At 39.3% G+C, this 130,467-nt stretch overlaps 7 protein-coding genes and 1 long non-coding RNA gene across 13 annotated transcripts; 6 read left to right on the top strand and 2 right to left on the bottom strand.

Annotated features, from left to right (window-relative positions):
- Positions 1-1,341: 1,341 nt before the first annotated feature.
- grm2a (glutamate receptor, metabotropic 2a) lies at positions 1,342-22,825 on the top strand. The gene is made up of 5 exons (XM_026167971.2): positions 1,342-2,065; positions 14,772-15,609; positions 17,154-18,217; positions 21,585-21,762; positions 22,368-22,825. Exons 1-5 carry the CDS (start codon positions 1,538-1,540, stop codon positions 22,439-22,441), a joined length of 2,682 nt encoding a protein of 893 aa, XP_026023756.1. The 5' UTR covers positions 1,342-1,537; the 3' UTR covers positions 22,442-22,825.
- Positions 22,826-24,714: 1,889 nt separating this feature from the next.
- Positions 24,715-30,031, top strand: parp3 (poly (ADP-ribose) polymerase family, member 3). 2 transcript variants are annotated; one of them, XM_026167973.2, is made up of 11 exons: positions 24,715-24,877; positions 25,165-25,331; positions 25,447-25,572; positions 25,832-26,014; positions 26,226-26,364; positions 27,182-27,405; positions 27,501-27,656; positions 27,793-27,879; positions 27,961-28,138; positions 28,224-28,367; positions 28,858-30,031. In XM_026167973.2, the coding sequence occupies exons 2-11, from the start codon at positions 25,182-25,184 to the stop codon at positions 29,031-29,033; spliced, it is 1,563 nt and encodes a 520-aa protein (XP_026023758.1). In that variant the 5' UTR covers positions 24,715-24,877; positions 25,165-25,181; the 3' UTR covers positions 29,034-30,031. The 2 variants fall into 2 exon arrangements, with proteins under 2 accessions (XP_026023758.1, XP_026023757.1); XM_026167972.2 differs by having other exon boundaries at positions 25,165-25,367.
- Positions 30,032-30,756: 725 nt separating this feature from the next.
- Positions 30,757-33,915, top strand: gpr61l (G protein-coupled receptor 61-like). Its single transcript, XM_026166412.2, has 2 exons — positions 30,757-31,058; positions 31,948-33,915. Exon 2 carries the CDS (start codon positions 32,000-32,002, stop codon positions 33,302-33,304), a length of 1,305 nt encoding a protein of 434 aa, XP_026022197.1. The 5' UTR covers positions 30,757-31,058; positions 31,948-31,999; the 3' UTR covers positions 33,305-33,915.
- A 3,605-nt stretch (positions 33,916-37,520) lies between these two features.
- LOC113021701 (caveolin-2-like) lies at positions 37,521-40,012 on the top strand. The gene is made up of 3 exons (XM_026166411.2): positions 37,521-37,767; positions 38,344-38,531; positions 38,738-40,012. The coding sequence occupies exons 1-3, from the start codon at positions 37,615-37,617 to the stop codon at positions 38,892-38,894; spliced, it is 498 nt and encodes a 165-aa protein (XP_026022196.1). The 5' UTR covers positions 37,521-37,614; the 3' UTR covers positions 38,895-40,012.
- A 1,366-nt stretch (positions 40,013-41,378) lies between these two features.
- On the top strand, positions 41,379-44,089 carry cav3 (caveolin 3). The gene is made up of 2 exons (XM_026166409.2): positions 41,379-41,673; positions 43,008-44,089. Exons 1-2 carry the CDS (start codon positions 41,557-41,559, stop codon positions 43,347-43,349), a joined length of 459 nt encoding a protein of 152 aa, XP_026022194.1. The 5' UTR covers positions 41,379-41,556; the 3' UTR covers positions 43,350-44,089.
- Positions 43,814-54,705, bottom strand: oxtra (oxytocin receptor a). The gene is made up of 2 exons (XM_026167970.2): positions 52,350-54,705; positions 43,814-47,416 (listed from the first exon to the last, which is right to left on the bottom strand). Exons 1-2 carry the CDS (start codon positions 53,275-53,277, stop codon positions 47,163-47,165), a joined length of 1,182 nt encoding a protein of 393 aa, XP_026023755.1. The 5' UTR covers positions 53,278-54,705; the 3' UTR covers positions 43,814-47,162.
- Positions 54,706-55,191: 486 nt separating this feature from the next.
- Positions 55,192-69,816, top strand: LOC113022504 (uncharacterized). Its single transcript, XR_003272433.2, has 2 exons — positions 55,192-55,557; positions 68,529-69,816. It is a non-coding gene; the product is annotated as an uncharacterized LOC113022504 (long non-coding RNA).
- A 4,520-nt stretch (positions 69,817-74,336) lies between these two features.
- Positions 74,337-118,897, bottom strand: rad18 (RAD18 E3 ubiquitin protein ligase). 5 transcript variants are annotated; one of them, XM_026167967.2, is made up of 13 exons: positions 118,721-118,897; positions 116,778-116,856; positions 116,247-116,308; positions 115,960-116,030; positions 108,545-108,957; positions 106,832-106,931; positions 104,574-104,752; positions 103,028-103,098; positions 102,624-102,684; positions 100,577-100,708; positions 99,122-99,245; positions 94,518-94,556; positions 89,749-90,151 (listed from the first exon to the last, which is right to left on the bottom strand). In XM_026167967.2, exons 1-13 carry the CDS (start codon positions 118,880-118,882, stop codon positions 90,052-90,054), a joined length of 1,593 nt encoding a protein of 530 aa, XP_026023752.2. In that variant the 5' UTR covers positions 118,883-118,897; the 3' UTR covers positions 89,749-90,051. The 5 variants fall into 5 exon arrangements, with proteins under 5 accessions (XP_026023753.2, XP_026023752.2, XP_080158005.1 ...); XM_080301879.1 differs by lacking the exon at positions 118,721-118,897 and adding an exon at positions 116,943-116,990; XM_026167968.2 differs by lacking the exons at positions 89,749-90,151; positions 94,518-94,556 and adding an exon at positions 74,337-75,424.
- Positions 118,898-130,467: the final 11,570 nt, after the last annotated feature.

Here is a 130,467-nt window from a genome sequence, read left to right as displayed (position 1 = left end):
GTTTTAATACACATAATAATGATTAGTTATGACTATATATAGTAATGTGCATGAAGCTGAGAACTGTTATTTTCCAATGACAACAGCATCATACCATAACATTTTATATACTGTGTTATATGTTTGTAATGATTACACAAATGAAACAAATACAGAGAATTCTTTTTATTTTTTTATATTTAAAATTTAAACATAACACACTGTGTGCCCTAAAAACAAAAGGGTGTCTGACCCATCGTTAGAGAACAAGTGCTTTAAATAAACACAGTGTAACTGGCTGTGATTTAACACCCAAATGGCAGCTTTGGTGCACTTTTGCTGAACATCTGCACCCAGTGCACTGTTTGTCTTGTTCACATTGGCCTTACAAAAATGTCTTTTCATTTTCTAAGAATTTCCCACATTAATTTTGCGTTTCATCAAACCCATGAAAATAAATCATGTTCCAAAACAGTGAGTGAAGACTGAAGTATATTCATGTATCTCTAGATAAAATCCCACTAATTCAATTTGTTGGCAACAAAATCAATTTGCTTGCTCAAAACAGAGTCCTCAAATCCATCTCGTTTTATTTTTGCGCGTATTTTTCTTTTGTTGTGCATAAATATTGTCTTTGTAAGACTCTGTGAGCATTTAATGTGATTTGACAAAATGTTCCTTCGGGACACGATTTGTTATCTCTCTCGACTTTCGGTGTACAGGAGCATGTGCACATGTGATTATAAAAGAGTTGTACAATCATCTGCCTTGGAAGAAAAGCAATGTGAGGTCACAAAGATAGAGGGGATGAAATGGAGGGAGAATAGAAAAGCAGAATCAAAAGTGTAGCGTACACGCTCACTAAATGAGGCCCTTGACAATGAGAGATTAACTGTATGCTGCCCGAAAACATGCGAAAGCCATTACGGGGATGTTTTTGTTATTCTCAGTGAACTCTGATCTAATGGTGAACCCTGTCCTTAAGCTGCTTTATAAGCTGGCTATTTCAAAGCTAGACATGTCATATAACTCTGGATAAGAGAAACATTGGTCTTCATGAAAACTGTAAAACAAACTGGAAAAAAATTTGTCTAAGGTAGCGAACTCACTCCAGCTGTGTGGCAGCGCGTGTGGTGACAGTTAACAAATGGAGAGTTTTTGTTTTCACTGTCTTGCCTGTCACAGCTATCATCAATAAGAATCAAAGGACACAAATATTTACTAATGTGTAGATGTCAAATATTTCCAAGGGCTGAGTCTGTCCCTGGCAGACGCACAGTCTGTGAGACAAAGGGATCATTGTACTTCAGCTCAAAAGCTGTGACTGAATTTCTCTGTTTGATCTGTAGGCTGTAATCTACAAACACTCTGAAGAAGAGGACGCGGAGGATGGCAATGATGCTGTAAATGGCCTCCGTCAGAATAAAAACAGTGGAGCTTTGAGATCTGGCGGGGCTGCTGCTGCACCTTCTTTTCCTCAGTGCTGCCGTATTCAAAAGCCGACCGGACGCTGACCAGAAATCGCAGGCGGGACGGTGACTTTGTTTTGCCCAGGGATATGTCATTGGGGAAAGCCCCTGTGTTGGGGGTGCGCCCTCAACCCCGACCCCTCTGGCTGTCCAACCTCAGCCTGCTGTGCTTATGTGTGTCTCTCTTTGCCCAGGCTCCCCAGGGTTTGCCTGTGGTGGGTTACAACACTGACACCAAGAAAGAGATCACACTGGAGGGAGATTTGATGATCGGTGGCCTGTTCCCTGTGCACCAGAAGGGCGAGGGTGCAGAGGACTGTGGAAAGATCAATGCACAGAGAGGGATCCAGAGACTGGAAGCCATGCTCCTGGCATTAGACGAAATCAACAAGGATGAACACATCCTTCATGGGCTCAGACTGGGAGCTCACATACTGGACACATGCTCTAAGGACACCTATGCTCTGGAGCAATCCCTAGAGTTTGTCAGGGCCTCCCTCACCAAAGTGGATGACAGTGAGTACACGTGCCCTGATGGCTCCTACGCCATCCATGATGATGTCCCTCTGGCTATCTCTGGGGTCATAGGAGGGTCCTACAGCGATGTCTCCATTCAGGTAAGGACTAGTGAAAACAGAAATGTTTATTTTTTTTCATTTATTTTAAAAATGCTTTATGCCAATAAATAAACTGATCAAAATTCTGCATTAAATTTGTCAAAGAGACCATTTTCAAAAGATGAACTTCACTTTTAGCTGTTACTGTAGGCACGAGAGAGAGCACCAGAGAGGGGAGGGATTACAAACCCAAGAGTGATTGTGATGGATTGTCATATAACTGTCCATTTAGACTTAAGTACCACGTGCAATTACCCCTTGCGAGATGTTAACACAGGGACTTAATGAGTATCAGTTCCGCAAGAAGGATCTGTTTACCTGTACGCCCATGTGCTTGGCTGATCTAATTTGGAAGCTCTCTTTCTCTTTCCCAGTAATTCACACTTCAGCTGTGGTCCTGTCAGAGGCAGACATGCTACAGATGTTGCACTCAGGACGGGCTGACAGGATGACTAGTGATGGCATGATTACTCTCAGCAGCAGTGCTCCTTTCGGCTCACTCAAGCTGATGCGATGAAAGCTCTGCTAATTGGGCCTCCCAATCTTCTGCTGTAATATGGCTGCCACATAAATGCAATTTCAAGTCATTGTGAAAAGAGATACTGTGCGTCCTGCAGAACTGAGATTTGTAAACATCCACAAATATACATGCCTTAAAGCATTAATCCAAACTCATCATCCCGGCTCAGCCAGCCAGACGACCCAGTACGCCGTCTCATCTGAAGAGCACGGTTCACCCCACTTGAGATATGCAGCTTCATGTTCCAGATATCTGCTTCTTGGAAGAAAAGAAACACACTTCTGCTCATCCAAAAACAATGATTGGAATCAGGTCGCAGATAAACAACAGACTCTGCAGGAACCCCTGTCAGTGGCAGTGCGCTGTTTGCAGCCTTTCCCCACTGCGTATGGCAGGACAATAGGCTGGGGGAAGCGTCTATACACACTTTGTCTACAATATAGACATGCCCACAATGCTAAGCCAAAAATAATTAATTCCCTGTGAACAGCTGCTTCACTAGCTATAGCGGGCACATGAAAAATCTGTCTCTATTCTGCAAAAAATTGATACGATAACTCCAAAAGTTTTTAAATGAGTAAATGATGGTTAGTAAGTTTGGGAAGGTGCTATGTAAATGCAAACATCTTCATTTACTGTAGTCTTGACAAAAAAATAATACCAAATATGTAAAGAAATGATACACTTTGCAGGTGGAGAGCTCCTGGAGAGCTATAGGGAAAAGGCTTAAGGGAAGTCGTGCCTATAGCACCTATAGAGGGATTCCTGTTCAAAAGGAAAGTTTGAAAATAAAGGAGTTGATAAACGAGCTGTAATTTTAGCAAAACTCTGCATCTGGGGCTCCTCAGAGAGTGCCCTTGTCTTGTGGTAATTTATGGGTATGCTATTACAAGCCTGAGGTCTCAGGTCTGCCCTAGCTTCTCGCTGAATATTTCTCATAGTAGAAGTACACCATAGGATACAGATGTCTTTTTTTTCAATACCACAAATAACTTGTAATGAAGTTCAGTCATGAGGTGTGCTCGCCGTCTCTTTCTCACGCCTGGTTGGTGAGTGTGTGATTATGCAAATAAATCTGCCCTCCTCTTACACACTTGCTAGCATTTTAAAATGAACTTTAACCACATAGTTATATTTAATCTTCCTAATGTTCTAAAGATTTACTGCTATTTTCTGGGACAGTGTTCATCCACAAACATATGCATTTGGGCCATGAGAAATATGTGATATTTTTGTGCTGCTGCTGGAAATCATCTCCACATAATGTGTCCGTTCTTTGTAACTGCCTCATTTGTATATAATCTATAGCCTGTCAGACCTTTCGGTGAACCAGCCTGAGTGAGTGAAACTTTATAATGTCTGCCCATCTGTGCGAATGGCACAGAGTTAATACACATGTGTGTATTTCACCCCAAAGGCAAGGCAGTTACAGGACAAGCAGCATTTATTAGTTTAAAGGCGCTTTTCGGTCCGGCGACGTGGCGGAACATGTCGAACTGACAGGTGGTGAGAACGCTGAGTGCTGTCTAAATCTGTCACAATGAAGAAGCGTGTTGTGCTGTGCTGCTGGTGTTGTGGTGTGACAATCGCAGATATGGGGGCGGATCTGGCTGCCAGCCTAGCCATGCTGCAGCTACACGGGCCCAGATTGAGTTAAGTGTGGAGGCGAAGTTTGATGACGCTCTTGCAGGGTAGGTCCTGTCTTCCCCATCTGTGGTTGCAGCCGGGCTTTCTGGTAGATTGGCAGAGGTGTGCATGCACACAGAGGACGGAAAAAAACGGGGGGATGGAATGAAAGCTCATGTTTCTCAGAAACGCGGAGACGCCAACGTGCAAATCTGATCACAGAGTGAAGGCGATGGAGTGAGTCACATGGCGTCATGTGGCGTCAAAGCACTTCACAACCCCAAGTCTGTATCTTAAACAGTCTGGGGGAAGTCTGTGATGCCATCTGGATGCTTTGACTAAATGTACATGTAGAAATTGTTGGGTGATTCAAATTTTTAGCCTCGACCATTTTCCCTGTGGAGTATCCAAACAGTGGGTCATCAGTGCAAGGTGAGTAATGACCTTGTGATGACATGCTCGCTTACATTCAGCATCTTTATTCATGTGTGAAGCACCAACAAGTTACACGTTTACCCTCTGGACATATCATTCTATACTTGAAGCAAAGACACTGAAGCGCTTTGCCAGTCCACATCCGGTGTCACGTTATATTAATTTTTGTTGGGATACCTTTTATATAACCGGGGACATTAGCTTTATTACTCTGCAGTGTCCTAAATGGGTGGGTTAAAGAAAGGGTGCATTAAATTCTACAATTGCAGTCCAGGAACATCTAGCCTCAGGGTCGGATTCTGATTAATACACGGACGGGACACCACTTTTTGTTACCCCGACAGCAGTCTTCGGTGCTGAATATGACTCACCGGTATGAGAGCATCCCCAGGCAAAACATAATCACCGGGGCGCATTAGAAGAACAACACCTCTGGAATGTCAAATACTCAAGTGCTCACAAAAGAACAATGCTCAGGCATAAAACACGGATAGATTTAAAAAGAAAAAAATCAAAAAACTCTGGAACCAATCTGCAAACAATGGAAAATAACACACTGTGATGTTTCAGAGCAGCATACAAAAATCGCTGTCTGGAGGCAGAAACGTGGCTTGTTCCAGGGTATTTGGATAAAAGCGCTTTCTGAATAACGGCAACTTTGTGGATAATTGGAATTTCTTCTGGATTCACAAGGAAGCATGCTGGAATTTAAAAAAATGTTGATCTTGATTTGAGCAGTCTGGTTGACATTTGAAGACTAAACTGTGTGAGCAAAAAAATAGGATATATTTATATATATATGAGCTTTCAGCCAGCTCGAGAATTTCATTTTTATCACCCGCAAAGAAGACTATTTTTAGCATTGTCTTCATCTGCAGGTAGACTGTGCCAATCTCCAGAGCATACATGAGTCATATGAAGGATTTAAACATGGATACACACATGACAGAACGCAAGCCCCGGAGAATAATAATGATGAAACGTATCGGTAAAGCTATGCTGTGCAAAATACATTATTCATGGGTAAAAGTGAAGAATGTGCCCTGAAATTGTAAATAATTCACGTATGATTGGATTATTCAGCCACCTGACCAAATCCACTATTTGTGCGGTTGAAATAAATATCATGTTCACCGCACACATACAGACACACAAACACACAAACATCTATATCTATCTTATATGATAGATATGAATGATAACTTGACTTAAAGTCAGCTGAACCCCAGTTTTGTTGTTCTGTGTCTGAGGCTTTTTAACACCAGTGTCCGGCTGGATTGTACTGACCATGTCTGGCAGATATGATTTAAGTCTAAAAAGATGAAATTGAAATAATGACTAAAAAGAATGAAAATGAGTAAAAGCAGTACATGTCCAAGCTGAGTGACTGACATTAAAATGAATGGAAGTGCAGCCGTAGCCTCTCATTTAGTGTAATCTGAATGGCCGCATGGCTCTGGGGGCTTTGAAAGACTATTGCAGCATAAAGGAGACTCGTATTATCCAGCAGCATGAGAGGGCAGGACCTGATCAAAAACAACCTTGCTCCAAGTATGTGACAGCTCATATTTCTATTCTGTTAAAGCTGTTGCCAAGCAACTAAATGATAAGAAATAAACTGATAACGATCCACTGCTAATGATAACACCGTGCGTGTGCTGTGCGTGCATGCATGTCCACTCCCCGTGTGCGTGTTTGCCTGAGTGTTCCACAGTGCTGCAGTGGGCCGTGTGTGTGTGTGATACTGAGTGAAGCTAAGGACTGCTGCTTTGGGAATACAGTGTTATAGCTGTAGAAGCACACAGAAACAGTCTTCTGGGAAGAGCAGATGGGCTTTTCATGTAAAAAAAAAATCAAAAAAAAATCATGACATCTCTACAAAGGAGGCCTGATATTTTCTGGACGAGGACACTGTTTCAGTTTCTTATTTCTGTGTTCTTGTATATCTCTCGCTTTTAAATGTTTTCTTTTGAGCACATCTCACCCACTCACTAGTATATTAAATTCTTTCAGTTCATTACTGCCGTATATACATTGGTGGATGCTTATAATGAACATGGCCAAAATATTATATCAAGGTCAACGGATGTACAAAAATCAGAATGCTATTAACACTTTCTTATAAACATTTTTTTAAAACTATGAGCTCTGTATGGCAATTAGCTCAATAATATCATTAATATAGTTATATATATATATAGTTATAGTCCCACCAACCTGCTGTTGAAACCTTTTGTTTATGTGGGTCAACCAATCAGAGAAAACTTGATTCGGTGTAGAGGGAGATGATATAAAATTGGAGAATTAATAATAATAAAAAATCAGTGCAACATATGTTCCATATCTCCAAAAGATCAAAGCATATTTTTACATTTGAAATTTGCACATATATATTTTTACTTTTCTGTCATGCAATCTGAAATCTTTTCATTGTTCTCCTGCCAACTAGCAGTATATGACAGCTGAGAGATCGGCCCAAGTGCTGCTACCAGATCAGGCATGCCCTCACTGCTTGGTAGGAAACCACTTTCACAGTAATCTGCTCAGAACCAGACCCTGAGCTGTAAATCCACACTAGGCCAGTTCTTAATTGTATTAATTAAATAAGGTGCTGTCTGAGGCAGCATGATCCCTTATAGCTGAATGTAAGAGACTGGAAGCCACACACTACAGCTAAAACCAAAGGCAGTTATGTATAGTTTAGTATTTTGATCCATTCAAGTAAATTAATTTAATGAGTGTTCAGTTTCGCCTTTGCGCTTTATAGAGCGCTTTGAGTACTCCGGGAGAGTAGAAAAGCGCTATATAAGAATCAGTCCATTTACCATTTACCTTTGCATGAATTTTTAAGATTTCGTATTTGTACACCACCTGCTGTCTTTTTTGTCAAAACAAAAACAATAGACAAAATGCCAATCGTTGCCTGCAAAAAGTAAGTAGTAGTAGCAGTGTTAGTGGTGATCCGACACCAAACCGTAAGTTATGTAATTAAGGTTTCAGCTTTTATTTCGATAAGTGCTATATCAATAAATTTTAGTCATAAGACATGCAATATCGACCACTAAATTAACCAAATTTACTAAAGATTAAGATTCCCTCTTTAATTTCCAGTACAAAAGTATTAATATTGACATTAAATTAATGTACAACACCAGAAGAAGCACATGCAGGTCTGTCTATATATAGCCATTTATAGAGCCGTTCTCAGGACCTTCTTAAAACCTGCAGGTGCAGGCAGAAAGAAACCCTCCGAGTGCAAATTGTTAAACAGAAAAGACTGCAGGATGAAAACTTTTCTCCGGTAGACACTGACTTAATGTGTTTCACATCGTTCCCTCTTTTGCCACAGATTTTCCAGTGACAGGATTCATTCCTCAACTTCTTGCCCTCTACTGTCATATTTTGTATTCCTTTGAACCTGTCGGGAGTTCATTCTCGACTGAGAATCCTTGTGCCGCAGAAGCCAGCTGGCAAAAACCTCCCAGGTTAAAGTAACGTAATGATGTTAAAAAATAATCAAGATGACAAGAGTAATAAATGGATAAGCAGAAAAAAGAAAAATGGTGATTGTTGAAGTTGTGCGCACACTATCCTATTTTACCAGTGGCCTCGACCCTAAATCGTCATTTTTTAATACATGCCATATAAACATCTATATAATGATTTCCATTAAGCCTGTTGTATCAGTGTCATGCCTGCTGCTGTGTGATACAAGATTCCATAAGCTACGTGTAAGTGGATTACAGCTCCATTCAACACCCCACAGAGAACTATCACTGTGAGCATTGAAGAATTTCTGCAGCACAGATAAATGTTTTTATTTTTCTAACCGTGCACAGAAAATCATGGCAACAAAACTATGCCGTGAAATGTACTGATACTACAGGTGGAATATTAGGTACCCTAGACAGATATTTATATAAATGTCATCATTATATCATACTATCATACTGTATTGTAGTGACGACAGAAATCAGGCAAAGATTAGGAAAGTTTGTTACAACCGATAGTGACAACCTCCTTATAAGCAGCGTGCTAAGTTATAAATATAATTACCGAGTAATAGAGTTCAGATCAAAGGGGCCAAAATGCAGACACAAAGGAGGCAAGCTGTAACAACCACCTGCATCAAGCTGCAGGTGGTGTAAACCTAAGGGAACCAGAGAACAAAAGGCAGCTGGTGAACTCACGTATGAACATTAACACAACGAAATACACTCACCGGTCATTTTGTTAGGTACACCTGTTCAACTCCTCATTAACACAAATATCTAACCAGCCAATCACATGGAAGCAACTCATTACATTTAGGCATATAGACATGATGTGCTGAAGTTGAAATTGAGCATCGGAATGGGGAAGAAAAGTGATTTAAGTGACTTTCAGTGGTATCAGACAGGCTGGTTTACCTGTACAACCATCTCGAGGGTTTACAGAGGATGGTCTGGAAAAGAGAAAATATCCAATGAGCAGTAGCTCTCTGGCTGAAAATGCCTCATTGATGTCAGAAGTCTGAGGAGAATGGGCAGTATACTTGGAGCTGACGTGACTCGATCATTCATTACTACCAAGGTGTGCAGAAGAAAGCTGAATGCACAACACGCTGAACCTTGAAGCAGATGGACTGAGGCTACAGTTCATTCAGGATCATCAAAACTGGACAATAGAAGATGTTGTCAGGTCCTAATGAGTCTCGGTTTCTGTTTCTTTGACACAAACAACATGAAAGCATGGCTCCATCCTGCCTTGTATCGATGGTTCAGGTGGGTGGTAGGTATAATGGCGTGGGAGATATTTTCTTGGCACACTTTGAGCCCCTTAGTACCAACTGAACATTGTGCAAACACCATGACCTGGCTGAATATTGTCGCTAACCATGTCCATATTTTTATAACCACAGTGTACCCATCTTCTTATGGGAGCTTGCAGCAGGATAATGCGCCACGTCACAAAGGTCAAATCATCTCAAACTGGTTTCTTGAACATGACAATGAGTTCCCTGCATTCAAACGGCATCCACAGTCACCAGATCTCAATCCAAGAGAGCATCTTTGGGGGATTAGCATCGTGGATTTGCAGCAGACAAATCTGCAGCAACTGTGTAATCCTATCAAGTCAATATAGACAAAAATCTCTGAGGAATGTTTCCAGAACTTTGTTAAATGTATGCCATGAAAAATTAACCCTTGTATGGTGTTCGGGTCTGTGAGACCCGTGTTCAGTTTTTTTCAAAAGAAAAATTAAACAATTAATTATTTTTTCACGTGTAAATGTGTTGTGTCTTTCCACTCACTCCACTTGATTATAACTGATTTATTTATAACATTTTATATAAAAGAAAAACGAGAAGCACATTAATTCATAAATGTGATCTAACAAAGGTAAAGGGAAAAAATTAACCATGTTTGCTGTTCATATGTCTTGTAATTGGGATGAAGTAAACATCTGTTGAGTAATTTAACATAAAATTGTTTGATAGTGTTAATTTGGAAAGCCAAAACTCTAGCGGGTCCACCAGACCCATGAACACTGGCTGAGTAACAAAAATACGAACACCACACAAGGGTTAAGTCAAAACAGGGTCCAACCCAGTACCAGCAAGGTATACTTAATGAATTTTCCAGTGAGTATTCTCAGATGACCAATTTGGTCTTCCTAGCATCGATAGCACACGTCTGTTTCTTTGTCTAGAACAGCTCAGAGATGGTTAATACCCTCAGCTTAACAGTCACGGGACTCACAGGCCTCGATGACAGTCTGTTTCTTGCCTACAGGAGCCCTCTTAGACTTTCTGGCTGCTTTTCTGTTAATGCTAAAGTCAGGATGTGAATACAAACTTTAAACTGAAAGAAAAACGTCTTTCACAGCAATTTCTACTTCGAATTTTCTACTTTTCAAGTTCATTTTATATCTCACCAGTTAATCATCCTTGAGCATGTAACACACGGTTTAAACCATCAGTACAACCAAAAGAATTTTTAGCCTTTGTTCCTTATATAACAGCGAACACTATGAAGATGTTAAACACATCCAGTTTTTTGTTTTTTGCTTTTTTACTGGTGGGGTTGGGGGGAGGTGGTGATGGTGGTTATCAGCTTTCTCTGTTAAACTTGGTTTTCAGCTTCAGATTTTGTGCATGCTCACATGCATTTCATGTCTCGTATGACTCATAGGGAAGTGATGCATATTCCAATCAGTGATTCTATTAGATGATGATGATAAAATGATGATGATAAAAAGTAAAAATAAAAGTCTGTATAGAACATTTAAGTCTAAAAAAAGACATGAATATAATGCTGCAGAAAAGCATCAATCTTGGGATTTTGAACATGACGGCAGTACTTTAGAGGTCTCAAACTGGAAACATTACAGCCTAATAAAAGATAAATAAAGACGTGGAAATCATTTCAGTTTCTAGATAACTTAGAGTAAAATTACATTTATTGACTGGACAGGTGTTCTTGGTGTGTGCTCTGTGTTCTAGTAGCTGCAGTTCAAACAGTGTATGAAACACTAGAATCAAGTATAAAAACAAGCAAAGATTTTCTGCATCACCAAATTAATTATGCAACACACTGTTTGTGCTGCTGTAACTTTACAGCTGGGCTTCAATCTTAAAAACTTGCACAAAAAATGTATTCCACCAGCTGAAAATTCATATTACAATTAAAACATGTAGTAAATAAAACTATCAGTGAAAATGTGGCACTTCAAGCCAATTTTTAAATCAAAAATTCAGGAAAAAAACTTTTCCTGATCAGGTTAGCATTAGTTACCATGGTGATTTAGCCAGGTTAAAGGAGAGCCATTTTCATGACACTAACACATTAAGAGATGAAGTCACAGAGAGGGGGATAGACTGAAAGACTGGGAGAAGCAGGAAGCATAGAGGGTGAGATGTCACACCTGTGATGTCTAAATTGAAAAAATCAAGATGGTGATAATCAAGGTGCTTAAGTCAGGAGTTGCAGTCCATGACAGAAATACATTGCACAGCACAGCTAGTAATGTATTAATGATATCAGCAAACCTTGATCTTTTGGAAACATTACTGTCCCTTTTTGTAGTCATATCACCAACATGCTGATATCATTATGTAAATATTAAACTGGGAAAAAAATACAGGAGAAACTCAATTTAACACAAAAAATTGTGAATGTCCCCAATGAATTGTTAGGAAACATTTCCCACTGAAAATATGAAAGAATTATGGAGTACACTGATTAGCTATCATAGGATGAACTGGTAAATGTAAAAATGATTAATCTGTGTTAACATGTCACTTGCACTTTAAGTTATGCGCTGATTTCTTCCTAAAGCAAGCAAGCACAGTACTGCCAGCTGTTTTACCACATGTTGAGAATGGCTGTCATGACGGTTTATGGAGAGAGATGATTTTATGTAGAAATGTGATTACGTATAGGCCTTTCTGCATAATCAGAGTTCCTCCAGATGACCTCAAACTCGCACTGAATACGAACCTTTGAAAAAAAAAATCAGTAAAGTGTTTCAACAACCTGGATTTTCATAGTGTTTCATTTGCTACACTACAGAAGAAGCAAAATAAAAGCTCTAAATCATCCGCTAGTAAAAGTGTTTGATATTGTGCCTGTTTGAGTGGTGGTAAAAAAAACAAGACCAGTGGCACTTGATTGTGCATATCATTTTTTGTGTGAAACATCCTGTCATTCATTTCAATAAAATTAGCAGCCTGGAAATCACTGTGATTGGCTCATTTAACATTCATCTCACTACGATCCAACAGAATTATAAAGCTCTGATGATTTAAATCCAAGCACATCACAGCAGATCTAAGGGGAGATTTCAGTGCATTGCTCTGTGTTTCTATAAAGATAAATTCTCATCTAAGAAGTGTCTGCCTATGTTATTTGATGTGACTTGCTTTTTCCTTGCTACTCACTGTTTTCCATCCAAATCAAGCGATTTGTTACCAATAACTTGCAATTTGCATATTGGCTACTACCTATAGGAATACTATTCTAGCCTCACATATAGCCATGCTTTTACTTTGTCTCCATTTCATGATTTTGATACATCAAAGCACTTAAATTAGTGCCATTATTTTCAAATAGATGTCAAAATAATACTACTATATAATATATATATATAACTATAATACTACCACTATTATAAACTGCTTGCAGCGTAAACCAGGTTGCTCTCACTACAGCTACATGCAGATAATATATAGTAATGATAAATGAAATCACACTGGATGAGCTGGAATGTGAATTTCCTTTCTGACTTTTATAAGAATGACTCATTGACATTCAGGATGCAGCACCATGAGTGTGCTGGTGTGAGAGTCGGCATTAAAGTCAGCCATAATTAGGTTGGCATTCTTTTGACTGATCAGACTGACTCCCCTTAGGCTCCCACAGAAGTGCCTGAAGCAAAAGTTAGTCAGTAGCGGCTTCTGGACACACAGCATGCAGTGTCACAACACTGACAAAGCTTATTACACAGAAAATACAAAGTTTTGAGATTCTTTGACACTTTGACGTCATTTCACTCTCATCCCTACCCTCGGTTTCACTCTACTCCTGTCTCATGCTTCTTTCTTCTCTCATCAGAAACTTTTCTGAAAATGTGTTCCTTCTTATTCTGTTTACTTTGTGTACCACCTGTAGCCACTCAGCCATTTGTGCTCCGCACGTTTATTGTTTATTTTTTGTTGAAAGCATTACAGATCAAAAATATTGAGGTAGACAGGCAGTCGCTGCAATTATTAAAGACATAAAAGGATCTCACCACTGATTCAACAGGAGTGTTAAGTTTTAAAGAGACTAGCAGGGGTCCGTTTAAGAAATAGGAGCCTGGATGAAGGGAGACTAATTGCATCTGCAGGGGGAAAAGACGTAGTCTAGTTAATTTCGTTAATATATTTAATAATAGGCAATTATAACAAATCCCACAGATGTATGTTTTCTGTGTAGCTTTAACAACTTAATCGCTTCAGTCTGAAAGAAAAAAAATGTAGTTGTGACAAAAATATTGTGAATCCTTAGAGATTTTCTGCATAAATGCGGCTGCATATCATTGCATTCATAAATACAATCCAATTGTGTTACACATTGTGATTTATTTACTGAAGACAGTGATCTAATATTATGTATCTCTCAGAGGCAAAAGCATGGGAATGTTTGTTTCAGGTGACTGCGGATCAGACCTGCTCATTAGTTTTGAGGGATTTTAGTTCCTCAATGCTAATCCCAGGTTTCAGTGCTGAGCAGGTTCAAACCGGGATGTTGGTGGGTTTTCTTACGTGAACTCTTTGCTCCGTCAGATTTGTTTTCTTTGTTTGCTTCTTTGACCATTATTTGATAGAATAATTCATGTGCTGGGGGTCGTTGCGTTGTTGCTTGACATTTTAAACTCACTTCATATACAGGTGTTTGCCTCATGTTTGCCTCTAGTATTTAGCGGTTTAATTCACAATTCATTATTTCATCCATGATGGAGAAAGCTCACCTGGCCCAGATGCAGGAAAATAAGCCCAAACCTTGATACTACAACTACCTTGCCTAACCCTAACCAGAAACTTCTATTTTGATCTCTTTCTTTCATAAATCATCTGTCAAACAGCTTTCTGGCTCGATCACTTGACCTTTAGCAGCCCTGGATTGAAGACTATTGTTTTTGTTGTAGCCAGTGACAGAGGGTTGTCGTTGCAGAGGAGGTGCCCTGGGTTTGTGATGACCTCCCGGGCTATTATAAGCTTCATTTGTATTTCTTATTTGTACACAGTCTGTTTAACAGTAAATTGGCGCGGTCTAAACCTTTTAGGCTCTATAACCCTTTCCATCCTGATACATGTGTTGTGAAAATCTAACTGCCTTATATCCCTGTTCATTAAATAGAAGTGGATTCTGATCCCAGAGCTTTCCTACTTTTCACACTCACAGATTTATAGTGAAACATCTATTCCTCAATTAATACACAAATAAATAAATAGTATTTGCTTTATTTGTTTAACCTTATCTACTTTTATTGCATGAACATCTTTTCTGGTTATATTTATGTAGAAATATAGAAAATTGGAACTGCATGTTCATATTATCAATACTTCATAAAGGCTTATTTGTTGTCTTTCCCTTCCTCCAGGTTGCCAACCTGCTGCGACTTTTCCAGATCCCTCAGATCAGCTATGCTTCAACCAGTGCCAAGCTAAGCGACAAGTCCCGCTATGACTACTTTGCCCGCACCGTGCCCCCCGATTTCTACCAGGCTAAGGCCATGGCAGAGATCCTACGTTACTTTAACTGGACATATGTATCGACAGTGGCATCAGAAGGTGACTACGGTGAGACTGGCATTGATGCCTTCCAACAGGAAGCTCGTGCCCGCCAAATCTGCATTGCCACCTCGGCCAAGGTGAGCCGCTCCATGAGCCGGTGGAGTTATGAAAACGTGATCCGCTCCCTGCAGCAGAAGTCCACCGCCAAGGTGGTCATTCTGTTTACCCGCAGCGAAGATGCCCGTGAGCTGCTGGTAGCAGCCAACCGCATGAATGTGACCTTTACCTGGGTGGCAAGTGATGGCTGGGGAGCCCAGGAGAGCGTGGTGAGGGGAAGTGAAGCTGTGGCAGATGGGGCGTTCACCATTGAACTTTCCTCCTATCAAATTCCCAAGTTTAATGATTACTTCACCTCCTTACATCCATACAACAATACCAGAAATCCCTGGTTCAGAGAGTTTTGGGAAAACCAGTTCCAGTGCAGCCTCCATGATCTAGGCTGTGGGAAACACTCGCTCCGGGAGGTTCCATTTCAACCAGAATCCAAGATCATGTTTGTAGTGAATGCTGTCTATGCAATGGCTACTGCCTTACATAACATGAGACAAGCCTTGTGCCCAAACTCCACCAAGGTGTGCGATGCTCTTAAGCCTGGCAATGGACGAAAATTTTACAGAGACTATATTCTCAAGGTCAAAATTGATGGTGAGTGAATCTTAATGAACTAACATTACTTAAGCAAAGCTTTAAAGAAATATGTTTGTCATTATTTGAACATCTGTATATAAAACTAAATATAACTCCAGGTACCAATGCATGTACTAGATGGTGCCAGATTGAGTTAAATCAATTTAGAGTTCCATAAAATGTTGAATTTAAGACTAAGTCTGCATGTTTATTCACTGCACCCAGAGAACATTTCTATAATGATTCAATTAGCAGAGATGAAACAATTTCCTCACCCTTGTGCTCGGAGGCTGCTTTTGTCATGCATGCAAGTGTGAAAAGAACAATGGATTATTTAGTTTAAAACAAATCAGACACAGCTTAAAAAATATAACTTGTTTCCTGCTTGTCTACACAAAGCTGCAGCACAAAACAAGTGCCAACTACTGTAACAGCATCAGTTCACACACATCGTAAGTGATTGGCTTTCCAATATAAATGCTCCTACTTGTGCAAATTAGCTTTGATTTATGGAAATACTGACATTTTCATTGATATGAGATGAATGCGGACAGCCGTGTTTGTATCCAGCTGTGCTGCATTTCACGATTTCTAAATTAAAAAAAACATAAATAAATAAATAATAAAATACCCAAAGGATTTTTACTATCCAGAGAATTAAAATTGGATGAAAGGCCTTAAATTAGTCTATCCCATGAGACACTGCAACACTCTAAGGAGAAAACATACAAAAACAGGTGGACCACTAAACTCATACATATTTTGAAATCATTACGTGTGATAGATACGTAGGCTGTAAATGAAAATACTGAATGAGGAACCCTACAGTGTATGTAAAAGAATGGCTGTTTAGCACAGTAATCAGACTGAAGCAGTTACTTGATTGCAATTTTATTAACTGTAATTTTAAGAAATAATAAGTTGAGTAATATATTAGTATTATAACTTTTAATAATAAGATTAAAAGAGTAACGGTGATTAAAAATTGACCTCATACTCTGGTTAACAATAAAAGGCATCATTTACAGCCTTTTAACATTATATTTAAATAAATGAGAAAATAGCAGGTAGATTAACCAGTACTGAAAATTATCACTAACAGCTGGCCCAAGCACTAATTTTCATATGCAGGTAACCTTTCAATTTTTTAGATGATAGCTCATTTCTGCTTTGATTTCCATGAATTTACATTTTGCCATGTAAGGTCCTGTGTGTTCTGAATCTTCATCCTATTGTTCCATCCAGGAACAGACTCAGACTGTGACTTCCATCATGTAAATTGCCAGTTTGCACCTGTGTCCTTTCACAGTCATGGAGTCTATATTGAGGGGCACATATTAAAAGATAAGACTCTCCTTTCAGAACAAACAGAATGAGTTGCATAACATATGAGTTCACAGTCCACACTGTTGTTGCTCCAAAACAATTGAATAGTTAAAATGTTACAAAGTTGACCAATTTAGATATTTATACCTTACATTTTATACCGTAGTCCCAAACTCTTTATGATGAGTCTCTTACATCTGTTACTAATACACAATATTTTTCTCTATTCCTTTCAGCCCCCTTTCGTCCTCCAGACAGAGACAATATAGTCCGCTTTGATACTTTTGGAGACAGCCTGGGTCGTTACAACATTTTTCACTATCACAAAGACGGGGAACGCTATGTCTACCGTAAAGTCGGCTACTGGGCTCAAAGCCTGAGCCTGAACCACAGCCTGATTCCCTGGCCTGGTGATGTTGTGCCCACCTCCCAGTGTAGTGACCCCTGCAGGAAGAATGAGGTGAAGAGTATGCAGCCGGGAGATGTGTGCTGCTGGATCTGTATCCCTTGTCAGCCCTACCAGTACTTGCATGATGAGTTTACCTGTGCTGACTGCAGTTTTGGACAGTGGCCCCTGGCCAACCTGACAGGCTGTTATGATCTGCCTGAGGAGTACATCCGCTGGGAAGATGCTTGGGCCATTGGCCCTGTCACCATTGCATGTCTTGGGATCATGTGTACACTCTTTGTTATTGGCCTCTTCCTTAAACACAATGAGACACCAGTAGTGAAGGCTAGTGGACGTGAGCTCTCCTATATTCTTCTGCTTGGAGTGCTGATGTGCTATTGCATGACATTCATCTACATCGCCAAACCTTCCACAGCTGTGTGCACGCTACGCCGGCTAGGCTTAGGCACCTCTTTTGCCGTTTGCTACTCAGCCCTCTTAACCAAGACCAATCGCATTGCTCGGATCTTCAGTGGAGTGAAGGATGGAGCCCAGAGGCCTCGTTTTATCAGCCCAGCTTCCCAGGTTGCCATCTGTGGTGCTCTGATCTCTTGCCAGCTGGTAGTGGTGGTGGTCTGGCTGCTGGTGGAGACCCCAGGGGTGAGGAAGGAAGTGAACCCAGAGAGGAGAGATGTGGTCACCCTGAAGTGTAACAGCAAGGACTCCAGCATGCTCATGTCTCTCACTTATAACTGCATCCTCATTATCCTCTGCACAGTCTACGCCTTCAAAACCCGCAAATGCCCCGAGAACTTCAATGAGGCCAAGTTCATCGGCTTTACCATGTACACCACCTGCATCATCTGGCTGGCTTTCCAGCCCATTTTCTATGTTACTGCCAGTGACTACAGGGTGAGTTAACTGAGCTTATACCTGCTCCTCAAGCAGGCACACACAGCTCTTTTAATGGAAGTTGGGGAATGCACAGACTTCTTACTATCACTGACTGTTAATTAATTCTTCTCTAAATCACACACACACGGGATGATAATCATTTGCAATAAATTATTTATTCAGATGGCTTTAGATTTCTATAGTCTGACCAGAATACATCCTTGTAGATAATGATAATTTTTTCTGGGCTTGAATTTGAATTTTATATGCAATGCCAGTTAATATTGATTCAGTTGTCAGCAATATCTGCATCGCCTGTGGCTCCCAACAATATGTATTCTTTATTACAGTTGCTTCAATTTTTTATGATTATCAGCACACTTTCACTACCTTATTTTACCTCTAATGTTTAAATAATAATGTGGGGAGTGAGAGCAACCCATTAATGAGACTATGCACCTCATGTAAAACTTTAACAGAACTTCAAAGATAGAAGTCTTTTCCCTCTCTGGGGAAAATGTGCTGTGCGCTATGGTTTTGGTTACATTGTTTTCACTCTCTTTTTATACACTACTTATGATTAAATGAAATAACTGGCAGGCAGACAGCCAGCCAGACATCTGCTGAATAGGATCATACACTGAACTGATAGAATTTCAGAGAAAAGGTGGTCTGAGTTGTGTGGGTTCATCCCACTGGGATCTGAACAACGTGCAATGAGACAGAGGCAGAAGGGAGAAAGACAGCGGAACCTCCTGACACAGCTGCCTCTACAGAAACATGGTGAAGACAGGCTAGACCATGAGGGCTGCTAGGGAACTGAAAGTCCCTGTGAGTCCCTGTGCGTAGCTGTGTGGAATGGAGTGTGAAAGACTGGGCTGCTGAGTCCCAGCTGTGCTTTCTGTCTTGGGACTGTAGTGAGGCTCAGAGGAACCCTTCCTCCAGGCCCTGTAGGCAACGCAATTCGCAGCCTGAACAGACTCATCAGATAGACGCAAATCTCCCCTTTGACCGATGAATAATTACTGAAGCAACTGAGTTGGCACGGTGTCTCTAGTTTTTCACAGGCAGGGACACATTACCAGCGTTCTCCTTGCTTTACACTTCTTCTCAAATTGTTGTCACAGCCTGATGCAAACCTCCAGCTGAATAACAAATACAGATTTGTACTAGGCAGTCATGAAATGTTAAACTAAGCTAAATACAATCTACTGAGCCGTGAATAACACGTTTGATTACCAAATGAAATATTTAAGACGCTCTCCACACCGCTGGGGGAAGAGGGCTCCTCTCTTATGCCAGTGCTGGTCATCTCAGCAGCAAATGCAAGCTAATTAAATAGCTACGACTGTTAAAATTCAAAGTGCTTCTATGAAATCACCGAAGGCTACAGAAACTACTACTGCTTGTGAAGTCTATCAAGAAGTGTGTTTAGACAGATATTTCCTAAATTTGATTTCCTTCAGCTTCAAACTCCATCAGTTCGCTTCCACTTATCCCTTTCAGGGTCACAGGGGGCACTGCAGCCTATCCCAGCTGTCTTAGGGCGAGAGGCAGGGTACACCTGCCTTCAGCTAAAATTAGTGTAGCACCACTAAATATATAGTAACCATATAGATATATAGGTAGACACAATCAGACTAAGCAAGAGGTGAACCACAAATTCCTTGAAAACCAAATGCATAGCAAGTAACTGTTCACTGTCCAAAGTTTAAAGTTCAGCAGTTTGAAAAACAAACAAAAAACCCCTCTCTCGACATCTAAATATCGAATAAATCTTAAACTGATCTTTAAATTACTTGTGATTTTAGCAAATTCGGCATCCATGCCAGACTTGGAAGACTCCAGTAAAGCTTTTCAATAAACGCACAGTAAAACCTGCAATAAAAAGGAAGAATTTCATCTCTCATCTCAGAGGGTCTCTGTAGGGATTAAGTTAGCTGAACACAGACACAGAGACAATGCTGTATTTGTGCAACAAAAACAGCACCATCAAAGGTCAATACAGCGAAAAACAAGGTTGAAGAGAGACTGTAGCAGCCATGCTCTATATCCACACTCCAGAATATAACACATCTGGGGAAATATAAGGGGAAAAGCAGATTCCTTGTCCTCTTCTTCCTTGTGCTCTTTCACTCCAACATATTGTGAATTATTAAAACCACTTAACAGGTTATTTCTATGCAGTATTGTCCATGGTGTTATTCAAAACCAAAAGTATTTAGCCTTTGTCCGCGTTGGGATTGGTGAGATTATTATTTTTAAACAGCCGCCATGCATCCGTACATTACACTCCATGCTTTCAAAACTACAGCTTAGAAATATAGTGAAAAAATGGGAATCTGAGGCTTTGTGAATTTACATTACAACACAGCACCTGAGCCTGTCAGTGTGCACTGTATTTCAAAGATGGTGTGAGGAGAATCTTAATGTTGAATTCACTGCAGATGGCAACTTAGAAAACTCGATGCAACTAAAGGTCAGTTTAGTGATATAGCTGTATTACACTACATGGTACATGACCACACATAGTGATAACCACTATGTTTCCAAAGTGTGAAATACAGTATACATATCAATAATGTCCTGTAGATATTTTTCTTGATTAGTCATAAAATCTATATTCAAGTCATGAATTTACAGAGAGAGTAAGAAACCGATGCAGTAATTAAACAATATTCAAAATAAACCAGGTAAACTGACGCTGTGCCAGTTACATCTCTGTCTCAACTTGCATAGCTTTTTCTGTGGAGCTGTCAGTGCACAGAATCACACTTGGTACCCACAATATTTTAATACCGACATTAGCATTCAGGTTGATGACAGACACCTGCTGCGTCTTGCGAAAAAGAAATGCACCTGCCATGTTGCTGTGTTATATCTTCTCACTGAAAAAAACTAAAAAGACGACTGTGAAAGCGTTGGAAAGCAAGAAGCAGACTGAGGATGCATAGCAAGATGTGGGCAGGGTGAGCCGAAAAGGAGCGAGGGTTACGCAGTTGATTGACAAGCAAATAAACAGATCGCTTAACACCTCTAGTTAGAAATCCCAGCTGATAAACAATCCCCTTCCTCCTCTGTAGCACCTGGCTTTGATTCTGAATTATGAAAGACGTACTTATCATTTCTTTTCTGACTTCAGGGTTTTTTTTGTTCAGAATGAATACTCTTGAGCTGCAAAAACGGTCCTCCATATACAGAGTTAGCAACTTTCAGGCATTTTCAACCACAGGTGTGAAATTAAGAGTAGCACTTATGAGGTATACGGGAATTCCCTCAATGCTTGGCAATCTAGAAATGTGACTTTACGTTTCTCTTACTGTACATATTTTTGTACCTCTGAAATACAACAGTTTGGAGTTTTACCTTTTGTTTCCTCCTCCAGGTACAGACCACTACCATGTGTATCTCGGTCAGTCTCAGTGGGTCGGTGGTACTGGGTTGCCTCTTTGCTCCCAAGATCCACATCATCCTGTTCCAGCCACAGAAGAATGTCAGTACACTCAGGGTGAACACCACCCGCTTCAGTGTAAACACTGGCCCCGGCTCCAGTTTTTCTCAAGGTACCACCCAAGATACAGCAAAACTCGTGAAACTGAAACAAATATTAAATAATAATAATACAATTGATATTATTATGAAAATATTGCTACATGCTTTATCACTGTGTCACACTTGTCTGTCTGACACTGGGAGTTATACATAACCTTTTTCTTTTGTCTTTTTTAAGTCATACATAATAAAAAAAACCCCAAACAAAACCTTTTAAAATACCAAAAATGGCCCCATACAATCCCTGATGGTGCAGACCTGGTGTAGCCAAAAATAAATTAATAAGTTTAATAAGTAAATAAAAAATCCAAGTCTGTTTATTTAGAACATTTCTATAAGATTTGAACAGAATTGTTGTGTGTTGTGTGTTATTATGATAATTAAGTGAAAATACAGTGCTTCAATATACATATCATAAGTAGAAAAAAACCAAGCTGCATTGCATTCCACATCATCCATGAGTTAATTATCATGCTTCACAGGGGCATCTGGGACCCAGGTGCCCCTTTGGGTTAGAGGTAATTTTGGCTTATATCACAAACTGTAACTAGTAGTTACAGTAGTTACACTACACTGCTGACATTACACAAAATATCCTATTTTTTATGTTTTGCAGCAACGGCCTCCAATGTTGTTCCAACAGTGTGTAATGGACGAGAGGTGGTGGACTCCACAACATCCTCTTTGTGAAGATCAGCTGAGTTATATTTTATTTTATTTTTCGCCAAGCATTGTAAACAAAGTTATATAATCACTAGTCCTGAGTCAGGTGTCTCAGATATCGAAGAGGTCACACAGATGATCGTCCTGGCTTTGTTGTCCTCAAAGTGCTGTGAGTACAATGTCCCGATTATTTTCTTTTGTTCTTTTACTCGTAGCATATTTTAAATGAGATGCCAATAAAGTCGCATATAGCCCTTGTTTTTGAGGATTTTACTTGCAACAATGGAGTAAATTATAGTAAATCTGTTAAATGTAATATATACAAGACGTTTTTAATGTAGATTCTGGTGAACCAGTTTGTGCTTTCTTGTAATTTATGTAAATAAAATGTGTTTTTTATTAAAACTGAAATGATTCAAAGTCTGTTCCTTTACACATCATATTGAGATTCATATTGTAGAGGGTAACATATGCAAAAATACATTGCCAATAATCTAAAAATGTGAAATAAACCTTCAATTTTCAGTAGCCAAATCAGTAAAATATACTGTAAATCTGCTGTCATGTTATGTTATAACATGAAATTTTCACCCTTGGCAAGTGCAGGATTTATCTAAATGCAAAACAGAGTACACATATGCAGTGTTTTTGCACTGTGCCTCTCATTTCCCCTAACTCCAGTAATTTATTCACAGGCCTATGCAAAGCACTGATGTGACCAGAAAAACATTTTGGGACTCAGTGTCTTATTTATCTTCACACTTGGACAGAAGAAGCAACCCAGTAATGAATACAAAAGTCAACTTTCACGACTCTTTAAAATAATAGTGTGCAAATCAAACCTCCATCAGCTGGGATCTGAAATCTATGCTGCCCAAATTTTAACAGCTTAAATCTACACCATCTGCCTAGACCAAACAGCCACTGAAATGAGAATTACCTGCACAAATATCATCTGTTGACATGGGATAAAATTCACCAAAGCTGTCTTGGACCCGGCCCATACAGTATCAACGATTTAACACTGCCATCTTGTGTCCACATTTTTTTTTCATTTGTCTTAATTTGACCAACATGCACGCAGCTTTGGGGTTTATCCAAATATAGAACATTTCCATATGAAGGAAGTCAATGAATAATTGCAGTTCTGCTTCAGTAGATCTGCTCACTGGACATCATCAAATTGCTGTTTTTACGTGGGACAGGCCAAACATGCTGTTCCTTACTGTGACAGACAGGCTCGCAATATATCAAGCATATTATCAAGACACAGACACAATTTTGTGGGGGTAATTAATTTTCGGCATTGCCTGATTGTGCAATACAGTTGATTGCAGCAATCCTGTTAAACTCTTGAACTGATAGTCTCACCCTCATGAGGAAAACCACCACTGTAAATGTAGCTCATTCATTTTAGTTCATCATGTTAGGCAGCTTTTAAACAGTCTTTCTGGATTTTTATTAAGTTAAGTTACAACTAAACTGCTTAAGAGACAAAGATTGTCCAATATGTTTGTCTAACCCTTGGACAAACACAAAGGTCACATGGTACCCTGCTGTCTGAACAATCCCTTTATTAGGTTGCTAGAAATAAACATGTAGCATCTCATAGTATCTTATATTATGCATGCGATTAACTTATTAGAGCAGTTGAAAAGTGGCTGATGAGTTTAAACTGTACATTAATAAATTGTCACACACCACCACCACCAATTTTTTTTCTCTGCAACCTATTCACTCCACAATTTTAGCATAAAATATGCATATAAGTTTAAAAAAAATGACTGCAATAATTTTTTTTTATCAAGTTGCAGTAAGTCTAACATGTTCAATCTCACACATTTAATGTCAAAATATACTGAACTGGAAACATCAGGTAATTAATATTTTTGCTTAGCAAGACTGTTTGCTAGAGTTTTTTTTTAAGTTAAGGGAGCTGTGAAAATGATATTATATAGCAATTTGCTACTACATAAAATTCTATGAATATAAAAATATTTAAGCTGATATATAAAATATATTTTCCATGAAAATCCGAAAAAGAAACGCACAGTTGTGAAGCTCCTACTGTTGTTAATCGTGGACCGGATGAAGGGAAAGCAAGGTGATTAATCCTTTGAGAAAGTACCTCTGTTATATTATATAGCTATAGGTAGGGCACAGATAGTCACAGAACTTAAAAGACCAGTTCATTTTGGCCTTGGTCCTCGCTTAATCCACCTGTGAAAGGCACAAACGAGCCTCACACCGGACTCAGCTAGCTAGGTGGCGGTATAGCCGTTTGTCCGCTCCGTTGACTCCAGCAGCAGAAGAGGAGGGCACAACTCAGCTCCAGCACTTCCGTGTTTTGTGAAGTGATTGTAAACTTACAGAAAATTATAGACACTCACTTACAGCCAGTGTTCTGCATTGGTGACGAGGAACATCTTTGAGTCTGCTGTTAGCATCATTTATCGTTACAAGGTGAGTCCCGTACACAGGGAAATTCTTGTTGTTTTTATGATAAATAACAAGGGGCGGAACTGGTCCAGTGTCTGCGCTGCTTCAAAACATATCAAAACTACTGTTGCAGTGTCGGGTGTTGTTTTTACTAATGGCAGATAGTCTGTAATTATCGGTAACGGATGTGTGGGGAGTACTTCGGCTTGTTCTGATGAACAGTCAGAGATGGTTGTATGAGCAGTGCAGGCATGCCGGTGAACTTGTCCAGTCATGATGTCCAGAGACCAAAGTGATAAGTTTGTGTACAGGCCTTTCAGTTAGGACCATGGCACCAAAGAGACGAGCTGCTTCTGCTGCCAAGGCTGGTGGAAAGAAGGTCAAACAAGAGCCTGAAACACCAAAAGCCAAAGATGCCTTTACCTCTGCAAAGGAAGCCCTGCTGGCTGCAGGGCCACAAGTAAAAAGCAACAAGAAGGTAGATGAACACTGTTCATTGTCATCCTGTGGAGAGGTAGGACACGTGAAGTAGGGCTTGTTAGTGCAGGAGCAGAAAGCTGATTTTGATAAATGTTCTCTAATGTCTTCACCAGGTGTATGAGGATTACGACTGCATGCTCAATCAGACAAATATCGGACATAACAACAATAAGTTTTATGTCATCCAAGTTGTTAAAGCAAACAAGAAGTACTATTCATGGAACAGATGGGGCAGAGTGGTGAGTTTGTTCCACTGTTTTTTTAAATGCATTTTGTTCTGTTAATTCATGTACCCACCCACACTATGTGTATATATATTTATACATATATATTTATGTATATATGTGTATAGAGAGAGCGTGAGATAGATAGATAGATAGATTCTTTTTCTAAAGGGCATAGGGGGGAAAAGCAGACATTATTGATTTTTAACCCCTTATTGCTGTGTGTTGACATATTAGCATCACTGTTAGTGCTTCATTTCTAACCTGGTTTCAGGGGGAAGTCGGACAGAGTAAACTTAGTTCGCCCTTTGATAAGGCTGAAAATGCTGTCAAGGACTTTGAGAAGAAGTTTAAGGACAAGACAAAGAACAACTGGAGCGACCGAATGAATTTTGTCTCTCACCCTGGGAAGTACACCTTGATAGAGGTGGATGGAGAGCAAGATGCTGAAATCAAGGTAATTTAAATACCTGATGATTAGGTCAAGGAGCATTGAGTGTGGTTATGAAACCTCAAATTGTTAAAATCACAGTATGAAAAGCAAAGTCTCTAAAAAAAAAAAAAAAAAATAATACAAATTCTTCAACTGCGTCTCTAATATTTTAGACTTTTGACACTCTGTATGAGCTTTAGGAGAATCTCCCTGTGCCTTCTCTTGGACATTGCAGGTAGACTGTGTTGATGGCAAGCCAGCCCAGGTTGCAAAGAACGCCCTACCTTGTACCCTCGATGAAGCTACACAGAGCCTCATTAAGCTCATTTTCAGCAATGACATGTTCAAGGAGGCGATGGAATGTATGAACCTAGGTGGGTGTGTCTCACTTGTCAATGTTTTCACACGACAGATCCAGTCTGCAAACACTCTTTGTATTTAAAATACCAGTTGTGTAATGTACCTGTGAAGCTGAAATGGGTGCAGACTTTAAAAATACTCCTGTATATTAAGCCTAACTTGTATTTCTAAGAACTGTAGGAAACAATAAAGAATGCGATGTAAATGATTAAACATTGTTACAAACAAAGGGTAAAGTCTACATCTGCATATCTTCCCTCATCTCAGCATTTTGGACATATATGATTAATGTTCTGGGCTTTGCTAGCTGCAGTAGGCAGAAAGCTAGAAAAGGCAAAAATGAAGAGATAAAACAGTAAAAGCAATCCCAGGCTTAAAACTCGATAGGCTTCTCTCTGCACCTTTGTCCCCTTTGTGCATCCGTACATGTTTCATAGCTCTAAAAGTAAGTGAGTGCTGGCTTCACACATTATTATGCTTAACCCACTGCACCTCCATAACTTGTTTCCTGTGAAGACTTAATAGTAACTATCTGATTTGGTCTGAAAGGTTGCGTGGTTTACGAGAGTGTCCTGTTTTGACTATGCTTTTCTAAACCCTGAAATCAAAAGAAGTCAAAAGAAGGATCAATTGTGTAGCTTCCTCTATGAGCACACTAATCATCTGAAAACAACCTAACCTTACATTTTTGTTTCTAATTTGGAAACCTTTTAAATTGCACTAAAAACACTTTTTGACAAGTGTTTTTAGTGCAATCCTGGGCACAAAAATTATGAAAACATGCAATGATCTGCTTGAGAATTGTGTTTTTTGTATGTGGTTATTACGCAGACATCAAAAAGATGCCTTTGGGCAAGCTCAGCAAGGTCCAGATTGCAAAAGGCTTTGAGGTTTTGGAGGAGATTGAAGCTGCTATGAATCAAAAAAGTGGAAAAGGACGTCTAGAAGAGCTTTCCTCAAAATTCTACACCACAATCCCACATAACTTTGGCAGGAACAGACCGCCTACTATTAATGACAAAGAGATTGTGGAGAAGAAAAAAGAGATGCTCTTGGTAAGATTTTCTGGTTCATAAATTAGGAGAAGCTTTGTCTCGCTGTGCTGTGTTCTCATTCCTAAAGTCTGTTCCCTGTTGTGTGTTTTTTACAGGTGTTGGCTGACATTGAGCTTGCCCAGACTCTGAAGTCAGAGACTGAGAAGGCTCAAGAAGACATGATACAGACGGTTCCTCACCCTATAGACCAAGACTACAATTCTCTCAAATGCAAGCTGACTCTGATGGAAAAGAACACAGAAATGTTCAAGGTACTGTCTCTTACGTGACTAAGTCTTATAAATACAAAGGTTTTGGACTGCTGCTTATCTCAGATCTGCTATTCATGTTGTTTTATACAATAGTAGCAGTTGTGTTATTTCCCTCTTTGTGTTTTCACATTTGAAGATCATAGAAAATTACCTGAAAGCGACTTCAGGTGACTATTACAAACCAAAAATTCTCAATGTTTGGGAAGTCGATCGAGAGACAGAGGTAGGCACTACAGCCAGTTTTATTAAGTCAAACACAGAAAACGGGCGTCCTCTGACCGAAAGCACATGTTCCGCATTGCAGGGGCAGCGCTTTAATGAGAACGATAATCTGGAGAATCGGCGTCTGCTGTGGCATGGTACAAACATAGCAGTGGTTGCAGCTATCCTGAAGAGTGGTCTGAGGATAATGCCCCATTCGGGAGGCCGTGTCGGTTGTGGTATCTATTTTGCCTCTGAAAACAGCAAGTCTGCATGTTACGGTAAGGCTAGAAGCAAGAAACAAGACAATTTTGGGTCTTTATTGGAGTCATAACATTGTACTTTTCACTTTCTGTCCATTTTCAGTGCGCCCTTCCAAAAATACAGGAGTGATGTTTCTCAGCGAGGTCGCCCTTGGCAAAGAGCATACCATTACCAGAGACAATTGTTCCTTGAGGACGCCTCCGGCCGGGTATGATAGTGTGGTGGCACGAGGCATGGTCGAACCAGGTGCAGTACTTTTTACGTTTTGTACGGTAAAATAATACCTTTTTATAAAGAAATATACAATGTCACAAAGTAAACTATCAGCATATTGAGAGATCTGCGTGCCTTTTGTCCTTGAAATTGTTTGGCAGTTTGGATGAAGTTTAATTTCTACTGGTAACTCATGACAAATTCATTAAAAGAAACTTGCTATTCATGTTATCAGATTGTGTCAGTTTCCCCCAAATGAATAAAAATATAAACATTTGAAAATCAGAGTGGCAGTAGCTTTTCTGTGTGCAGCTTACATGATCTCTCTGTGCTCGCTGCCTTACCTCCGGCCCAAAGACATGCATGTTAGGTGAAATGGTGACCCTAAATAGGCTGCAGGTGTTCATGTAAGCACCTTGTGGCCCGTAGTGCACTTTGAATGATAAATTAGTCCGGAAAAGTGCAATATGAATGCCACCTCCTGTCAATTTTGTTATATCACTTTGTGATTCTTTGATTTCAGATCCGTCCAAGGATATCTTCATCACCCAGGAGGGTAAGAAGGTTGCTGTGCCTCAGGGTAAGCCAATAAAGCAACCCCAGTTTTCTGATAGTCACTTCAGCAACAGTGAATATCTCATCTACAAAGAGAGTCAGTGCCGCCTTCGCTACCTGCTGGAGCTAAATATGTATGGCTAATTCTAACCAAAGAAAAATGAAGGTCCTTTTGTTTGTTTCTTGGTGATGGACTTCCTACAGTCCTTCTGATAAGGCTATGGTCTAATGCAGTGAATGTGGATCTGTTCATTTTAGATGCACTTTTCTGTGCCTTACGCTTATGTTTGTGTAGTTTGCAAGTTTTTATACATACTTTAAAAAATGTAAAGCTAATATACAATGCATGGTGGTCTTTGCACATTTTTGTTTTTGAATTGAATTAGTGGTTTTCAAACTGGAGGGCTGGACTACGATGTGAAAAATGTAAAGTGAAAACTGATTTCAATTCATGTGATTTTGTTTTTTCTTTTTTAAGAAAAAACAGTAATGTTCAAGTTTTTAGTTGTTGAGAAGCAGTGGATGACTTCTTACAGCTAATGAGGTGGAGCCTGCCATTTTGAGAACCATTGAATTACATATTGAACCTCACCTTCTGTTTGGCGTCTCAGTTCTGTTTCTATAGGGTTTACATATTTGCATACGCATCATTTTGTCTAAGTGACAACGAAGGACACAGTTCTGTGCATAAGAAAGAAAGGGTCTTGAATGTGCACTTATATATGCATTTTGAGTAGTGATAAATTAAGTTAAACTGGTGTGGGAAAGAGGCATAAATGGTACCTATACAAAGACATATTTATGAAAATGTAAAATGCAAATTCTTAGGTAACATTGAAGAACTGTTACAAATGTAAGAAGGCTTCAAGGAGTTTTCTGCTTTGGAAGCCAGTCCCACTATGCCTTATTGGTTTATTCCAAATACAACCACATGGTGTCATTAATGAGAAACTCCATTTTAGATTAAAAAAATGTTTGTAGTAATGCACTATGACATTACGTGAATATAGAATATACTGAAGTGCCCCTGCAACATCTCTTATTATGAAGGCAATTAGTTAAAATGATGCCATAATGGTAATGCACTGACTGTGATTGTAAACAAGTAATCCATAAATAAAGAATAAATCATCTAAAATGTTTACTGGTTGTTTGGATATCTTCTCTTTCGAATTCATAATGTTTCTCATATAATGCTGTGTTTATGTGTTATGTAGAGTGCTTAACACATTTATTAGTCCACCACCCAATGTAATGATTAATCCACCAGCATGTGCAGACTCTTTAATCGGAGTAATATTTTTAATGCTAAAGTAAAGTTATTGTTATTATCTGTGAATTTATCCAAAAATGTATCATCTTACAGAAAAGTGGAAAATGTAGTATAGAATATTGGTGAAGATTAAGATGTTTTCTCTTGTGTGTATTTGTGGTTTCCTTTTTTAATAACAGGTGGTTTAATGATTTTTTTAAGCACTGTATTGCAAAGGGTTTAAAGGACTCATTTTGCAAGATACTAGCTCACATTGTGCTTGCTGCAAACACTGCTTATCATTTATTTATTAATGTTTAGGAAAGTTCGTATTATGTGAGTGGTGTTCTCTACAGGTATACTATAATCCAGCTCAATGAAACATATAATTTAAGATGTAGATGACCTAAGATCCAGTAAATTGAAAATATTTAAAGTCAAATAGATGTAAAAAGAAAACCGTTGCAGTGCCAACGTAAGCTACATTAAAAACAGAAATAAATCTTTGAACTGGTGGCTGTTAGGACCCAGGAGAGACTGGGCTCTGGAGGAAGACAGAGGAGTGTGTGTCCGCTTGAAAAAACAAAAAACACATCACTCACACAATCACACAATACAATGTGTGACAGTCACCGCCATACACAGCATCAAACAGCAATTGGGGTGTTACTAGAGGAAGGGAGAAGGAAGAGAAGAAGCATCATTTAAAAATGGAAAGCCGTCATGGAATTGGGAATATACCTGTCTAGCAGCTCTGAAACTCTCCTCTTAAACTTTTCATGTGGTATTAACAAGAACAACAAAAAAGCTGGGACTGCATAAACAATATGTGGGATTTAAGCTATAGTGGTGTCAGCACTGACACTTGGTTAACCTATTCAGATTTAACTATGGTGTAGAAACAGAGTGGTTCATGGGTAAGTTATTTCAGTTTGATCTCATTTTTCAGTGCTCTATTTGTTTCTTTATTAAGCAAACAAAAATACAAAAGGGAGTCAATAAATATATTTTCCCCACAATAATGTATGAAGGCACAGAAATTTTTGAAAGTGTACCATTGCAATCTATTTCAGTATCTAGTAGTGGTACTAGTGTGTTCCTACAGCAGGTCTAAAGTAATAACTTGTACTTGTCTACATTTTACTATAACAATGGGTTTATAATTTCAGTTACTTTTATTAGTGTGTCTACCAAAATCTACCAAAATTTGTTCAGTCACAGTTGTGATTATAATAACTTCTACATCACATCATCTCCTCGTAATTGATCCTGACATTGTAAATACAACAAAAGGAGTCAATAATTCCTTCCTGATGAAAACAAAATGCCGTGTGAACAAAGGTTTATCAGATTGCAGTTAGATCTAAATCAGTCTGTAAAACCACTTAGAGTACTGGCTGTTAATGGATTAGACTTTTTAAAGAGAAACAACTCTCCTCACAACTCTTTAATTTAACAGCAGTTTAGTAAGCTGACTGAACGTTGTATAACCATTGTTTTTACTCTAAACGTTTCAAAGTTTACCCATCAATATGTTTACACCAGCTGCTATTATTCTTATGACCTTTTAACAAGTCACAGTGAGGAATTAAATGACTGTGGTAATTTAATTGCAATATATTTCTCAATTAATTCATATTAAATAAAATTGCAAGACATTCTATGGACAGAGGCGATCACATACACAGAGATAAAAAGCATACCTTTTTAATAGATACATAAATACGCTTGTAAAGTCTGCTTTTAAACTACTTTAAAATGTTTATAGATGTTTTATGAGAGTTTTTCCATTTCCTTTCAACACAGATCCACATATCAAGAAATCTGAGATAAAAATGGAGGAAGCTGCGATTTAATAATGGCTGACAAGACCAGGTCCATGTTAGCCTCTGTGGCAAATCATTCTGTTCTGAATCTTACAACTGCCCTGTGGGAACCCAATCCTACCGTTCCTGCTGATGTGGGTGTTGTCACAAGCTCTCAGTCACAGATCAAAGATCTTTTCGGTTTGTTCTGCATGGTTACCCTCAACCTCATTGCTTTGTTGGCCAACACTGGTGTGATGGTGGCGATTGCTCGTGCGCCTCACCTTAAGAGGTTTGCCTTTGTGTGCCACCTGTGTGCAGTTGACTTGTTGTGTGCCATCCTCCTGATGCCTCTGGGGATCATATCCAGCTCGCCGTTCTTTGGAACTGTTGTGTTCACTGTTCTGGAGTGTCAGGTTTACATCTTTCTTAATGTTTTCCTCATTTGTCTGTCCATTCTCACCATCACAGCCATCAGTGTAGAACGTTACTTCTATATTGTACACCCAATGCGTTATGAAGTCAAGATGACCATCAATCTTGCTATTGGTGTCATGTTACTGATCTGGGTTAAGTCAGTCCTCTTGGCTATTGTCACACTGTTTGGATGGCCAGCTTACGGACCTCAGAGCTCGATTGCAGCGGCTCACTGCTCTCTTCACGCGAGCCACAGTCGCCTAAGAGGAGTATTTGCAGTGCTATTTAGTGTGGTTTGTTTCATGGCTCCAGCAGTGGTTATCTTTGCTGTTTACTGTGCTGTGTACAAGGTGGCTCGTTCTGCAGCCCTGCAGCAAGCCCCTGCAGTAACAACATGGGCAAATGCAAGCCCTGCCAAGGATCGCTCTGACTCCATCAACAGCCAGACTACCATGATCACTACCACCCGTACTCTGCCACAAAGACTTTCTCCAGAGAGGGCATTCAGTGGAGGCAAAGCTGCACTGACTTTGGTATTCATCGTAGGCCAGTTCCTGGTTTGTTGGTTGCCCTACTTCATCTTCCACCTGCAGATGTCTCTGACTGGTTCCATGCAGAGCCCTGGGGACTTGGAGGAAGCTGTCACCTGGCTGGCCTACTCCTCATTTGCTGTCAACCCATTCTTCTACGGCCTGTTGAACAGACAGATCAGAGAGGAGCTGGTAAAGTTTAGACGTTGCTGCCTTACACAGCCTTTGGAGTTTGGGGCATCAAGCCAAGAGGGTTCGTTTCAGGAAAACTTCCTGCAGTTCATTCAAAGAACCACTAGTACAACTGAAACTCGATCCAACTGTGCCAACTCCAGTCCCCAACCATCCACTACCCATACTGTGGATCAAGTAAATAAGATACCTGGACAAATACCAGAGGAGCATGCTTAAACAATGATGAGCAGAAGTTGTGTACTGCAGAGCTAATATGTAGTCACTGTAGCTGTTCTTTGTTTTTGCAAGACATTTGATCTTAATCAATATGTTTCTGTCTGTGCTGGGGAAAAGCAGGCCACTTTTGAAGGAATAAGTGATGGTGGACAAAATCCAGTGGCCTCTATAAACAGAAGGAACAGTTACAATAATGCTTTTAACATACATATGGACATTGACAGTATTGTTTTAAGATAGTATTGGAAAAAATCTGTTCAAGTACAAATATAATGTTTAGGATATTTTATCTTTTAATTATGATAAGTTTTCTATTTAGGTCAAGGGACTGTGGTTGTACTGTAACCGGAAATATTGAAATGATGATCTATTCTCCAACGTAATTTAACCTTTCTCTGATTTCTCAGATTTTAACAGTGTTTGTGGTAATTTTCTATATGTTTATAAATGTAAATCTGGAATGAATGTAAATCTGGAATACTGCAATAATAAGGTCTTGAGAGTTGGTTCCCGGTTTCCTCTCAATAACAAGTATATTATATATCTCAATAATAATGTATATTTAAATGCTATTTTTGTGTTGATATTTTTAAAGTGCTACATGTTTCCAAGCTGTGGGCCTTTCTATTTAATATTCAGGAGCTTGTGGTTATCATATATGACCAAATAATCCCGTAGAAGTGCCAATGCTCTCTGTGTTCAGAGGTCAAATGAACCTGAGGGCTAATACCTTTGAGTTCTTCTGTGCAACAGATATGCTGATGGATCATGGGCATCAGCTGGCTCTGTCGTCGTGGAAATTGAGTGACTGGAGGTGACTCGCACAGCACCAGCTACCTTTCAGCTGGATGTATACTTAAGAATCAGATCCTGATTGGAGTTTGCTAATTCACATTTAAAAGGTCTGGAAGTTCAGATACGGATCATTAACATGCAAAGAAAGACTGAAGGTAGGTCACAGAAGTCCCTGCAAATAAGGGCTACTATAATAGTGACATAGGTATGGTGAGGAAACGATAGTGAATTTACAATGGAAATCATTACTGGGCAATGATTATGCTCTGAGAGTGGTGACAAAGTGCTATTTTATGACCCCTGCTGTTTGTGTTAGTCTTTCACAAACAGGGAAAAAGACAGAATAGTGTGGTTACAGCAAATAACGGCTAACACCATTTCACTTGCTGTACTATACACGATGCACCACTCTTACCTTACTGTAGCTGTATATTTAATCCCTGGGTAAATGCCGTGGTAGCTTTTTTTATTTTATTTTTAATGATGCAGAAGCACACAAGGGAGCATAAAGGACTCTATTATTCAAATGTACAGTTTTGAGATTATAATAATAATACGCACAATTTAGGACTCACACACATCAATCAAGAGATTAATAGTAGGACACACAGTAAAACATTGATGCAAAAATAAATTGTGTAAATGCTGATGTCTTTGGGGATAATGTAAACCACCGATTACTGTACATTTTTACTGTGACCTCAGTATTTTCTCATGACAAGCACAAAATCTTTACGCTCGAATCATTAATTAATAAGTTGTTGTTATTCTGCTTTTTTTTTTTTCCAGTTAGGCTGTTTTCAGCCTTTGTTGTTGTAATGTTTCCAGTGTTTGTGTGTGTTTGCCTTGAGGACAGCTGGTAAAATTTTGATTACACCAGTTTTTCATAATCAAAGCATTGGATTTTTTTTTCATAAATAAAGAAAAAAGAATAGAAGGTGCATTTATAGTTTACATAGCTTAATAAACTCTTTTGAGAATACAGTAGCACCAATTTAAAAAGGCAAAGCTTCATCACATCACAGCATCACAGCACTGTGTTATAAATTTTACAGTAACAAATTTTACTTGTAAATTACAGTAAACATACCATAAATTAATGAGAATGCTGCTGGAAGTAAACGTGGATGTACACTCTGAAGATCTTAATACTAGCAATCCTATAATACAGTCTTATACTTTAATGGGGAATTTTCTTACCGTGCACAGTCTGGATCACCATCATATCATTTCTCACGACCACACACACACATACACACACAGCTGGTGTGGAAACAGCTTTGAAATGTACGAGTATTTCTTTTACAGTAACAGGAAAAAAGGTCAGACAGAAGTCTGACCTCTCTCTTCAAATCTGACAGAGCTGTGGGGAGTATAAAACAGCAGCGGGTTATTGGTGTTGGGTGCTTTTGTGCCTGTTTGCTGATGTTCATATTATGTGTGGATCTACCACCCTTTGAATCTGAAAATGTAATTCTAGAGGTTCAAGACCTGTCAATAGTTTATATCTGCGCAGATAGAGGAAATTGAAGGATGGGGTGGGGGAAGAAAAGCTCGTTTTAAGATATTTGTTGAGTGTTATCTCATCCGGCTGAATAGTGGCAAAGGAAAGAACACTCACTTTGACACACACATTTCAAAGGCCTGATCTGGAACAAACTGATCACAGACAACACAGACGTATGCACTCTTTGATGTTTTTATTTTGCAGCTGGCGTGAAAATAAAAAATCCAGTCATGAAGATTTGAGGTATTTCAAATCACAGTGTGCCTGCCTCCTTAACAGATCTTCAGGCAATTCATCTGGGCCTGTGAGCTACAGACAGAGGACATAGTGAAATACAGCTATGATGAATGCTGTGAAGAATTCTAGCTCAACACAAATCATGACCTAGACTGTTGTTTTCAGGTTTTATTTTGTACAGTTTTAATACATTTTCAGAAAATAATAATAGAAACACACAATACTATAAGTCATACCACTATGGCCTGGCCTTTGCTATTAGTTTTATTTAATATTATGTTTTCATTTATTGTTTTCCATATGCACACAGAACCTAATCTGGGTAAAGTACACTTGATATTTTAATTCTGGTTGGGTGTTTTAGCAGTATACCCAACCAAGTACTTGTGCAGTGCTTATGCTATCTTTTCAAACTGTAAGTATACACTGCTTTACTGTGATTTTCCTCTTAATTTTTACTGATGATATGACTTTGATTAAAATGATCATTTTATAAGCTAGATTAAACTATGTAAGCAACTTTTAATAATAAGTGAATCTACTGACTGTGAACACAATCATATAACACAGTCTTCCAGGGGCTTTTCATCACAGTGGTTGCCAAACACTATTAATCATCAGCTAATCAGATCCTGCCAACACTACCACAGTACTGCATCCCAAGCATGTGGGGAAAAAGAGCAATTTAAGCATGTGTGAGTGGAATAGCTGCTTTATGTAACAGGGATGTATTAAAAAAAATGCAATGAAGAACCATGACCAACAGAGTGTGCTACATACCAGTCAATCCTCCTCACATCCTTTTATTTTGACATCTCTAACAAGACCAAGACTTGAAATAATTTTCAACACATAACCGGATAGACGTTGTCTGCAGTGTCTGGCTGTCTTCTTTTTCACAGAATATTAAGTCTTACAGATGCGACAGAGCTGTCTATGATCAAATCTGACACTCTTTACAGCACAGTTGTGCCCAGAATATTGAATTGAAAGATCCATTTGATTAATTCAGAGGGCAGTACCAAAGAACATGTTAAAAACACGCCTACGCCACACACTTAAGTGAAAGAAACCTTCAGCAATACATTTTTAAAGGTCAGGGGAGAAAAAGTCACAATAAAATATAGAAATACACTTAATATGATATGAAATCAATACATAAAGCTCACACTGTAATTTGATGCTTTGAAATGAATGAGGATTCATTTTGTGAGGACAATTTAAAGACTCTAAGGTTTGAGGTTTTTTTTTCTTGATACAAGGAGCCATGCTGAAGTTAAAAAAAAGTGACTACACAGGCACGGTTTTACAATAGACAAACGAATACAAAAAAAATCAATGGGACAGCTTACTTTATGCTGTGAGGGATAGGGACTGCTAGCAAGGAGCTGGTGATTTGGTGAGGAGTCTATATTTAATTGACCAACACTGCCAAACACTGTCGCTGTGATGAAGTAACTCTGTAATGTGAGTGCCAGAGTACTCCCCCTGATCATCACCCTGGCAATATTTAAGCAGGAAGTCAGGACTGATTTGATTCCACAAGTGATGGATATTTCTCATGCAGGCACAAATGAGACTTATAATGTAGTGTGTCACAAAATGTCAAAGCACGGCTGTAAAAGCCAATAAAGGCATTCCTCAACAGCAGTCAGTTCAGTCAGCAGAATACTATGTTCCACCTGGGTGCTAGCAACAAGCCAGCCGTCCTCCTGCTCATCCTCCCTGTTTTCGATGATACCATTCAGACACACAGCGCAGCTTATTGAACATGGAGGACGAAAGATTGAAAGACAAGAGACCATTGGGGGAACTGCTGGAAGTAAAGGTGGATGTTCACTCTGAAGCTCTGGACTTCATCCACAGTGACACGAGGCCTGTGATTTATGACAGGGATCCCAAAAAAGTCAACAGCAGTCTTAAGGTAACCAATGTGCAACCAGCAGAAACATGAGCAGAGAATACACAGTACAGGACACGAGACAGGGAGCACTAAATCTTAGTAACTAAATCTGTGTTTCAGATTTAGTTATTAAGCTGTTGTTGTACACGTGACTCATCCAATTAAAAAGTTTGTAAGAGTAAATTGTTATCCAGTTTGGATAAATTCAGTCCTTGTTTAAAACTTTCCTTATGCTTAATTTCCACTCAATGAAAGAGGAATTACCAGTTTAATAATAATAATGTGTTTCCCAATACTGACCTCAAGTGGACATATGCACACACTCTAATAGTGCTATTAGTGACATGTAAATGATTTTTTATTGTTAGTCATTAATAAAAATTGTGGAGTGAGTGTATTGAAATTTTACTGGAATCTGAGGGAGAGCATGGCAGAAATAGTTTTGGACCACTGTTATAAAGTATTGTTTTGTTTCTCTGATACAGTAACACATTCATTTACCTCATCTCTCATGATCATTTTCTGATATTTGTAACATGCAAACGGCATTCATGCCAGCATAGGAATCACTTACAGTCTCCCTGTTTGTGTCTGGAGGTCATGTTTGAGGATGTGATTGCAGAACCCCCCTCTGTGCGGAGCTTTGATAAAGTGTGGCTATGGAGTCACGCCCTGTTTGAGGTATCCAGACTATGGTGCTACCGATTCATCTCTCTCCTGCTGGCTGTGCCAGTCTCACTGGCAGCAGGGCTCCTCTTTGCTGTGCTCAGCTGCCTGCATATCTGGTAGGACGCTTACACTGTGACAAGCAGACTTACAGACAAGACTGAATAGCTGCACTAGTTTTCTGCTAAGTAAGAATCTTTAGGCAGAAATGGTTGTCACGTTTTCTCTGATACATTCAGGGGACTCTATCCAGGAGTCCAAAATGATTTTCACTTCCTTTTTATTAAATGAGCTCATATTTTGTCCTCTTCTTTGTGTCCTTCAGGTTGATCGTGCCATGTGTGCAGCTCCTTCTCATCAATATGCGCTGGGTTCAGACTGTGTGGGCCAGCATACTGAACATTTTTATCAGTCCATTCTTTACCAGTATTGGAAAGTGCTGTGGTCAAGTCACCATCCTTCTGGCAAAAGATGAAAACTGATGGAAGCACACTGTGTGGAAACGATTGGTTAAAACAGCAATTATGGCACATGAACAGCGGCGACAGACTGCATACTAATTCTGCTGGGAGGGAAATGATCATCTGTATTTTAACCATCTGTGATTATTCTGTTTTTATTCACTTATCGTGTAATTTGTCATGCTGAAATATATAATTAGTCTTCTGTTTTCTAAATATTATAGTGCATTATGCATAAAACCTTTTGGCTGTCTAGATAAGGGCAACACAAAAAGCATACACTGAGGGGAATTAATAAATAATAATTCAATAATAAATTATATTTAAACCTCCTTAATACACATGTAAAAGAATAATCCACTGAAAGCAAAGTGAATGACAAATATTGCAATTAATTTCCAATTTAATCCACCCATAAAATTTGAACTGATTATAAAAACAGATTAGGAGGTTAAGAGCTCTAGCAGAGCACTGGACAGTCCTCTGGATGGACTGATGTGTATGTGAGGTTAATGAAGACAATATGAATGCAATATGTAAAAAAAAAAAAAAGTTTCAACACCTGCTAACAACTTTTGGTTTAAGGTTTTGAATCCAGCTATATGCAGTAGTTTCTACTAAACAAGATGATAGCTGAAGGTGGAGACCAACAACTAATTTCACTCTGATTTATTTTTCTATGGAAAAAGGTTCCTCTGAATCTTCTTTTAGCTTGATTGGAAGTAACACGTTTATAACAGAAAGCCTCCTGTGTTAAATGTAGTGTAAATCGAAAGGAGTGGAAGTTTAAGAGCCAGAAGGTGTGCAACCTTGGAACCTGTCTGCCATTATCTGTGGATGATAGTCAAATACAGACCATCATCTGCATATTCAAATAGAGACCTCTGATTGCCTAGGCACCCAATCACATCTGCATATTCCAATTTAGATACACCAATTAACCTGACAAGCAAATTTTTGGACTGTAGAAGAAAGCCCAATTACCCATGCAGACATGCAGAACATGCAAAACTAACTATTGAACCAGCGTGCTTCCCCTTGTGTTTGAGAAATTAAAACAAATCTGTAAATGTTGTGATTCACCTCATTTGTACAGCTTGTAGGATCAAACCTAATATTTGATTAAACAAGTGTAAGAATTTATTGTTATTGGAAATTCATTTCATTATAAATCATATTTTGTATTTGTCTCAAGTTACACACCCAGCAGTGCTCATTGCAAAGGGAGCACCACCTGTGTGCGTAATATAACCTGAGCTAGTGATACCTACTCTACCCACTACATTCTATATGAGTCTAAATATAGGCATGAGACCCGCTTGTGTCTGTGTACATTAAGTGGAAGACAAGAGCCAGTGCAGTCTCAGCTAACTGCACCGACACCCATGGAGGCAGAGGTATGCCCACCGTGACTCTCTGCAGAGCTATTTCTGTCCGTCTGCCTCAGTGCCAAGAATACACCCCTAATTGGCTTGGCACCCAATCACATGCACTCTGATCTCATTCCACCTCTCCCTCTTCATCTCCGTCTCTACCAACAGGAAACTGGGACAAGGAATGCCAGTCCTTCATCCACAGTCGAGCTTCCTGTACTTCTCTTACACGCAACTGTTTGAGATACATAGCAACACAGAGCTGCCGGTGCTGCTGGTGGTGCTAAGAGCCTTTGAAACAATTTTCATCACAGCAATCTCTGCGCTGCCTCCTATTCCCCACCTCCTTTTTTTGTTGCAGCAATAGTGTATGAGTTTGTTTAGGGAATATACTGATATAGAAAGCTATGACTGATAGCAACAACTGCAGAGCTTAGGAAAGACTGAAGCCTGTTTTATTTTGGGGACTATTGAATTTTATGTATTCGCTGTGACTAAATCAGAAGTATACGAGAAGGCTAAGGACATGCATTTGTGTGGGCTCGTCATGCTCTGTACCACAGCGTATGGAAAGTAATGACTGAGTCACATTGTTGTTATGATTACCATTATGAAAGTAAACATATTGATTAGAATATAAAAGCTAAATTGTTTTTGTTATCTATTTTCCTTAGTATTTGAGCACTCTGTTGTGTGTCAAAACCTTCCCGACAAGCCCTCTAAAAGAATATACAGTGCCTCAAATAATTTATAATACAAATTCTAAGCTGAGAAAAATAGGACATGGAGGATGAGTCTGAGTGTTAAGGTGAACATTAATTAATTACATTACCATTACATTAATGGAACAGAGTGCTGTTATCATTGATTGTTGACGTGCAAACATGTTAAAGTCAATCCTCTAAACTTAACTCCAGTCTTAAGACTGTGTGTAGTAACTAAAGCCACAGGATGAGACTTTCTGCCTCACTTTCGAGTGGAAGTTGGGGCCTCTGTGCAAACCCGGCCCAGTCAGCCCAACAACCCTGTGTGAAATGTGACACAACCCTGGGTTCTCCTTTAAGACATTCCTTTTATGTCTGTGTGCATTACATTGTGTGCAAGTGTGTGAGTGTAAACCTTCTCTGTGCGTGCGGGGTGGGGGGGGTCAGGCCTCCATTTTTACCAGGGCGTCTGCAGCAGCTGTCCCCTGGCATGTCAGCGGGAGCGGCACAGTAGTGATACCAGGTCAGAAGCGAACTGAGGCTGCTGCGCGCAGGTTGATTAAAGGTTTATCTTCACTTTCTTCATCCAGGACCTGCAGCCCGACCATGGCGGATCAGTACCAGTACAACACTAATGAGGAGAAGTTTGTGAAGGACAGCCACACCAAAGAGATAGATCTAATTAACAGAGATCCCAAGCAGATCAACGAGGACGTGGTGAAGGTTTGTGCAGCATGGACACGACACCCTGCCATTAACAGCTTTAAGAATCTGTCACCTGCTTTTGCATGTATGGAAATGTGGATTTTTTTTAAGTGGTTGCTGGAAAAAAAAGAAGTGATAACATATGAGTGTAACGGCAAAAAAAAAAAAATAGACCAAGAGCTATTCCTGTTGCTTGTGCAGAACGCAAAGTTTATTTTAGGAAAGGGGCAGGACAGCCTGAAACTGATACACTGTGCCACGATGTGTTATTTAAGTTACTGTTTATACTGTGATTGTTGCCATGTGTTCACCACAAAATCCTTTATGTAAGGACAGAACCCACCATACTTTAGATTATATATTGTTTGACTTAAGGTAAACATTTAAACAATGAGGATTGTGATTGTGTGTAGTGTGTAAGCTCATGACTGATTTACAGGCTTGCTTTTGTCAGTTTTCAGAAAATTATACAACAGTAACTCATAATAACTGAAATATTTATCAAACTGTAAGGGCTATCTCTGATCCATTTACTCCTGCATAGATAGTACTTTTATTGATGAATTAGCACTTATAATGTAATCCAATTCTTTGCTAACACTTCATATTCTTTGCTTTTTCATTAAACCAAAATGATTTATGATCCATGAAAACGCTATCCTTCAATTAGTCACAGAATCCTTCAGAGGATTTGACAGCTTATGTATGAACCACGTGCGTGTTAGGTTTTTCTAAAATTACACTGCTTTTTGCTTTACATATGCCTCTAATAGTACTCTAATGCCTGAAATGGCCCAGACCATGCAGAAAAATATAGAACAGCAGTGCATTCATTCATTCATTTGTTCATTCAAAGTATAATCTCACCCCACTATCTCTGCGGAAAACAGCCTTTTTACTCCCAAATTGATCATAACCAATGTTCTGGAAGCAAAGAAAATGCTTTAGATGTGGACATGATCACTTTCTAGCTTGAATAACATTTCATCACTGAGCCTGAGCTGAAAAAGCAGCCTACCAAGACTGCACTTTAGAAAACTAAAAACCAAATCAGACCAATGTAAAATAGCTCTCATGAATTTTACACGAGTTTATCTTCGGTTTGTGCTGCAATAAAGCTTTTAGAATTATTACGATGCTGCATTAAACACACTCCTCAGTTTTTCTCTGTTTGAAAGGCACAAAGTGCTACAAACAGTTATTTTCTCTGCATGCGCCAACACTGCAGCTTTCTGAGGCATATGATTACTAATTATTAAGCATGTCATTGCCATGTGCGTGACGCTTGCTCTGAAAGCGTTGTTCTCTTGTGTATCGGTATTAATGAATGGCTTTTTAAAATGTCTTATTAGGTGGAGTTTGAGGATGTCATTGCAGAGCCTGATGGTACACACAGCCTGGATGGGGTGTGGAAGCTCAGCTACACCACTTTCACTGTTTCCAAATACTGGTGCTACCGCGTTTTGTCTGCTGTCTTTGGTATCCCCGTGGCCCTGCTCTGGGGCTTCCTGTTTGCCTGCATCTCCTTCTGCCACATCTGGGCTGTGGTGCCCTGCATCAAGAGCTGCCTGATTGAGTCGCAGTGCGTGAGCCGCATCTACTCCCTTTGCATCCAGACCTTCTGCGATCCCTTCTTTGAAGCCTTGGGCAAGATCTTCAGCAGTGTTCGCGTGGCACTGCGCAAAGAAGTCTAAGAACTCCTGCAGTAGTGTTTGTAGCGTGATCGGATGAAGCGTAGTATCTTTTTATACACCAGAAGACCAGACTTGGCATCTTGCTTGCTGCCTAATACTCTTCCTCCACCTTGACATGACATGTTGTTCCCCACCCTCCCAGTGTCTGACTCATCGATCTGAATCCTGACATGCCCACTGTGGGTTGTGCCAGCAGAAGTTCTGTGACAGCTGAAGCAGGCAGTGTGGTTCTCCGACAGCTCTGGCACTTCTGGAGAAAGGCCCTATCTAGATTCGATCGCCATCATGTATTATTTGTTACACAAAATGCTCGGACAATGTCTACTGGTTCACTGCACATGAAACGAACTTCACGACACTGCTGTAACCTGAGGATGCTGCTGCTTTATTGAATCGCATTTGGCCATCTTAAAATTGATGCTGTATGATCCTGCATCTGGAATTGTTTCACTTGAATTAAATGAATGTATCTTATTGTTAATACTTTAACGTGAGTGAAAGAATTTATCTTTGTCTGATCCGGTTTCTTTGTGTATTCTGATGTAATTTCCCCCTAATTTCTGATTAGTGTACAAAACATAGTAGTCGTTTTGAAGACTTACAAATGCATACATGTGTCGAACAGACACTTCCTCTATTCAAAGTGTGATGAGGTGAATAATAAAAATGCTTATTTGCGTATTTTAGTCAATTCTAAACATATATGTTGGAGTGAAGTAAAATTTCTTTGTGAGATCTGTGTTAATTTTTCACAGTGTTTTTCTTTTCTGGTTTTTTCTTTTCTTTTTTTTTTAGACCTGCAGTCTGAGAAGCAAAAACATTACAAAAATACCTTAAACTGGACAGAAAATCGTTTTGCTGACTATGTTGCACCAGAGTTTGAGTGTATTGTGTGCATTTTTCAAAACCTTCTGAGAGGCGTCAGAAAATATCTGAGCCTAACATCTGTTTCACTGATACTGTCCTTCTGGAAGAGGTGACCTGTGACCTGTGACCCACCAGAGGTTGCTGTTGTGTATCTTTCATGTGCTTTTCTTTTGTGTCTGAGATCCACGATCAATAATTCATTGTCACCACACTCATTTCTTCTTAGCTATAAACCACTTTTGTATAGTCCACATACTATAATACTGAGAAATAGCAGACTCTTCAAGACATTATCACACTGTTTAATGCCTTATGTAGTTATGCAACCACATTTTATTAAAACAAAAAGGCTTTAATCACTTTCATTTTACTAGAATGATGCTCTTAATTTGTAAGACTTAATTAGGTTAAGCTCTCATCACACATTTTAATAACCAAGACACACATTTTAAACTCACAGACTTTAGTAAACATATGTTTACTGCAAGATTAAACCTTTTCACAGATTTTTACAATTCTCACACTGAATTGTCAGGTTGAATCCACTGGAAAGCAGATTAAAAGGAAATGCAGGGCTTTATTTTCAAAAACAAATTTTCAGTTTCATGAGCACAAAATTAATGCTGCTGAATCACTGGAAAAAAGGGCAGTTAGCAAGTAAAGTATAAAATATAAATACTCATTTTCTAAGTTTTTCATTTACATATTTTTTCTGCCTTTTGTGAAACATAAATTAAAAAAGCAGAATCACACACACTGATTGGCCTCCATATTTATTTTTAATTAATGTACCCATAAAGTACTTGTGAATGAGCAGTTATTGATGTGGTCAATAACCGCTCATTTATGAGTCATTTAATAATAATGGTTCCATTAGTGGCTTTAAACATTAGCACAGTAACAAGGCTACGAATGACTGAATCCATACATATGTATACCTGTTTAATAGAAAGATTGGCCTTTGCATTAGGTACACCTTGCTAGTACATGTTAGATTGCTTTTTGCCTTCAGAACTGCAGTAATGGTTTGTGGCACAGTTTCAGCAAGGTGCTGAATCATTCCTTGGAGATTTTGCTCCACATTGACATGATAGCATCACACAGCTGCTGCAGATTTGCTGGCTGCGCATTCATGATGAAAATCTCTCATTCCATCATATCTCTAAGGTGCTCTACTGCACTGCGATTTGGTGACTGTGGAGGCCATTTGAGTACAGTGAACTCATTGTCATGGTCAAGAAACCAGTTTGAGATGAGTTGAACTTGTGCCATGGTGCATTATCCTGCTGGAAGCAGTCATCAGCAGATGGATAACTGTGGTCATAAAGTGATACGGTTGGCAGCAATACTCGGGTAACTTTTGGGGGGGAGAGAGTGTCAACAAAATGACCACCAGCCACTTATTCTGTTTCACTATATGCCACTCGTGACACTCTTAATTTCCCAATAAGTTGGGGATAAATAAAATGATTGGAATCTGAATCCGTCACAATCATCAGAGCAAACAATGTTTTTTCCAATCTTCCATTGTGCAATTTTGGTGGGTCGGTGTAAACTGTAGCCTCGATTTCCTGTTCTTGGATGACAGGAGTGGCATCTACAGTAGTATGATCTTCTTCTTCATCCTGATGCTCGGTTCCAACTCCAGCAGGTTGTCTTGATCAAATCCACATGCCTAAATACATTGAATTGCTGCCATGTGATTAATTGATTCAATATTTGCATTAATGAGCATTTGAACAGTTGTACCTGAAAAAGTGGCCAATTAGTGTTCAAGGTAAATATTAGCCTACTCAAATCCATCATTTTGACTCTTCAAGATTAAATCTAAAGCTTGGCTCGATCAGTATAAGGCAGCTGAATAATAATGAAGCTCGCCTTTTACACATCTGAGGGATGTTGCTGTACTTTCAGTATTATTTATTCATATTTAATTATAATATTCATTGTATCATACAGTTTTGGCTTTTCATTCAAGTCCCTTCTGACTACCAGTATTGATAACCATTGTGCTGCAATTAACAAATCCAGACTGTCAACACGTCAGAGTTATTTAGTCACAGCTTGTTTTATTTTCATGTCATGCAGCAACTGTTGCCTTCAGGTATCTGACAGAAACATGAGTCATTCATTAGTGTATAAAGTCTCAACCAGGTCAGGTCTCAACCCTATACTGAATTTTGGGGCTGAAACAGGATGTTCCCAACTTGAATGTTATGCCAAGAATCTTTTTAGACTCCTTTCAGGAGGCGAAAGGAAAACTAACCAGCTGTGTTTAAATAATTTTATCATAAGTGTATTTTTGGTTGCTTTCATTCTTTATTTTTTAATATGTTTTTTGAAAATATTTACCAGTGACAGGCATCTCACATCTAACAAGAACTCAAGTAACATTTTACATGTTTTACAGGTATGCAGTCCACTGAAAATGTGACAAAATGAACAATGTGGTGCGCAGTATTTACAACAGAAGAACAATTTCATCATAACACAACATGACAAGTAGGATCCAGAAGCTCTGCTGGTGACACTAACTGAACCCATGCTGTGGCTGACGGCGCTTAGAAGCTTTGTAAAGACTGTACTTTTTCTGCATTGCAAACATATACTGTACATCTAAAATGAAAAGTGTAAGAAGAAAATACAACAAAAAATCAGCTGAAGATACAGCTTAGTCTGTGATTATCTCTCTGTGAGTTTTAAAGAGCAACGCTTTACCCCCTAGGAATACTCAGCTGAAGATTTCCTTTTATCACAATTCTTTTCCCACTTCACTCTGATATAAAACAGAAAAAAAATTAAGACTTTTGTTGTCTTCCCACTTCTAAACATCAAGCATCAGTGAGGAGGCATTAAAGAAATCAAACTGCTGGATATTTTATGGTCGACAGCACGTAGTGAAAGGCTGAGGGCACAGCGCAAGGAGGGGAATGGAGGGCCCGGGGCTTATGTGGTAGAAGTCTGTGTGATGCTCCTCTGACTGCTAGTGCTCTTAATGGCAAAGGTTGAAGAGTTGCTCTTGTGACTGGAGTTAAAGTCACGCTCACAGTGGCACTGGGATGACTTGAGGTAGCGGGTGGAACAGCAAAGAAGATTCTGCCTAAGATCCTGGAACAGATGCCCGGCAAAGCACATATAGATCCAGGGGTTGCAGCAGCTGTTGAGGCTGGCCAGCAGCATGGAGATAATGAAGGGCATGGCTGCGTGTGGGGAGAGAGAAAAGTTACAAAGATGAAAGATTTATGCCAAGTCTGGACTGAAAGGCAGCTTGTTTACTCTGTGAAATTTTGTATTCTAGCAAATAAGATGCTGTTGACTGGCTGACAGTGCGGTACAGCTGTCTTTATCCCAGTAGAGTTTTTTCACAGTGGATATTTTCATGTCTCACAAAAGCCTATGAGGTACCGTGTTACACTGATATTGACCATAACTGTGTGATATTTAAAATAAATATTGATATCATGTTCAATTCTATTCTATTCTTTTTATAGTGTGACAAATCACAAAAACAATCACTTCAAGGCACTTTATATCGTAAGATAAAGCCCCTGCAATAATAGAGAAAAAAGCACAACAATCAGACACTATGAGCAAGTACGTGGCGACAGTGGGAAGGAAAAACTCCCTTTCAACAAGAAGAAATCAACAGAACAAGACTCAGGGGGGACAGTCAGCTGGAGGTGAGGATGTGTTGATAATATTGAAATATCTGCATTTTTTCTTCTTGAAATCTTTTGTGCATTTTCCTTCATATCATCATATTATGAGTTTAATTCATTTGCTAAAACAAACAAACAAACTTACAAACTGAAAGATACTTTTTTTTATAATAAAGTTAATGATGGGGTAAAAAATTTGATATGATGACAGCCACAGACTAAACCAACCTGCAGTCATCTGTAATTTTTGCTTGGCTTCCTTTAAAAAATAAAAATAAAATTGCTTGTGCCGACACATTTAACATATTCCTGGAGATGCATTCCTGCTGAAAACAGCTCCTGTTTCAGGATGCTGGCAGAGTGAGAAGGGGGAATATACAACACAAAGAATTGAAATGGTGAATTATTTAAAGAAGAAAAGTGATGACTTTCTGAAACAAAGGGAATTCCTGCAAAGAGGAACAGTTAGAATAAGAGAAGTGAAAATGGCTCCCCTGCAGTGTCATTATGATACCTTACACTAAGTAATCTGCAGAAGCGTGCAAAATGAAGTTTACACCTTTCACATGACATTTAACAAATGTATGGAATATATATAATTACTTTACACCCTGTATTTAACCTTATCTCACTGATTGCTGATCTTTTCTTCAGTGTGTTTATGCTCCTCCCATTTTCATGTTGTCTTTAATGACAATTTCTAAGCTTGAAAGAAAGAAAAAAATCAATGTAAATGCTCTTTGGAAGGGTGTGAAAGTCACATGCATGATTAAAGGTAGCCATTAAGGGCTGGATTTATGACTCAAAGAACTCCTTTTAGAGGGTCATGGATGTTACGATTTGAGCAATAGTGTGTGAAACAGCCAGAGCATAATATCAGCTGGAGCAGTTTTCAGACATTTATTATCAGAGCAGTGAGAGCACGGCCTGCACTGATGCTGAATAATATCAGGAACTACTCCCAAAAAGGCTTTAATAAATTAGCTCCTGGTGTCTTTCACAAGGAAATAATAAATCACTCAGCAAATGAAAAGAATAAGAAGCATCATCTCCTGGGTGGTACATCTGTCTGGCTGCCACAACTGATAATAGCCTTCTCAGCAATTCATTACTGAGATGACCTAATGCTGAGTCTTTTTTCCTGTGGGCAAACAAACATCAGCAGTAATCTCATTTTGATTATTACAATATGTGATATTTATGAGTAAATTGCATTTTTCTCTTCACATCTTGTCCTTTAAAAAGTGTAACACTTGGAGATTGAACAATGGGGCTTTGTGTTCCTCAAGCTCTTAATCAATAGTATATAGAGTGTGAGCCGGTGTCTGAGGGCAGCAGGCTCAGTGGGGAGATGTTTGTGTTAAATTTTCTTTCTGGTTTTTTTGGGGGGGGTGGGGTGATTCTGTGAGTGTCTGACTCAGGCTTTAACCTTCTTCTGTTTTTGTCCTCTACATAATGAAATCTGTCTGGCTGTTAAATGTGAAATCACAGATGCTGCTGATGTCCTTCTAGCAAACCTGAGAGGAATGGGACATTTTAGTATCCTATGACATTTCCAGAAATAGCCTTGATAAGCCTAACCAGGTGCTAAAAATGGTCAAATTCTCATCTGTGAAAGGTCCTGTCTCCTTAACATGAATAATAACGCTGACATCTCAGTAGTTTGGGAGGAATTTGGAAAAAGACTGACTAGCTTTGAGGACATATTCATACACTAAATGTGTGTATGCTGCACAACCATATACAGCATACAAATGCTTTGTTCAAATGACAGCAAGGGAATACTTTGGTTTCTTTGCAAGCTAAGCGAGAGAAGATGGATATCACTGTGCTGTCTGCACTGGAGCTGCTTTGCTGAACGTAGTCTAAGGAGCTTGGAAAGAAAAGCGACTGGATTTCGTCAAGTTTCTTGAACACGTTTCACCTCTCATCTGAGAAGCTTCTTCAGTTACAAGACCAAATGGTGGAGAGTCCCAAATTTTAAGCCTTAGTCGGAGTTGTTCCTTAATAAGACATCCCCTCTGTTCAAAGATAGTCGTTCACAGTGGACATAAATGGCTTCTTTTACTCCTCTTTCAAACCATCTCTGTCCAAAATGTGAAAAATAGCATCCTTGAAAGAGTGACCTTTGTCCTTTAGATACAGATGTACAGCTGAGTCTTGTCCTGTTGAGGTGGCTCTTCTATGTCGTGCCATGCATTTATGGAGAGGCTGTTTGGTTTCTCTAATGTAGAGGTCTGAGCACTCCACGCTGCACTGCACAGAATCCACTACATTGTTTAGCTTGTTTGGGAGTTTTGTCCTTGGGATGAGCCAGTTTTGTCTGAGTGTGTGGCTGGATCGGAAGTGCACTGGGATGTTGTGTTTGGAGAAGATTCTCCTGAGTTTCTCTTGATAAACCTGCTTCATAAGGCATGACAATGTTGTTGGCTCATGTGATGAGGCAAATGATTCAACGACCCTCTTAAGGGACACTCCCACTAGGGCTTAAATACCTGGGACTCTCCATAATTTGGTCTTAGAACTGAAGAAGCTTCTCAAATGAGACGTGAAACATCTACAAGAAACTTAGGGAAGTCTAATCCATTGTATGATCCTTACTAATCGTCCAGTGTAATACAAAGCACAATCTGTCATCTCCTTGTATCCCAACCAAATATTAGATTAAAGAAATTAATGATTAAACCATTTGAAAACTGACAACCATTTGCTGATTCTTTTTAAAACATATATTAAATGAACTGACTCTTCCTGTTGTTTCTTAAGCAGTCTGGTCTGGGTTAACGTAAAAATTTTTTATTATGACTTAAAGGAAAAGTGTATCTGCACACGCACACATGGATGGCATTCCTGTCTGCCTTTTGTGCATGAACACTGGCGTGTGTCACTGCCAGTTCTGCCCTTTCTGAGTGCTGTTCACTTTCAATCATCAACCTGTACTGATGGAGCCTTCTGCAAAAGAAAATAAATGAATCACTTCATTTTCCATTCACAGGATCAAGCACTCTTTTCTCGCTTCTCTGACGCTGACTACGGTGCCCTTACACCAATTAGCCTTTTCAGCAAACTATCGAGCAATAAGCCTCTTATTTTAAAACTTAAGTGTAAGTATAAACATCTGGTGTGAACAATGAAGCTTAAGGAAGTTCCGGTCAGCCGAACCCTTTAATGCAAACCCACAGAAGCAGAAGAACAGAAAGAACCGTAACACCAGAGAATGTGTCCCATTTACTAAGGGGGGCATCATGACAGTTTCTTTTATCTTATTGTGCTGTGTGGAAAAGGACACATTTTTCATGGTCACTAAAGAACACATGATTTAGTGACAAAAAACAAACAAACAGATTTTGCAATGCCCTTTGGCTGTTTATTTTTACTCACAATGAGATGCAAGCACATTATTTTGCAACTCTCTCGGGTTAATGGCTGAAATTTAATTTCCTTAATCACCAAGGTGATAGATATGTGCTTTTAATCTTTTCTGCTTAAAGAATGTCGCTCAGATGTGCAAATGTATTGTGACTCGTTAAAGCTTATGATGTTGAGTGGGTGTGGACACAGTCCCGCAGATCCATACACACTGAGACCAAATACAGTAGATGGCTGTTTAGTGGCCATTGTGGCTAAATGTCAGTGTACCCCACCGGCGCAAATGAAAGCTGCTGAGCGCGTGGTGGTGCACACTAATTTGGTTAATGATTAGCAATCACTCAGTCTCTGCAGTGCAGGGAGGCTCAAAAGAAACTTGAAAAACTCTGCTTTGCCCTGATGTTTCTAACCGCAAAAACGTGTATTATGAGATGAGAAAACATTACTGAAAACAGTAGAATGAATTCACTGGTTTCCTGCCTAGAATGTGCCAGTCACAGGATGGCAATACACATTTAAACCTTTTAATTACGTACTCCCAGGTGCATCAGTGGTAATGATATTAATGGTAATTTTGTTAAAATCACGTGAATATCTCACATTGGCTTTGCGCTTCCAAACGTTTATGTGAAACTCTTTCCTCGTTTTTGACTACGATGACCTGGATGACTGAGAACCTTCACAGACATCTTTCCTCGTTTTGTTTTCTTTGCGTTTGTTTCACCGTAAGACCTCTACCCAGTCTTTACCCCAACCTGTACAGTTTGCCGTTCTAGTAAAAACAGAACCAGGTTTTCTTTGAGTCATTATAAAACGTAAGGCACGAAGCACCCGAGCACGCACGGCTTAAATTGTGTTTTCTTTCTCAGTCTGTTTCAACTAACTCGAGCTCTGGTGCACAAATTAACGAGGAACAGATTAAAAATAAATAAATAAATAAATATATTTTATTGTCATTTGTAAATACTGTGTGGATGGTGCGTAAAGGAGTGATGGGAATAGCATGTTTTAAATTAATGTAAGTGCGTAAGGACGCGTGGAGCACGATATCCTTTGCGCACTGCCGCGCACTTGGCATATTATTAAACTTAAACATTGATCCTACCCTCACGGGGGGCTGCTGGATCCCACGCAGACCACATCTGAACTGAGAAAAAGGGGGTCCAGCAGACGATGTAAGCCACCACGATCACAAAAGTCATCTTCACTGTCGTGATCTTCGCCTTGGAGATGAGCTTTACGCTGCTTACACGGGCCAGTGTGTTGCTTTTGGTGGTTTTAGGCGTCAGGTTTATGCACTGCTCCCGTCTGGTTTTCAGTTTAAAGTTTTGCCATATTTTAAAGCTTATTAACCCATAACAAATGCTCAGTATGGCCACTGGAATTATGTATATGGTAAGGCTGATCCATGTGATGTAAGCTTTGGCTCCCCAAGGTTTCACGAAGTCGCCCCAGCAGTCATACACCCCTGACCCGGCCGAGCCAACCTCCCTCAGGGAAAAGATGAACATCTGGGGGATACTGAAGAGCAGACTCAGGATCCAGGAAAATATGACATATAAACGGTCTTTTCTCCTGTGCAAAGAACGGAGGGGCTGACAAATTGCCAAACACCTGTCTATAGACATCAAAACTAACATATAAGTGGAGGCGAACATCCCAACGACCTGCAGGTATTTCACCAACCGGCACAAGATGTCTGGTCCATAGAACCGAAATGTAATGTCCCAGATAAGTTGAGGGAGAACTTGAAATATCGCCACAACCAGATCGGCGATGCTCAGGTGTTTCATAAAATAATACATACGAGACTGGCTGTGTTTGGTTGTGTGGATAGCCAACAGGACGCACAGGTTACCCGCGAGCGCCAGAAAGAGGACCAAGGCGAGCACAGTCACCTCCACCCTCGCCACTTCTTCATTCCGCTTCAAGGGGTTTGTCTGATTCAAACCACCGGTTCCGTTAATGAGACTCGAGTTCCTCCAAGATTCATTGAATTGCCAAATGTCACTTTCATTTGAAATACTTTCCATTGCTGCAGTCTCGTCCTCCGCAGATGCGTCAGGGTTGTGCAGTCATGCAATAGCTGAAAGAGTCACCTGGAGGGTCTTTAAGTCTTCCGTGAGTCCTCACCAGTGGCAAGACATAACCCTGCTCAAAAATGTTTCCTTAATAATAAAGAAAGGAACTCGTTCTTTGAATCTCAATCACCCATACATTTCCCCCTCTGAAAGCAGGATATGAGTGTGAGAGGGAAGCAAATGTTTCCACTTATCTAAATCATATAGAACAGTTCACAAAAAGTCCATTGAAAAAGAAACGTCAGCTGAAGAAGGGAATAGTAGCGACCAACAACAGGATCTAAAATATAAGGATCTCACTGGTCAAAGTAACATCCCAAAACAAAAATCATTCTTTCTCAATTAAGAGGCTGTGGTCTTGAAAATATACATTCATCTGTTTTCAAAATTAAGATTAAGGCTTGCAAATTAAAATGTTACAGAGAGGGGCGAAAAGCTATAGAAATGGAAAGCTCCACCATGATCTGTGGTAAGAATCCGAATGACCGGCACTACAGCATAAGCCCCTATTATAAGATTCCCAGTTCAGTAAAAACAGACAACAGCCTTACTCATCACCAACACTACCACTAGGTGGCTATATGCACTATTCAGTAGTAACGTCGATGGTGTTTGCAGCTCGGAGGACCAACTCTCCTCCAGATCTGCAATAAATCACGGAGCTCATTTTATAACCAACCAGCCTCATTCATCATCATCATCATCATCAACTTTATTTATAAAGCACTTTAAAACAACCACAGCTGACACAAAGTGCTGTACATTGGAACTGTAAAATAAAATTACATGAGATATAAATAAAAAACAAATAAAAGAAGAGTGAAATCATTAATTAAATAACTACTGCATTAAAAAAGAAACTAAGTCTCACTGAGGTTAAAAGCCAAGGAATAAAAGTGGGTTTTAAGACGTGATTTTCTCATTGATGAAGATTGTTTGTTGTCAGATTTAATATCAAGAAAGCTATGAAGAAAACACTAGCTCCAAACTGAAGTCTGATATAGAAGATATATTAAGCTGTTTTCATATTTCGAAACCGCCTGGGAAGTCAGAGTGAAATATGTTTTTATTCTGCTGGAGACCTGAAGGGATCCTGACGTCAAGACACCCAGAGTCAAATTTTGGAACAGCTAGAAAAGTAAACATGTGTTTAATAAACACAAGCTCATTCACAGGCTAAATGTGAGTGCAGGCACATACGGGTGAATAACTTTAAAAAAAATTGTACCATAAAACACATTTGTATAACTTAAAATCAGAAACGTGTTGATTGTACGTATGAAATGACATTTAAAAAAGAAAAAGAAAGCAATTCATTTTTATAAGGCACGCCATAAATGGTAATAGTTTCAGTCTTGTGACATCATCTTCGCCCTTTGAAGCTGATCTGGCTATGAATGGGAGGAAATGCTGGCTGGCATATGAAATGTCTGAAGCACAAGCTGTTTAGGAGAGGCACTGAGACCTGACAAAGAGCTATTCTTAAAGGCACCTTGGTGCTCTCAGCATATGCTTTTTATTGGCCTGAATCAAAAGGCATCTTAGACCAGATGCATGACTCGGCTGCTTTAAGTTTTGGAAATGTCTTCCTGATTTTCTAAGGGTCACTTTAAACTGTCCAGTAGGACAAGAATAACACTGGTTTTGCTTATGTGACCAGCATTCTTCTTCTTTTATTCTTCTTTCTATAATCATACATGTATATATATATGTATGTGTGTATATATAATAAAGGAAGACAGAATGATGACCCCACACACATGGGGATAAGTGTGAGGGACCAAGCAGCCAAAGCAAAGAGGACAGAGGCAAAAAAAGTATCTTCAAAAAGGGTTTTCTTTATTTTAACCATCAAAAAGTCCAGAATTAACAACATTCAAAAACATACTTAGCAGGCCCATAAAAGAGGTCAACTAAATATAACTCCACGAAAAGTAATTTCCAGAAACTTAAACAAAACAAAGTGAGACACAACTTAACTCACAAACTGACCTAATTACAAAGACACGTGAGAGTAGCTTTTATAATGATTTGGCCAAACCATTTACACACAATAGGGGGGAAAGCAAAAACACACACTAATATTAACTAAGCACAGAATAACCTAACTAAACCTAAAACACCCCTGCTCCTGGTAAGCCCATGGTTGGTCCTGCTGAGCAGGCATTTTGTTCCCAGAGTCCTCAGCCACACCTTTTGCCCAGACAGGAAACAGCCACCGCCCAAACCCAGGTAACTCAAAGAAAGAGAAACATAATTAATATAACAAAACATTTTAGAAAAACCACACAATGCTACTATGTGCGCGCCTCATAATATCAGTGTTAGGTTTAACCAAATGATTAATGAATTATATTAATGAAGAAAACTGCAAAGCAAACTAATAAGGTGAAAAAATGGACTGATTTACCCCTGTGTGGCTGATGCCATCACAAGAAGACATTTGCCTTTAAAATGTTCATATCCATGTGTTACATTGGCCTGATTCCTCTGTACATATACTTCTTTTTTTCTTCCTACATGTGCTGCCAAGAGCAGCACTGCACTGGGATTTAGGGATTCAAATGACAATGGTGATTAATACTACTTAAGCGTGAAGGGTGTTGCGCAAGTCCTACATCAACATGAAAACTGTTATAGATTAATTTGGAGAGTTAGTGCAGAAATGAAAGGACAAAAAAAGAAAAAACACAGAAGGATTTGTGCTAAACATCATGTGAAATACTAAATAATGTGTGCCACTCTCTATGATAGAGAAATAATATACACCATTAACCATGTGAAACCGACAGAGTGTAGATGATTACACTTAATGAGTCCTGAGGTTTGCTTTTTTCATGACCACATTAAAAAAAAAAAAACATATGAAAATGCTCTTATGTGATTTATTTGATAGAGTTTATTGAAAAATAGGATTTGTCTGCTACTGCACGCTGTTTACATTTCCAACAACACAGCCTTGAAAGCCTTGTGGGAAAATATATCTATGCCACAGGGTCCTTCCCACTTTTGTGGTTTTTGGTTTGGAAAAAGGCAGAGGCACCCCGGAGTTTGAAAGCAGTTATGTAAAAAAAAAAGAAGATGGCTTAGCAGCGACTGTAAATTAAGAAGATAAAGAAGAAAAGAAGGGTAACGATGAATTGAATCTACTGTGCAATCTGCAGTGAAAATATTTAATGTGGTTGTTAACTAGATCTCTGGTGAGACGCATAGAGTGAGTCAGCAAGTAATGAAAGAGGGGAGGTCTGAAAATAACAGAATAGCAAGAGAAATTGTCCCAATATAGCAGAAGTGAAAATGGAAAAGTTTAGTACATCCAGTACGTCACGATCTGCAGCTCTGCAGAAAGTTTGATGAGTGCTAAAACGTTTCATGGAAGAAGATGTGGAATAAAGTGAGAAATGTTTGCAAAATGGTTCTGAAAATGAAAAGCACATCCCTAGTCCATCAGGGCTGCGAAGCTTTAAGGGGATGGTTTGTCAGAGGTTGTGTCTCGATGCTATCTGACAACAGAGAAAGGCTGAAGCCACACTGCCAAGTCTGGGCCTTATAAGCGAGTTACGGAAAAGGCAGACGATGTAAAAGATATTTGTGCAAACAGACGTATGTAGAGGAGTAATCTTAGCTTCAGGGATGTGTTAAATAAATCCAGTACACCCAAAAAGTTATTCCATTTAAAAGCCATTGCCATAGTAACAATGACAAATGCAGATTTTAACCCCTTAACAACTAGTGTATCATATTTCATACATGAGTATTTGAGTCTTCTACATGACCAGTGTGGACCTTTAAAACCTAAATAATTAGCAAAATATATCATTTGAAACCAATAAATTGGAAAAAAGGCACAAAAAAGGAAATATATGCAAATTAAAACTCATATATACAAAATGATATTTAATTTATAAAAAAAAAAACACCAGAAGATTCAATAAACACTCAATTTTCAACAAACTGGGGCAAAATAAATAAGATAAAATACATTTCTGTTATGTTTCTGTCTGCAGGTAGAGGTGCTCATTCTGAGAACAGATTGGTCCTCATCGGGACATATTAACAAAAACATGTTCTGGCTAGTGTCTATTGAAGCAACTGTGGTGTAGCATGAAATAATAAAACCCTGCAAATCGTAAAGCGAGCCAACCTTACTGTACACCTTTGTGTTTGCAGAATAACTGTTATAACAAATTATTTTCTTATTATGCGTCAATGTCTGTAGCTCCGTAATGCTTGTAACTTAAACTTAAAATACAAAAAAAAAAATGTTTCAATGGTATTTTCTCTTTGTTTTCAATTCGGGTAAACCCCCTGGTGCTAAACTTGGAAACAGTTGGCTTCACGAGGGCAGCCTAATATGCTGTTAATTCTGTTATATGCTCAGGTGACATGAAGCCTTTTGATGTGAGGAAGAAGCACAGATTCAGTCTGAGCTGCAGGCTGCCTGAAGAACACAGCTTCATGTTGTGCATCTATTAAAGGCGAGGCCACTGAAATGTGACACTGGTATTGTGTGCGGTTTATTCGTTGATTGTGTTTTAGCGTTTAATTTGTGTAGTTTTGGTCAAAAATAGAAAAAAATTCAAGCAACAAATCATCAAAGTGGTGCTTATGGGTTGAACTAGGTGTGGATAATTGTGAATGCATTTCGAGTGCTAAGCAGCAGGAAATCTGGTTCGAAGTTGGTGCTTGATTGATTGTTTGAAAAGGAAAGAAGGCTGCAACAGTTAGAGGCTTGTGTGACAGAGCAGAGTGTTAGACGGATCTTTCCTCCCATGAAGAGAGAAAAATTGACAAGGCTCAGAGTCCAGGTTCCTTGTGGTGAGGACAGACCGTCATGGAAACATTAGGAAAGTAAGAAAGATTACAGATGGAAAATATGATGGTCTAGAATTTCCTGATATTAGCAACGTTAAAGGAGAAAATTCATTGGAAACTATTGGAGGGGATTTGCATAAGGACTTACCCGTGTCTGGGTGATGAAGGAGAACAGGATGGCAAATTAAGTCTGCATATGTACAATGTTATAATTCAAAAAGACTCAGCTCAGAGGCAAATTACAGCTGACTGGTCTACAGAGAATACCGTATAATAAAAGGTCTTCACATAGTCTAACTGCAGTGATTTCATTTGCAGACATTTATTGCATCACAAGCAGGAGTAAAATAAAATAATGTTCCCCAGTACAGCACCCCATTTATGACCTCACTAATACACACTATTGTTTAAAAATCTGAACATTATAAACCGTGTTAAGACAACATTTGTGAATGTGCTATTGTATTGAATATATTGCTCAGGTTTTCCTAATAATGTACAGCGCTTTACAAAAGTCTCAATATTTGCTATGACCACTTTTTTTTTCTTTAACACCTTTGAACCTGAACTCTCTTGTTATTTCTTTAAGTAGTCTTCAGGAATAGTTCAGCAGGCTTCTTGAACGGCATCCAACGCTCTTTTTTTGGATGCTGGCTGCCTTTTGTTCTGTTCTCTTTCAAGATGATCCCACACTGCTTCAATAATGTTGAAATTAGGACTCTGTGGAGGCCAATTCATGACTGATAGTACTCCACTGTGTGTTTTTCTACCCAGGTATGCTTGTACTGCACTGGCAGTTTGTTTGAGATCATTGTCATGGTAAAAAATTAAGCCACTGCCAATCAGATGTTTCCTAATTCCATCAGTTTTGGCAAGCTCTCCAACACCACTGGCTGAAACGCAGTTCTCAACCATGACCACGAGTCTCCATCATGTTTACAGATGGCTGTAGACCAGGGATGTCAAACTCATTTTACATCGTGGGCCACATACAGCTCACTTTGTTTTCAAATGGGCCAGAATGGAGAAAAGCAACAGAAGAAAAAAGAAGTGAGCTTTTAGCGGCATGTCTCAGTTTTTATACAAGACAAAGAAATGCTACTTAGTTAATGACAGAGATCTGTTGGCACAACTCTTTGGACTTTAAAAAATCGCAAATTGTAAATTACAGAAAAAGTTCTGGCAGCTCATTACCCAGACTGTCCTGTTATTATAAAGCAGAACGTTTGTATGTTTGTACATATTGTAAAAAAAGTCAGATTTTTATAGTAGATCGTAAAATCAAAACAAACAAACAGAAAAGGAACTTTTCTCTCATTTAATTGATTATCTGTTACTTGATTACTCTTGTGTAGTATGAAAGGTTGTATGTGTGACTCTAAAGACATCCAGTGGGCCAATTCTGGCTCCTGGACCTCTCTTTTGACCTCCTCCTGTACATATTTATGACAATTTCAATTAAAAAAAAATTGCATTAATCATTTGATCAGAGCTGTTGTCAACACCCTACCACTGAGAACAGTAGATGTTTCAGCTTCAGGTCCAGATGCATGTCTCAGGTCCTAGCTCAGGTCTTTGCTGGATATTTCCCTCTTACATGATTTAGATTAGATTAGATTACTTAGATTTTTTTTTAGGTTTGCCACTTATTCTTTTCTCCTCCACTTGTCCAACTTCCTCATTGTTTTTTTTTTTTTAAGTAGACACTGCACACAATGCTGAGATATACCAAGATTTTGGCTAATAATTCTGTGCAAGTCATCTTATTGGTGCAAAAATTCTATTTTCATGTCAAATTGTGTAATTTTTAAAACCGGTTCATTCCTTGAGTCAGATGCCTTTTTTTATGCTTAGATAATTTATATGCCAATTTTTAGTGTCTTAATAAACAAAAAAAACATTCCTCTGAAAATGGTCAGGTGTAAAGACTGCACCCGCTGCCTAAAGAGAAAACTACTGCTCATGGCCACTCTTTGGAAGCAAAATATAAAGACATGAGGGTTAGCTCTAGACTGCACGGTACTGTATATTGTATTATACTATACATAACTAGAACTATACATTTACAGGATCTTAAGTTTACACACAAATCATGGCTTTAAAACTTAAAGTACTGATCTCTTTTTGCAGAAATGTTTGCACAAAATCACTCATATAGTGCTAAGTGTTTAATATAATTAATATATCCAACTTTTACAAAGGTGGATACATGTTTAAAATTTTTTGTGTGTGCCTTAAACATTATATTACTTTTTTGATTGATTTTATTCGGATAGTACTGCATTTGTTTTCTTACCTTTCAGCCTGTCTTCGTTCCACTGTGGTGTGAATTTCCCATGTCACAGTAGAAAGATGTGGCGGAGTGAGCTGACAGATGTTTTCTGTTTGTACAGACATACAGCTGATCTGGCACTGAGACAACTGTTGTAAAAACAGTATAAGTTTACAGATAGTTGTGGACATTCGAGCTATAGTAAACGCAGGCAACGCTTTTTTTCCGAAGCGCTGATAAATTTGCTGTGATCACATCGAGCCTCATTAAAACAAGTAAGTTTGTTCTCCACGTTTTCTGCCCACTAAAACCTTTTCAGCATATGTATCCCATCCTCATGACTGATTCCACTTGCTCAGCACTTCTCTGTGCTGTTCCCACACATCTTGGGCTTTCAGTTGACAGATCTAATTAGAGACAAGGTTCAGGCTCAAACTTCTATTGAAGTAGGATGCAAGGAATCTGCTCGCTAATACTTTTGGCTCCTGCTGCTTTTGTAATAACTCAGATCATGATGTTCTCAGTCATTTTCCTCTGGGTGATCTTGTGTCATTCGATGCATGTAAAAGCATAACAATGCACTCTAAAGTGTTGCGGGATTCTGCCACTCCTGGCTCAGTGGGAGTAAGATATATTCTGCATGCTAATGTCACTTAAACCATGAGAAACGTTACCTTCACAGAGGAGAGGACGTTAGTGATTTCTGAGATTACAGCCATGGGTGTTGGTGGCTTGATAGATTGTCTAAACAAGCAAACTAAGTCATGCATCACACGAGCTCGAGGCATCTCTCACTCAAACATGGAGCTGCGATAGCTGGAACTTGTTGGATAACAGACTTGTTGTACGATATTGCATGCAGAGTTCTTGATGTGGGCCTCAGCTTTGCGGAAATGCCCTACTTCATTACAGGAGCTTCCTGAGTTCAGGCTATTTTAAAAGACATCTTCTTATAGAACAATAAAACAATAAGACCTCATGTAGTGTGTCTGGAAAACTTACTTACATGTGGGTTTGCCCGCTCTGAAGGGAATTTACAGGATCTTGAATTTAAAAAAAAAAAAGCAAACAACTAAACAATAACTCTTCCCAATTCCAGCTTCGCGTTTGTTGGACGAAACACACATTGTTCGATTCAGGCTACCGACAAAATCCACAAATAACATCTGGCCTGTTTGCCAAGAAAACTGTGATTATGGAATCTCTACAGATGGCTCTTGTCACGAAAGGGTGAAGAATGAATGGATGATGTCAGATAAACTTAATTGTTTTTTCCACATGCGCAGTGCCTTAGTATATAAAAGCAGAGGCGTTCGCCTTATTATCTTTATGACCAGTCAACTGTATTTTCTTTCCTCTTGCTTTTATTGGTGAGATGAATCAAAGGCATGGCCACGATGAACGATGATGTGTCAACCATTACAACCCACCTTTGTAGTGTATGAATCCAGCACTGCTAATTACTGCACCTCTAATAAAAAAGTACATTGTAACGTTTACATCTAAAACTAGTCAAATTAACACCTTTTATGGGGTCAAGATTTTAATTTGTCAGACATTTTGATTAATGACCAACAGCATGGTGTTACATACAAGTTTATCAGTTCGCCATCTTAACTAGCTTAATTTTTTCGACGCCACTTTTTTATGACACCACCCTCTAGTGGTGCAATATGGTATATAACATTACAGGACAGAAATCTACAACTACTGTTTTTGTTCAGTTATTTTGCCTGGTTTGCTGAAGTATGGCACATATTCTGATAACCTCAGATATTCTAACAAACTTTTATATTAACTTCATGCAGCTGTTCCTCAGACATGCAAATATTTGACTCACAAGCATTGAAACAAGGAAAAATTGTGAAAGGCACGACAGATAACATTATTCCATTTACACCGTGACCTCAAAGCAAAGGAAAAACAAGGCTGTGACGGGAGCAGCAATACTGAGACACAGCCAAGGGCGTCACTGTTTGAGTGTTAGACACACTGACAATACATCAGAGTGTTTAGAGTCTGTTATTAGTGAATGGAGCGAACGGCAGAGTCGGGTTTATGGCAATCACAGACTAACCACCACACATGCACCTGCCGCGCCATCAGAATAAATGATCAGTAATTCTTTCTTTGCCCATATTTAGGTAGTGCTCTTCTAATAATGTGCAGCCAAAAACAAATCCTTCCCACTGATATTTGCAACGTGACTGAAAATGGGACTGAAAAAATATTTACTTCTTTTCTTTTTCCTCTCTTTGTTTGATATAACTGGGTTAATATTTTATGTTCGTTGCCTCAAACAGCCTCAGAAATGAAACACCAGGATTTGGTGGCATTGGGTAAAGCCGGTGTTTCTTTTAAATTATTCAAAATACCTCGGACACAGACTTGTGCAAGAAAACTGTGCTGAGACTACTGGCACTGAGACGTACGTGAGGGAGGATAATTACAGCTCTTTGAACAACTGGTAAGTCCCCTTTCTCGGACCATTACCTCCAAATACACCAGTTGGCCGGTGGCCTTTGGACTGTTTGTTATCCTCTGTGTGTTTGTGTATTGGTGTATCTTGGAGGTTTTGGAGTCTATAATATGGCTTCATGGGACAAAAAAAATACCCTAAAAATAGAAAACAAAAACTACATCATTGGATTTAATACCTAATAGCTTCTCATTTCTAATGTAAATGTAGTATAAATGAAAGATTACTCCTTCTACCAGCCAGCAATCATCAGTAGAGCTGACGTGCTCGTGTCTCGTGAACGTGTCTGTGCATTTTTAAACTTTTAGGTGTTTGTGCTGCTTCCGCTTTTAAGTGCAAAGCGGAAGGTTCAAGTTCATTGGTTTCTTAAACGACAAATTACACCAACCTGTCGGGAAAAACAAGTTTATTATAGTTCAAACAACAAAATCTATTCACTGAGCCGTTTTCTTAACTGCTTATCTGATTTAGGGTCATGGGGAACAGCAATATCAATACAGAAATGCAATACTAAGCGAACACGAAATGTACACAGCAACAATGTAAACAAATCCATAATCTAATGCAATCAAAATAAACACTGAGGTGGATATAATAAACCGCAAAGCTTCGAGGGATACTATCAACGTTCTAAGAACTTCACAGAATCTTCTGATCGGGTTGAGAAACTTTTAAAAATTATTGCGTCGTCTCTTTTTGACTTTATATGCTTGCAACTAAAAAATAGGAAGCTTCTGAGAATTTAAAGGAGATATAAATCATACAGGCTTGCTTTTATTATCTTTTGAAGGTTACATATGTTGTCTAAAAATTCTTTTTCCATAGTCATTAAGTGAGCATCCAGTTTTGCTTATTTAAAGTGTGTTGTGGTTTTACATTTGCAGCAGCCCAATCAGGACTGCTTTTGTTTTTTATATATATTTTTGAATCTTGGCCTTTATGTATAGAGGCCAAATGTTTAAATATTGTATTATTGCTATTTTTAATTTACCTCAGACTACATTTCCACTCATGCTTATTTCTCTCCTTTTGCTATGGTCACCCAGCTCTCACCTTCTCACCCTCTGTATCGTCCTTGTACAGTCACCAAAAGGTAAATGCAACGGTGAAACAGAATCTACAGCATAGAAACTGGGGAAAAAACCATTAGAAGACAATGTTATTTTTGGGGGGGGTTCAGATGAAATTTAGGTGTGCTTGAGCACCCCCCCAAAAAGGGTCTGAGCTCACCAATGGCTAATGTTAATGTGTGCACAAGGGAGTTAATGTAGTTACAGAAGTTTTACTGACCTCTTGAAATTGTATAGAGCAGGGACAAAGCTTCCTGGTTTGAAAAACTTAGTCAATGCACAAGTTTCTTAAACCTGCATTCTTTGAAAGCTACCAAAGTGTGTGTCAGTCACTCAGTTTGGCTCATACTGAATAAGAAAATTAAGTCTGTTTTGGAAATCTTGCTCATACTATATTCCAAAATGGAGCTTTATTGGTTTTATGAAACCACAAGCGGTTGACTAATGAGCAGTCATTAGCGAATGAGCAGTTTGACAGAAAGCGCCACCGAAACAAGAGGGCAATGGTGTCAATGCTCATCCCGAGACTTCAAAATAAATATCTGACAGCAAAGTGTTTAAATATTCCCAAGAAGAGACAGCTAAGTTAATTTTACTGATATTACATTTACACTGAGAGTTATATAACTTTCTCAAAGAGCCACAAGTTTCTTAGTGCACCCTCTACCCAGCCAAGCTTCATGGTTCAGCAGTCATATGAGCGTAACAAAGTTATTGTTAGACAGTGGGAAGCAATCATGAAAGTGAACTTTTTCTCATCATCCTGCCCAACACCAAAGAGAATAGAATCAGAGGTTAATAATCCCATTTAATTGAAACAAAACATAATCCTCTTACCAAATGAAAGCTATTATTAGCTTATCAGTAAGTACTCTATCACCCCATTAAGAGCAAGACTGAGGATCATGCTTAGCCTGCATTAGTGTCAGATTTTGTCTTCAGTTTGAGCAGCCGAGGGTCTATTATGCCCATAATTTTCAGATCATTTTCCCTTCATTATCTTCTATTCGAAAAGAGAAAATCCAGAGCAGAATGGAGTCGAGCAAAAGCCAACTCAAACATCAACAGCACTGCTGGAATTAACTCATAAGGCTTTAAAACACTGATATGTCTGCATTGTTTAATGTGTACCCTCAGATGCAATTAGACTCCCTAACTTTAAAGAACCAAGAGTGAGTATCCTTGTAACAAAAACCTGCAATTGGTGTTTTTCTCTAAAATGTAAAGAATTACAATTCATAGCTTTTCTCAGTCTTAACAAAGTGGTTTGGAAATTGTTTTTGGTGGCGAGAAAGCAAGGACAACTTGGATCTTTGATTGCTTTATAAATAGATGCATGTCAGGGTCCCATACTTTACATGATACCTGGTTCATCTGCCTCAGTAGGACACCTGCCTCTTAGCAAGTTGATGTCCTTATTGTCCCTTTACATAGCAATTCATCATGTTTTCAATTAACTGTCAGTATTTTTCACACAGCGGCTATTGACCTTTAGCCAAAAACAAACCCCTATCCCATTAAATTACTAGATTAATGTTGTTTATCAAGCTTCCTGCTCTTGCACAGGGCTTAAGCAGCTAATAGATGAGGCAGGTTTAATGTTTTCATTCTGGATGCTTTTCTTTAATGTGTAGCCCCACAAAATATCATTAGCATGTGGTACCTAGCCCCAGAAGGACATTTTTAGTCACTGTTGAAGGTGATAAGCTAATTAGCCAGATGACAAATGCCAGATGCTAAATGAAAGAAAAGGACATCATGGTACAGTTTGTGGTTACAACCCCATGGCATGACCCGACAATCATTGCTTTTTATTCTCATTCTAGCTTAGCTAGCTCTATGAACAGCACCCGAGCACATGGATTGCACAGGCAGCCAACCTGACAAGCATTTGGTTCACTAAATTCACAAATCAAATCAACTAATTTAAGCATAAACAACATATTTTAAATCGCATAATGAACTGATATGTGTAACAATACGATGTAATACAATACAATGTGTGTGTGCATACAATCACGCACACATAATATGCTCATAGAGGAATGTAGCCACAGTTACAAAGCTATCTGTAACGGATGACATTGTATGCAAAACAGGAGAAACATTTTCTCGACATGCAGAAGTAGATCAATGAATTCATCACTCACCAGGACAGTTGCGGTAACTGACTCTAAGAGCAGATAAACTCAACACATTTCCATTTGTTCTGCCATTTTTTGAATAAGATCATGCTTTTAAACTAGCTGCACAAGCTGAAGAATGACTTTTTTGGTTCCAAAGACACATATGGGGATTAATTCCCAAAGTATGACTCGAATAGGACTGGGTGTTCAAGTTTTTCATTATCAAATTTTAGGATTTAGTTTTACTTGGTTGTAAAAGTATGTTAGTAAAATTCAGCTGAGGGGACACAGCAACCTTTATGGACAGGCCTGGACCCCTGGGGCCCATCTTAGTGCTGACACTGGCAAGCTCCAAGCCACTCTGAGAGCCTTCTGTGTAGTAGCAAGCACTGCTTGCTTTACCTTGAGCTTCATCTAAAAACATAACACGTTCCTCTGTGGAGCTTTCCAGTTCTATGCATCCACTTTGGACATTTCATTTTAGCAATTAAGGTGCTTCTTGTTGAAGGACAGAACTGGGTACTATGCATCAATTCAGACCAAACAAGGAAGTCCACCATTTTTATTTCTAAATCCATTATGCCCTCTTATTGTGCCCACACAGGGACATGTCTTTACTAATTTGTTCCAGTTCTTTATAATCAGGAGCACAAAGGAGACTACTAGGGAATAGGGAGTGGATACTTTAGACCAGCGGTCCCCAACCTTTTTTGCACCACGGACTGGTTTATGCCCGACAATATTTTCACGGACTGGCCTTTAAGGTGTCGCGGATAAATACAACAAAATAAAACTAGTACCGGTACCAAAAAAAAAAAAGATTTATTCATAACACATGTCAAAAGACCAAGGAAAACCGAGTTAACGATAAAAACGATAACAAAATAACGCTGAAAACCGATTAAAAACCCTGAAAACCATACATTTCACACCTGAGCCTCTACTCTCACGGCCCGCTACCAAACGACTCACGGACCGGTACCGGTCCGAGGCCCGGGGGTTGGGAACAGCTGCTGTAGACTTCTCAAGACTTGCCTCAAAGCTGTACATACAATTAACCAGGAATGTTATTGTGAAAGTTATTGAGCTATTTTGTGACTTACAGATGAATGACTAATTCTGACACATTACAGTTGCTTATTAGAGTAAACATTAAGTGGTATGACATTATGAACAATTAAAAAACAAACAAAAAACCTGCTTACCCTCTTTATGGGTACCAAGCACTTCAGCATAACCAAGTGTTACAATTTGGCCCTGATACAGCCACACCAAAAAGGAAATACTACTGACAGATTAATTTATTATCTTTTTTTACTCTTTTGGTGCTATGACCCCACATCCAATAATGTAAAAAAGGAAATACTGTTACTGTCCAGTCCTGGGAAGATCGGCAGCTGCCGTTAATGTTTTCCACTCATAAAAAATTGTTCACAGAATAGAATGATGACCACAGACTGTTTAGAAACTTTTCTTTCCTCATTGGCATGATGTTAACACATGATTGTCAGTTAATCAGGTGCATTTGATTAGCAGCGCCTGGCTGAACCTTGCCCTCTTCATAACGGTGCACTTAGACGTTCACACGCTGCTTTTACTTTTTGGCTCATTATTTTTCTAGCTAAATAAATTAAATAACAACACAGTGTAATATTTCATATTTTTTGTTTATGTGAGATTGCATTTACTGAAATTTAGAACCCACTAAGGACCAGATTATGTTTCATTATGTCCTCATACATAACACTTTCGAATTTACAAATGGTGGTGTCTCTTTTTACCATGACTGTATAAGCAGGCTACACCACATGCTTACCCCTGTTGATGAGCTCCCGATGGATATACTTGTTTTTCTTTACCGATTCTTCCAGCTTGCATGGAACACAGAGAGTAACTGGATCCAATTTAATTTGTTAGCTGACTTCCTGTCTTATCCAAACCTATTTACAAACTATGCTTAGCATGATGGAGCTTCAACTGAAATAATTGCCAATAAGACACATACAACTAATTTAGAAACAAGACAAGCTCAAATAAGGAAATTATAGATGGCAATGAGGAAGAGACAGAGCTTTAAATCAATTTGATTTATAATAGCATAGCTTACTGCATTCATCTCAGTGTTTGGGACAGTGTTTCATTAGATCAGTGTTTTCCCATTTTAACCTGGATGCACTTGGGGCCCAGTTTCATGCATAGGTGTCACTTCTATTATGATAACTTTCCTCATATTTTCAACTAATTATATCATGGAGGATGTCCTGTGGGAAAGTAGAAAATAGATTTCTTCCTAATGATTTCATAAAACATCTTTATCTTGAATCTGATTTAGGGGCTAATAAGCTAAAATTAGTCACAGTAAAGCAGCATACTATGCCTTGAATAAGATTACACATTAATATTATTATTATTGTGTGACAATGAATGTCTCTGATATACAGATCTGGACCAGGGCATCAATGAGCTCCTGGATCTGCTAAGCTCTGAAATGCAACCTGGCAGCATTGGAATCATTAACTCATCAATTCCTTCATCCTCTGGGAACTGCCTGCATACTCTCACCCAGGGGACCAGGCATTGCCATGCACCAAGAGAAACCCAGGACCCTGTAGAGGTCTGTGTGTCCCTCCATGGATATGCCTCCTCAGAACCAACCCTCCACCAAACCAGTCAAGCTGAACCATATTACAGGCAGCACAATGTTCTCCACAGCTTCTGCAGACCATTTCACATCTGTCACTCAGGCTTATCAGACTCCTGGGCAGTGACCCTGAGGGCCCTGTAGAGGACACTGGGCCCTCAGGTTCAGAGTTCATATTGTAGCTTTGGCAGTGGCCATCCTTTTCCTCTGTGCACAAAGGAACAAATACTTGTCACGCTGCTGGGTTAAGGACCTTCTACGGCAGCTCTCCTAGAGGAACAGTCTGTCTCTGGGAATCTCGTCCATGCACTTGAGACTGTGCTGAGAGACAGAGCAAACCTTTAGACAATGGGATGTATTGATGTGCCACCTTGGAGCAGTTTGACATCCCGTGTCACCTCTGTAGGGTCACCGCATCGCCTCTCGTTAACAGCAGTGACACTGACCCTAGCCAAATGCAAAACCAGTGGGAAAAAAAGACCCAGAAAACACGAGGACAGAAAAATGACCTCCAGCTGTAAAACCGTTCCTGTTTTTTCCCATTTTCTGACTTAACGCTTTACTCTGATTAAAAAGTGTTTCTTTAATTTTTTTGAGCTGCATGCATGATATGGATTATCAGGCTAAGCAGGGTCAAAAAGACTTTGACACAGAAAAACAGCAGCATAATTGGGGAATTAGACCACTGAGAGATTTAGAGTTATTAGTCAAAGTGGGACACTGAATCATGTTGCTAAACTGTTTAATTTAATTTAAATTAACATAGTTATTACACAATTAGCCCACATTTTTAATTTAATGTTGCACAACTCATCAAAACATCACAATCAGTCTGAAATACCAACACTGTGTAAAAGAACTTAGACACATCATTGTTATTCACCTCAACATTAAACCGAATGTGAGAAAATTCTGATGTGCTTTGTGAGTTCCTTATCAACTCATCGTTAACCAAATAAATATTGAAAAGATAGAAGCTGAGTGACTGCTATATTTAGGGCATGACCAGAATTAAATAAACACACACGCACACAGATTGCTTCCTCATATGTATGACAAGGGCCATAACTGGTCATTCATTTTGTGAGGATAGCAGGGCTGAGACATTCCACTCGATCTTGCTAAGATGGATGTGGAGGGCTCAGCTATTCCATTACACTCAGTAGTGCTGAGCCTGTTGGACTGTGCTTAGGTGGAAGTCCGCATACTAATAACTCCAGCATATACGTCTCTGTACACAATCCTGGATGGAAAAGCACATCTTCTTACCTTAAAATATAATTACTTCGACATGTATTGGAAGATTGAAGTGTTTTCATGATAGTTTCGAAGATAGGAAATCAAGCCAACTGCAGCACTAAAATGTGCCCCGTATGTCAGCAGCAATTAACTCTCGGTGTCACTTTTACAGAGTCTCATTGTGGTCAGTGGTGCAATCAGACTGACTGACTGTATTGGCTGTTTTGTTTATAAATCTGGCTTGCAGAATTGGGTTCCCACCTGGGAATGGAAATACTTTCAGGCAAGTGTAATGTGAGGTCCTAATTAGTTCCACAGAGGTTAAGATGCAACACAGTTTGGAGAGCTGATGGCATGATTTCATAAGTGTGTCCAGCTCTGAATGCAAACGCCTATTTTTAGCATTAATAATTTGCCTTTTTACATTCTTAATTCATATTTATTCCCCAGAACTACTTAAAACATATATTCAATATTCAGGAACAACTGCTGTCTACAGTATAACACTAACCAGACGAGATAAAGGCAACTGACAACATCTGTCACATACTCCTCGAGGACTCTGCTCTGTTCTTTCGGAAAATTTTAACTCACATTAAATAGATAAATTGAACTTTAATGGATGTGAATAAAAAGTGACCCTTCTCGGCTTGTAGATGGTCGATGGAGAAGTATGTGCAGAGTTTACAGAGTGAAATGCACTGAGAATAGAAAAAATATCTCTACCTGCAGGCGTCTCTCCTTAGGTCTCAGCTTAGGGGCAAAGGTATATTACAGAACAGAAGTCAGACATTAAATAGCCTTTATTGTCATTCCAGAAAACACACAGTAAGCTCGTTCACTACTCTACAATTAAAATGTTACTATCATCTTATACTCAGAGGCAGCTGCGTTAGCTCTTTGTGGGAATTACAGAGAAACTCTATTGAAGACAAATGAAGTTAATTTGAAAAAAAGGATTTAATGCTAAGAGACACCAAATGAGAGAGTAAATTACTTTACTTTGCTATAAGCACTTTCTCATTTCTAGACAGGACAGCACAAAATGAGCTAAACCACATTTAACAGTCAGAGTCCTGTATAAACGAAAACTAAATGAGGCTCTAAATAAATATGAAAAGTGAAGGGATAAGAATATCTCCACAGTCCCAGAAATTCCTCAGATTAATAATGATATCTTTCAAAAAGACTCAATGATGTCTGCTGGGCAGTGGAAGGCGATGCGACTGTAAATTTTATATTGCGTTAGCTGCACTATGGATGACCTGCAACAGTCAAGCTGGGATGCATATAGCAGACAAGAGGAAGGGCAACAGGACTTAAATGAATACCTTGTTAGCTGTAATAAATCTGTGACTAAATCTACACAGACCATCACATGAAGAATAGCACATTCACTTTAATGCATCAGCTTCAAGAGTGTCATATGTGGGAACCTATGGGTTTAAATGGCATCAGTGCCTGCAAAGCATCTGTCTGTCCAGGCAGCACTGAATGCATCATGTTTGTGTGGATCTCCCTTGGTCTTACTGCATGATGAAGCAGGTCGACAGAACAGAGAGTACAGTCAATAACACGCGGGGTAACTGTGGACAGCTGTAATCTCATAGCACACAGGATTATGTAGTTGCCCCCCTGTGACAACCCTCTTGCTGATAATAGATTTGACAACATGAACACTGTGTGCTGTCTCCAAGGAACCATTTAATTTACAAGCCATTGAAATGATTACACGCACAATTTTCTGCACATATTAAAGCAGAGCTGATGTTTTTCCTTGCCTTCAATTGCATTATCCTGTTTACAATCCCCTTGACAACTGAAAGTGTGATGCGGCTCTAATAAACACATTTCATTCTCTATCCATTTCATGCTCCAACATAGATCATTCAGTGACACATTGGGTGGGGGTGGGTGGCTGACAACTGGAGGTTTTTGGAACGAGTTAATAAAATCAACTTAGTCAAAATGTCAGCTGCCCAGAAAAGCAAGAAGCTGTGATTTAGTTTGACTCTTTTCCCTTCAGTCTTTTCTTTGTCTGCCTTCTCTACACCTGTTGGACAACTTCTTACATTATTAACATCAGATTTGCTCATTCAAAGCACAAAACTGACCCGAGTAAAGAAAACTCCACGTTATTGTTGAACTCCTTCGAAATCAGGTAACGTTAACATTCTGTGCGAGTTTGCTGTTTTCTAAGTCTTGCGGCATCCTCATACTGCAGCTTGGAAATGGATCACTCTCGCACCCCCGTCGACTGGCAGCAGTAACAAATAAGATTGTTTGTGGCATATTGGCAGATGAGAAGAAGGCAAATGAAATGCTGCCCCTCGGAAGGACAGATGTGCTTCCTACCACTGCAAAGCTGCTTTATTCTGTGCTGGCATTGCGGGGATACATCAGTAGTCAGCACATGTCTTACCTCGGGTCTTTATCCCTGAAATAATGTGATAGACAGGGATTACGCAGCTGGAGTATGTATGAAAGGCAAACAATAGCACAGGGTGCACAACTCCTGAGAAAGAATGTCTAAAACAAGTGTTTTTGTCCTGACTTCTACCAACCAAGACCATAAACAGAGTGACATTTTAGTTTTTCGAATCTGAAGCTCATGCACCACATCAATGACATAATTGCACAATTAAACATTAAAGATGAATCACCACAGCTGCTCAGATGCTCTCACTGAATTACCTGTAAATCTCTTCTCTGTCAAAGCGGTGGAAATTTAGCCAGGGCATGTCTCATCATCTCTATTTATCTTGTTGATTTAGAGCTCTTGGAAAAGAGACACAAGGTAGCTTTGCACCTTAAATCACATAACTTGTAGAAATGGAGGCACGAGCCAACACATTCTTACACTGTAATATTTTATTGGCTCCAGTAAGAAACTTTGGAAATTTTGCGTTTACTGTGTAATGTCATAGACAGGAAATACAGTATAAGACGGCCAGCTATGCGCAGGTACAATAACAGCTAGTTAAGAATAAGGAGAAAGCGTTTTACTGTGAGCTCCAGAACCTTCTGTGCTGTGAAAAACACAAGGCTGGTACCCGGAAAAAGCAATCAAGAGGAAACCTAAGAACAAAGTACACGTGAAGTGATCCGTGAAAAGTGGAAGCTGGCTTTTTGTTTGTGATGACAGATTGTGCTCCCAGTGGTTTCACCTATGTTATCCGTGAATTAATGGGATTTGAAACCGTCACTCTTTTACTGCCTGCATTGTTTACTTTGTTTCATATTATTCATTTACACTGCATATGCTCTACAATGCATGTTGTTTGCCTTTAGGCTCTTCGGCTGCTGCAGGTTTTCACTTGTTTTCTCCTGCACTCATTTTTCTCTTTTTTACATAAAAAGTCACCAGGATACTACCTTTTCCCAAATGGTGATGACACCAATAATTCCATTTTAATAATTAATGACAAAGTGAAATGTAATCACTTGAGCTTGTTGTAACAGTGTAGCAGATATCAGCTTTTAGTGAGAGTCACAGGGATGCTTTTGTGTTTATGTGATCGCCTTCCTGATTTTGTAAAGCCACTCATCAAAGTAATATTTTCACAAGTGTGAAAAACACCACCATGATAGGAAAAATGGGACAGCGTTAGCCATTAAAAGGAACGGTAAAACTAAAACAATCTTGTGACCTTCATGCACAGGGCTTTAACCCCAAAAAGCATACATTGTTCGTTTGGTGTTTGCAATTTCCTGCTCGGTTTCTCTGTGTTTGCTTTTTTTGACCTCTAGTTCAACACAGCCTTTGCATAATATCAGACAATCCTTTAAGAACAAGTTCTAACAACCAGGAAAAAGGCAAAACAGAAGTGAAAAAGGACAGAGAAAACCCCAGTGTAGAAGCCCTGACATTGTTTTTTCTTGCTGAGAAACAGTTGTCTGCGTGCCAGGAAAAAAAGGGAGACCTGGAAGGCTTGGATAGAAATGAAATTGTCCAATTCTGGTCTCTATTGAAACTTCTTCCAGTGCCTGCAAACAGCAAACTGAAACTGGGAGTTGTTAAGAGACATTCTCAGGCAAATGTTACAGCAGGCTAATGTGATTTGGAAAGTTGTGGCATGATGGTTCAGGGAATGAGCGGATTGTGATAAACTTGATAAACATGAAGCAACAACACCCTTAGAGGAAAACATAGATGGAAAATAGTTATTTGCCTTGACCCACAAATTCACGCTTTAGTTATGTATTAGCAATTCAATCAAGGAGCATTTCAACAAGCATTACAGCAGATTATCCAGAGACCTATACTGATTTCTCCATGGCAGCTAGCTGTACTTGACAAATTGATTTTTATTTCTCAGAGTGTCTTGGGTTAAATTACCTATAATTGATGAGAATTTACAGTTTGTGATTGTGTTTTGTCATGTTTTAATTTACTCATTTACTATGTGAAAAGTGCAGTATTTTCTAGAATTGCACCCAGTATCATCTCAAACTTACTGAATCAAATACCAGTATCCAAAGTACGATCTCTTACAGTTTATTAGACTAAATGCTAAAGTTAATGTTTAAGTAAATATTCAGTAACATAGGAGACAAGTAAGGAGATAAAGGAAGACATTTTCAGGCATCTCAAGGTGAAGTTTGACTGCATTCAAGTCAGGGCTTTGGTCACACAAGATAAGATGTGGTCTAGTTATTATAAAAGTTGGGAAACTATTGTGTTATAGCAGCCAAAACATAACAAAACAACAATCCAAACAAAAATAGATTCAAAACATTAAACAGCTCAATAAAATAAACATAGAAAAAAGCAAAGAGCTCAATAAATCAAAATCTGAACAAAATAGGAAAAGAAGCCTGATAAACTCATACTAAATGTGGCTGTTGTGGTTTGAAGCAGACAAAAAGACAAAATGTTGTGCTGCCTATCCAGCAAGTGGTGCATAGGGTGGTTTGCATCCATTCATTATGCATTCAGCCACAGTCATTTGGATGACTTCTGCAGCAGCTGATGGAGGAATGATGGAGGAACTGGATTCAACCAGCAATAGCAATGATGGGACAACAATTCCCTTGGCAGGTAAGATGGACAAATTCCCAGAGCTAGCAGTTCAAAATTCAGGCCACAGACACATTCTTTTAAAATAACATTACTGAGATTAGACCACTTACTTAAAAACTGTAAGCTCAGTGTTAATTCTTACCACTCAGATTAATTTCCCTGTCTGCCAGGAAAAGTCACACTGTGGTTTGGGAAGTGTGAGTGTGGCTCCGTGAAATCAAACTACACTCATTATTCTCTCTGGTTCTTAAACTGCTCATCAGGCTCATCCATCTCACTGTCCAAGGACTTCACATTTCCCATGATGATTGTTGGAACAGATGGTTTATATTTCCTCCTGTTAGCCATTCCCGTGGTCTCCTTGCAGGTTCTCCAGGATTAAAAGCCTCGCTCCGGGGACTAGAACTGCTGGTGTGATCAGCTGGTGAGAATCTCTGTTTTCAGAGTATCAGAAAAAGCAGAGGGTAGACTTGCAACACTTGACAAAATAAAAAGCAGCCATTTCTCCACCACACCAAGAAAAGTCAACTTCATGTGATGATGAAGTCATTAATCTGTGTGATCAGGAGGTAGAGCAATTTTTTTCATGTTGGAAGCTGAAACGTCTACCTTTAGCACTCTTAAACATATTTTCATCTTGGTGTACTGTACTGCCATTCAGCATAACCCTGACCAGACCACCACACAAAATGATGCTGCCGCCATCACACCTGAATATTGAGAATATTGTTAATTGACACCAATTTTTGTCCAGACACAAGGTTCAGAATTGATGCCAAAAAGTTCAATCACAGATTCATCAAACCAGAAAACGTCTCAGTTGACCAGATTAGAGATCAGGGCATTGATTCCAGATTTCTCCCATTAGAAATGATTTTGGACACATATGCACTGTCAGTTGTTGGATAGGTGAGTAGTGTATCAATGACAAATCTAATGAGCAACAAACAACGGCATAGAAGTAACTCAAAGAGAATATAAATATATGAATATTTATGTCAATGTGATATTTGCTTTTTTTTAATGCAAAAGTAGGAATCCCAGTTATAAGTTTATAATCTAATGAACAAGTTTAAAAATTATCCAGATTTTGTTAGATGAGAGACGTTGATTACTTAAGCTCAGATCTCACTGATATTGCATGGCTGTCATTGGAACCTCAGTTCTCTCTCCAGTTACCCTCCCTTGTTGGTTTTATCTCCCGCTTGGTGAGATAACACAACAGGAATGTGACACAGGAGGTACTGCAGAGCTGCTTTACTTCCATGTATGGCTTCATGTCTACAGTTTTCCAACTTATCTTCACTCTAAACCTGCTCAAATAACTAAAATGTGCTTTGACCTGGGACAACAAAAAAAGGAATATCAAAACAAAATCATTGAATAGTTCATAAGTTGAGTTCACCACAAGACTGAACACAGCTGCGGCACGTCCACACTTTCTACGATGACTGTCAGTACTGGAGGAACATACATGCGCATGTCAGTCTGAACTGCTCATTCAGCTTACAGTTGTCATGGTGTGAGAGTCAGTGCTCATGCTCGACAGATCATCTTTTCCAAAATGCCTGTGATTGATTCAAAATGATGGGGGTAGGCAATTAATTTTTCCCAAGGGGCCACATCAGAACCAATAATTAATATAAATTTTATTTCTTTATAAAGTGCTACAGGTGGAGCTAAATGTTACAATTAGGCAATGAAAAAGTGAAAATACATGCCAACAGTTTACCACTATTTAATCAACAATCCCCTTTCAGCCCCAGCTTATCTACGTTATCTAAGTTACCTCCCTAGAATTCTCTGCCTGAGTCCCTTTCATTCAGTGCACACTGCCAGGTCTTAATAATCTTCTTTACCCCAGATACAACAAACGATTGTCTGGGCTGTCAAAATTGCCCGCTTTGTTTTTCAACTCCCCATCATGGCTTACTAGTTTTTCTGAGTTTATGGCTAGTCTTATGGTTGATCTTGACTAATCCGTCCCTGAATGTGTGAAGCTTGTTGCTTTTACAGCTTTAATAGCAAAGGTTCAGGTGTCTGTTGCCACTCTGCATCAGTCAAATTCTTGTACTTCTCTGCAACTTTAGTCTCCTAATGGTGATTCAAACTACTGTATGGTGGATATTTATGTTTGAATCCTACTTTACCATTGACCTCACCACTCAGGGACAACCAAAGGGCCGGATGTTGCCTAGAGGCCATACAATGTCCAGATCTGGTCCAGACACTGAGAGATTTAATTTTAGTCCCTTGAAGCACAATCATGTTGTACAAATGGAATTACAGAGCTGTAACCTCTCACATTATAAATAAATATGAAATAGAGTGCTAATCAAGACCTAATAACATCAGGAAGATAATGGAGAACGCCAGCAGTGTGACAAATTTTAGTCATGTTGTGCTGGAGGCAATGGAGATGTGATTGTAAATGCTTTGGCCGCCTGTTTCATTTAATCTCTAATTTGATAAAGTGTTTAAAAGATCTTGTGCATCTTTTATCTAAAATGCATGTTGTAACATAGTTAGAAAAGTTATTGCATAAATTAAGTTCATTATCATTTGTTTTCTTTGTTAATGGATTGTGCTACTTCAAATGCACTCTACTATATAATGGCGATCACCTGGATAATGGTAATATTTGATTTTCCACTAGGAATATTCAGTTATTAACCAGTTTGTACTGGTCACAAGAGCACCAATAACTAAGTGCCAAGTTAATTAAGCACTTTAAAGCCTTTGCATGTCTTTTCTGAAAAATGCTGTATAAATGAAGTTCCCTTATTTTATTTTACTTTATTAGAATTTAACCATCCCCTTAAAATGTAATGATTTTTAGTTGTTTTTGACTGAGGAAAGAATATGTGTTTTCTTATTTTATCCTCCTCGAAGTGGCCACCAAATCATGGGTACACTGTGGTCAGGGTTGAACATGGTCAACAACAATACCCAGGCTGTGCTCAGCTGGTACTAAGGGGCCCAAACAAAACTATTACACCACCACCATCCACCTAGACTGTTAATACAGTAGATGGATCAGTGCTGTTATTTAAGTCAAATTCTGACCCTATCATCTGAATGTTGCAGCAGAAATCAAGCCTCAACAACATTTCCCAATCTTCTAATGTCCATCTTTAGTGAGCATGAATGAATTGTAGCCTATGTTTCCTGTTCTTAGTTGACAGGCGTGCCACCCAGTGTGGTCCTCTGCTGCTGTAGCCTGTCTGCTTCAAGGTTCGAGATATTCTGCATTCGGAGATGCTCTTCTGCATACCTTTGTTGTAACAAGTGGTCATTTGAAGTACTGTTGCCTTCCTTGCAGTGTGGACATTTTCCTCTGACATCTGGCATCAACAAGGCATTTTCATTTCTCACTGGATATTTTCTCTTTTTTGGACAATTCTGTATAAACCTCACTGTGGAAAAATCCCAGTAAATTAGCAGTTTCTGAAATACTCCAGCCAGGCCAGTCCATCTGGCACCAAGAACCAACCATACACATTCATAGTCACTTAAAAAATCTTTCTCCCCCTTTTTGATGATCAGACTTTAACAGGTTGTTTTTACCACGTCTGCATGCTGAAATGCACTGAGTTGCTTCCATGTGATTGGCTTTAGTGACAAGTTCACACCGTACACATCAGTATTATGTCTACAGATGCTTTCTGCCCACATGTCCAATCCCCGCATCAGTGAATATCACCAATCTAAACGCTAAAGGATTTCAGGGGGGAGTTTGTTTCAAAATAATAATTATTATAATGAGACTTAAAAAAGTTTTTTTTTTAAATTGTCCAAAAAATATATTTCACCTAATTAACCTCTCATCTGCCTCACTGGCCTCAATTATTATTATAATTATTGCCACAGCAGAAGATTTTTTTTTATTATTATGAAATTTTAATTTTAAAACTTTAAAACCACAAAAACAGCAGACTATAAATGTGGCTTAAATACACCAGAGGAAATTAATGTATATTGTCTATTGGTGAGGGAAATTTTTCTTTTCGCTTGCTTTTCTCCACTGAGGTCAAACAAAGTCAGCCTGAGCACCACAGAACTGGTACAGATGGTTATTAAATTTACCCAATGACACTTGAGCTCTGTGTAATGTTTGTTTTCAATTTCAAGTCATTACACAGCCTGCTGTTGAGGGACCCATTCACATCTCTCAAAGTTAAGAAAGCTATTAACAGCAATAACAAAAAAAAGAAAGTTGTCCACTTTCTCCTTTTCATTCACATTCTGGGCACTAACTGGAGAGAGTCTTATATCACAAAGCTTGGCTGCAGATACTGCCTGCTGCCTCCGAACATGCAACAGCATGTCTAGAAGAAAGATAAGATTGCTTTAATTGCCAAGAAAAAGCGTTAATCATGTCACTTAATTCTGTTATGGTTTGTTCTATAAATGGTCTTTTGTCCCCACTAAACAAGCAGTAAATGTGTGGTAATCAAATCTTCATGTGCCAATCTGAGATAGGTGGGGAGTTCCACAGCTGAGGGAATCAGACAGCAAATGCCCGGTCACCTTTGGGCACAAGCAGAGAAACAGGAATCATCAATAAAGCGCTCATGGGGCACATGGAAGCAGGAGCGTAATAATCACTTAAGGCCTAAAATCTGACATGATTTCAATCTCATTGAGAATCTCAACTTGCCCACCTCTTCTATCCAAGTGCTAAACTAAAGCGAGTTTTGTCGGGAGAAGCCTCATTGAAATTGCAAACATGTCTAGTGGCAAATGAATGCTACTTATACAATCCCTGTTTAGAGTAAACGCATGTGGCAAAAGTAATTTAAGTTGATTCAAAGGGATCTGATTATGGAGCACAACTGCGTGATTGTAATTCGATATGAAATATCCTCTGATGTATTTATGCAAATCTCTTATTATTCTCTATTATTCTCAGTACAGTATTTTTTGTGCAAACCTCGACACATCTCTAAACATGATGCAGGCTGTTGATGGAGCAAATTAATTTGATCATCTGCAAAAACCCACATAAGCCTGAATGTTAAGCAGGGCTGCTAAATATTTGCATATACAGTAGTGTTTACATACTCTGCATCCTACTGTCATCTGCTAGTGTGTGTCTCTGTGCTGGAAGCACAGTTTGTGCCTTCCTCTTGAACTCGCAATAACAGATTGCATTTTCTGTATAATGGACTTATTGTGTGTTTGTTTGGATCCAGCATCTGTCAGCCTGCGTTAAATCCTTTGAACATACCTTTGCTGGGATGGGACCAGATGGCATTCTCCTATTACCTAAACGAACTGTCATGTTTCCATCTGGTATAGGAAACAAAGGATGCATTTAGCATTTTATACCATATATAACTGTGACACTAAAGGTTTACCATTTGAATTTATGTTAAAAGCTGAGATAGCTGTTTTACACTCAAATTAAAAGAATAAAAAAAGTGAAAGAATTAGCAACAGTGTTTTCAAAATATGCACAAAAATACTGTTGCCCATGTGCAATCATGGGAAATGTGCTTATTTAAATAGAAATAGTCCTCCTAAGACAAACAATCATATGTCATTACTTCTCTAAAAGCTATAGCTTTCCAATGTTTTATCTTTTTTAGCTTCTGTGCCACCTCCAGTTTATTATACTAAGGAATAGGTTCCTCTCATCAAGTCTCAAAGAAGCTATTCAATACTGTAAATAACTGTAATTTAATCTGTCAGTACTTTTTGTGTTAAATGATAAGCCTGAGTCTGCCATTGTTATTCCACACAAGTAAATGAAAGACTGAACAGGATTTTCGGCTTCCTCTCAAACAGCTCACAGTTTACAAGATAACAAAAACAAATTAGGCCTCAATGTTTTGCATTTGTTTTAATGAATTAGGAATTACATTTTAGTGGTAAAATTAATTTTCATCTTATTCGAGAACACCCCAATGATGCTGGAAACATCAGCAATAACCAAACCAAAACACAGTTAAAGACCAAACGAAAACAACAACAACAAAAAGCGTTGAACAATCTGCTGATTATACTAGATGCTGTCAAGACACAAAATTACTTCCTGGATAAAACCTTGTCTTTGTGCCTCTGAGTCTGTTGTCATTGCTGGTGTTTCATCTTACTAGGTAATCGATTGCATTTAGGTCTTAATTTCCCATTTGACAACAAGGTAGAAAACAATCAGGGGCCTGTTGCTGGTTGCTTTAAGTAAAGCGTGATTATGTGACCAGAATTGAACACAAATCCACAGCAACGCATAGCCTCATCTTGGCCAGGCTCACTCTACACAGTTGAAAGCTCGGGTGGGTCATACTACTACACTAATACTGTGCTCTTGACATATACCTAGGCCAAAAAGTACTCTTTTGAAGGAAACTCAATTTTACAGTCTTTGGTCTTGTATTATTCATTCATTAATGGTTCGACTACATCATAATTATCACTGAGCCTTGCTTTTCACACTTTGCTATAGTAACAAGTAGACATGCATTCAACATGAGTGGTTCATAGTTAGGTCCATAAATTTTGGTCAGCGACACAATTGTTTAAATTTGTACGGAAGTGGGTTAGGACCAGTGGAGAAAAAATGTGGGCGTCGTTTTTTTTGCCCCAGAATTCTGAGAAAAAGTCAGAATTCTGACTTTTTTTTTGTAATTTTGTCTCTGTACACCACCACAAAATCAAGATGTGATTGAAGTGCTTTTAGTGGTAATTCAAGGGGGTTAAAAAAAAAGCATTGCATAAACTGTTTCAGAATTACGGCTATTTTTTGGATGAACTGACAATTTTAATGGTAAATGGGTTTACTAGTCCCTAAGGACTCCAAAGTGCTTTACACATCCAGTCATCACACATTCACACACTGGTGATGGCAAGCTACATTGTAGCCACAGCCACCCTGAGGCGCACTGACAGAGGCGAGGCTGCCGGACACTGGCGCCACCGGGCCCTCTGACCACCACCAGTAGGCAACGGGTGAAGTGTCTTGCCCAAGGACACAACGACCGAGACTGTCCAAGCCGGGGCTCGAACTGGCAACTTTCCGATTACAAGGCGAACTCCCAACTCTTGAGCCACGATCGAATTAGAAGGATTGTTTTTAAGACTTGGATGAAAATCATTTTAATTCAATTCAGTTCCTTAGATTCAATTTTATTTATATTGCGCCAAATAACAGCAACAGTTGCCTCAAGTAGCTGTAGTCAGTCAGTGAACCCATGGACAGCACCAAATGCTGTTTCCAATCTTGAGATGAACTGCCAGGTCTTGACTGCAGCTACCTTCGGTTGCTGCTTGATTCAGTATTCAGTTTTATCTTCAGTTTTTAAAAACCTCACTGTTTGGTGAGATCTGGTGACTGACATGGGCATTTAAGAATATCTCATTTCTTTGCCTTGAAAAGCTCTTTGGTTACTTTTGCAGTATGTTTTGGGCCATTCTCCAATTAGTTTTGCAGGATTTCGCTGAACCTGGGCAGAGATAGTATAACTCTGTACAAGTCATAGTTCATCCTGCTACTTCTGATGGCAGTCATATCATCACTAAACACTATGACAAGGTCCCACTACCAGCTGTACATGTCAATACCAATTCATAACCAGTGATTTCCATCTTCTTTCTCTCTGTATTTACATTCATGAAGGCATCTGTGGATTGTTTTAGATTGTTTTATATACGGTATCTATCTAGATGCTGTAAAGTTGTTTTTCTTAACCATAAAAAGAATTTTGTGCCTTTAGCTATCTTCTGTAGTCTTTCAGGCGTTTTGATGTCTCTACACTTGCCAGAGCATTCTTCTTTTTTTAAAACTATGTACCAGATTGTTAATTTGGCCACTCCTTAAGTTTTTCCGATCTTTCTGGTAGTTTTATTTTTTGTTTTTCAGCCTAGTGCTGGACTCCTACCAAAATCAGGTTCAACACTTCAAACGAACGTCAGACTTTTTATCTGCTTAATTTTCATGAAATACTGAGAGGACACGCCTCATCTGGCCATGAATGCTTGTCAGGCAAATATCCAATTACTTTTGCACCTCTGAAATTGGAGGACTAAGTAAGTAAGTAAGTAAGTAAGTAAAAATGGCTGTAATTTCTAATTAGACATTTTTGATTATCCCCTTTTTCTACACTTCAAGCACATATTGTTGGATTTAAAAGTTGTGTTCCCCAGTTGGGCTGTTGATTGGCTCTTTGGGGGTAGAGGCAACTTCCCATTATCCATAGATGGCTATTTAGTGTTTAGGAAAGACTAAATCATTTTAACCAGAAACATATTTAACATTAATTTCTATTACATAATATCATGACAGATACTTTGTTAAATGCACAATGACTGTATCATTGACCAACACTGTTTGTTGTCTCCACTTAAAAACAAGCAGTGTGTAGTAATCAACTCTGAGTGTGCCTGCCTGAGATCTCCAAGTAGAGAATTCCACAGATGAGGGACTCAGTTAACAAATTCCTAAGTTTAGGGCCAAGTAGAGAATCGTGAATCATAAAAAAAGTTAAAAGATTGCTGATGTGGACAGAAGCCCCATCATTTAAGGCTTTAAAAATCAAGCAGTAATATCGTAAAACCATTTCTAGCATTCCCAGATTTCGACTGAAGGACAGCGACAATTCGTATATCGGGGCTGATTCTTTCAGTACATGTTACAAGGCTGACAGCAGTGTTTCAGACCAACTGCAGTCTTTGGATATTTCACCTACTGATCTAAAAGTAAAGTGCTCTGAACTGGTCGATACTGCAAGAGATAGAAAAGCATCATCCATGCTATTAAGTCATTAGTGAATATGTAAGACATGATCTTTCTTAACTGTCTCTGGTAAAGCAAAGTAGAGGGTCCACCACTTTGGCCACCTGAGCATCAACCGACAGTACCGAGTAAAAAATTATTACTAGATTCCCTCTTTCATAAGTAAACCAGACTGGATCAGTAATGCTGGTATTTATTACCTCAAACTTTGAGTAATTTGGCTGCAGGAAACATTTGGACATTCATCTGATTTTGAATAGGAAATTAGTGCTGTGCCCAAATTGGACTAGAGGTTTCACATTTTTACTCGGTGTACTTCTTATACCATCAAATATCACTTCAAATCAAATCAAATCACTTTTTATTGTCACATCACATGTGCAGGCACACTGGCACAGCACATGCGAGTGAAATTCTTGTGTGCGAGCCCCACAAGCAACAGAGATGTGCAAACACAACAACACAAACGAGCAAAATACAAGAATGGCCAACCTGAAACTAATAAATATATGTACAATATATAATAGTGTATGCATTTCTGGATGTGTATACTAAATATTTTCCTACGTGTGTGTGTGTGTGTGTGTGTGTGTGTGTGTGTGTGTATACACATTTTTACAAATTAAATAGTAAAAAAATAAAATAAAATAATAATAATAATAATAATAATAAAATATATAAAATATACAGAGTTGAATATGTGCAAAACAAGTGGCATTTATATACAGTGTGGAGTGCAGGTTTCATAAAGTAATTTAAGTGATTCATTTGCCATCACAAGTCCTCTTTGGAAACTTCCAAGTAAATGTCAAGAATCCTCTTGAAGTAATACAAAACTGAGTTGTCATGGAGATGGTTAACTTCATCCCGTAAAGACAGCCATGAGAGGTCGTTGAAAGTTTTGGAAATATAATACAAGTGGGAATCATGTACATGACTTTACAGTCAAGCTGTTGCTTTAAGGTCAACGAGGAAGGTTCTTCCTTGTCGTTCTTGGAAATGGCTCCATGTTCCCTCTTGTTATGAATCCTTTACGTCTGCTTACAGTTCTGCTTCATTCAAAGCATTTTGTATTTTGAAAGGTTTTCACTATCTCGTAATGTGTGGACCACTGAGATCTACTGAGACTTAAACTGTAGGATTGAAACTTTAAAAAAATGTTTTACCTAGCTTCAACTGTTGGTTGCATTTCAATAAATTCCAGTTCTCCACGTTCAAATTTCTATGTAGACTGTAACTGACAAGTCAAACATATACAATAATCCTGCCAAAGTTATTGTTTACCTTTGTGTTCTTTATTAGAACAAATGGGAAAAAGTGACTTCATCACAATATTCTTTTAATGTTTGAAATAGAAAAAAAAACCAATCACATACAGTGGGGCAAAAAAGTATTTAGTCAGCCACCGATTGTGCAAGTTCCCCCACTTAAAATGATGACAGAGGTCAGTAATTTGCACCAGAGGTACACTTCAACTGTGAGAGACAGAATGTGAAAAAAAAAATCCATGAATCCACATGGTAGGATTTGTAAAGAATTTATTCGTAAATTAGGGTGGAAAATAAGTATTTGGTCACCTCAAACAAGGAAAATCTCTGGCTCTCACAGACCTGTAATGTCTTCTGTAAGAAGCTTTTCTGTCCCCCACTCGTTACCTGTATGAATGGCACCTGTTTGAACTCATCATCTGTATAAAAGACACCTGTCCACAGCCTCAAACAGTCAGACTCCAAACTCCGCCATGGCCAAGACCAAAGAACTTTCGAAGGACACCAGGAAAAGTATTGTAGACCTGCACCAGACTGGGAAGAGTGAATCTACAATAGGCAAGCAGCTTGGTGTGAAAAAATCAACTGTGGGAGCAATCATCAGAAAATGGAAGACATACAAGACCACTGATAATCTCCCTCGATCTGGGGCTCCACGCAAGATCTCATCCCGTGGGGTCAAAATGATCATGAGAACGGTGAGCAAAGATCCCAGAACCACACGGGGGGACCTGGTGAATGACCTGCAGAGAGCTGGGACCAAAGTAACAAAGGTCACCATCAGTAACACACTACAACGGCAGGGAATCAAATCCCGCAGTGCCAGACGTGTTCCGCTGCTGAAGCCAGTGCATGTCCAGGCCCGTCTGAAGTTTGCCAGAGAGCACATGGATGATACAGCAGAGGATTGGGAGAATGTCATGTGGTCAGATGAAACCAAAGTAGAACTTTTTGGTATAAACTCAACTCGTCCTGTTTGGAGGAAGAAGAATACTGAGTCGCATCCCAAGAACACCATACCTACTGTGAAGCATGGGGGTGGAAACATCATGCTATGGGGCTGTTTTTCTGCCAAGGGGACAGGACGACTGATCCGTGTTAAGGACAGAATGAATGGGGCCATGTATGGTGAGATTTTGAGCCAAAACCTCCTTCCATCAGTGAGAACTTTGAAGATGAAACGAGGCTGGGTCTTCCAACATGACAATGATCCAAAACACACCGCCCGGGCAACAAAGGAGTGGCTCCGTAAGAAGCATTTGAAAGTCCTGGAGTGGCCTAGCCAGTCTCCAGACCTCAACCCCATAAAAAATCTGTGGCGGGAGTTGAAAGTCCGTGTTGCTCGGCGACAGCCCCAAAACATCACTGCTCTCGAGAAGATCTGCATGGAGGAATGGGCCAAAATACCAGCGACTGTGTGTGCAAACCTGGTAAAGACCTATAGTAAACGTTTGACCTCTGTTATTGCCAACAAAGGTTATGTTACAAAGTATTGAGTTGTATTTTTGTTATTGACCAAATACTTATTTTCCACCCTGATTTATGAATAAATTCTTTACAAATCCTACCATGTGGATTCATGGATTTTTTTTTCACATTCTGTCTCTCACAGTTGAAGTGTACCTCTGGTGCAAATTACTGACCTCTGTCATCATTTTAGGTGGGGGAACTTGCACAATCGGTGGCTGACTAAATACTTTTTTGCCCCACTGTAGCAGTGGAACAATGGAAGATAGTCTCTAATGTTTTGCAGTACCTGTAACAGGAGTTAAAGATTTTAAACGGTCAAAACTCTTGCAGTATAAAAAACTGTCAAATCTGAACATTTAATCAGTACCAAACTCTTCCCACACCACACTGCCTAACCAAGACTAACTAAGCTCAATAAGACTCCTTCTTCAGCTTGACAGCTTCCTTCACCTCTGGTGTCCAACATCTGGTTTTGGGAACTACTTTGTGGCTGCAGCTCCTTGCAGCAACTTCACCAATGCAGGTGTTGAGCATTGTCCACTTCGACTCAATGTCCTTAGCTTCCCTCAGAATGCAATCAAAGCTCTGCAAGAGGCGGGAATTGATTATTGTGGAGAATGGGGCCTCTACCAGATGCTCCCAGCTCACCCTGACAATATGTTGGAACCAGGTCCGTCCCCTGGTGGTGACCTAACTCAACCTCAGTTGGTGATCAGTTGACAGCTCAGCCCTTTTCTTTACCCCAGTGTCCAAGACATGGACAAAAATCATTGCCTGTAACCTAGGGTGTTCTTGTGGCATGTGCACAACACCCTTATTGTCAAATATGGTGTTCTCTATTGCACAATAACAGAACACCACTAAGGGTCAACAGAAGGACAGAGCCACATAGCTTCTTCGAGTAACCTGCAACAATTCTGCAAAGAAGAGCGGAGCAAACTTCCTTCGCACCATTGTGAAAGACTCATTGCTAGTTATCACAAAAGCTTTTTTGCAGTTCTTGCTGCCAAGAGTGATGCAACCAGCTATTAGGTTCAAAGAGCAATTACTGTTACACAAAGGGCCAGGTAAATTTGGATTGCGTTTTTTTCACCTTAATAAATGAAATCATCTTTAAAAAAAACAACAACTGCATTCTCTATTTACCCTGGTTATCGCTGTCTAATTTTAAAATCTGTTTGATGATGCACGATGATGTATGTAACATGAAACATGTAAGTGTGACAAATCTGCAAAAATCTAAGAAATTAGGCAGGGGAAAATGCTTCTTCATCTACCTGAATCCCAAACCAAACAGGAATCATTTTAACTTGTTTCCAGCTGAATTAAAGGCTCCATCTAAAACCCTGTAATTCTACCAGCTTCATTTTGCTTTGGATCAAGAAACTCCATCACAAAAAGTAAGAAGTACAAAAAAGGATGAAGCACTTATGCCAAAGAAACTGTATTTACTGCAGTGAGTCTTATGTAATATACAGTGCAATGCTAATACAAATTGCAGAGTAAGAAAATAATGTTCATACCCATTTCAACAAATGTTGAATTTTCACCAGAAATGCACTGAATATGGATAATTTGTTGTTATCAATGATGAGTTTAAAGTGAGCTACAGCCAGAGGTGGAGAGGTTCATGCAGAGCACTGAGGATTAATGTGCCCCTGTACGCGAGCTGCCTTAGATTCAGACTGATCTGTAACTATGACATTAAGATTGGTTATCCTTAAGTGATTTGATGGGACCTCGACAGTTACAAAAACCACTCAAAGGTCATTTTGACTGAATAATGTGAATTGGTACCAGAGAGGAACATCATAATATTTACTGCATATTTATGAGCCTTTAAATCTCTTTCACCTTGTGTTAGACAGATGATAAATATCCTGTTCAACATTGCTGTCAAGGCACAGGCAAGTAAGGTGACTGTCATTCAGGTGAGGTGTCTGGATTTTTGCCAGATACAATGGGTATGTGTGATCAATGAGATCACTACCTGCTTCACTGCTTCTTAAATCCAGGCTGAGATCAAAAGCCTCTCAGTGCTCTCCTGTTATTTGAAAGAGCAGTTGCTCTCATGCTAATTAACCCAATGACAAAATGCATCATTGTAAAGGAAAGAATAAGGATGCAGTGAGATAAGGCATGTGTGGCTTAGTGCTCATTTCCCTCCATTCAGCCGGAGCCTAATGATGTCTGGCCATGTCTCTGCTTTGTCTGAGGGGTGAGACGGTTGACTCGGAAGAACCATGTGTCTGACTCCGGGCTAGCTCTGTTTTCAATCAAGGTCAGCTCCCAAATGTTTCCCTGCTAAGTCTCCCATGCATGTGCACATAAACACCACCTTTTCTTCTTAAGTGTTTACACTCTCTCTTGCCTTGACCTCAGGTTTCTGCGAGCGCTGAGTTTATTGAGTTACACCAACCCTGGTTACTTTTCCTTCAACGAAAACAAATCAATTTAAAAAGCTACAGATGTGTTGTAAACTTTGAAAATTGAGAATGACAGAGGAATCACACAGGACAGTGCCCCTAACAGGATTTGGAAACTCATGAGGGAAATTTTGAAGATGGAAACGATAGATTCGTAAACAAGACTGAAACCTAGCTATCCGATGGGGGATACAAAAATTGGGAATCATTTAGAACATTGCTAAAATGCCTTGATGCCAGACCCTTCCTTTCAGAATTCTTTGAGCTGTTAAGAAATCAACGGTAACTCAAGCAACAACACATTCAACCTTGAAGCAGCTGCACCAGCAGAAGAACACACCCAGTTACTACTCCTGTCAGCTAAGCACAGGAAAAAAACAACAATTCACATCATGACAGCTGATCTGAAAATTCTCAATTTTTGCTGCAAAATACAGACGGAAGAGTCAGAATTTGGTGTAAACATGAAAACATTGATCCATCCTGCCTTTTATTAACAGTTCAACCTGGTGAAGGTCATAACGTAATGATGTGGGGGATATTTTCTTGGCACACCTTGGCTGTACAAAAGTTATGGCGGCCACTTCTATCAGGATAGCGCACCATGTTACAAAGCTCAATTTATCTCAAATTGTTTTCTTGAACATGACAATAAGATCACTGTAGCCTTGAACAGACCACCTTTGGGATGCGATGGAATGGGAAATCAACAAAATGGACAAATCTGCAACAACTGTGTGATGCCACGATGTCAACATGGACCAAAATCTCTGAGGAATGTTTTCAGCACATTGAATTTATGCCACAAAGCATTAAGGCAGTATATGATGTAAAATACAAAGTATTCCTGTGTCAAAATATTGAATGTTTCTATTAGTTTATTGCTCTTAAAATCTGCAGCAAAACATGCAATAATACAAACTATGGATTCGAGTCAAAACACAAACAGGTAGCAACAACAGAAATGGGACATTGACCAGAATATTGCAAAAGACAAAACTGTAAAAAAGACCAAAGATTTATTTGTAAACATGAAATTACCAGTGCAACGTAATCAGGGTACAAAGAAATGTTCAAAGGAATGTGAATGTCCTTCAAAGTTAGCTGATACAGAAGCCGTGGGATTTTCTTTAGATTTTTTCCCTCCTTTCCTTAGTCTCTTCTTACGTTTTTCGCCGTCGCTTTCCCAAAACAGGCGATAAAGTGGCATTGTCTTCTGTCGAGTGGGATGTTCGCTTTTGGCCTGGGGTCCTCTCGACATCTCTGTGAATGAGTATTTAGAGACAGCTAGTTAATGTCTTGTGAACAGAAGAGATTAGAACAAGCAGCTTGGAAGGTTGGAGTGTCAGCAGATGTTCTTATCGGTAATGTTTTGACAACGTAAAACTGAAACCAAAAGATTTGGTTATTTATTAATTGAGGAAAAGAATGTGCAAAAGTATTGAGTGTGACCCCCTTGTGAAACTATTCCACCATGTATGACGTCTACCCCCTGGTTAAGGTGACAATGGTCTTGATTTTCCACTTTTTGTACTTAATTGCTTGACTTATTGGCAAAAACCATTTCCTGCCCGATGAGTCTGAAGAGCATCAGGCCCTCAGAAATATTCTTTGTCCGTGCCATGATACACTTTGACAGATCCCCATTCGGTAAATAAAAACGAGACATCCACTCACATCTGTTTGTCATCCCACAAAACACCTCATTTTATTTTAATTTCACCTACAAATTAAGTGCTACTCCGACAAGTTAACAAACCTTTGCCTCTGTCTAACACATAATATTGGGGCCATGGGCTCTTAAATCCCTTCATTTTAATCAAGATTAAATTCTGTGATTTCCCAGTCAGACATGATTACTCGAGCCAAAAAAAAAAAAAAAACCTTCCACAGGAGTTATGATGCACATTGCAAATTAAAAATGGAAGATGAATGCCTATTTGCACTTGCATCTGACTAACCCAAAGTTCATACAGTCAATTAACATCAAAAGCCCCTTTAATATCACCAACTAATGTGGAGAAGACTCTATACGTTCTGACGAGAGCGAGGACGCAAAGCCTCGTACTGCATTCGTACTGATTGTCACGCTGCTGAAAGAAATAAAAAACCCGACTATCTTCGGCAACAGACGGCTTGACAGCCCTCCAGCAAATTTATTACAGTGGCTTAAAAGGTTGCTCGCACACAAGTTCAAAATAACTTTGAAAGGAAGAATGTTGAAAGGAAGAAGGCACGCCTCTGCTAACAAAAAGCTCTCACACTACTGCCCGACGACGATCGGGCAAAATTAAAGTCAAAATGTTCATTTGAGAACGTGGCAGAAAATTATTAATCAAAATATTATATTTATCATGCTTTGCAAAAGCACAAACTGCAACATACAGAAATTAGGTCAGCTGAACATGTGCAACTGAAAACAACTGCACATCATTTAAGTCAACCTCGGTGAAACTGCACAATCGTTAACAAAATCAGTAGCGCTAATCTCGCTGCTGTGCTTTTCCTGCTATTCATATCAAAATATGTTATGTGAAAGAGGTCAATTAAATCTGTCAGAGGAGGAAACTTTGTATAATTTTATCCTCCATATGATTACATTTAGGGAAGTGGAGGGATAAGATTAGGAGTCAAATTCTCTCCTCCTTTCCTAAACAATAACAAGAACATGAGTTTTTGAGAGCCCTGGCATTTAATTTATAGTTTGAGCTTTACAGGGTTAAATAAGATGGGTAAATGAAATGCACTCTTCTTACTCTTAAAATATAATCATCTTGTAAGCAAACATTTAAAGGTTTACAGGAAAGCTATAGTGAGAAAAGAATAGAGGTGAATCTATACACTCACTCACACTCCCATCTTTTATTCTGGGGGAAGTGACGCTGTTGTCTGCAGAAGACGTCAAGAGTAAATACTCAATACTTCTAAATAGGCAGTTTCCCTTTATGGATTACCTTTCGCCACGCCAATGTTTTGCTACCATGTGTCCCCATGTGGGCTCAACAGCTCAGCACGTAGCTTAAAGTTACATCCCCGTTAACGAATCATGCTTAACATTAACAGACAACGATGTGTAATCTCCTACACAACAAGTGTGCAGATAACATGGCTTAGAAACCAAAAGGGAGCCCTGATGCCACCAGTGTCTCATGTGGAGAATCACTTAAAGTTTCACCTATAGATATAATTCAACATTCATAGACAAGACAAGGCTTTTAATCATAACTGCATAAAAAGGAAAAAACAATATTCCCGCATTGGAATTAGGGTCACAAGGCCACATGGACATTGTAAAAGAGTAAGGAGGCGTCTTCTAGGTGTTGTGGATTATCGGTAAGCACAGTAGGAAGCCGATCACTTTTCTACTGGTCCACACTTTGCTCAGTATTTTTCCAGAGTCTGACAAAAACTAGAGGATGGATATAAATCGATGCTCGATGGAAGAACATTTCCTGTCACTCTTGTTTCAAAAACACTCGACTTCAGTATAGAATAGTGCCTTATGATTACATTCAGTCAAGTGTTATGTGGAACGAAAAGATTAGGAGTGAAAACTGGGAGGTTTGAGCCCAACTTCAGGGTCAAAAACACAGATAAAGAGGGGAGCCTAGACAAGGAACAAAAACAAAGCTGAGAATAAGCTTAGAAAATGTTTGTGCTATCACCTTTGTGACAGTAGAGCTGTGAATGCATTAAATACATTAAAACTGCATTTTCTAATTGTATTTTATTTATTTATTTATTTTACTTAAGCAGCACAAAACACATGCATGGAGAGGAAGGAAAGATGCAAAACTCTGTGGTCGAAACACCACCACCACCCTGGAATGATTCAGTGTCCTAGTGCATGGTTTGCAAGTGAATGAGCTCCGACTCAAGTGTTGTTATTTATGTGAGTCTTTTGGGGGTTAAATGCTGCATGTGGTGTTCTTTTCAGGCTGAATCTCACTTGACAGAGATGACAGAAACAAGCCCGAAAAAGTAAGAATGAGGGAAAAAAAGAAAAGAAAAATCTGGAAATTGTAATGTGGAAATCTGTATAATAAAGTACGATAAAAAATAGATTCATTTAATACAAAGGGGTCAGCACAAAAAGCAGACTTCAGGTATCCCAAAATAAATAAATAAATAGATTTAAGTGGAAAATAGAAAAAATATCTGCCTTTTAGACTGATAATACTGAGATGAACTGACTAGAATCCAATAGTTTATTTCGAACATGTAAATATATTTGGATAACAAGAGAAAAGAAAACCTTAAAACATCACGTTTTCATGAATATCTCTATGTCTACACATTGAACTTCATCCTTTTCGACCATAAACAAAATGTTTCTGTTCCTACCCAGTTTTTTTAAATGCCATTATTTACAAACCAAAATTCAGAATGCGAGCAGAAAGAGAGTATGAAGAAGGATTGGAAGGGCTCACAATTAAAGCATACCACAACATCTGTCAAACATGGTGGAGGCAGTGTTACGGCGTGGGCATATATGGATGCCAATGGATTCAGGTCACCAGTGTTTACTGATTATGTGCAAGTTGGTAGAAATACCAGGACTGATTTGCATGGAGCTATTATTTCTGATAAATACTGATTCACAGTATAGATGATGACCGAAAGCTACCCTAGAGATTCTTTAGACAGAAATGTAATTTTTTGTAATGTAATATTTTTTATGGCCCCATTAGCCTCAACCCAAGCGAGCATGCTTTCTGCATGACACCCACAATCAAGCATCAACTAACGGTTCACTGCAGGAAAAGTCTGACAAAGCATCTCAAGGAAGGAAACTTCAGGCAGTCACTGACAGCAAAGAATTTATATTCATGTAATAAAATTATTTGTCAATTACTCATGAGCCAGTGAAAGCGGAGCGGCCATGTAAAAATGCCTATAAATCCTTTATGCGCAAGTTTGCCAAAACCTCTGGATTAGAGCTAAGTCTTCACTTCAGTTGCATCTTGATTGCATCATTTCTAATCCGTTGTGGTAGGGCAGAGCGGCCAAACTGAGTCAGATCAAAATATTTGGACCTGACTGTATGGTCTTGATTTACTTCAGGATATAACAGCTGACAGCACCATATTTTTTAAAATAAATTACAGTAAGTTCTACCTTTCTGTCTCCTGCTATACTAGAACTGGCTAAAAAACAAACAAACAAAAAAAAAACAGCTAGTAGGGGCCTTCAGAGGTATCAAGTGGAACAAAAGTTGTGCCACTGAGTGTTACATGGAACTGGAACGTTATACTGCAATAACGTGCTTTTGTGGAACACCATCTTGAAGTTGCCCTATGGCACGGGCCCCATCCTGAGGGTGGCATGCTTGGAGCAGACACCAGGTGTAAATCAGTCACCTGACTGTCAGCACCAGAAGCTCAAAACAAGCGTCAATAGCGGAATAAGCCGTTTTCCATTGGCACAACCCATAAACTCTACTGTATATATATGCATGGGTGCGTTTGTTTGTGTGTGTGCGCGCTTCTGCATGTACAACACGAACACAAAAACATCAACAGTATGCTAACATACAACATTACTTGTAATATAAAGCAAAACAAAAAAAGAAACAGATGGATGAACAATATCAAATTTAGGCAACAGCAACAACAAAGTAATCACTTACTTTCTGGCAGGTTCTGGACCAAAGATGTCAGAAATAGAACTGTAGGGGAGGAAACAAAGAAAGGGCAATAAATTAACTGTGGCTACATGCACACTAACACAAGAAGCCATAGCAACAGTAACAAGTGTCCACACAACTAGTATTAAAATTACAAAACGTAACGTAGGTGAAGCTGATTTTCACGTTTTACTTTTCACGTCTGATAAGATTCAATCTTGATGAGATTGAGAAACACTGACACAAACATCCAAAGAGTCTGTCCCGACAAACAAAATCCTGCAGCTTTTAAACTAAAACTAAATGAGAAACACTTAAACTGTTTACATTTGGGAAATCTCTAATGGAGTACTGTAAATGTTGAACATAAACATAGTAAAAACATACAAGTGTGATATACCGTGATTCGGGATACTTGCTGTTTCAATAATAAACACATTTAATGACTTGCCTTGTATCTGTGTTAACTTGCCTGCAGGAGAAATGTGAGATTACAATAAAACCTCATATTTCAGATTCACTGTGTGTTTTACTGTACCTGCAAGATCCATCACAGGCAAAGATCAATAAAATGTGAAAAAGACCCAGGATGTTACTTCATAACAAAAATCGACCCTCAGTTTCCGGCTTGATTTGAAACTAGACGGTATTGCACAAAGCTGAGGCAAACACTTCATAAATCTGAATATAGATACAAAAAGAAATTCACTCTTTTTTTGGGCTGTTGTCAGAATATAAAATCTAAAAGTCTGCAATTATGTGCTGCTGTTCCTCTCGCACACACAACAGGCTGCTGTGCTGTATCGGTGGGGTGCATAAACTATAAACTGATCTAATTTCTGCCACATTCATGCTCTGTGGGCGCTGAAAATAAAGAACAATTCCATACCCCTGATAACAATATCAGTATTATATTGTTAATTGAATGCATTGTGGATGTTTCGCTGCCTTTTTCTCTCTCTGCCGTATTAACCGATTTGGACGTTCAACACCTCCGGCACAAAAAGCTTTTTGTTCACGCCGTGATTTATTCTTCTACTGTTCTCGCTGTAAACCAACAATAAGCTATCGATGTGCATCAGACTTCGCCGTGTATTTTAGTTTCTGTGTGACATTTTGAGTTTTGTGAGGCGCTGGACTTTGATTTCATTTGCATTTGCAAGTCACATCTTGTTGTGATTTTAAGAAGTAGAAACAGGGAGGAAGATCTGTGAAAAGCATTATTCCACTCATGTGTTTGATGGCTTAGAAAAAGAAAATAAATTGTCCAAAGTGATTAGTTGCACCTTTTCAGTCTAGAAAGCCAAGTGTGAATATTAAGAACAGAATGTGACTGGAAAAAACATTATCTTCCCCCTTTTAAAATAAAATAAAAAATCAAGACGGTCTAAAAACAAAATGTGTCAGCTCATGTTAGCTCAGCAGTCACTAACGGTGACATGATTGATTACCCTTAAAAAAATGATAAATTACTTGTGATGCGGACTAAAATACAAAAATTTAAATGGATAAAAAACACAACTCTAGTAGAGACTACATTACATTTTACCATGAAATTTACACATTACACCCCTTAGAAATGTGGCACACCAACTCCCTGATAAGCAATTTTAACTTGAATAAAATGTGAAATGGTGTCAGAGCTGAGAACGCATGAGTCAAAAAGGAGGAAATTAAAGTTTTATCAAAAGAAACTGCAAAAAATATGCATTGAAAAGCACAATCTAACCTAAGACTGGGCTTTTCTCTCCCTGAGGGCGAACAGGTCTTAAAGCAACTTTCTCTCTCCACTTATATTAAATATTCTTGGAGAGCTCCTTTGGTTTCCCCAAGCTGTTGATCCTTAAAGGCACGGATCATTCCTAACACCATTAAATACCTCACAACTCTTTTGGATAGTTATTGCTACTGTTCAAATCTCCTGTAAGCATGGGCCGGCCAATTAAAGTCAGGGTGGACTTAAAAGGAGAGGAACTAAAAGTGCTTGTTTCAGATGGTGGATGAACTCCAGCATAAGCTAAAAAACAAAACAAAAACAAAAACATGCAAAGCCACTCTGAGAAACCAACAATACAAATACTGAGCTGACAAAAGGTATTATTTAAGTGTGTAAACCCACAAAAAACCAAACCAAAAAAGTGCTTCTCAAGATGTGCTAGTGGCAGGCACTGCCATTTACCAGCAGGTCCCTGTTGGCAAGCTGGTGCGTGCGAAGCATTGAGCATATCTCAACATTACTGACCAACTTCCAGATGAGGTTTGGAGCTCGAAACAGTGGGGTGCTTTACAAAAGAAAATGAAGTGGAAATTGGTCCAGAGCTGGTCCCATACTATCATTTACTGGCTACTTGGCCTGTGTTTATTGCACGTAACTTTTCATGGCTGGGCACAGAAACTAAAGTCAGCCTTGTGTGAAAGCCACACTTCACAAGCGGAGCCTTAAAGGTACGTCCCGCTTATATAAAAATATGACAACCATTTCATCTTTAACTCACAGCACCTCAGCTGTCTGCGGTGTGCTAGGAATAGCCATTTTTCTAGTTAGCAGGTGATCTCTGAGGATAGAGACACGAGTGCTGCACTGGCTTCTTTCCCATTATCAATGTACACCTAACTGTTTTTAATTGAAGGGAACCTAATTGTTCCCTTCAATATACATATTTAACCAAAGGCTGTACTTATTCATCTGTAGGTAATGTTATTTTACAGAAACTACACGTTATTTGTTGTTTAGTTAAAGTGGAAATCTTGCATTTTTATCCTTTATTTTATTTCTCAAAGCTTCAGTCTACCTCTCATCATTAGCGACGTGTCCCACATAGTAGCACATGAATCTGGATTTGTATTGTTGGAAATCTCTCTCTCACTTTATGTGTCAAATGAACAAAAAAAGGCTGAAAGGGATTATGAATTTAAAGTAACGGCCCAACTTTAAAAAGGCACTTTTGTCTGATTTAGGCGGCACTCTGCTGACAGCACACACAAGAGGCTATCAACATCATTTATAACTGTGCGGCAAAGGACCTTGTCTCTTTCCCGAGTCTCACAGCACGGGGCTTTATTTAGCGACAGCCAGTTATCTTTCCTCTTTGCAATTATATTCAAAGCTATAATTGAATCCAGACTGAACACCTGCGTGACTCCACACCGATGCTTTTGCCTACTTGATTGGAGAGAGGGGGAATCTAATTACCTGAAAAACAGCTAATTATCAGTTTTATAGAGAAGTTAGGAACTTGTCAGTAAATCTGGACTATCTGAATGCAAAAGTCACAAAAAGAAAATTGACTGTTAATGTTAACCAGTGCGTTTTATGTTCTAATTAAACATTACAATCAGCTTAGAAGCCCCCAAAAGAATGTGTTATTTGACATATACAAAACAAATGCCTTTAGGATTTTTAAGAAAATAATCCAACAACAGATTTAATGTGAACGCAGTAAGAGCAACATGAAAAGAAATGCTGCAATGTTTCTGGAAATATGGTACTAATGACTTCTTTAAAAAATAAAGAAAAAATCATGGCTTGTAGAACTTATTGGAGGAAGCGCGATAGTTTTTCAAAAAGAAATTTGAAATGTAAAGAGAATGAAGTGAAACTCCATGGATGGGGTGTGTATACTGTCATTTTTAGATCAGATTCTTTACTGATTTATTTATGTATTCCTGGAGCCGGTCTGATTCCCATCGCTGCTTCCTCTGTGTGTGTTGAAATCCAGGCTTCTCAGGCCTGTGGTTTGATAGCAGATCCACAGACATGTAAGCAGATACGAGCCTCTCTTCATAACAGATGAATATTTCCACTAAGAGGGTGAACATGATAGCAAAGCGAGATGACAGGATCCAGTCTGGAGTGCTCAGGCAGTGCTTTAAAAGAGAGAATCAGTATTATATTTGCATTTGTTTCATTGCGGCTCAGTGCTCGGATCTACTTGTTTTGCTGCTCTCGGTTTCATCTTAGTTGTGTCTCCTCTGCCCAGCGGAGCAGACCCAAGAGCAGAGGAGACACACACGGAAACATAAAGCAGAGAAGAGAGGAAAAACATCTTTATAGAGTCTTGTCACAAGCGGGGGCTCAACATTAGCTGTCATGTGTGCTTGGGGCGATTGTGGCTCAAGAGTTGGGAGTTCGCTTTGTAATTGGAAGGTTGCCGGTTCGAGCCCCGGCTTGGACAGTCTCGGTCGTTGTGTCCTTGGGCAAGACACTTCACCCGTTGCCTACTGGTGGTGGTCAGAGGGCCCGGTGGCGCCAGTGTCCGGCAGCCTCGCCTCTGTCAGTGCGCCCCAGGGTGGCTGTGACTACAATGTAGCTTGCCATCACCAGTGTGTGAATGTGTGCATGAATGGGTGGATGACTGGATATGTAAAGCGCTTTGGGGTCCTTAGGGACTAGTAAAGCGCTATATAAATACAGGCCATTACCATTTACCAACTGATGCTTCTGGATTATTTGCTGGCACTTGTGTGCACGCGCTGTCTGGTTATAAATGAAACCCTAAGAGACTGAGGTGTGTCTGATGCACCTGTTTATTTTGGGTTGAGATGCTGGTGTCCAGTGCAGCACTCAGTGGTTCTAAATATTGTTTGTATTTTTTGTTTTGTTTTACCTGCTGACGGACACGTCGCTATAGGTGGGGCTGGACGGCACCTCGATTACTCCTCCTGATTCCTCGTCTTCAGCTTCATGTTCAACCTTCACTTCTGTGCAGCTTTTTATTTGTGCACCTTGATCTGAAAGAGGCAAACCGTAAATGCTGTACGACGTCATGCTACAGATCCAGGAGGAAATGACGGGTCAAAGGTTTCTACGTAAAATGAATCTCTTTCCCTCCTCACTGATGTGATAAGTAATGTGAAAACAGAGTGGCATGACATATGCTAAATGTTGAATTAACATTTCTGGATTGCAACACCAATTTTTAGAGAGCATTTGAATGAACAAACACCAGGCATCATCTCTTTGTTGATAAAAAACTGAGCATTCAGTGGTGGAAAAGTGTTTATGATTTTCTACTCACTTGGAAAAACTACTTTCTTACAAAAAGATGGGACTTTTTTTTTTCTTTAAAGGCAGTTGTGTAGAAAAAAAAACAAACCTTTTTCACAGGGCTGCAGGGTCTGTGAAAAACTAAGTGCACAGCCACATTTTGCAGGAATAACTTGAAGTAATTATTTTTTGCATCAGACAAACACTGATGCACAGACTCTTTACAACATTGCTTCAATTCACTGAAATGTGCAGGTATTTGTTCAAGCACCGCTCTTTTCCAAGGCAACAATCTGATTATTTCCTTTTTCATCCATTGGATTGTAGATTTGCTGCTGTGCTTGAGATCATTGTCCTGCTGCTTGTCCCAATTTCAGCTACGTTTTAACCGTCAGACAGCTGGCCTTAAATTTGAGTTCATGGTCGTCGCAGTGACTGCGAGGTGTTCATGTGGCTGCAAAAGAAGCCCAAATCATCATCCCTCCACCACCATGCTTGACAGTTTATATGAGTTGCTTGTGTTGATATGTTGTATTTGCTTTTTTCCAAACGTGACACTGTTCTAGAAATCTCGAGGTTTGTTCAGACGTTTGCAAAGCTAAGCCAGGCTGCCATGATCATTTTAAAAAGAAGAGGCTTCCACCTGACAGCCATGCTTATTCAGTCTTTTTCTAATTTAAACATGCTAACTGAAGCCTCTGAACTCTAACATGTAGGGCTTTGATTTTTTGCATTTTCTCTCAACATCATGTCTTCACACCGACGAATGCTCCAGACTAACAAACTACCAAAACGTCTGCTATTATAAAAGGTGCTCGCACTTGCAGACGATCAGTTTATCAAGTGAATTTGATTAGCAGCACCTGGCTGCTACTTATTCTCTTAACTCCTGTGAAAGCAGCAAAGGTGTTCTTAGTCTTCACAGGGCTGCAAAGGAAAATATTTCCTTTTCACGCAAGTGTACAAGATAGCAGGTAACCACAGACATCAAGTGACTTTTTTTTTTAAAGGGCGTCAGAGAAGTGCACAGAAGTGTCCTTTGGCTAGAAAATATTATGTCTGAATGTCAAAGTACCTGCAGAGTGCGTTTTTTGTACGTCCTTGTTCACCTCGCTGACTTCCTGTTTAACACGAGGTTGTCTGGTGGTCTCCATGCGGCCGCGGACCTGCGCTATTAGCCGGGAAAAGTCACTGCTGTGCTGCTTCCCTGTGGGCAAAATAGCATATCGCTATAGGGTCAAACACATCAAGAGGATAGAATGATTATGACGTTATGTGATAGTCACTGATTTCTAATAGCGGTTCAAGAGTCTAACCTTGAATTCAATGTTTAGATTAAATGCAGTCATAAATTAAAGTTATTCGAATTAAATGGTTGCTAATTAAAATGACTGTAACGCACAGTTGACCACTTGGAGCTGCAGTTTAAACTCACGTCTCAGAAAGTGTTACTGCAGAACATTTTTTCAACCTGCTGTTATTTTACCAAATGGGAATGTTTTCTGAATAACTAGCTACCAACTGTATTAACACTAAAAGAAATTGGTGTCACAGAAAGAAAAGGCTGCGAGCTCCCGGCGGATACGGTGTGTGCATGTGTATACGCCGCTTTCACCTTCTTGCCTGCTCAGGCACCACTGCCCATGCCGGCAGAGTGAGTCATCCACATCCTCCTCTGATAAATCGGGAGGTTATCACAGCAGCGCAGCTATTTATAGAGCACACCTCTTGTGAGTCACATCCATTTTTCAAACACTTTTAAAGTTAGCTCTTAAGAGTTATTTCCAACAAGCTTTTCATCTAGTTCAACTATGTCAACATGACTTGAGAACAATGTCCTGCGATTTTGGTGAACTGGCCTCTGCCCCGAGGATAAAAACACAGAGCTCATCTAGATTTTCTTGCTTCTGTGTATCCGAGTGATTACCTCCGAGGTCACATGGGGGAAAAAAAAAGTCTCAGACATACAAATCAACAGACAAGTGGCCCTATGAATTATAATAAAATACTGGAGATTATTTACACAGACAAAAACCTATGTCACCACGTGCTGCTAAAAATCAGACAACTGTTGTCCATGTTTCTGCTTCTTTTTTAACTTGTTGATGAAGGTATGTGAGGCTAGCTTATAGACTAAAGTAACACTTGCGTTATGGCTGGGCGACACTTCATATGCAAAACTGCAATCCTCTTTCTGAGAAACAAAAGCATGTTATATTAGAGATACTGAATATCAGTAACCTATGCCGGTTTTCACAGGGACAGTCGACCTATCCACAGTATTACCAAGCAACAATTACTCAACCAGACAAAAATGTCATGCAGTCTTTATGATGGACTGCCTCTCAGTAAGTCCTCTTACAGTGGATTTCCCAAGTGAACTAGTGACCTATAAGAATTGATCACCGAGAAGCCTGATGGAGGCTTTGAAAACTGTCATAACAGGCTGTCAATAACATCTATCCAGCTAATTTTAAACTTTTATTTCTTTTGTAGCCAAAAAATATATAATATGCACTCTAATTCTGAACACCCAATACCCAATTTCCTTCGGGGTCAACCTTCAGGATCAATAAAGTTTTATTAAATTGAATACGTCTCTATTCCTTCATTTAAAAAAAACTCTGTATAGAGTTAATAGAGAAGCTCTCCTAAATTATTTCAAGCGTTCTCATTGTACCTGACATAAATCAGTTGGGTGATGAGCCCAAATTTGAGATTTTTGGTTCAAACTGACATTAATATACAACAACGACTGTCTACAGCCATCTACCCACCCATTTACAATTTTCCTGGAAAAATATAAAGAAATGAGAGGTGGCTTAAGACTTTCACAATACTGTATGTGTGTTGCATTTCATGTGAGCCATACATTTCAGTCTTTCTTTCCAAAGACAGCAGTGACCAAAAATGAACACCATTCAGTTACTGGCCAAAATAAACATAGTCAACAGGACTCTGGCTTTTTTTCTCCATCACCAAAGTTTATTGTCACTACATGTGTCGTTCTTCACAAGTGTTGATTTCAACGAAACATTTCCTAGGACTGCGTTGCTGTATGCGTGTAAAACATGCAACGTTTCAGCACATAAAAGTGTCAGGATGAAAAAAGAAAAACTTACTGTAATTTGAATGCATGTCTTCGATCTCTTTCTCAGACTGATTCTTTGAGAAAACCATGACCTGGAAAAAGATTAATTGGAGAGACATTTGTTCATATTGACAATGAATCAAGAAAAACAAATATTGAAATTTTGCAATATTTGTAAAGAAACTGAGCTAACCTGTCTTTTTTTAAGCCAGCACCCGTGCAACAAAAGTACTGTTTTTTTATTACAAATAACTCATTTTCATAAGACTGTGAAATTTTAAATTGTAAGAACTTGTCAGAATTATTGTTTCTCAAAAAAAAAAAAGATTAGAAATACAGTAAAATAATATATAAACGCTACTGAAAATGCTGCAACGTACATTTGAGAAAAAACAAAAACAAAATTTAAGCTCTCACTAAGCAGTTAATACATACTGGCTTGGCCTTCCCCTGCAACTGGTTTCTCATCTTCTCATTGGCCTCGACCTCTTTGGCAATTTCCTCAGCTGTTGACAGACGAAAGATGAATCTTTATTTGGCTTGAGGTGACAAATATTGTCCCTTAAATGAAATGTACCATTTGACCCATGAGGTGGCAAAACAAAACTGAGGTTTTCAAGAAAAGTAAAAAAAAAAATCAAGACAAAAACCAAACTAGTGAAGTCAAATATCACCAACTTCATTCTATGTTTAAGTCTCATGGGGAAAAAATGTTAAAGCTTTGTACCACAGCAAAGGCATTTCACGATAGAGTTACAAAAAAAAGACCAAACAAACAACAAAAAAAAACTGCCTGTTCCCAAACAAGCAGAGTGTTTGTTAAAGCGAATGCAAAACGGTTCAGTCTGATTTTGTTGAATTAACATTCAGTCTGGGAACAGCAGGGACCATCTGCTGGACTTTGAAAACGAATGCTGTCCCGTTCTCGTCTTATACACGACTCCAGCTGCTCAACAGTCCCGGGTCTTTGTCGTATTTCTTGTTTCACGATTTGTTAAATGTTTCAACTGGTGAAAGTTCAGGACTGTGAAATATGCAAAAGCTTCACTGAAATAAATGTCGTCTGGATGGGAGAATGCTTGTTTAAAAGTCCGGATGCACTGGATGGTCCCTCTTCTCTTTAGTCCAGAGGACCCTGTGTGGAATTTCAAATTCCCAATAGTACGAGGATAGAACAGTTTTCCACTTTTGCTCCGTCTATTTTAAATGGCAGAGAAACGAAAGCTGTATGTTCTTTTTGATACCCAATCATGTTACCATCTGTTTCCATTTAACCTCATCAGTTATAAAATGTTGATTGAGTTCTTTTTTTTCTTTAATGTTGGGGTATACTTTTCCAGCCTTTTGGTGCCTCCATACCAACTTTTGAGACATGTTACTGACATAACATTCAAAATGAACTAATATTTTTTTATGAAATGTTAACGATTTTGCAGTTTAAGCATTTAATGTTTCCTAGATTGCGAATAAGATATGGGTTTATGAGATTTTGCAAAACATTGCATTCGTTTTTATTCACATTTTACAAAAAAAAAATCTCAATTTTGGGGGGATTCTACTGTGTTTCTAAATATTTGAGTGTCATTTTCTGGTTAGAGCATTTAAGTCCATGCAAGCCTCTGTCTGGTATAATGAAGAGTGCAGGCACAGGTTCAGGGGCTGCCACACTCCCTCCTGTCATTTGTTCTATAACTAATAAGGGCAACAAGTACACAACTGAGAGCTATTACATGACTGTTCCTCTGTTTTGTAAACAACACTGCATCTGGCCCCCTTTATGATGTGTGATTTTTCATTCCACATTCAAGTGTGGCTATTTGAATAGACTACAAACACTTCTGATTTTCAAGTTGAGGTTGGACAATATCCTATACAGTCCACTTCTTTTGTTGTGTAACAAAACACTGTGATATCACAGTAGTTTAGAGTTCTTGTTTTGTTTTTTCATTTTAATAAAAAAAAACAGAGCAAATCCTCTCACCTGATTTCGGGTTTAGAGAGTCACACTGGGCATTGTATAAGTAGACAAAATCTTGGTGTCTTTTGATCAGCTGGTCTCGAGATCCCTGCAATGGCAGATGGCATTCCTTCAGCCTCCTCTTGAGCTCCTGCACTGAAAGCAGGTTGTATACCAACTTCGGCATTGGACGCCTCTTCTGGCTAAGAGAGCGGAAACAAACAGATTCACTGTATATTTTCAGTAACCAACAGATATGACATTTTAATGCTTGAGGTGCATCTCTGTGCTAAGCTACAACAAAAATCTACAACTATAGAAAGAAATGCTCTTGAACACAAGCAGAATTTTTATTGTCATAACGGAAAAGGTTCCAAATTAGGTATAAAATTAATATCTTTACACACTAAAAGAAAAGCAAGTGCTTGCAGACCTGTTCCCCACTTTGAAGCAACCATTTCAGAGCCGATGAGCTCAAAGGGTCGCATTAATTTTGGTCGTCCCAAGTCTCCAACCACTGGTTCCCCTAATGTGGTTGTAGCTTTAGTTATTCACAAGTTAAGCCCTGTGACATCAAACTACAACAAGACAGATTTTCAAAAGAGTTCAAGAAACTCATGACTGTTGCTACTCTCCCTAAGAATGGGAGCGAGCCCAGGGGTTACAATGAAACACTATATCTGTATTTGTGAAAATCTTTGTTCGTGTTTCTGTTACAACAAAAAATAAAAAATGAATAACAATGGGGTTCAAGAAGAATACCACAAAGGAAACTCTCTCTCTCAAAAAACAAAAAACAAAAATCAAAACAAGCACTTCTCATGTTAAAAAGAAAGCCTGGATGTTCCACAACACATCACTGAAAAATCTTTTAAACCTCTCTAAAGGCACAAAAGTTCCCCAGCATGCTTGGAGGTAAACAAGAAACTGCACAATAGCCACAAACTCTCATATCAGCCTTAAAGCACTGGAACAAGTATTACAGTTTAAGGCTACTTGCAACCTTTGAACAAACAATAGATGCAAAATTGTATCAAATTTTAGAGGAAAAGAGCAGGGCAGGAGTCCAGGACCTAAAGCTCAGCAGATGTTCAGTAATGGAACAAGACAACAAGCAAAAGCACATAAATCAGCAACGGACTGGCTGAATAATAATAATGATAAGAGATAATTCGTGTATGGAAATCCTGACCGTAACTTAGTCGAGATGCTGTTCATCAATATAAAAACTGATAAGCTGAAACTGTTTTCCAGGAGAAGAGATAAGATACCACAAGAAACATTTGACAGAAGTTGTTGCGTATAAAGGAAACATTATTTTGGAGTTATGAAATTCAAGAGTGCATAGACTCTTTTTGTTGCCTGAACTGTGAGTAATTGTGAATTGTGAAATCAATACAGACATGACCTGTTCATGAGAGTTATTCATTTAAGTCATATTGTGTCTGGCTATAATCGGCTTATCCAGACCAAACCTACAATATTTTTCCCAACATTTCTGTTTTTGGTAATTGTACGCCATTTTGTATCACAAACTGTATTAAATGTTATTAATAAAGCAGGAAAAACTGCTGGGAGGACATAAGGTCATCGGTTGACTGAAACCCAACTGTTGTGTTTAGTTTTCTTTGTCTTCTACTTTTATTTATTCTTTTTTTTTTTTTTTTACTGCATCCATGTACAAGAAAACTTTAATCTCATTATAGAAAAGACATTTAGCCACAAGCTAATTTCCATCTGCTGTCCCTAGGCAGGTATACACAAGATTAAATAAAAATGCCACGTAAACATAACTCCACGTGGTACCTGTTAATTTGAAGCATAAGGGGTATTTTTAGTTTAAAACAAAATCACAAGTAATTAAAAAACAAAACATCTCAACATGTTAGGCTAACATACACATGTTAATGACAGTTGAAATAATGTTTAATAGTTTAAAAATAATTTTACAGCTAATCTGATTCATATCTGTCTTTTAGTCTGTCTGATCCACTGATAAGTTTGGAGATAACGGCAGTTTCTAATGGCTGTTTGTTGTCTTTGCTATCTTGGATGTCCGAGACCTCCAACATCTTAGGTTGTCACACTGGTGTTCGTTCACCTTCGGAAATTACTGATCTTGAGTGACCTCTCTTTGCTACAATTTCCTTAACTTGAGGAGACTTCTGACTCTTCCTACGTACGACCCTTTTATTTGTATCCTACCTCCCAAAAGAGCATTAAAGCTTGACAAGACATCAGTACAGTCTTCATTTAAGTGATCAGTAAAGTGGATACTTTACCTCCTCAAGCTTTCCTTCTTGTCGCCACTGGTAAGACACGTGTCCAGATGTTTGTTGATAAAATGCTGGGAAACACTCACAGAACACACAGGGCACTCCACTGCAAAAAAGACACACAAAATAATGTTGATAGTTTTCGTGCTATGACTCTATAATATATTTCCATGTAATTTAGTGCATGCATCCAACCAGCTGCAGTTATGCAATTCATTCATAATTCAAATTAAGCACATGAAGACCTGAACCGAAATGACACATCTGTATGTTTTGTTATCAATATGTTATATTCACTGGAGGTGAATTTTAATTGTGACCCAGTTAAACTAATAGTGACAATTAAAGCAACAGGTCATGAAAAACACTGACAGTAAACTGTACTCTATGCTGTCTTTTTTGTAGATGGTACAAAGTTGGTATGAAGATGGAATTCAGTCAATGTATCTCACTGTGCACCAGTCACACACTGTTCTGTACTTTAGATCCATCACAGTACAGCAAACTAACCTGTTTATCCTGCACTAACCTGCAGAGGATTTCCATGCAGCCTTTAAATAAGGTAGTTAGTCTGCCTCAGTTTGAGTTGCAGCACGTTTCACAATATCAAAAAACATAACGTCACATGTACAGACCTAATATCTGGTTTAAAAACATGTAGGGCCACTTAGATGCTGAAGTACCGCAACCGCAACTTATGGACACCTGCAGTCGTTCAGGTGTCAAAAATAAAAAAAATAAAAAAGCCCCCCCAAAATCCACCCAATCCCCCAAACAAACATAATAAACCCACCATCCCGCTTTTAACCCCTGACTTTGGCACATGTCGTCTCTTCTTATGTTTGAAGGCTCGCAGTGACATGAAATATTAACTCCCCTCAAATGTGTTACAGCAAAAGTAACAAGCCTGTTTTGAAAATAAGGAGTAGAGAGTATGGATATTTGTTTACAAATGTAGGGAGTAAAAGTTAAAAAAAGGAGTCAGGGGGAAAAAAAACTACTCAAGCTACTCAAGTACTTAAGTACAGTAAGGAAGTATTTGTACTTAGTTACTTCCCACCTCTGAAATAGGATGACAAAAATGAAAAAAGAATGGGGAAAAAAAATCAGTGTTTGCCTACTGACTGCAGTTTTTTTTCCCACATTTGGTTATAAATTACAAGTAGTTGCAGTGACCAGTTGCCCAGTTTGAATCTGCAACACCAACAACTTCTTGCAATCTTTCTGGGTGCAAGGTGATTGTTCTCATTTATAAACACAGAGTGCAGTCAAACACTCTGCAATCAGTCTGAGTCAGACAGTGCTGAAGAGCACAGCTTCTTCCAAGACAGGAAGCTGACTCAACTGGTTGCTTCATGTTAGTATTCCTATATAAAAATAAGGCTGCCAAGTGGCTATACTGGGTTTGTTTTTCCAGTTAATCCACCTCCTGCAGCAACTACAAATCTATTTGTGGAGGAATTTCAGTATTAAATCTATGAGGCTGTTCCAACTAACAGATTTGTGATTTTTCCCAGTTTATCGCAATTAATCCCATTTATCATAAACAGTTAGCATGCAATTCCCAATTTGAGTCAATCACAAGCTAATAGCAGATTGATGCCATCTTATTGCCCTTTCATTGCCATCTAAATGCTTTAAAAGCCACTTTTACCCATTTTTAAAGCAATAATTTCAAGGGCAACAGCCACAGTATGTTTACAGTTAAACTGGATTTACCTTTGATTATGGGCTTAATGTCTTTTGAAGGTGTTAAAGAATGTGCCATCCCATTTTCAGCGCTAATACTTGGAAAGGCCGTGAGTGACGTCGAACCCTGAGTAGAAGCATCGTCCATATCTATGGGTTCTTCTTTCACAACCACTGAAAGCTCAGCTTTTCCTGAATGTAGGTCAGTATCATTGTGGATTCCTGCAGTCCATCTTTTCCCCTCCTGAACGCACTCAGAGATGGAACCATTGCACTGGGTTTCTTTGCTGGGAGGTGTTTTAGGCTTCTTTTGGAAAAATTGGCTCAGCACAGAGTTGTTACACCTCTGGCCCCTCTCCTTCGGAGTTTTGCATTTAACGGCTGAAGCGGGAGTCTTCGGAGATATTGGAGGAGAGTCAAATTGTGCTTTTAACAACTGTTGCCTGGAAAAAGAGAAAAGAAACAGGGCACATATGAATGAAAAAGAAAATACAACACAGTTACATGCTCTTTTATTACATTCAGTTTGAAAAAAGAAAAAAAACGACAACATAGGAAGTGTGAATAAATGTTGTTGGCATTGAAGTGAGCCCTGTGATGTTCTCTTCACCTGCTTAATCATCTCGCTCCTTTTCTACTGAGCCAGAAAAAGGAGACACTTCGGCTGCAGCCTCAGAAATGTGGAAAGCAAACAAATTGAAGCTGGGCTGTTACTTGACAATAAAATGGAACCAATGAGGTGTGCGATGTTCCACTTTCCATATTTAAGAACTTATTTGTGCTTTCTGTCTACATTAGGAGGAGGTTCATGCACGTGCACGCACAGATGCAAGCACACGCCAAGTTAGCTTTGCACACATGTGATGTGGAAACACGTTCTACTCCTCCCAACCTTAAACAAATATGCTCTCCCGATAACATTCATCAGTAACGCTGCATACACATAGACAAAAATGAATAGAAAATGTCCAATGAACAAACCCACCATCTTTGTGCTAATGGCATTTTTCCCCATGTGTGATGCACTTAAACCACCTGGCTATCGAGTTATGTCCAAAGCTCTTTTCATGAATTTTAATACAGAGCCTCACAATTAACACACCTAAGCTTACCAATGCAGAGATGTGGTCAGGGCAGTTACCCCCTGCACTCATGGTCTCGCAGTGTCCCAGAGACTTATGGCATTACAATAAAACCACCTCTCTCCATTCTTATTAGTTAATATTATTAATAAAATTTGATCTAGTTGGAGAAACTAAAAGTTTCCTAAAATGTTAGGACAGACATGGAGCAATTTAAACAGAGTTATAGATTTCATTTACTGACCAATATATTAAATAAATGTAAAAGATTTATATGTGTTGTATTTACAACCATCCAAAATAATTATTCCAGTGCACTAACATCATTCAGTTGATTAGCCCAGTACCATACTGTTGTATACGAATTCGTCTTTGTTTGTTTTTTTTTTTAATCAATGAGTAGATAGGAATTTATAGTAAATAAATAATTTTTAAAAAAATTACTATGAGGTAAATGAAATGAATGAACTGGTCCTATTATATGAACCATATTCTCTAGCTTCTCTTCAAAAGCTGTGCTTCAGCTTTGATCTCTGATTAGGTGGAAAAGGATGAATTTAGTTATTATGAGGGAATGAAGCTAAAGTTTGGGCATTTTATTTACAATCCCACTGATCTGTAAGATCAATACAACCTACTTAAATTCCCAACACTTACTGAATTTAAATAGCTGCACCATTGATTTTCTTTACAATGTGAGAGCTAAAGTTTTATAATTAGAACTGGGTTTTAAAGGGCAGGTATAGCTTCTACAGCACTTTTTAAAGCTGGGTGTTAGAGACCTTAAACCATAGATACAGAGCAGGAGATCAGAGGAATTCCACACAAAGCCTTTGGACCAGATTTTATAAAGTCGCCGTCGCTGTTACTCGGGGACAATACACACGGTAATTGTGCCAAGACTTTAAAAAAGCAGCCCTGCAGCAGTCAGAATCATTTCATTAATAGGATTTTGTGTGTGGACATCAGTAGACCTCAGGGAACGTAAAGAAAAACTAATGAATGGTGTAAGAAAAAAAATGCATTTTTACAATAGGAGGGCTCTATAGCAGAAAAGTCTGGGTGCTAAAACACCATCGACACATTGTGAAATGAAACCTAAAGCAAATGAGACCCTGAACATCAGAACAGCTCATATCTTATACCCAGAAAGTTTCAAAACTGCAAAAACTGTTATTAGTGTCAGTATTTTAGAGTATTTTTATTTTGTAAGAAGCTGTGATACAACAAAATACACAACCCGCATCTAAATGATGTGGGTTGTGTATGAAACACAATTTCATAATGCGATGGTTCAGCCTCACAAATGGTCTCTCAACACTAAATCCAAACCATGTTGCATTTATAATAGAAAAGGGCATGTTATGATTGTGATCAAACATATTTTGTTAGCAATTTATCTCTTATCCTAATGTGCAAATACACAAATGAGACAAGAGGCTGCAAGGTAACTGGTTACTGTACCAGTGTAAATATGCAGCACTGAGATTACAGCTAATGGTGTGCTAGAGGGGGAAAAGGCCTCTAATAGAAGTAAATTAGAGCCATCAGATAACAGCAACCCAAAGCACTGATTTCACAGTGATAAATCCGAATGAAGGAAGTTACCCCCAAACACATGCTGGACCAGAGAATCTACCAACCGCATAAGCAGATGTTTAAATAATTATTCCCTAAATGCTTTGCAATGCTGTCATTTCAAAGCAAATAATCCAGTTGAAACAAGTCTATCTTTACACAAAACAACATTTTGACAGAGTCAAAACCAACGAATCCAATTTCTCAGATGCTCAGTGTTAGACAACAGGAAATTAAAAAGAGAAGGAAAAGGCTGCTGCCTAATCCACTCATTCGTAACTGTGATGACAATCAGAAGGGCTACAGTTTGAAGGGAGACCTTTCAGACTGTTGATAACAGAGATGTGATTGATGGAAGGGACAAACATTGTGGTAGACTGACTGATAACAGCATTCAGCATTGGCATCAGCCCAGATATTGGAGAAACAATTCTAATGACTTTAGGCAGAGGGAGCGGGGGGGAGAGCTCTATTTAGGCTCGCAGGCTTATTTTCAACTAATCTTTAGGAGTTGCTACAAGATTCCCCAAAATATGGATCATCAAAATGATCTGTTAATAGATGACTATCTATAATACAAAGGAACATATATATCCTTTGAGAGATGTTTTCTGTTCTACATTTGGATTATTATTTCTTTAGAAAAGAATGACAGGATGGCGTCACTCTCAGTGAACAAGAGTTTATGAACTCCGGCCAGAAGCGTTTTCTCAAAATGTTCCCTACTTTCACGCAAACTAGAAATGTTGCTGTCTGGAGCCCCACTCTTACACTATTCCCGGGATGGAGATTGTAATGCGTTACTACCTCAGTGACACATATGTACTATAGATATGAAATGTTCCAGAAGGAGTCAACCTCAGCCACCATCCATAAAAAAAGTGGTTTAGGAGGATTAGTATTAATCGGTAAACCTGGACCAGATCTTTTTTTTAAGGTTTGTGAATACAGAGTTGCTGGCGGGGAGGTTCTGACGTGTGCATTTTAACAGAAGAAATGGAAACGAAAGCAAAAGAGAAAAGCATTTCACAGATGTAGTTTTTGCTGGTATGAATGTGACGAGTTTGGCAGATGACAAACTTGAATCTTTTTCAAGTACAGAGAAGGGGTGAGGGGGCATTGTTCTATGCTTTTTGGGACAATTTACTCTCTGTCCATTTGTCCCCTAGAGGGAAGTTTCACTGCAAATCAATACAAAGTCAGTCTGAGGGGCTTTGCTTTTATCCTTGTCATTACAGGATAACAATATCCCATTCACAGGCTTAAATGGTTGAAACATAATCATATGCTATGGTTCTTCCAGTCAGCAGATCATCAAAACACAGAAGAATGGTGTTCAGCTAACATACAACACACGGTGGCACAAAACATGACTAAATTACATTTTGCAAATATCTAACCAGCCAATGACCCGGGAGCAAATCAATGCAATTAGGCATGTATTCATGGGCAAGATGACCTGCTGAAGTTCAAACTGAGCATAAGAATGGGGAAGAAATGTTACTGCAGTGATGTTAGGCGTGACAAGATGGTTGGTGCCCAATGGGATGGCCTCAGTATTTTAGAAACTGCTGATTTACTGGGATTTTCCCACACAGTCATCTCTGGTTTATGGAGAACGTACCAAAAAAGAAAAAGGAGAAAATATCCAGTGAGCAGCAGCTCTCTGGGCAAAAGTGCCTTGTTGACGTCAGAGGTCAGATAAGGGGTTGATAGAAAGGCAACAGTAACTCAAATAACCTCTCATTACTAATAGAAAACTGGAAAATTGTTGCCTGTTACTAGCCTGGTCTGATGAGTCTTAATTTCTGCTGTGAGATGTGGATGGCAGGGTCAGAATTTAGATTGAACAACATGAAAGCACGGATCAATCCTGCACTGTGTCAACGGTTCATGTTACTGGTTTTGTGATGCCATGGCAGATATTTTCTTGACACACTTGGTACTAATTAAGCCTCAAGGCAATTAAGCCTGTCGTATAAACTTCAAAATCCTACGTCACCACATTCTCGAGTTATGTCGACACTGACGACAATAACCATTAGCCTTTTATTACTGAGGAGTGAAAATGTAAGCTTCTCCAGAGCTATGTACAATAATAATAATAATAATAATACAGTTAAACCCTTTTTACATAAGTTTAGCATCACCAGGGGAGCTTGTGTGATTTATAACCCCTGTGCCAACCTGAAGGAATAAATAATTAGAGTTTGGAGTGACCTGTTGTACCATGACATTGTAAATAATTTACAATAATTACACCTCCCTATAAACAACTGTTCCACAACAGAAACACAGACCAACAGCCTGTGACTGCAAGCATGTGGCCAGTGTTATTAACTACAGAACAATCTGTTTTTACAATCTATTTTAAGGGAAAGGTTTTCACTTGTGTGAACTGTGTCACTAGAGCAGAAGATTGAGGATAACATGCAACCTAAATTGTACCTTGAAATTTCCAATAGCCCAGCTCTGGACTCTGCACCTCATCTCTGCGTCCTGTTGTAATGAAAATGTATCAGCCCCAGAGCTACACAGCACACAGGTAAGTGCAATGCAGTGAGAACTCTGAGTGACCTCAGCTGATGAAAACAAAATCCCCATTTGATTTACAGAAAATCTGTGAATAAGAAGCAGATTACTAGGAGGCAATCAGGCTGTTTTTTCAATACTGTACAGAAGAAAAAGTGAAATAGTTTTCTTAGTGGGCATAATGTAATCTTGCCAATAACAATGGGATCCCCTGAAATCCCTGCAGTGATCTTTTTTTTACCCCTTCGGATCTTACAATCATGAAATACAAATTAAAGAGATGCTCAGAGCACCTGTGCTCATGGTAAAGAGGTTTACGTGGATTGCAGAGGAAATCTGATTTGCCATTTTTATTACTCATTTAGCCTGCCTCTGCAGGATGAAGAATTTTTTAAAAACCACTTTGGCTAGCTGCAGCAAAATGGATTATATTAAATCATTGTGTCCCAACAAGTCTGATGTGCAAAATGCCAGAAAGAAATATTTCATTAATGATGCTTAGATGAGAAGCTTACTCACAGTCCACTTTATTAGGCACAACTATTCGCTAACAGATATGTGATCAGCCAATCACCAGGCAGCAACTCAATGTCTGACCAGATATACATCAAGAGCAACCGCTAAGTGACACTGAACATGGCACGGTTGTTTGCGTCAGGTCTGAAAAATTCCAGAAACTGCTGATCTTCTGGGAGTTTCCCACAAAAACATCTCTAGGGTTTCCAGAGAATGTTTGAGAAAGAGAAAATATCCAGCGAGAGACTGTTTTCTTTTTGAACTGTGTACATCTGTGATGTATTAACTGAATGACAATAAAGGAAATTAGAATGCTGTTGGTTGTTGATGCTAGAGGTCAGAGGAGAATAGGTCAGCCAAGAACAGGAACCTGAGGATTCACACAAGCTCACTAAAATTGAACCACAGAAGACTGGAAAAACATCACCTAGTCTCACGAGTCTCGCTTTTTGCTGCAACATTCAGATGGTAGGGTCAGAATTTGGTATAAACAACATGAAAGCATCGATCCACTTTGTCTTGTGTCAACAGTTCAGGCTGCTGCTGCTGGTGGTGGTGGTGTAATGATGTGGGGAAATATTTTCTTGGAACACTTCTGGCCCCCTGACCATCATTTAATCTCCACAGGATACCCGAGTATTGTCGTTTATTGTGCCCCTTGACGACCACAGTATGCTAGTTTATTTATAAAGCACCTTTCATAGATAGGCAGTCATAAAGCACTGCACAATAAAATAAAAGTGCAGTTAATGGCAATAGATGCAGAACAAAGTAAAACATGTAGTTTGAAAACATCTCAACAGAAAGTCAAGTTAAACAAAAAGGTATTTAGCTGCTTCTTAAAATAGTCCACAGTCAGAAGTTGGAGTGGGAGGCTGATCCAAAGCCTTGGTGCCACAGACTGAAGGCTCTGTCCCCCCTAGTCTTTCATCCTGTACGAGGAACCGCTAACAAATTCTGAGATCCTGTGATCGAAGACCACAAGCAGCAGTGTGTTTAGTAACAAGCTGGGATAAATAGTCTGGAGTCTGGCTGTTAAGTGCTCAGTCTGTGAGTACAAAACTTTTAAATCGAGTCCTGCAATTTACTGGGAGCCAACCTAAAAAGTAATGTGAGCCTCCTTACAAGAATGTGTAAGGAGTCTGGCTGTGACATTCTATATAGCTTGGAGGAGTCAAAAAGATGATTTATCTAAGACCACGGCGTACTTATCTTCTGGTGGCTGCTTCCAGCATGATAATGCACCAACTCGCAAAGCTCAGATCATCTCAAACTGGTTTCTTGAATATGACAATGAATTCACTGTACTCAAATGACCTCCACAGTCACCACATCTCAATCCAAGAGAGCACCTTTTGGATGTGCAGCTGACAAATCAGCAGCAAGTGTGTGATTCATATCAGTACGGACAAAAATGTTCGTAGCACCTCGCTGAATCAGTGCCATGAAGACTTAAGGCAGTTCTGAAGGTAAACTGGGGTTAAACCCGATAATGTATAACTACTGAAGTGGCCGGTAAGTATATAGTTTGCATACACACTTATTCTATATGTGTACCAAATCATGCAATACAGCTGCAAGTATTTTTTTTTCTGTCCTTTAACTTAATATTGTAATATTGTTGTGGACCCCACTAGTGGTGATTCAGTGTGCACTAAGATCTAAATGCATAAAAAGCTCTTCTTCATTTCAGATACAAGACAGTTCACTTGCTACTTGTCATGAGCTGTACATTACCTTGCAGATTGAAAGTTTGTGACCAAGTCATCCAACAGACGGTTGTTCCTCAGGTCTGCTTCTGTCATTTGCTAAAAGAAAAAGAAGCAAGATATGAAGAAATTCTGCCTGTAGGGTCCAAAATCCAGTGATATTTACAATTAAAGTTGAGCAAGACAATGTTTAAGTGATGTTCTTCAGTGAATTACTTAAATAATTTAACCAATATTTACTGATATCGATTAAGTCTCTTTAGGTGATGTCCTTAATTATTATGTAATTCCATTACAAGTCATGGTCATACTTACTGTATTGCAAACTGGACACTGGAGCTTGTAAGAAAGAAATTTCCGGATGCACAAAGAACAAACTGCAAAATAAAATGCAAACACAAAGCTGTGTCAGCCTGTTGACATTTTATCACATCGCTATTTGACGTGTGTGACAGTTTTTAATTTAGCAAATTGTGAAATTTGAAGAGTGACAGAGAGAGGGTGAAGTTTTAGGAGAAGATGAGAAAAATAATATTATGTCTGCAGCTCTACAGTAAACCATTTTAAATCGTTAAAAACAAAACAATAGAAATTTAATGTGTGCCTGTTAATGTTGCGTTATGGTAGACGATCAAAAATAATTTATGTAAATATATTTCGTGATCTGCCTCTGCAATGTGTGGGATATAGTTCATAAACCAGACAAAGGACAGCTGATTGCTCGTTTCAAACAACCACTCAGTGTTCTTCCTTTTATTTGCATAAACTTCTTTTATGACTGCATCTGCACTGCTATTACTTTTTTTTTTATCATCAACAATTTTTTTTTGCACTGCTATTACTTACAATTGTGTGAGCATTTTGTCATCATTGAAATATTGAGAAAGTCGAAGCAAATAGGACACCGAAGCAGCGCATCGACATTCTGTAGATGGGAGAGAGGAAAAAAAAAGAGCTGAAAATCAACAAGTACCTGCAATAATAACAACAACAACAATATATTTTACCTACTAAAAGTATGGCTGGCTCAAAGCATCTGTGCATGAACCTTTGCACTTTTAATCATACATTATTTTAGGATGAAAATATCCAAAAGTTGATTGTGTTCATCTGGACGTAGCATTTTGTGGAAGAAATGTTTCGTCACTCATCCAAGTGACTTCTTCAGTCTGAGCTGATTGCAGGTTTCCCCAATCTTATAAACAGTACATTTGCATAATGACTGAAACCAGCCCACTGAAGGAACAATGGGCTTTGATCAGTGAAACCCACTGTGCTGTTGATCAATGGTCATGAGAATTTGCATAATTAAGACTAAGGAACTGACCTCCCAGCCCATTGTTCTTTTAGTGAACAGAATCGACTTCTGGAGATTTACTTACCTGGATGATTGAGAATGCGTCAAGACATAGGATGAAAATACAAAAGTTGACAGATGAAGATGTTACTCACTGAATGATAAATAAATGGTAAATGGCCTGCATTTGTATAGCGCTTTTCTAGTCCCTAAGGACCCCAAAGCGCTTCACACTACATTCAGTCATTCACCCATTCACACACACATTCACACACTGGCGATGGCAAGCTACATTGTAGCCACAGTTGCCCTGGGGCGCACTGACAGAGGCGAGGCTGCCGGACACTGGCGCCACCGGGCCCTCTGACCACCACCAGTAAATGTAGTACGCTAGAGTTGGTGAATGTCCTCGTTTATCAAAGGATTGCCCATACAAAGGATATCATTTCCTAAAACCAGTCTATCCAACTAAATAACAGGAAACTATCTAACCCTCCTGTCTCAAGCTGAATGTTCTCTTGTAAGAATGTTCAAGGTTCCACAAATTTTTTTTAATGTGATGTTTGCATAGCATTCAAGAATACAAGTTGTCCTTTCTTTTCTGACCGCAGACAATACTGTGCACACATTCTGAGTCATCCCTCATGTCTTTATTTTTTGCTTCCATGGAGCCAAGCTTTCGTGTAATTAAAAAAAAAAAAAAAGGGCTTTCAAATTTTTCTCTGGTCACTGACAGCTTTTTCTCTCATTTTCAGCACCCTCCTTGTACCTGACCATTTTCAGAGGAATGTTTTACTTTTCTTCTTGATTTTTAAGCCACTTAATACTGACCTATAAATAAACCAAGCATAAAAACCCCACATAATTCAAGGGATAAAACAGTGTTGTTTCTGCAAATTGACAGATAAATTACCACAGAACCAAATTTAAATTGCATATTTAGCCACAATGTTAGCAGCTGGCTGAATAAGGTCAAAATTTGCTCCCATTTCTTAAGCTGAATCTATGAAAAATTATAATTATAATTTTATACAGCACTGTTCTACTGTAAATGCCTTCTATCCAACATTCACACACCAATGGTTACATCGGCGATCAACTTGGGGTTAGTATCTTGCCCATGCAGACTATAAGAGACAGGGATCAAACTACCAACCTTCTGATTATTAGACGACGTCCTAAACTACAACCCACAACAAAACAGTATGTTTGCACCAACTACTCACTTTCCAAAGCACTATTAGAACAAGTAGAGGTCAAAATTAGAAAGTCTCAGCGGTAGTCAAATTAGATCGACTTATGTCATTGTTGCACTGTATTTACAAGGTTAGCAAACGTTTCATCACTAACTGTAAGCACGTCAGATACTCAAGTGAGTTATAAAGATTGAACGAATGTGATGTAAGTGTTACTGCTGGGGTTTTCAGTTAGCTGGGGGCTAACAGCCAGCATGTCAACAAAACATTTGAAATCAAACATAGCTACAACCTACTTTCAGACATGCGAGACTAGGTGGTAGATCCGCTTCCGTCTCGAAGGCCATTTTCTCCGAAATAACGCGCAGATTCTTGACAAAGTTAGCCTCAGCACTTTTTTTTATTCGGCGCTCAGCTGTGAGAGTCCCGCTCACAGAACGGGATACGTCTGACGTCATTTGACAACTTCCGCTGAGCCACAAATATGTAAAGATTGTAGCTGTGCTCGTCACTCGGTCAGAGTCCGGGTTACATTGTTTCAGTTTTATTTAAGAGGCTGTCTTTATTGTTTGGACTTAAAGGCATAGCAGTACTTGTGCTGCCTCGTATCTTTCTACGGGTGCAGATTCAAGAATATCAGATTTGATATACCTGCATTTTATACACAATGTTTTACTGCTTGACGAATCATAGAAAATAGCAACAAAATAACAAAACAAGGCTTTTTTTCAGTTAAAGTTTGACAGTGGTAACAACTTTTTCCAGAATAATTACAATATATGATGGACAGCAGCTTTTGTCTGTCTCTTTTCCTGATGTGCTTTGTTATATGATTTTATATATAACTTCCCGTTTCTACTGAGTTTAATACGTTAATATCAAGCTACAGTATAATTTAGCATACTAATAATATACAATACACATGTACTAACAATTTTAACCAGCTTTAGTTATTCGGTTTATCAGGACTTTGCAGGACTAAGATGCAAAAATCCAGCCCTTTCAGTTGTACTCATCGAAGCAGCAGAGCCAGGGCCAGATGCAAATCCAGCATATCCCCATTCTAGCAACCTCTTAGCAATTCCAGCCCCTGCAGACACCAACCCCCGAGCCCTCGTCTCGTTTCCACCTCCCAACCCCAGAGCCAGGATCTGGTCTTCACCAGCAGGAACAGCTTTATTCTGGGCAATCAATTGCTGTCTTCTTTCTCTCCTTGGCCATCTCTCTTCAACCGACAGAAGTGGTGGGGGAGGATGGTGTGTTCTGGGAGCAGGCCGTGCATAGGGGGGTCTTAGCTGATGGCACTGAGAGACACGTGCAGCAGGCCCCCCTTATAAAACAAAAATGATGCTCACCGGTATCCATCCATCCATCCATCTTCATCCGCTTATCCGAGGTCGGGTCGCGGGGGTAGCAGCCTAAGCAAAGAGGTCCAGACCTCCCTCTCCCCAGCCACCTCCTCCAGCTTGTCCGGGGGAATACCAAGGCGTTCCCAGGCCAGCCGAGAGATATAATCTCTCCAGCGTGTCCTGGGTCTGCCCCGGGGCCTCCTCCCGGTGGGACATGCCTGGAACACCTCGCCCAGGAGGCGCCCAGGGGGCATCCTTGCCAGATGCCCGAACCACCTCAGCTGGCTCCTTTCGATGTGGAGCAGCAGCTGCTCTACTCTAAGCCCCTCCCGGATGGCCAAACTTCTCACCCTATCTCTAAGGGAGAGGCCAGCCACCCTTCGGAGGAAGCTCATTTCCGCCGCTTGTATCCGCGATCTCGTTCTTTCGGTCACTACCCACAGCTCGTGGCCATAGGTGAGGGTAGGGACGTAGATCGACCGGTAAATTGAGAGCTTCGCTTTTACACTCAGCTCCCTCTTCACCACGACGGACCGGTGCAGCGTCCGCATTACTGCAGCCGCAGCCCCAATCCGTCTGTCGATCTCCAGCTCCCTTCTCCCATCACTCGCGAACAAGACCCCGAGATACTTGAACTCCTCCACTTGGGGCAGGAACTCATCCCCGACCCGGAGTGGGCACTCCACCCTTTTCCGGCTGAGAACCATGGCCTCAGATTTGGAGGTGCTGATCCTCATTCCCGCTGCGTTACACTCGGCTGCGAACCGCTCCAGTGCGAGCTGGAGGCCCTCACCCGATGAAGCCAACAGAACCACATCATCCGCAAAAATCAGAGATGAGATTCTGAGGCCACCAAAGCGAAAGCCCTCCGCCACTTGGCTGCGCCTAGAAATCCTGTCCATAAAAATTATGAACAGAACCGGAGACAAAGGGCAGCCCTGGCGGAGCCCATCACCCACCGGGAACGAGTCCGACTTATTGCCGGCAATGCGAACCAAGCTCTTGCAACGGTTGTATAGGGATTGAATGGCCCGTAGCAATGGGCCAGACACCCCATACTCGCGCAACACCTCCCACAGGACGCCCCGAGGGACACGGTCGAATGCCTTCTCCAGGTCCACAAAACACATGTAGACTGGTTGGGCAAACTCCCATGCACCCTCAAGTATCCTCGAGAGGACAAAGAGCTGGTCCAGTGTTCCGCGACCAGGACGAAAACCGCATTGTTCCTCCTGTATCCGAGGTTCGACTAGCGGACGAACCCTCCTCTCCAGCACCCTGGCATAGACTTTCCCGGGGAGGCTGAGGAGTGTGATCCCCCTGTAGTTGGAACACACCCTCCGGTCCCCCTTCTTGAAGATGGGGACCACCACCCCGGTCTGCCAGTCCACAGGTACTGCCCCTGATCTCCACGCAACATTGCAGAGACGTGTCAACCAAGACAGCCCTACAACGTCCAGAGCCTTCAGGAACTCGGGGCGGACCTCATCGACACCAGGGGCTCTGCCACCAAGGAGTTGTTTAACTGCCTCAGTGACCTCGCCCCCGGAAATCGGTGGGTCACACCCCTCATCCCCAGACTCTGCTTCCTCCCCGGAAGACGTGTCAGTGGGATTAAGGAGGTCCTCGAAGTATTCCTTCCACCGCCCGACAATTTTCTCAGTCGACGTCAACAGCGCTCCGCCAGCACTATACACAGTGCAGGTAGAGCACCGCTTTCCCCTCCTGAGACGCCTGACGGTTTGCCAGAATCTCTTCGAGGCAGTCCGAAAGTCTTTTTCCATGGCCTCTCCGAACTCCTCCCACACCCGAGTTTTTGCTTCAGCCACTGCCCGAGCCGCATTCCGCTTGGCCTGTCGATACCTGTCGGCTGCCTCCGGAGTCCCACAGGCTAACCAAGCCCGATAGGCCTCCTTCTTCAGCCTGGTGGCTCCCTTCACCTCTGGTGTCCACCATTTGGTTCGGGGATTACCACCACGGCAGGCACCAACCACCTTGCGGCCGCAGCTCAATGCAGCAGCTTCGGCAATGGAGACGCTGAACATGGTCCATTCGGACTCAATGTCCCCAGTCTCCCTCGGGATGCTGTTGAAGCTCTGCTGGAGGTGTGCGTTGAAGATCTCGCGGACTGGGGCCTCTGCTAGACGTTCCCAGCACACCCTCACTACGCGTTTAGGTGCACCAGGTCTGTCCAGCGTCCTCCCCCGCCACCTGATCCAACTCACCACCAGGTGGTGATCAGTTGACAGCTCAGCCCCTCTCTTTACCCGAGTGTCCAGAACATATGGTCGCAGGTCTGGTGATACGATTACAAAATCGATCATCGACCTACGGCCTAGAGCATCCTGGTGCCACGTGCACTTATGGACACTCTTATGTTCGAACAGGGTGTTCGTTATGGCCAAACTGTGATTAGCACAGAAGTCCAATAACAAAGCACCGCTCGGGTTCAGATCAGGGAGGCCGTTCCTCCCAATCACGCCCCTCCAGGTCTCGCTGTCGTTACCCACGTGAGCATTGAAGTCTCCCAGCAGGACAACAGAGTCTCCAGGTGGAGCACCTTCCAGCACCCCCCCCAGGGACTCTAAGAAGGCTGGGTACTCCGAACTGCCACTCGGCGCATAAGCGCAGATGACAGTCAGGACCCGTTCCCCGACCCTAAGGCGCAGGGAACAAACCCTCTCGTCCACCGGGAAAAACCCCAACGTACCGGCAGCAAGCCGAGGGGATATAAGAATACCCACCCCAGCCCGCCGCCTCTCACCAGGGGCAACTCCAGACTGAGACAGAGTCCAGCCCCTCTCCAGGAGACTGGTTCCAGAGCCCAGACAATGCGTAGAGGTGAGCCCAACTATATCTAGCCGGTACCTCTCAACCTCACGCACCAACTCAGGCTCCTTCCCCACCAGAGAGGTGACATTCCATGTCCCTATTGCCAGTCTTGGCAGCCGGGGGTCGGTCCGCCAGGGCCTCCGCTCCTGGCCGCCACCCGGCTCACAATGCACCCGACCCCTATGGCGCCTCCTGCGGGTGGTGGGCCTGCGGGAGGATGGGCCCATGTCTCCTCTTCGGGCTGTGCCCGGCCGGGCCCCATGGACTAAGGCCCGGCCACCAGACGCTCGCCCTCGGGCACCCTCCCCGGGCCTGGCTCCAGGGCGGGGCCCCGGTAACCCTATCCCGGGCAGGGTAAACTGTTCCCTCGATATTCTTTTCATGGGGGTCTTCTGAATCGCTCTTTGTCTGGTCCCTCACCCAGGACCAGTTTGCCATGGGAGACCCTACCAGGGGGCAAAAGCCCCCAGACAACATAGCCCCTGGGATCCCTGGGACACACAAACCCCTCCACCACGATAAGGTAGCGATTCAAGGAGGAGCTCACCGGTATATTATGTAAAATACTGGATGTTTCACCTCACATTGAATGAGAGGTGAATCACCTCCTCAAACCTTAAAGAAGTCCAGTCACTTTCATTCTAAGCTCCTTAAACTACCATGACCTGGATCACAGAGAACCTACACACACATTGTGTAATGCTCACTCACTTTCACATTCAGTAGATTGTTAGACTCTCCGTATCAGGAAATGGTATGTGTGTTGCTGTTGTACTTAACAGTCCTGTGATAGCCACTTTGACTATAATGACTATATGTATATATCAATGAGGCTGTGCTGCACATCTGTTGCTATTATGCAATAACATAAAATACCTCTTAGTAATATACAGCACATTTGATGTGTAATTTGTGACATGAACAAAGTTACCACTGGAATAAATCAGTTTAATTTATATTATGGATTAAACATGAAATACATGAGAAATTTTATACAAAAAAAAAAAATCCGTGGACACTGAAAGATCCAAAAGTCATAAAGATTGTGTTTTTCTGGCTCCAGTGGAGGGAGCTAATAGGGAAGACAGCCACTGCTAACTCCAACCAGGGAATCTGAGAGTGGAAAATGACTATTACAAAATAAATGACCTTCTTGTGGTGGATGTAAAAGGACAGGCTCTTCTTTTGTGGTGTCCACACCATGACAGCCTCGTGTTTTTAGATGACACTAACACAAGTGATTCTGGATGACAAGTGTAGCATGAAAAAAATGGTACAGCCAGTTCTTAGCTTGACTCATGCTTTATTATAATAGTTATTCATGCCTTTGGCAGTTGTTTTCAGGACATTGATGGGAAAGAAATAAGTTAATCAATCTTGTTCTTACAGTGGAGAATGCTCAGCAGATTTTTCAGAGGCCTTAAATGCAGACAATGAAAACCATCTCCCTTATTGAACTTTAGACTAGTAAGTGCTTACCAGAGATCCACAATAACCCATGTAATGTACAGTGTAAACCCAAAGAAGTTAGCAGAACTTCAATAAATTAAGGCAATCGATTGCCCTAAGGTTATTAAGTTTATGAACTTAAAAGTTGAAGCTTATAAGAACTCCAACATTTGAATTACGTTTGACTAAAAGTAAAATGTTTAATAATTATATTCACAAATATTTATTAAATACAACTTAAAGTCTTGATTTATGTCTCTAATGTCATGTTCCTGGGTCTGTTGACCCGCGTTTTAAGTTTTAGTTTATTTGGATGTTGTTTATGTTTAAGTTCATTAGATTAGTTCATTTGGTTATTAGACTCCTTGTGTTTTCTTCCCCTGTATTTAAGTTTCCCTCACCCTTTGTGTTTCATGCTGCGTGTCTTATGTTATCAAGCTTGTATTGTCATGTCTGCGTCTCATGTTTCCTGTTTTATTTTGAAGGAGTGATGTGTTCTTTGCTCATTGTATTTAGTTTGACTTCCCCTGTCCTGTCATTAGCCTCATGTCAGTCAGCTGTTCCCCCATGTGTTCCCACTTCCCCTAATCACCTCCTGTGTATTTAAGTCCTCTGTTTTCAGTGTGTTATTGTCAGATTGTCTGTGTTGTTTCTAGGCCAAGTGGTCATGTCAAGTTTTCTTATATCAGGTCCATGTTCCTGTTGTAGGTTTTTATTTAATTTAGCTCACCCAGTTTAGTTTATTGTTAGCCTTGCCTTTTGCCTGCAGTTAATTTGCCAGCCTTAATCAACGGCTCGTGTTTGGTTATTCAAGTCATGTTTTGTTTCGTCTGCATTTGGGTCCACCTTTCACTCTACACACAGTCGACCCCGCTGATTGTGACATCTAATGTGAATAATGTGGCATAACTTAAAAGAAATGAGTACAAGTCATTTTTTGAGTTATGAAAACTGCGTATTTATTGTTCACTTTCATTATCTTTTTTTAATTAAACAATAGTCAAACATCAACATTGAAAACTCAAAAACAAATCACACAAAACTATTTCTATAGTAAACTATATTTAAGAAATATTAAAATAAATCATTTTAAAAAGACTTTTAAGTGCTAAAGACATGGCGTGTACTTTTGAATATCTGAGTAACAGATTTGATTCATTACACTGTAAACTGTTGAAACTCTAAAATGTACATATACCACTGTCCTGGTTCTGTGATTTGTTAATACCTGCTTGGTTAACCTTCATATTCAAAACAGTGACTATTAGAATTCTATTGTAGTCCAGTGATTGCAACAAAACAATGAAAATAACTCCACCAAAAAACAAAACAAGACACTATGCTTGGATACAGTGATCTGCACACTTAAGTCTCTAAGTTGGGGAACAGTTTACCAGCTTCCAGACTACTGTACTCTGATTGAATACAGTATTATTCAGTCCCTTGGTAATAATTGTAGTGGTAGATATAGTGTAAAGATCACTCCAATCATTATGAAGAAGTTCATCAGCAGTTCTTGGGAGACCTCCATAAAGTTGTAACAGACTAGGTTGTTGTCATGGATTACTATAACAAAAAAGAGGTGGCTCAACAGGCTCGTCCTGAATGAATGTAAGCTTGTGATCGAAAATTAATCAACTATTTCACAAGATGATTTTGTGACAAATCATCTCTCCAATTCATGATCACTAGCAGTGACCCAGATGATTCTGCAAATCGTCATAATATTTTTATGTCTTTAAGCGTCACCCAGAAACTTTTGGTGTGTAGGAGTTATGTTTGAAAGTTATGTAATATTTTAGCTACAACTCTATATTTTTGTGGTCGTTTTGAGAACAAATTACATGTGGATCGGTAAAAACAGATGATCTATGTTCTTCATAGTAATCAGTTCTGAGGCCACCAAACCCAAGTGACAAATAGAGAGGGAAAGCTGAGATGGTTTGGATATGTGCAGAGGTGGGATAGCAGATATAGTGGACAAGGGATGTTGAAGCTTGAGCTGTAAACAGTAGAAAAGGCAGGAGAAGAAAAAGAGGAAAACAAAAACTGAAAACAAAGTGGGCAAATGCTAGAATTCAAAATCTCAGTTTGAGGTTTGGGTTAAATCTCTTTCCATTGTGAAAGTTTTAAATTTCAGCCGAAACCTTTGCTGTATTAACTGTATTGGAAATCTTCTATTTGAAAATAGGTATTGGCTGAATAAGACGGCTGTGAAGCTTGGCGTAGAACGTGTTGGGCATGCTCGAAATGCTTGCCCAACACCAGGCTCTGCTGTGGTGAGAACAGGAACCTGTGTTGTTTATTAAAGTGAGTGAAGTGGGTAGCACATTTGGTTTCTTGTAACATTAGCTGTTGTTGCAAAAGACTGAAACAAGAACTTTTAAAAGGCAGACGTGCAGCAACATATTCCTGATGAAAAAGGTTTTCATCAGAGGGTAAATCTTCATTAAGACACACATCCACACATGTGCAATAACACTAAGTGCAATTCTCTTTTTCTGACAATGTTGTATTTTATTCTGTTGTATATAGTATTTTATTCTATTGTGTACAGTATCTTATTCGTATTCTTATTATCTTATCCTATTTTGCTACTGTAACTTTGCACTGTCCACTTTCTGCTGTAACAAAACAAATTTCCTAACAAAGGTTATCTTATCTTATTAACTCCATCCCCTTAAATTTGAAAGAATTTTACATAATACTTGTATACAATAGAGAACATTTATCAAAAAAGGGGGGGAACTTAGCAGGCTGTCTCAGCTACTGTGATGAACTCAGCTAACTTATTAGCTGTTAGCCAGCTGAATGAGAATTGCTTTGCTGACATTTCACTAAAAGAGCTTAGGAAAAAATAGAAAGCTAAAGAAAATTTGAATGCTTATTGCAATACAAACGATGCTGGTAACGAGTGATAAATACAGAACCACCTAATGGACCTGTCACAACACCGGTGTTTGTAGGTTTTCAATGAATCCCACCCTCTCACTTTTCAAAATCAAACAACTGCAGACAAGTGGGCAGACCTCCATATTTAAGAGGAAATGACCTCACTAGTGAAGCCTTACAAAATTAATTAAAAAAAGATCACTTGACTGTTTCTAAAGCTTGCAGTTGATGTAGTTTTTTATGGGAAAAAAATAAAAATAAATAAAAGTCATTAATAAATGAATTGCAGTAAATTCATTATTTTTAAGTCAAACTCTTTTTTTAAATATTTAAAAATTTTATGTAGTGTTTTAAAAAGAAAGAAAAGCAACCAAAAAATAAAGCAAGAAACCAAAACCAATTAGTTAAACTATTTGTACTTAATGTTAGTGCAAGAACCTGTGAGCACCTGATAAAAGACATTTTACTTTTACTCCATTGTCTTTTCTCAGAATCTCAAACAATCCAGCTCTTGTATCATTTAACAGCTGCTGTAAATCTTTGCATCTTTGCTGTGTTTTATACACTTGACTGAATGCACTTAGACTGAATCGTGAAGGTTTGGTTAACGTTTTTCTTTAAGTCATGATGTTTAAAGAATCCACAGAGCAAGAGACAAGGTATACCCTGGACAGGTCGCCTCTCTCTCGCAGGGCCACCACACAGAAACAGACAATAGTTCACACATAAAGTCAAATCAAAATCACCATTTAACCTGAACCCATGCAAGTCTTTGCACTGTGGGAGGAATCCCTGAGGAGTACCCATGCAGACACAGTGAGAATATATAAACTCCACACAGAAAGGTCCAAAATTCAAATACAGGACCTTCTCGCCGTGAGGTGACAGTGCCATTAACTCCACCATGGTTAACAAAAAGTTAAGCAGAAAACATCTTCCAACTCTGACATTTCAATCTGACTGTGTTTTACTTTGCCTCTTATGGGTGTACTGTACCAGCAGACAAAATGAAATTAGCCCTGTCAGGCAGCTTTAGCTTCAAAATAATACAAACTGGTATCTGCAGAACAGACAAACACAAAGTAAATGCTTTTCACTAATAAGTCATGAGATAAGATGCTGACCTTGGAAGTAAAGCCACTGCCTCGATAAAGAGATATTTCCAATTTGATCAATACAACACAGGGCTGGATTTGAAATGCCAGCTGGCAGTTTGTAGCTTGTGGCCATTCCAAGCCCCAATGTCATTGATCATGTATCCTTAACAAGGCACTAAGACCTTTGTAATGCTGCACTTTGGGCTTAATTGTTCCCAGAACATGCATACATGTTGCTCTTAAATCTGAAGCTCAAGTCTGAAAGGACAGTTTCAACTATCCTTGTGTAAAATAGCTGCCATTATAAACCGGTGTCTGTTTTGTAATCATTGCAGTTTGATTAAATTCTCTTGTAATGGTTCCCTGCTGTTATTTATCAGATGGCTCCAGCTTATATAGATAAAGTCAGTGGAAGTGGAAAGAATACTACAGAGTCTACATCAAAATTCTGATCATGGGGCAACTTTTTTGGATTTGAAGTGGATTATTTTGGGATTTCAGCCTTAAATGCAAGGATATCAAACAAATAGCAATGAACACAGTTTAACCTGAAATCCTTGTGATGATTGAAAAAACTCACTAATTATTCAGCACTCTTACAGCTTACTGGACTCTTACAGCCGCTGTATCGCAGATGTTCAATGATTTAATGACCACCTTTATATACACAGATGTTGAGCATTAATCACAGTAAGTGTCATGGAAAAGGTCATGCCTCTGTAATAGGTTGCTATCTTATTTTTTCTTCATATATAAATAATATATATAAATAACGAACAATTTTTCACCATCCATTATTTCCTGTGTGACCGATGTTTCACCTATTAGACTGCAAGGCAGCCAAAAATGTCATCTGTGTCACTGACATTGTAAATGTCAAGGCAACACAAGCTTCTACATTTCAGTTTGTTATGTTAGGTCTGATTCACTGAATTAATTTGGTTATAGATAATATTATGCAGCTTTATTTTGCTTTTTCCCAGCCAAAAGTCTTCACGCTAAAACAATGTTTTCAGTTCTCTCTCTCTCCCTGTGTGTTTGTGTGTGTGTGTGTGTGTGTGTGTGTGTTTGCCAAAATTCATTTATCTCTTTGAATATTACATCTCAAACGGCTGAACCATGCTTTAAGTTTGCAAATCTATACCAAATGAAGAAATCACTGTCATGGCCCTGTACACCGACCAATTTCAAAATATGTAAATCTAAACTGCTGTGTGATAAATGCTCAAAAAAGAAGCAGAAAAGGACAAATAACACAAACAGATATGGAACCATGTAGAAGAGACTAAAAGTCTGATTAGTGCAGTTTAGCCATATGGCCATCCAGTCAATTTTCAGCACTCTATAGAGACATTCTTATGGGCTTGGAAACTGAGGATGTTTAATCACTGGATGCTCCGCCAAGTGGAAAATATATCCCTATATTAGTAAGATGACATGATGTACTGAGTGCCTGTAAGAGTCTCCAATTCAGATTTTCAGGAACTGTGTTACAGATTAAACCCATTACCAGCTATTTTACTCTGTTTCTAGTTCAGTCTGTAATTTTGAGATGTTCTTTTCAGAGAACTGAATTACTGCTTATGTGTGTTTAAGGATTATCTTTGGTGCAATGTTTTCTGATATTATGAAGCTGTAATCTGTAATATTATGTTTTATTTTTTTTATCTGCCCTGTGGTCAGAGCATTTTTCTAACGTTCTCCTCACATGGAGAAAACATTATTATGATATACTGTAGATGGAATCACAAATAGTTGGCAGCAGGTCAAAATGAGCTGTTCAACTTTTACTTTTTATACTTTTGGAATATTTGCTGTTATCCTGACAACAAAAAGAAAGAAAAAATGTCTCAGTATTTAGCACCATATAGATTATTCACAAAGCTATTTGTCTTTAACTGTTAAACTTTAACTGTTGTGATTCATGCTATCACTGCTTAATTATAAGTTACTGCACAGAGCGCCAGCTGGCAGGGAAAGCAGGTTCTCTCTTCTTAAATTGAGGTTGAATAAAGGCAGCAAGCCAAAACTATTTAGTTAAATCTTAAAAGTCAGCTACAGAGATTTTTACAGAACTTTAAGACCAACACTGTTTTGCACAAAGTCTCAATTTTAATCTATGTTTTACCCCCAAAAGACCCTGTCAAGGACCCTAAATATTTTTAAAATTCTCATGTTAAAAGTTAAATGCACTGTCTGTCTTCATATATGGACTATATTCAAATTTGCAAAAGAAGAAGCATCTAAACGTGCACAAACATCATTCTGTCCAATGCAAAACAGTGAAATATCAGAATGAAAAAAAACACACACAAACACATTTCTGGAGCCAGATTTTTAAAAGATTATCTTATTCACACGTTTATAAAATTAATCACAGTTTTAGCCTTTTCCGCATAATTTGTAGCCATTATTTGTAATTCA

The sequence above is a fragment of the Astatotilapia calliptera genome, chromosome 5 (assembly GCF_964374335.1).
Source record: "Astatotilapia calliptera chromosome 5, fAstCal68.1, whole genome shotgun sequence".
NCBI classification, from domain to species: domain Eukaryota; kingdom Metazoa; phylum Chordata; class Actinopteri; order Cichliformes; family Cichlidae; genus Astatotilapia; species Astatotilapia calliptera.
Note: the sequence above shows the minus strand (reverse complement) of the source record. Positions and strands in the feature narration are given on the sequence as shown.

Coding starts and splice junctions, on each gene's coding strand:
- grm2a (XM_026167971.2), top strand. CDS start 1,538: ATGTCATTGGGGAAAGCCCCTGTGTTGGGGGTGCGCCCTCAACCCCGA. Junction 2,066..14,771: donor ACAGCGATGTCTCCATTCAG/GTAAGGACTAGT, acceptor CCCTTCCTCCAG/GTTGCCAACCTGCTGCGACT. Junction 18,218..21,584: donor TTACTGCCAGTGACTACAGG/GTGAGTTAACTG, acceptor TTCCTCCTCCAG/GTACAGACCACTACCATGTG.
- parp3 (XM_026167972.2), top strand. CDS start 25,182: ATGGCACCAAAGAGACGAGCTGCTTCTGCTGCCAAGGCTGGTGGAAAG. Junction 27,657..27,792: donor AGAACACAGAAATGTTCAAG/GTACTGTCTCTT, acceptor TCACATTTGAAG/ATCATAGAAAATTACCTGAA. Junction 27,880..27,960: donor AAGTCGATCGAGAGACAGAG/GTAGGCACTACA, acceptor TCCGCATTGCAG/GGGCAGCGCTTTAATGAGAA.
- gpr61l (XM_026166412.2), top strand. CDS start 32,000: ATGGCTGACAAGACCAGGTCCATGTTAGCCTCTGTGGCAAATCATTCT.
- LOC113021701 (XM_026166411.2), top strand. CDS start 37,615: ATGGAGGACGAAAGATTGAAAGACAAGAGACCATTGGGGGAACTGCTG. Junction 37,768..38,343: donor AAGTCAACAGCAGTCTTAAG/GTAACCAATGTG, acceptor TTGTGTCTGGAG/GTCATGTTTGAGGATGTGAT. Junction 38,532..38,737: donor CTCAGCTGCCTGCATATCTG/GTAGGACGCTTA, acceptor TGTGTCCTTCAG/GTTGATCGTGCCATGTGTGC.
- cav3 (XM_026166409.2), top strand. CDS start 41,557: ATGGCGGATCAGTACCAGTACAACACTAATGAGGAGAAGTTTGTGAAG. Junction 41,674..43,007: donor TCAACGAGGACGTGGTGAAG/GTTTGTGCAGCA, acceptor ATGTCTTATTAG/GTGGAGTTTGAGGATGTCAT.
- oxtra (XM_026167970.2), bottom strand. CDS start 53,277: ATGGAAAGTATTTCAAATGAAAGTGACATTTGGCAATTCAATGAATCT. Junction 47,417..52,349: donor TCCAGCAGCCCCCCGTGAGG/GTAGGATCAATG, acceptor CCCCACACGCAG/CCATGCCCTTCATTATCTCC.
- rad18 (XM_026167967.2), bottom strand. CDS start 118,882: ATGACGTCAGACGTATCCCGTTCTGTGAGCGGGACTCTCACAGCTGAG. Junction 103,099..104,573: donor CTCTCTAAACCCGAAATCAG/GTGAGAGGATTT, acceptor GTCTGTCAACAG/CTGAGGAAATTGCCAAAGAG. Junction 102,685..103,027: donor TGCAGGGGAAGGCCAAGCCA/GTATGTATTAAC, acceptor ATCTTTTTCCAG/GTCATGGTTTTCTCAAAGAA.